The sequence below is a fragment of the Eptesicus fuscus genome, chromosome 18 (assembly GCF_027574615.1).
Source record: "Eptesicus fuscus isolate TK198812 chromosome 18, DD_ASM_mEF_20220401, whole genome shotgun sequence".
Classification (NCBI taxonomy): Eukaryota; Metazoa; Chordata; class Mammalia; order Chiroptera; family Vespertilionidae; genus Eptesicus; species Eptesicus fuscus.
In genome coordinates, this window is record NC_072490.1 from 130,492 (window position 1) to 247,322 (window position 116,831).

The window sequence follows — 116,831 nt, forward strand, 5'->3', positions numbered from 1 at the left end:
GGAAGTATGATTTGTTCCTAATCCGACATCGTGACAATTTGACTATTAGTCAGTCATCAGGAATTTGTGCATCCCCCCGCAGCCCACACAACCCCCACCCTCCTGGCGACACTCCTCATACACCTTCGCCCTGAACAGGAAAATAATATTGTTTATTACTGAGCCACACCGGCCGGGCCAGAAAAACAATATTGTATCTCTAATTACAAAATGGTTTGATTTTGAAAGTACCATTTTCTATTAGTTGACATTTATAATTGCTGACACTTGTAATCAAATTACCATTTTACATTGTATACACCCGGGAAGAGCTTCGAAGGACGCCTGGAGGTAAACACGGGTGAGATCCACGTAGGAGGCACTTTCAGGGAGACTCTCCGGGTCTTGGGGAACCAAGGGAACCCCGCTGGCCTTCCCAGGTCTCGCTCCTGGGAGTCTGTCTGCCCATCCGTCTGTCTGCGGGGGCCTTGGGCCTCAGACTCAGGAAGTGACTGCCCTCTCCCAATTAGCAGCTCTTTGATACCATTAAAATGGCGTAGATTACTGGGCTTGTCTTATCTGGGTGGCAGGGGGAGGAGGGAGAACTCTGTCTCCTCACGGGGCTCAGCACAGAGGAGCTGGGAGTAAATATTTGTTGAATTTGGTTGGAAGGAGAAAAATTTGGGTGAGAAGAATTCTAAACCATAGCCATGTCTAAAACGCTAAATCAGACTTTTCCTGCCCTCACTGACGTCCAGTGAGGGCATCAAGATGAGCTTGTGTTACTTCCTACTTCCTCGGTGAACTCCTGAACAAGCGGCCCTGGAGTGGCATTGCTTCGGCTTCTTGGAGTTGCTTCTCTTTCCTCTTTGTTGGATTTCCTGGCTCAGGGCAGGAAGGGCTTCAGAGCTAATGGCCTGGCTGAGTCTCCAAAAACAAGCCAGTTCCAGTTCCTCTAAAACAGTGGTTCTCGATCTTCCTAGTGCCGAGACCTTTCAATACAGGTCCTCATGCTGTGGTGACCCCCAGCCATAAAATGATTTTCGCTGCTACTTCATAACTGTAATTTTCCTACTGTTATGAATCGTAATGTAAATATCTGTGTTTTCCGATGGTCTTAGGCGACCCTGCTAGCGGTTTTCAACCTGTGGGTCTCGGCATTAGAAAGGTTGAGAACCACTGCTGTAAAAGCTTCCTGCCAAATCATAGTCCAGAGAAAAGCAGTTGACCCTTGAACAACACAGGGATGAGGGGCACTGACCCCAAGAGCAGTTGGAAAGCCACATATAATCTGTGACTCCCCCAAAACTTAACTATTAATGGCTGACTACTGACCAGAAGCCTTACCCAGAGCAAAAACAGACCATTAACACATTTTTGTATGTGCTATCTATTATATACTCTATTCTTACAAGAAAATAAACTAGAGCAAAGAAAATGTTACAAGAAAACTATTAAGGAAGAGAAAATACAGAATTTATGAGAAATACACATATAAGTGTTAGGTCGAGGCAGGGGGGAAAGACCACAGCCATGCAAGCACCCGCAAGGTAGATGGTGACAAAGATAACTGGCGCCTTCCCAGACCCTTGCTAGCCTTCCCAGACCCCTGCCCAAGGCAGGAATTCCACACCTCTCATGCCCTCCACCCTCCCCTCACCAAACGGCTGTATAAAGGAAGTACCTAAGCCCCTGTTTTGGCGCGAACTCCCCTGGCCCACTCTCGGACCGGTGAGTTTCGCCCGGGAGCGCAAGATTAAAACCTCCCCCCCTTTTCCATGGCCTGGACTCTGTGTCTTGTTTCCTGCGTCGCAAACCTTTCATCTGGTACCGAAACCCGGGTGGGGATTGAGTGTGTATCCCATTTGGGGTACCCCTCCCCACTTGTCTCCCGGAACCCTCAGGCTTCTTTCCAGCTCGGCAGCGTCAGTTGGTGAGTCCCAGTCCCTGTTGACTCCTAGGGTCCTCCGTCGGCGTCTCTGTCCGTAAATCGCGGTCCGCGTCAGAGATTGCTTTCCGGGCGTAGCCCTCCGGACCTTTCCAGGAAAGGTTCTGACCCTGGGGTGTAGTGAAGACGTTCCTACTCCACCTCGGTCTCCGGCCTTTGGCCTCACTCTGATCCCAGGGGGTCGGCGAGAGACGTCTCCCACCATCCCTCGGATTCCGTCCGTAGCCTTGGCTCAACGATTGGGACGCTGATCCTTGGGCCTCGCTACTGACCCTAGGTTTCAAAATGGGCACCAGAAATCCAAAACTGACTCGCAGGCGCCGCTGGGTGCCTGCTCACCAATCTGGCTAAGCTGGGCCTGTCCCGGGATCTGCGTCCTAAACGCCTCGTTTGCTTCTGTACCGTGGCATGGCCTCAGTATGAATTGGACAACAGGTCACAGTGGCCTGAACATGGGACTTCGATTTTAACATCCTGACCGACCTTAACAACTTCTGCCAAAGAGCTGGGAAGGGGCTGGAGGTTCCATGTGTCCAGGCCTTTTTCAATCTGCGCTCCCGTCCCTCCCTCTGCTCCTTCTGCTCTCTCTGACTCTGTCCTCTGCTCCTTCTTATCTCTGACTCTGGATCCAGCTGCTCTCTCACTTCCACCCCTCTTCCTCCCGCCGAACGCTTTCGGCCCCCTCCTCTTTCTCCTCCTTCGCCACGGCTCCCTTTCTTCCCCATGGCAGGTGCTTTCTGCTTTCTTGGCAGCACCTCACCTGCCCACCCGCGGCTTCCGCGGCTGCAGGTACCACCACCGCGACCGCGCCGCTCCCTCCCGCGGCCGCCGCTGCGCTTTCTTCCCCGCGGCCGCAACCATCGCCGCCGCACAGCAGGAGAGCCGCCCGCCCGCCATCCCGCCCGCCGCTCCGAACAGCTGGCTCCCGCGCTCCGGGGTGGGGGAGCGGAGGCGGCAGCGGAGCAGGCGTGGGGAGGGCGGGCAGTGCCACTGACTCAGGCACAGGACGCCCCGGACAGCACCGGGCTCGGACCCCCGAACCCCCGGGTCCGCGGCCCCGCCTCCTCCTCCTCCTCCCCTCCGACTCGCCGGCCTCCCTGCAACAGGGCTCCTTCCGCCCTGCCTCCTTCTGCCCTGCCGTCTGCTCCCTCCCTTCCCCCATCCTCACTCCCAGACCTCCCCAGGCCGTTCCTCATCAGGAACCAGGCTGGGAGTACCCACTAGATACCCCGAAGGGCGAGAGGGGCGCCGACATCGCGACCAGATGCTCCAATGCCTGATAGCCGGCCTACAGGCCGTCTCCCACAGGTAGTTAATTTTGACAAGCTGAGGGAAGTTACTCAGGGACCAGATGAGAACCCGAGGTCTTCCTTAACAGGCTGACTGAGGCTCTGACCTTATATACTCGTCTGGACCCTGGGTCCCCGGCCAGAGCAACAGTTCTAGCCACTCACTTCATTTCACAGTCAGCCCCAGATATTCGAAAAAAGTTTAAAAAAAAAAAAAAAAAGGCAGGTGGCCCTCAGACCCCTGTCCGGGATCTGGTGAATATGGCATTTAAGATTTTAAATGCCCGTGAGGAGCAGGCAGAGTACGCCCGCCTTCAACAGGAGATGAGTCTGCAAACCCAAACCTTGCTACCTTTGGGGCCGGCCGGCAGCCACGTTTGGTCCAAAAGGGACTGTGCGTGGTGGGGGTGCAACGAGAGAATGCTTCCAGTGCAGAAACGAAGGCCACAGTGCCCCCAACCCTGGGCTCCAGCCCAGCCCTGCCCGGCGTGTGGTCAAAGTGGCCACTGGAAAAGTGACTGCCCCTGGAAAAGTGACGGGCCCTCTGCATCTCAACGTAGAGGGGCCGTCCTTCCAGGTCATGACCCACTGCTGGCCATGCTGGGACTGGCTGAAGACTGAAGATGCCAGGACTCGACGACCCCCATCACCCTCGCCGAGCCCAGGGTAATGCTCAAGGTAGTGGGTAAGCAGATCTCCTTCCTGATCATACGGGGGCTATGTCTCTGTCCTTGCCCTCCTTTTCCGGGCCATTGCCCCTTCCACGATCTCGGTCATGGGTATTGATGGCAAACATGCTCTGGCCTCAGCGCCTTCTCACCCCGCCCTCTCCCCCACTCCTCCCTCCCTAGAGAACAACTTTCTTGCTAGCACAGGCTTATCAGAAACTCAGTTCTGAATTCAAGCAGTTAGAGGCCTGTTCCAAGAAGTTTTAAAGTTAACTGTTGACAAGGATTTTAAAAGGACCCACTCACCTGGACGGTCCTGCCCCAGGGGCTCAGAGACAGCCCTCATCTGTTTGGCCAGGCCTAACAGAGACCTCCGACAATGCTCATTAGAACCCAGCACTCTCCTCCAGTATGGAGATGATCTCCTTCTCTGCAGCCCCTCCCTGGACATGTCTCAGAGGCATACAGCTGGCCTCCACTGGTAGGATTCTTCCAGCCTTCACCCCGCAGCCTACCTGTCCAGACAGCTTGATCCCACAATTCAGGAATGGCAGCCCTGCCTCCGGGCTCTGGCTGCAGCTGCTGCTCTCACCACGGAGGCCCAGAAGATTTGCCTCCAGCAACCCTTACAGGTCTTCTCCAGGATCTTCTGTCACACCGGTCCTTATCTCTCCTTGCCCCCTCTCCCATGCAGGAACTCCATCTCCTGCTCCTGGAGAGTCCTGACATCTCCCTAACTCAGTCCCCAGCCCTGAACCCAGCCACACTCCTTCCTGCTGCCTCCACCCAACCTGCAGCAAAGTACTCCTGCCCCGAGGTCGTCAGAGGCCCTCACTCAACCTCGGGCAGGACTCTCAGATCTTCCTCTCTCTAATCCTGATTTAACTCTGTTTGTGGATGGAAGCTCTTGTCTAGACCCCCAGGGACGTCAGAAAGCCTCGCGGACCCTGGATACGGCCTTCATCCCTCTTCACTTCGCCCACACTGCCAGAGGCAGCCACAAGTGCCTGCTCCTCCTGCTCACCCCAGGGAGGAATGCGCCCCAACTTTCCTACCCATCAAATGAGGGGACACCTCCCAGGGCAGGACTGGCAGGTAGACCTCACCCATATGCCTCCCCACAAGAAGACCAAATATCTGCTTACCATGGTAGACACCCTGACAGGGTGGGTAGAGGCCTTCCCTACTCGCAAGGGAACTGCTGAGGTTGTGGCTGAGACCCTAATAACACACATAATCCCCAGGTTCGGCCTCCCCACCTCCATACAATCAGACAACGGCCCGGCGTTTATATCAAGGGTCGTTCAGCAGGTTAGCACCTCACTTGGCATCTCCTGGAAACTGCACATACCCTACCGCCCACAATCATCGGGTAAGGTCGAGAGGGCCAACGGCCTCCTTAAAGACCATCTAACAAAACTCTCTCTAGAAATTCGCAGCTCCTGGCCGGATCTCCTGCCCATAGCCCTGACCGGAATCCGGGCTACACCAAGGAGCCCCACCTTCTTAAGCCCTTTGGAACTCCTATATGGGAGACCCTTCTTGCTCAACCATCGTCTCCCTACTGATCCTCCTCTCTTGGCCAATTATCTTCCATACCTGTCTCTACTCAGGCAGCTGCTCCGGGAACACGCTGACAGGTTTCTGCCCAGGCCAGAACCAGCTAACCAAGGCTCGCGAGGACCACCCCTCCAGCCCGGGGACTCAGTTCTCCTTAAGAATCTACATCCCAAGGCCTTGGAACCCAGGTGGACGGGACCTCACACAGTTATCCTCACAACCCCCACTGCAGCCAAACTACTTGGAGATCCATCGTGGCACCACCTCTCCAGACTCGAGAGGACCCCGGAGCAGCATGACTTCTATAAATGTGAGGTGTTGGGCCCCACTAAGGTCCGCCTTAGCCGCCCTCCCCCTCCTTCTTCTCCTCCCAGCCCTGGGCAACCTACACCCTCCTACACCTGCTTATGTGTGGAGGTTCAAGGTCCATGAAACCTACAACCAGGACAGCACACAAGTCACCCGACAGGTAGGATCTCAGGACTGCCCTCTGGCCGGATGCCAGGCGGAGATCCTGATTGCTGTCAACCTCCGGTCAGTGTCCAATGGTGGCCGACCATACGCCTGCTTTGCTTACGACCAGCGGAACCCAGACAGGTGTAATCGAGACGTCAACACCTATGGGGGTTGCCGCTGGTCAGGCTGTGTCATCCATGATGCCTACAATGAGGTCAGGTCTGGTCCCTTTTTCTGGAAGGACGGGACCTTCAACATCAGGGTCCGGGACCCCTGGGACCAGCGATGAGTTGCGGGCATTATGGGAAAACTATATGGGGATGGTTGGAGCTCAACCCCTTCAGGGACCATCTACATCTCCCGGGAATATGTCATGGCCCAGGAGGCCCAAATCCAGGTCTCCAAAAGCATCCTACAGGCCGAAAATTCCCTTAAAGGGAAGCTGCCTGATTCCCCCCGGGTAGAAGTCCTGTCTTCTTGGCTCCAACTTATCCAACACACTCTACTATTCCTTAACAAGACCCGCACCCTGCCCAATGTCTCGCACTGCTTTTTATGTGTCTCTCTCCAAAGACCTTTGCTGGCTGCCGTCCCACTCATGACTCCTCCAGGAACTCAAGGACATGGTGAATGTCAGCCTCCCCTGACTGGCATTCCCCTCTGGGAACCCGAAACTCCAGAGCCCACCTTGCCCCTGCGGATATGCTACCCGACCAGCAACCCGGTAACTGTGGGACGGGTCACTTGGAACTGTACCCAAAACCACACTGCAGCCAGTCCCGCCAAGGCCAGCCCGGGTACCTTCTTTTGGTGCAACGGCACCTTGAGCAACTGCATAAACTCCTCTGACCCCAGGCCTTGCTTCGGGGTCACAGTAGTTCCCCAGCTAACCTTGTATGGAGAGTCGGAGCTTGCCTGGTTGCTCCCTTCATCCCACCCCCGGGCCCGCCGGGCCGCCTTCCTCCCTGTCATGTTGGGGCCCTGCAGAACCGAAGGGCCCTAGACCTTCTTACTGCAGAAAGAGGAGGAACCTGCATGTTCCTTCAAGAAGAATGCTGCTACTGCATCAACGAGTCCAGAGTGGTGGAACAGAACGTGCAGACCCTGACTGAGCTGAATGAAGAATTACGTGCAAGACACTCCCGGGACAGCTCTCTTTAGAGCCACCTGGATCCTACCCCTGATAGGGCCCCTAATTCTCATCTGTGTCTTTTTTTCCCTAGCTCCCTGCCTCCTCAAATTCATCTGCTCCGGATCGCAGAAATGTCTCCGGTGACTGTAAACCAGCTCCTGCTCCATCCCTATACTCGGCTGCCCCTCAACCCGCCTCTGCCTGACCCTGGCCTTTAACATCCCCCACCCTCTTCGCCCCTGGTCAGCAGGAAGTAGCCAGGACGATTTCGGCGCCCCCTATCACCAAAAAGGCTGGGATGTTAGGTCGAGGCAGGGGGGAAAGACCACAGCCATGCAAGCACCCGCAAGGTAGATGGTGACAAAGATAACTGGCGCCTTCCCAGACCCTTGCTAGCCTTCCCAGACCCCTGCCCAAGGCAGGAATTCCACACCTCTCATGCCCTCCACCCTCCCCTCACCAAACGGCTGTATAAAGGAAGTACCTAAGCCCCTGTTTTGGCGCGAACTCCCCTGGCCCACTCTCGGACCGGTGAGTTTCGCCCGGGAGCGCAAGATTAAAACCTCCCCCCCTTTTCCATGGCCTGGACTCTGTGTCTTGTTTCCTGCGTCGCAAACCTTTCAATAAGTGGACCCGCACAGTTCCAATCCATGCTGTCCAAGGGTCAGCAAGCAGCACACGCATCCCATAAAAGACAGGAAACAATGCAAATACAAACAACAAGGAGATGCTGTTTTTCACGTACAAATTAGCAAAAAACTAAGAGGCATTGTAGCCAGCCGGTTAAGGACATGGGTGTGTGAGGAGAGGGAAGAAAGGGAGGAAAATTAACTTGGACAGGTTCGCCTTTTCACCAAGCGACTCCAGGGCTAGAGATGTACCAGCCGATGTCCTCTCAAGCACTCACCAGGATGCATGTTCACTGCGAAATGCAGGAGCACACCAACTGTCCATTCATTGATGAGATAATTTATGATGTGTCTGTAGAGGAGTTCATACAATATACTCTCCCCACTCACACATATGTAGTCCTCTCCCAAGCCCTTTTCTTCCTTCCACCCAGTTTATAGGACAACGTAGCTTTCAAGGGACTGGATTTTCAAGGGACTTGTCTTCCCCGCTGAGATTGAAAATTTGCGAGAGCAAACATCCGTTCTTCTAAACCCCAGCACCGAGACGTGTGGCAAATGCAGACTAGGTTTCCAGTTGCTGTTTAAATTCATTGGTGAGAACAGAAAGCCATTAACTTGCTAATGAATGGGCGAGGTTTCCTCACGAGCTGTTGGGTGCTGAGGGGGGAGGGGTCAGAGGCCCTGCCATCCTATGCTGGAGGGACTCCCCAGCCCAGCCTGTCTGAATGTTCCGGGAACAATGACAGGTAAGACAATGCGTCCCAAGAGTTGTATGATAAAAGTGGCCTTGTACCTGAAGACCTCACCACTACTCAGAAGTGGCTGGCCTTTTGGTTAACTCTTTAGTTGGGGTTTAATTCTCTATGTTCTCGACCAAGCTAACGTCTGTCCCATCTCCAAATGTGTTTTCTTCCTTGCATCTTAGACACGGGAAGTCTGTCTTTTGACCGTGATGTTTGTTGGTTTGACTGTTCTTGGTTGGGTGGGTGGTTTTAAGCCAAATGCTTACTTGTGTGGTTTTACATACAACTCCGTCTCCTGGCCCAGCTTTTAATGTACACCTCTGAGGGCGAAGTGAAAACTCCCAAGGCCAAGAGCGTCTGCTGGGAGGAGGCGGGCTGCCTGGGACTGGGGAACCCCCCTTCCACAGTGTCTCCTAACCCCAAGCCTGGTGCTCTGTGGTCTCGGACACACAGAACTCACTGGCTGGAGACTGGGTGGCCTCTGTCATCCCAGCAGTGACCGAGCAGAGGTGTCCAGCAGCCACTCTGAAGTCACCAGCCAACTCCCCCACTCAGAGGCTCAATTACAGCTGTCCTTTCTCCCTCTCTGCACGGCGGGGTCACTTCTCACAACTGGGTCCCCAGGGCCCAGCCCTTGACAGGGACAGAGTAAACGCATTAAATACCTGTTCAGTGAACGGCCTGGGGTCCCCACCCCATAGCAAACACCTGGCCACTCACACACCAGAGCCCTTCTATCCGGACACTGACGCTCTGTCTACCTGTGACCACCGACTTCCCCGCCCTCGCACCCTGAGGCCTGCGAGTTCCGGCCTCAGGTGAGGGACCTGGTGGGACAGAGAGGCTGGCAGCTGAACCCGGGGTCAGTCCCTCCCCCTGAAATGGGGAGGCCTTTGCCAGGGCCCTAGTTCAAGTTCTAAAGTCCCGTCACGGCCTCCGCAGAGAAGACCTGGAAACCCACAAATGGATGTGGGGTCCCTAGTGACGCCCAGGCTCCTCCCACCTGGAAGGGAGCAGGGGGAGCGCTCCTCCGAGCGCTGTCTTTGTTTCCCTGACGCCTCCCTGCACCTGGGGGGGGGGGGGCAGCCTCCCAGGCACCGTCCCCCCCACATCCGGCTTCCAGCCTCGGCCAAGTCCCCGGCCCCCTAAGAAGGCCCCGCGGGGACTTAATGGCCGGGCCGCCCGGGGAGGACGCTGCTGGCTATTGGCTGGGCTGCCCCCCGCCCTGCCCCCCGCCCCCCAATAAAGACAATTTCCATTTCACTCTCCCGAGCGGCCGGCGGGGGTGGGGGCGGGCGGCGGCGGTTCCTCCGCGTGGAGGTGTCTCGGCTGGGCCACTGGTCCCCCCGCGACACCAGGACTGGCCCCAAGGTCAGGGGTCCTTGTTCCCTCCGCGCGGAACGCCGTGCGCCAGTGTTTCCTTCGTTGCTGAACACGCCCAACGTCCGGGTCGTTCCCAAATACAATTTAACCCCAATTTCCAAGTCAAAGCCTGGCGTTTGCTAACCTCGCCAGCCACCAGGGGGACGCTGTGAGTTCCTCCCCATCTGCCCAGGGCGCCCCTCCTTCGAGCCCCATTGAAATTCCGGTCCTGGAAGCTTTAGCCTCACGTGTGGTCAGGACCCCTCCGGGCCCTTCCTGACTCTGAACTTGTGGCTCCTTCCTAGGCTCTCGGGCCCCCCCCCCGCCCCCCAACTAACTCCCCACTGCGCCCCGAGTAAGCCCGGGCAGGGCGCCGGGCTCTACACACCTTTCCTAGGAAAACGAAGATGAAAGCAAATTTCAGGAATTAAAACTTGGCAATGAAATATCAACCGCCTTGAGAGCCCCATACCGGGTGTTTAGAATTTCCTGATCAAAGCAATTACTTTCCGTCATTCTTCCAACCTGAATCGCCAACTGGCTGGTGTGATTGATTTGCCTTTTTCCCCCCAAAAAAGTAAACCTGATATTTTTAACCCACAGCTAATAGACATTAGGCCTGGTTAACCCCAGTTTTACAAGATCCGCCTTTTCCACTCGCTCTTTGTTCAGGTGGCTTCTCTGCCTCTCATCCCCTCTGTGGGGAGCTTTAGCGCTGTAACCGTGGGGGTCCCCCCTCCCTGCCCAGCCAAGGGGAGAAAGGAGACTCCCAGGCAGGCTGAGCCCCCACCTCCCACCTGGTTTCCCCCAGACGTCCTGGCTCCTGGCTCCTGGCTCCTGGCTCCGGCTTCTAGGACCTGGGAAACGCGTATTTCTCACCCAGGATATTTTTATTTTTAAACTCCCATTTCTATGTCAGTAAACCGATGTGTTCCTTTGGCAACGACAGAACTGAAGCCGTGCTAACCTTCCCCCCGAGTTGTTCAGAGCTGTGGGCGCGTGAAGATGGAGAGCTTCCCCTCCAGGTATGAGCCCCTTTCCTGTGAGCCTGTGGTGACAGAGCTGGAAGGCAGCTCCAGAGAGCTGCCAAAGTGACTGTGCCTCGAAGACTTTCCATCAGGGTCGGGCGCTGCCTGTGACTCATGTGTGAGAAAAGGTCAAAGTTGCAACCAAATTAAAAATCTGCTCCTGAGAAGATGCAAGACATAGACAGATTCAATATTTGCAAAACCACGGGTAGCAAAGAGAATAATGGGAAATGTTTATAACCTGAAAACGTTTCAAATGACTGGTTAAATGAAATAGTCAGCAAAACGTGACTTTGTCAAAGACACAGGAAAGGCCATATGTAAACATTATATGAAGGAGGAAAACACGTGAACTAGGTGGTCAGAGATTTACCCCGTTAGCTGAAGGTGCCTGTGAGGGCAGCGCCTCGGAGTCGGAGCGCCTACTGAACAGAGATGGCTGTGGGTGGCTCCGGGCTCATCAGGCTTCCTTCTGCTGTGACTGACTCCGTGTTTCAAAGGAAAGGGGCAGATGGGAGGAGGAGCCAGCCCAGAGGCTCCCCTCCGTGGTCTGTGGTCTGTCCTGGGGGAGCCTTTCTTCGCTCTGTTTTGCTGACACTGTCTGACTCCCCTTCCTAGGCTGATGCTGATCCTGGCCATTTCCAAAGCATTGGAACTGGAATTAGTTGCTGGTAAGAGACTTTGGGTTCTTCGGGTCACTAGCAGTTTTACGCAGCCCAATGCACAGACCCACGAGGTGGTTTTGTCCTTAAGGGTTGGGCCACCGCGAACATCCATCACAGGGAGACCTGGCCGTCAGAGCGGGCAGCCTTCGGTCCCAGGAGGAGCCTGCGATTCGTCATCGGCCTTTCCAGTTGGTGCCACCCATGAGCATCCAGGACAGTAAGAGCCGCCTGCCTTCGGTCTCCACGGTGGGGGTGTCACGCCGGGTCCTTCTCCTGTCTCCTGTCTTTGGAGCTCTTTCACCCGAGAGTGGGAACCTGCTTCTGGAGCGGGGCTGATGCTGGGACAGGTTTTCGTTGTGGAGGGAAGACGGGCATTGTGTGTGCACTTTGCGCCCCTGGAGTTTCCTTCGCCTGATTCCACTTCACGCTGGGGACCCGGGAACCACCACTGGCCTTTGCATGAACAAGATTTCTCTGCTGCCCAGCGGGGGGCTCAGTGGTTGAGCATTGACCAATGAACTTATGACCTATGAGCATTTGAGTCCCGGTTGGGGCACATGCCCAGGTTGTGGGCTCCATCCCCAGTGTGGGGCATGCAGGAGGCAGCCAATCGATGATTCTCTCTCATCACTGATGTTTCTATCTCTCTCTCTCTCTTTTTTTCCCCCCCAATTTTTTTTTCCTTTTCTTTCCCTCTCTCTCTTAAATCAATAAAAATATATATATGTATATTTTAGAAGAGTTATCTGCTCAAAGGCATGGGTAGCAAAGAGAACATTAAAAACCAGTCTTATTCTTGAGGTTTGTAATGTTTAGACATCAGCCCACACTTTCTGTCAGGGACCAAGGCGGCCACGTCCTTGGTGCTGCACTAGTCTTTGCTCACAGGAACTCGGCTCTCCCATCCCTCCACCCTCTCAGCCATCTCTCCTCTTTCAGGCAAGGAGCTCAACAAGACCTGCTGCCTGAACGGGGGGACCTGCATGCTGGGGTCCTTCTGTGCCTGCCCCCCCTCCTTCTATGGACGGAACTGTGAGCACAATAAGCGCAAAGAGTAAGCCATGAAATGGGGGGCTGCGGGGAGGAGAAGTGAGGACTTTAAATATGAATGTGCCGCCTTACCCGCTCCTCGCAGGAACTGTGGGTCTGTGCCCCACGACACCTGGCTGCCCCGGAAGTGCTCCTTGTGCAAATGCCAGCACGGCCAGCTGCGCTGCTTCCCGCAGACATTCCTGCCGGGGTGTGGTAAGTGCCGTTGCCCTTTCGGGTTGTCAGTCGCTGTGGGCACTGGGCCAGAGGGGTCTCATCGTACCTCGTGGCTCGCTGGGGACTGGCAGCCGGAGTTCTGCCGGTGAAAGTATCGAGGACTGCAGATGGGAGAGTGGCCTCGGGGTCCTTGGCATTTCGCCCTCGGTTGTCGCTGGCTGTGCTGCCTTTCGGGTGGAGAGCCATTCCAAGTCTCTGACATTTTCTAGTACGTGACCATCTATTGAGGAAAATAAACAAGAAGAAGGTTTGGCCTCTTAAAACACCGAGCGACTTTCTGGCGTTCCTTGCCTTCAGGCAGAGAGACCAGACCATCTCCAGGGGGTACAGCTCAGTTAGTAGCCACCCCAGCAGCAGGGTGGGGGCACCCAACTCCAACTATGCCCTTAAGTTATACCAGGGCCTCGGACCCATTCTTGTCCCTTAGGAACTTACGGGTCCTAAGAGGTCCCTGCACGGACCTCCTGGGGATTGGTCTGAGGACCCTTGCACCTTGTTGATTTGCATTGACTTGAGGAAAACAAGGACAAGAAGGTGGACATGAGGAGAGGGGTCTCCCCACCCGACCTGACCGGTTTCTAGGTCCACCCAGGTCCGGGGGCCTCTCGTAGTTCTGCCCCTGCAGGTGTTAGAAAGTGAAAACATTCTGTCCACACAGTAGGTAAAAGCGGTTGCTTCCTGTGAGGACAAGATGGGACCCCCACCACCACCCCCGATCCAGGCGGGGACTGTCTTTCCCTTTTGCATCCCTGCATGTCGGGCCCAGGACAGACGTTTGCTAAGTGTGAGTTGAATGGTTGGATGGGTGAGGACCGTATGCTCTTCCTGCAACATGCGACCCAAAACATGCTGTGTCCTTGCCATCGGGGGCTTGCCACGTTCTGCTGACCCCTGCCACTGAGGGAAGATGTCACCGGTTGGGGTGGGTGAGAGCACAGGTCCAGGGAAGGGCAAGTTCACAGTCGGCCTGTGGCAGCTTCTGTGGGAAGATCTGCCAGGAGTCTGAATCCACGGGGTCAGTACTGTTGATCCCATGAGCACCCGGTACTCAAATATTGAGCCCAACTGGCGTTAGGCTCGTGTCGATCTGCCACGTGTGTGGGCAGCAGGACCGACTGCCGGAGGGATTTCCTTTCATGACCAAACGTCCCTCCTTCCAGATGGCCACGTGATGGATGAGCACCTCGCGGCTGCCAGCGCCCCAGAACTGACGCCATCCGCAGGCACCGCTCTCATGCTGGCTGGCACCTGCCTCGCTTTGCAAAGTTCATGTTAGTTGACCTTTGTGTGCAACATTTGTCATGCGGACTTCACGACCTGTCAAGGCGGTCCCTCCAACGTCCCGGGAGCCGATTATTTGTTAGTTGCCTTGAAGTAGTGACTAGATTTCCATCATGGTCCCTGACATTCCTTACGGAACAGGAATACTTCCAATATTGCAGGTGGTGCCAGGCCACTGCAGTGAAGCGAATATCTCAATAAAGCGAGTCACACACATGTTTTGGTCCCCAGTGCACAGAGTTATGTTTACACTGTGCTGTAGTGTATTGCGTGTGCAATGGCGTTATGTCTAAAACAATGTACAGACCTTAATTTAAAATATTTTGTTTCTGAAAATTGTTTGCCATCATTTGAACCTTCCGTGAGTTGTCATCTTAGCAGATGAGGGGTATTGCCTTCAATTTGTAAAAACAAAAAAACAACAAAAACACAATATCTGTGAAGCACAATAAAAGAGATTTGCCTGAACCAACTACTTACTAGGTGTACAATTTAATAATGCAGATTTTTTTCGATAGATGGAGTTACACATATGTTGATATATATGCGATTTGATATGTATGCTATTTTGTTGTATTGCTCCTTCAGATGACCACTTGTTCTGATCAATGGCACATGCACTTTCTGAGCAGCACTTCAAAACACATGAAGAAGTGGAAAATTGGGTCTCTGAATGGTCTGCCTCAAAACAAGAAAAGTTCTATTGGGACGGTATCCACGAATTACCTGAAAGATGGGGGAAATGTGTAGCTAGCGATGGACATTACTTTGAATAAAGCACTTTTGATGTTTCTCTTGTTTATAAAATTATGTTTTCTCTGATTATAAAATCCGCATTATTACGGTTAATAATGTGGATTAATTATTAGCCAGTTAATAATGCGGATTAACTATTAGCCGGTTAATAATGAAGATTTTGTAATCCAAAGAAAACATGATAATTTCAAGAGAAACATCAAAAGTGCTTTATTCAAAGTAATGTCCATCGCTAGCTACACATTTCCCCATCTTTCAGGTAATTTGTGGATACCGTCTCAATAGAACTTTTCTTGTTTTGAGGCAGACCATTCAGAGACCCAATTTTCCACTTCTTTGTACGTTTTGAAGTGCTGCTCAGAAAGTGCGTGTGCCATCCATTGGAACAAGTGGTCATCTGAAGGAGCAAGGGCTGGTGAATACAGCAGGTGGGTTCATACTTCCCAGCAAGATCTTTTAACATGTCTTTAACTGGTTTTGAAGTGTGTGATGGTGCATCATCATGAAGCAAAATTACTTTGCTGTGTCTTCTGGCACATTCTGGTCACTTTACGATCAAAGCGTGGTTCAAATTGATTATTTGTTGTCGGTAGCGATCAATATTAATGATTTCACCTGGTTTTAGAAGCTCATAAGACACCACACCTTCCTGATCCCACCAAACACAGAGCATTGTCTTCTTTCTGAAGCGATTTGGCCTTGCAGTCGATGTTGACGGTTGACCTGGATCAACCCATGATTTTGTGCGTTTGGGATTCTCAAAATAAATCCACTTTTCATCGCTAGTCACAATTTGATGCAAAAAAGACTTTTCTTTCATGCCGTTAAAGCAACATTTTACTGATGACTTTTCGGTTTTCCTTTTGTCTTTCGTTCAGTTGATGTGGCACCCATTTTCCTTCCTTTAAAATCTTTCCCATTGCTTATAAACAATCGGACATTGTTTTCTGAGCAACGTTTAATCTTCCTGCAAGTTGTTTTTGAGTTTGTCACGCATCTTCATCCAATAATGCTTGTAATTGTTGGTCTTCAAACTTTTTTGGTTGACCTGGACGTTCTTTGTCTTTCACATCAAAATCATCACTTTTAAAGTGTTTAAACCAGAGTTTACAAGTATCTTGAGATGGAGCATGTTCACCATAAGCTTCCCGAAGTATACAATAACGTTCAGCAGCACTTTTCTTCAAAATACTTGTACTTCTCCCTCTTCAGATTAAAATCTAACCTAACGTGGGACTGAAGATAAAGCTTTGAGTAGGTAGAGTTGGTCACAATCCGTTAAGCCAGTGTCTAGAAACAAAATGGAAGCATCTGTAAGGGGAGCAATGAGAGGGGACAGGCAGATGCTGGAGGAATGAAGGGTCCGTGTGGCCATGGAGACCAGTTAGAGAGGAAGCAAATGGGAGAGGGCAGAAACAATATGATGATTACTTGATTGATGATTTATTTGATGGACACAGAGAAGCAAGTTAAAAAGCTAAATTGAAGGGCAAGTTTCTATAGAAAGCTGTAAAAGACAAGGACACCCGTTTTTTCTCAAGGCATTGTAAAGGGAATAAAGTCTCCTTGGAAAAAAATTATATCAAAAAGAAGATGGCGACCGGCAGGAAGGTAGGGAGAGAGAGAGTGTGAGTGAGGAACCCATAGAGGAGAGTGTAGACGTGTGTGGTGTGTGTGTGTGTATGAGCTAGGGACAGTTAGATTCTGCACGTCTTCCAAGGGGCTGCCTAACCGGGCAGTCCTAGACGGCGGAGCCCCGCGGACACGGAGACCACGTCATCTTGAGAAACAGAGCTGCCTGAGACTCGGATCTTGGCTTCTGACACAAACCAGGACCCTGCAGCCACTGGGGACAGAGAACTGCTATCACAGCTTCAGACCAACATACAACAAGAATCCAGACTTCCCGGCAGATTTCCGTGAGTCGAAAAAAATTACATCCAAATTTTCCTAACAAAGGATGCTTAATCGGTTATGAAAGATGAAACAGAGGCCGGAGACCATGGGATACCAGGACACAGGCTTTATTGGAGATCACCCTGCCGGCCGCCTTCCAGAGGGAAAAAGGAGAGAGAGAGAGAGTGAGAGAGAGAGAGAGAGAGAGAGAGAGAGAGAGAGAAAGCGCTTGCCTTGCTTGCTGGGGTGAGAGTGCCTTTTAAGGGGAGGGAAGGAGGGGACGGGGCTTAGGGTACTCAGCCCACGCTGATTGGTGGTTTCATGTAAGGTACATGGTTAGGGGCCTATGTTACCAATATATTGAGCTGTAAACCAGGTGATAAAACTACCGTAAAATGGGTGTGTATGTGCGTCTGCCCAGGGAAGACAGGAAGGATTCTGGCCCGAATGAGCACTGTGGTGACTTCCGGGGGTGCCGTGACCCGTGCTTTGCGAGGGTGTGTTTTCTTTCCTCTGCACATTGGTGTTTTCTGTGGTGAGAGTGGCTGCGGTACATCTGTTTTCACTCGTGAAACAGGAACCGGGAGTGCGAGGTGGTGCGAGGTGGTGCTCCTGGCTCTGTGTGTGCTGCTTCGGGTACTGATTGATCTACGACCCGTATTTTCCCAAATGAATGCCCTGCGGATGCAACATTCCCAAGATGTGGGATTTTTGCCCAATGAACAGAGTTGAGGCAGTGAGGGACGCCCCAAAGAGCTCAGAGCAGGGAGGGGTGGCCCGGTATGGAGGGCTGGGCTGGCCCCTCACTGGCATGGGGTCAGTTTCCAGGTGTGTGAACCTGGTTCAACCCTCCCAGTGTCATTAGAATTGAGGGAAAGAAAATAGAACACACGCACAGAGGAGGTTTTCAACAAATGTCACATCTCTTCCCTTTCTACCTGCCTACTGACCACAGAGGTTTTAAAACGTTCTTTTTCCCAGAAATGGAAAATTAAAAATAAACTTTGGGTTACTGAGAGAAGGCATCTCGTCTGCATGCAAAGACCCATCGCCACTGGGCGAGGCGGGGACAGTGTTTCCAACCTTGGCATTCACATACCGTCTTGTTGGGCCACATCATCTGTATTTACTTTTCTCTTCACATCAACTCCGTTTATTGTAAAATACACATAATGTAAAACTCACCATTTCAACCATTTTTAAAAATATATATATGTCTTTATTGATTTCAGAGAGGAAGAGAGAGGGAGAGAGAGATAGAAACATCAATGATGAGAGAATCACCAATCGGTTGCCTCCTGCACGCCCCCTACTGGGGATCAAGCCCGCAACCCAGGCATGTACCCTTGGCTGGAATCGAACCGGGGACCCTTCAGTCTGAAGGCTGATGCTCTATCCACTGAGCCAAACCAGCTAGGGCTCAACCATTTTTTTAAGTCTAAATTTCAATGGTGCCCTAGCTGGTTTGGCTCAAGGAATAGAGCGTCGGCCTGCAGACTGAAGGGTACTGGGTTCAATTACAGTCAAGGGCACATGCCCGGGTTGCAGGAGGCAGCCAATCAATGATTCTCTCTCATCATTGATGTTTCTATCTCTCTCCCTCCCCCTCTGAAATCAATAAAAATATTTTTTTAAATAAAATGATAAAGCTCATTGGCATTAAGTGCACTAACGTTATTGGGTAACCACCCCCCACTCCCACCACCACAACCATCTCTAGAACTTTTTCATCTTCCCAAACTGAAACTACCCATTAAAAAGTCTCTCTCCGCCTCCCCTCCTCCAGCCCCTAGTACCCCCCACTCTATTTCCTGTGTCCATGAACCTGACTATCCAGGTACCTCACGGAGGTGGAGTCACAGAGCACATGTCCTTTGTGACCTGCACTCCCCCTCCCACTGTCCCCCACCTTCACCCTACCAGCATTGGGGGTAGGGCTGAACTCGCCCACAGGTCTCAGATCCTGTAACACTCCATCACTGATCTGTTTCCATATCTGCCTCCCCCACTGGATGTGAGGACCCCAGCCAATCACTGGGGAACCTGGAACTGCTCTCTGGGTGCGGGGATGAGTGGCGGGGGAAGGGGTGAGGACTGCAGGCTGGGAGGTTCCTTATCTTCCTCATTAGCAGCTCTGTGTTATAAGACAATTAGCACTTGGGACCCTGCCCACATCCCGACAGGGAAGATGATGAAAGGGAGAATGGTGCCATTTACCAAGGGCCCCACAGAGTCTGGCGCCTCCAGGAGTCCGAGCTTCCCTGCAGACCTGGCCAGCGCCATCTGCTGGTGTAAATAACACGTCTCCTAAGCAACTCAGCCCTTCTGAGCTGCACACCATTCCATACGTTGAATGTCTGTGTAAATTCACCTTCCCAGATGAGCCCAGTTCCATAGGGATCCTCACCAGGTCCATCTCCCTGGCGGCTGGCGGCACGTCTGTTCAGCACACACTGACAGGCCCGGGCCACGCCCAGGTGAGCCCTGATGAAGGCCCCCGACCCTGAGCTGGGCCTGGGGAGCGGAGCAGCCTGGCCTCTGCTGCGTCTGAGCAGAGTGACCGGGTGGTGCCCGAGCGGCTGCTTCCGCCCACAGGGGCCCTCGGGAGCCTGGCCCACGGGACCTGCGCGAGGAGAGAGGGCGGGAGTGCCTGGCGTTGCAGCAGATCCTTGGTAAATTGCCTATCACGTCTCAGCTTCCCTGCACAGAACAGTGGCCTTTACGAGGAAAGTGCCATGAATAACATTTGTGCCGTCACAAGTATAGAGCCAGGCATGCTGCCAAGGAGACATTCGGTCCCCAGGGCCAGACGGTGGAGACTGGACTAGAACTTACCGTCTGCACTGCCTGGTATGGAAACCTTCCTTTAAAACATTTTTTTAATTGCTTTCAGAGAGGAAGGAAGAGGGAGGGAGAGGGAGAAACGTCAATGAGAGAGAATCACTGGTTGGCTGCCTCCTGCACGCCCCATACTGGGGGATTGAGCCTAAAACCCAGGCAAGTGCCCTGACCTGGAATCGAACCGTGACCTCCAGGTTCATAGGTTAACACTCAACCACTGAGCCACGCCGGCCAGGCTGTATGGAAATCTTAACAAGACAAACCACTGAGTAATTTGTTGTGGGGTCGAACCCTGGAGTAAAAAATAAGACCACCGGAGGCTGCTGATTGATTAAAAAAAAACAGGCAAGGATTTATTGAACTGGCCAGGACGGCCGAGAGGGCACCACACGCAGGTGGCCACCCTCACGACCGCGCTGTCCCCGGTGCAGGGAGTCCTTTTAAAGGTCCAAACCCCAAAAATTTTCCTTTGTTCTAAATTCTAAATTCTAAAGGCTGGGAACAGCCTGCAGGGGGGTTCCCAGCCCCTGCTGGACATTGGAATGTGGCCCTATCTTGGGAAAGCAGGTGTTTACAGAAGCAGACCCAAGCGGAGTCAGTAATCTCTAAAGGTTATCTACAGTTTCTACTCCTGGAGCTACTGAGTCAGTGGGAATCAATCTCCTGCAGTCCTGGTCCACAGGCACAGGAACATTACCTTGTGAGTCTCCAGGTCTCAGTCTGGAAGCTGAGGTAACCACCCTATTGTCCAAGCAAGCAAGTGCGTGCAGAAGCCAGAATAGCAGGGTTAAAATTCAAACAGCAGTTTTTACCTAGGTATGGTTGCTACCATACTTCATAATTGTGGGGCTCAGTGCAGAGAAAACCCAGAGGCTCTCTAGACCTCACTGTCCCTGTCCCTGCGTGGGGGATGATATCAACACCATGTCTGAAGGATCCTTGTGAGGATGGCATGAGAGTGTCAGGGTCCTGCTGGACTGAGTCCGGCACATGGTCCCAGCCACGTCAGACCTGCCCAATGCGGTTGGCCAGGTTTCCCTGGGCTGGGCTGGGCTGGGTGTGTGGATGTGAGTTTCAGCAGTTATTCTGGCTCCTGGCCACCTGGGGGTCACATGAGGAACACGTGCCCCCCCTGCACACACGTTCCCGCTCACGGGTTCTGGTGGAGAGTGGAGGAGGAGCCCCGTCACGGTGTCACTCAGCCTGATCCCTGCTCCGTGAGGCCCGGCCAGAGTGCTACCCTTAAAATGTAAGGCCGTGCTTGGCCCGGCGTCACTGGACTCAGCAGCCTCGATCTTACTGTCTGGAAAGACCCCAAAAGAGGACGGCCCAAAATACTCTTCTCCGTGTCTCTGCCGGCGACTCTGCCCCGTCCTCATTTTTCTTTAGAGATGACAGGGCAGACTCCGGTGCAAACGCTGGTGTGATCCAGGGCGGCCCACCAAGCAGGAACGGCTTACAGACGGTCAGGAGCAACACACAAGCCCAGGCCCCAATTTCGCAATCCTATCTGTTACCAAGCATGATTTATACAAGGTCCTTGAAGACAAATGGCCAGGGGAACAGACTTCTAATTCCCTACAGATGCGTGCATCACACGGAGTCCAGGCTCCTGCCCCATGAGGACCCCAGAGCCTCGGGGGGCCTCTGGCCACGTATGCCAAGGACGGCTTTTTGGGGAGGCCCAGCTCCCAGCTCTGAGTTGGGATCTGCAGTGGACAGAGATCTGAGCTGCTGGGGAACCAGGCCTGTGAGTCAGCCATTCTGTCTGTCAAGGCCCCCCACACCTACCTCTCTCTGGGCTTCTATTTCGACCGTGATGGTGTGGCTCTCGAGGGCAAGGGCCACTTCTTCCTCGAGTTGGTGGAGAAGAAGCAATAGCGTGCTGAGAGTCTCTTAAAGCTGCAAAACAAGCACAGTGGCCGCATTCTCTTCCAGGACGTGCTGGAGCCTCCCCAGGATGAGTGGGCAAAACTCAGGACGCCATGGAAGCCGCCCTGGCCTTGGAGAGGAACCTGAATCAGGCCCTTTTGGAGCTGCAGGCCCTGGTCCTACCTGTGCAGACCCTCAGCTCTGTGACTTCCTGGAGAGCCACTTCCTGGATGAGCAGGTGAAATTCATCAAGAAGATGGGCAATCACCTGCTCATATCCGCAGGCTCCGGCCTCCAGGCTGAGCTGGGCGAGTATCTCTTCGAAAGGCTCACCCTCAAGCACGACTAGGAGCCTTGGGAGCCCAGAGGCCTTTGTGGGACCCCTCTGCATTCCCCTGGTGTCTGGCTTTTGCCTGAGCCTCTCCCCGAAACTACTAACCATTCTTTTAACCACCCTGAAGCCCTCTCCCATGCATTGGACCAAATGAAACAATAAAGCTCTTTGCAGCAAAATCCTATATAATAAAAGCCTAATATACTAAGTGTCTGTTCATTAGACCATTCAACCAGTCGCTATGATGTGCACTGACCACCAGGGGGCAGACGCTCCCACTGGTAGGTTAGCTTGCTGCTGGGGTCCAGCCAATTGGGACTGGGCGAGATGGGCCCAACACACCCTGGAGCCCTCCTGCAGTCCCTCCCCGCCCCAATCATGCAATGGTGGGGTCCCTCCGCCTGGCCTGTGCCCTCTCACAATCTGCAGGCCAGGCAGAGGGACCCCACCAGTGCACGAATCCATGTACCGGGCCTCTAGTAAGTAAGTAAATCTATATATATATATAAAAGCCAAAGCGATCAAACCAACAACCAGTCGACCGGTTGCTATGATGTGCACTGACCACCAGGGGACAGATGCTCAGTGCAGGAGCTGCCCCTGGTGGTAAGTGTGCTCCCACAGAGTGGTGGCAGGCGCAGGGGGGCCATGATGAGCAGAGTGACACGGACTCTTCCCCGGCCGCCTGCTGCTTCTCACACTACTACATCCCTCGGGGGATGTCAGGCTGCCAGTTTTGTCAGAGTGCCTGTTTTGTCCCGATCTGATAGGACGCAGGCCAGGCTGAGGGACCCCACTGGTGCACAAATCTGTGCACTGGGCCTTTAGTCTTATATAATAATCCTCTATAATAAAAGGGTAATATGCAAATAGACCAAATGGCAGAAAAAGCAATCAAAGCGTAATATGCTAATGATATGCTAAGGCTGCTCAACTGCTCGCTATGACATGCACTGACCACCAGGGGGGCAGACAATCAACTGTTGACCAGTCACTATGACGTGCACTGACCATCAGGGGGCAGATGCTCCAACCAGTAGGTTAGCTTGCTGCTGGGGTCTGGCCGATCAGGACTGAGCAAGATGGGCCGGATGTGCCCTGGAGCCCTCCCGCGGTTCCCTCCCCGGCCCGATTGTGCACCGGTGGGGTCTCTCAGCCTGGCCTGCGCCCTCTCTCAATCTGGGACTCCTTGGGGGATGTTGGAGAGCCGGTTTCAGCCCGATCCCGCAGGCCACTCCCCTTGGGAGGGCACCAGACACAGGGCTCATGGCTGGCGAGCACTGCTGTGGCAGCACGAGCCTCTCCCGATTGGTACTGATTGGGCATGAGCCCGCGGCAGGCACAGTGGGGCCGGGATGAGTGGGAGCAGCAGGTAGGAGCTGCAGGCGGTGTTGGACTGCGGGTTTTGGCCCGATCCCTGCAAGCCACCCAGAGGGACCCCACCTGAGCACAGGTTTGCCCAGAGTTAAAGCCACACCCAGCCCTGCTCCAGGTGACTTAGTTGGTTGGGCATCGTCTTGAGCACTGAAGGGTTGCTGGTTTGATTCCTGGTCAGGGCACATTCCCAGGGTTGTGGGCTCAATCCCAAGTAGGAGGCGTGCAGGAGGTGAGGCAGCTGATTGAAGTTTTGCTCTCACATGGATGTCTCTCTCTCTCTCCCCCGCCCCCCCAGGAGTGGCCCCAAATCTACTCCTCTTCTCCCCTATGAAAAAGCCCTCAGGCCCTGGCTGAGTAGCTCAGTTCATTACAGCATCGTTCCAATATGCCAAGGTTGCAGGTTCGATCCCCAGTCAGGGCACATACAAGAAATAACCAATGAACTAATAAATAAGTGGAACAAATCAATCCCTTCTCCCCCCCCCCCCCGCCACTTCCTCTCTCTCTAAAATCAATAAATAAAAAAATTTAATGGATTAAAAAAAAAACAACCCTCAACTGCACGATCTGGCTCTGCTAATACCCCACAGGTTCAAAAGCAGCCGCTCCACCTGCTTCACTGCCCCCGGCATCATCACTGAGGTCCAAGCATCCACACTTAGGAGCCGGGACCAGCAGGGAGACAGCCTGCGTCTGACAAAGGGCTCTTCCAGATGTGACCCAAGGACAGAGAAGCCATCACCCTCAGCTGAGAAGTCCTTGGTTTGGTGACTGTTCCCTGGGAGATGTCACCACGGCCAGATCCTGCGGGGAGGGGGGGGGCAGGGGGAGCAGGCTGTGAAGTGCCTTCACCACCCTCCATTCGGATTAGCGGCTCCAGAGGACAGCAGGCCTCTCTGAGTCATCCTGTAAAGTGACTCCAAAGTGTGACTTGTCACACCATCCGAGGCTCCTTTACCCCAGGGTGGAGGGCGGCTTTGCCCGGGCCCAGCAGGTTCGTGCTCACGGATAATCCCGAGCATGTTCTGAACAATAACTCGTTCCAGCCAAGTCATGGTCCCCGCAGGTTCTGCCAGAGCAGCGCTCTCCTGCCCCTGGGCGGGAGGAGAGCAGGGCCTGGGGGCTATTTTTCACCAGGTAGGAGGCCACCATGTCCCTGGAATGAGACCTCGGTGATTCCACGGAGGCATTTCTGCAGCTCCTCCCGCCGAGCATATAAAGGGCGGAGACCCTGCGGTCCCCGGACCAGGCGAGGCCTCCGGAGCCCAGGAGCTGCGCTGCGCTGCGCTTCCCGCCCTCCTTTACACCATCCGGACCTCGGCAGATTCATCTCAAAGGTAAAGGGTGCGCACTTGAGTGCCGGGGAAGGAATTCACCGTGCACTTCTTGGGAGTGAAGTGCATCTACTCCTTGCAAACCTGTCTGTCAGCCTCTAAAATTCACCTTCCCTTCTGAACCCTCACCTTGCATCTGCTTGACATGACTTAGACATCCCCATGGGGCTTTTCGTATCTAATTATATGTTTAGATGATGCATTTGAAACCAGCTAAACTCAGTGCCAGTGTTCACTTAACACTGTGAGCAAACACAGGGAGTGCATTTTGAGAGAGAGGTGCTAACTCCCCCAAACCAGTGCCTCAGGGACCTCAGAGAGGGACGCTCACCCACAGTGGGCTTCACGCAGACGAGGCCTAAGAAGATGACCAAGTGTGGGACATATGGTGGAAGGGAGGCTGTGTGTGCTCAGGTTATGAATTTATCACACCTACACTGCGTGGAGCCACCACCAGTCAGCACACCCAGCAAGGCCACAGGCCCCATGTTGTGCCTTTGTGGTTAAACTCTCCTCCTCACCCAGACAGTTCTTACAGTCGGTCCTTCCACGGCTGTCACACAAATGGGATCATAGATAACACATAATCTATTTTAGTTTCCAATCGCTGCTTCCCCTCGGTATAACTTCTGGATCCATCCACGTTATTGAGTGTCAGTAGTTTGTTCTTTCTTATTGCTGCACAGCATTCCATTGTATGGATGTTTGACAGGTGTTTACCCTTTCCCTCCCTGAAGGACGTTAGGTTGTTTCTGTTTGTTGGCAATCACAAACAGAACTGTGTACAGGTATAGAGGTTTTTGCATTCAGTGGTCGGCAAACTCATTAGTCAACAGAGCCAAATATCAACAGGACAACGATTGACATTTCTTTTGAGAGCCAAATTTTTTAAGCTTAAACTTCTTCTAACGCCACTTCTTCAAAATACACTCGCCCAGGCCGTGGTATTTTGGGGAAGAGCCACATTCAAGGGGCCAAAGAGCCGCATGTGGCTCGCGAGCCGCAGTTTGCCGACCACGGCTCTAGGCGACATACTTAAGAGTGGGATGGCTGGGTCATATGGGGGGTGTACGTTTAAGTTGTGAGGAACTGCCCGTTTTCTGGAATAATACCTGTACCATGTTGCATTCCCAGGATCAACCTGTGAGAGTTCCAAGTGCTCACCATCCTCTCTACCACCTGATGTCCCCATTTTTTATCTTGGCCCTTCTTATGGGGTGAAGTGGTCTCTGTACACGGTTTTGTGTTTCCCTGGTGACTAATGATGCACATCTCTCAATGCTATTCGATGTCTGTGTGTCCTCTTTGATGAAGTGTCTGTTAAAGTGCTTTGCCCACCATTTAATTGGGTTGTTTGCTTTCATATTGTTGAGTTTTGAGAGTTGTTTATCGATTCTGGATACAAGTCCTTTGTCATATGTTATTGGCAAATATTTTTCATTTGCTTGTATCTTGTCTTTCATTCCCTTAACAGTGTCGTTTGCAAAGCAGACTTCATTTTGATGAAGCCCGATTTATTAAATTGTTTTCATGAATTGTGCTTTTGCTGTCATTTCTAAGAACTCTGTCTAACCCCCCAAGCCACAAAAAAATTTCTCCTATAGTGTTCTCCTGAAAGTTTTACATTTATATTAGATCCATTTTGAGTTAATTTTTGTATAAGGTGAGGGTTTATGTCAGGTTCTTATTTTTATTTTTTGCATATTGGTATCCTGTTGTCACAACACCATTTATTGAGACCATTTGTTGAGAATCAGCTTGCCTCTATCTATAAAATATCCACCTTGGGTTTTAATTAGAGTTTCAATAAATCTATAGATTAATTTTGGGAGAAGTAATGTCTCTGCTATGCCAAGTCTTCCAATCCCTTAACAGGATATGTTGCTCCATTTGCTGATGTTGTCTTTCATTTTACTCATCAGCATTTTGCAATTTTCAGGATATTTTATACTTGTTTTGTTAGATTTATAGCTAACTATTTCACTTGAGGAGTTATTGTATATGGTAGTGGGTTTTCTATATATACATATATATTTACTGATTTCAGAGAGGAAGGGAGAGGGAGAGAGAGAGATAGAAACATCAGTAATGAGAGAGAATCATTGATCGGCTGCCTCCTGCACACCCCACACTGGGGATCAAGCATGTAACCCAGGCATGTGCCCTGCTGGGAATTGAACCGTGACTTCCTGGTTCATAGCTCCACGCTCAACCAGGGGCCACACCGCTGGGTGATAGTGGTGTGTTTTTAATTTCAGTTTCCAATTGCTCACTGGCATATATTAACTTTGTGTGTTGATCTCATATCCTGCATCTTTGCTAAACTCAGTTCTAGGAATTTCTTTGTGGTTTGCTTCACGTGCACTTGGAAGGGATCTGTATTCTGCCGTGGGGTGGAGAGACCCATCAGTTACCCTTCAGTCTACGTGGCTGAGGGCGTGTCAGGTTCCCTCCATCTGCTATGATTCTCTCTCCACTGTCACTGTCCGGATCAGAACCGCACTGTGCAGCCCCCAGGCCAGCCAGGCACTCGGCAGCAATTTGTAAGGAGTCGCTCCTGAGGTCCGCCCACCTCTGTGGTCTCCCCAGTGATTTCCAATTCCCTGGACTCGCCCTTTTCATCCCTTTGGCCAGAAACCCGGGCTGCAGTTCCCTGTTCTGCCGGACACTTCCCGGGGCTGCCCTCATGTCTGGGGTCAAATGCCCAGAGGACTGAGAGGGAGAAGGCAGGGAGGGTCCTCTCCGCAGGGTGGGACCACAGCTCCTCCTGCTGGGGCCCGGGATGCTGTCTGCAGGCCCGGCCGATCCGTCACTTCCATTGTTGCTGCCAGGCCTCCCTCACCTTGAAATTTCCTGGGACCCGAGAGGCGGAAGAAAAGAAAAACAAGTGATTTCTCTCATCTCTGAGCATGAGAGTCTCCTCTCCTCCTAGCCCAGTGGCTGGCAAACTCATTAGTCAACAGAGCCAAATATCAACAGTACAACGATTGGAATTTCTTTTGAGAGCCAAATTTTTTAAACTTAAACTTCTTCTAACACCACTTCTTCAAAATAGTCTCACCCAGGCCGTGGTATTTTGTGGAAGAGCCACACTCAAGGGGCCAGAGAGCCGCATGTGGCTCGAGAGCCGCGCGGTTTGCCGACCACGGTGCTAGAATCAGAGGGCTTCTGGGCGCTCTCCTTAGCCAGTGCCCACTTGTGGGCTGCCTTCAGGCTAAACTGGAGAGACCAGAATAAAATCAGAGAATCTGGCTCTGGCCGGTGGCCAGTTGGTTCAGCATCCTCCCGCACATCGAAAGGTTGTGGGTTCGATTTCCCGGTCAGGGCACAGATGGGAGGCAGCCGATCGAAATTTCTCTTTCACATCGATGTTTCTCTCAAAAATAAAAAATAGCTTCATTCAACAGTCATTGGAATTCTGACCTTCAACACACCTTCACCCTGGGCTGAGACAGGCGGCCCATCCTCCCTCCATTTATCTGGAACTGGAACCCTCTGTTCTACTTCAAGCTGTAATCCTTAAGAAGCCTTTTAGATGTTGTGAAAAATACAAAATAGTTGCTCTTGAAAGGTGTCGGAATACAGGAAACATGGCGGCATGCACGGTCAGCTGACAGAAGACTCTAGCCAACAGTCTCAAGAGTGAGCTGTATAAACCAAAATTCTTTAAAAACAAACACCTTTGCCCTGGCCGGTTGCTCAGTGGTTAGTGTCGGCCCTCAGACTGAAGGGTCATAGGCTCTATTCCCAGTCAAGAGCATATACCTCAGGTTCAATTCCCAGACCCGGTGGGCACACGCAAGAGGCAACCAATCCAGGTGTCTCTCACATCGAGGTTTCTCTCTCTCCCCCTCTGCTTCCTCCCTTCCACTTTCTAAAAAAAAAAAAAAAAATTCAATGAGAAAAATATCCTCGGGTGAGGATTGACAAAAAACACCTTTCTCCTTCCTCGTGTGGGGTTTCATACTCGAAGTAGCCGAGACTTGGAAACTGAACGGCTGGCACGGCGAGCGTGAGGACTCACCGCGGACAGTGGGCCTCGGGAGCAGCTGGTTCACCGAACGCTGTGGGCGCTCGTGCTGCCCGAGGCCTCCGAGCTGGTACAAGCTCCACGCCTTGTTCACCGGGGTCGGTGGGCAGGCGTCGCACGCTGCTGGTCTTTAAGCAAAGCTCAGTTTTGTGCCGTTCACGGTGGTCCTTGTCGCCACGGCCTCCTGCGCGGGTGCTGGCAGGCGGGAAGGAAGCAGCGCCAGTTCTCTCGTGGACGTGGATCTGGGGGCGGGGTTCCTGGCCGAGGACACAGAGGAGCAGAGCCATGTGTTCTCAAGGACAATCCCCGGCGTTTCCAGAGGGCTCTCCAGCTCTTGGTACCCCCTCACGTTTCTGCAAGGTGGAGCGTGCCCTCGTGTCAGAGCCAGGGAACCGAAACGCGTGCTCAGAGACGACGTGAAGGACGGGCTGAGGGCCCCTCACCGTGAGATCCCGACAGGCCTCCCAGGAGCTTAGAGCCGGGAGCTTCGATGATCTGGTCCAAACACAGGGGCACTTCTGCTCCTGAGGCGTCGCTCATGTGTCATAAATCCGCCCGTGGATAAGTGTTGGCAATTGCATGCAGCCGTGCAACCATCACCAGAAACAAGTCATAACCTAGAGTCCCCGCCCCCCACCCAGGGCACCCCCATCTGCTTCAGTGTCTCTGCTTCCACAGACCATCCCGCAGGCCTTGGCACACTCTGCTCCCGCACCCGGTGCTCCCACCCACTCGTCGGCATGTCCCTTCCCCTCAGACCATGTCCGGTGACTCTCCTTGTGCCCCCGACTGACCCCACCCCAGCTCCTGTCACAGGAGATCCCAGTGCCTGTGACCAGTGTGTGCCCAGCTTACTCCCTGTTAAACCTGATCTTCAAAGACATTTGTTCAGGGCGGAGGCCCGAAGAACTGATTGACCAGCGGAAGGCATGTCGGATCAACGCACAAACGGGTCTGGAGTAAACATCTGGCTTCAAGCCCCTCCCCTTCCACCGGCCCCACGGCCCAGTGTCTGAGCGAGCTGTGTCCAGACATTCATGCTGAGCCCTGGCCTCAATGCCTCGGTACCCTTTCCAAAGTCTTGCCCTTGGATCAGCACCTCAACCTGTCCGGCCTGCTCGGGCCACCTGCTCTCCCTGGGCCTGCTCCCCACAGGCCTGCTCCCCAGGGGCCTGCTCTCCCCGGCCTGCTCCCCCCCCCTCCCCCGCAGGCCTGCTACCCATGGGCCTGCTCCCCCTGGGCCTGCTCCCCATGGGCCTGCTCCTCCTCAGGCCTGCTCCCCCCCCGGGCCTGCTCCCCACGGGCCTGCTCCCCCCCTCAGGCCTGCTCCCCATGGGCCTGCTCCCCAGGGGCCTGCTCTCCCCGGCCTGCTCCTCCTCCCCCCCCCCCCAGGCCTGCTACCCCTGGGCCTGCTCCCCCTGGGCCTGCTCCCCACAGGCCTGCTCCCCCCGGGCCTGTTCCCCCTGGGCCTGCTCCCCCTGGGCCTGCTCCCCCTGGGCCTGCTCCCCACAGGCCTGCTCCCCCCACGGGCCTGCTCCCCCTCAGGCCTGCTCCCCATGGGCCTGCTCCCCCTCAGGCCTGCTCCCCATGGGCCTGCTCCCCCTCAGGCCTGCTCCCCCTGGGCCTGCTCCCCCCGGGCCTGCTCCCCACAGGCCTGCTCCCCACAGGCCTGCTCCCCCCGGGCCTGTTCCCCCTGGGCCTGCTCCCCCCGGGCCTGCTTCCCATGGGCCTGGTCTGGTGTTTCCCTTCTGTGCACAGGCACAGCCGCTGGAGACTCCCCTGATACCGTTACCTTCACTCACCACCTGAGTTGACACCCCCAGAATATTGTGAACCCGTCCGCTGTGCCTTATCCTCGCCGCTCCCAGCCTGGGCACTGCCTCTCCCTGGACAGTAGCCTCTAGCCCTTTCCCTCACCCTCCAGGTCGGGGCGTTGGGCAGTTTCTTCCTGTAGAACTGAGGACTCTGAGTGTCTGACATGAGCCATTCCGCACACGCACACGCACACGCACGCACTCCACAGTGCTTGCTCTGGTGCGTCAGATGCTGGACCGTCTTCTGTGGCAAACCCTGGAGTAAAGGGCTAGAGAACATTCCCAGGTCTGCAGTCTGCCTCCTGCCGGCGATGGCTGCGGGACCACACGCAAGTGCTGCAATCCTTCAGACGTCCCCCTATAAATGGGGAAGGTGGTGTCCACTCACGGGTGTTGTGAGGCGTGAATGCACACACTGCCTGCACACTGCTGTCCGTGACAAGCCGGGGAGCCATGCTTCTGTGAGGAGGGAGGAAGGACAGAGGTGATGCAGAAGACCAAAGAAAACCAAGACGCTTCTGAGAGAAAAAGGAGGGACACCGTTTAATACGCCGGCGGACTCGGAACGGCCTTCCAAATCCGAGTGAAGGAACACGCATGGGGCCCTCCCTTATATCTCCCTCCCTGTGATCTTTGTCCCACAAACATGGATGATGCTTCCGGTCCTTTTCGCGGGCCTTGCAAGAAGGCCCCCGGGTGTTGGGGGTCTCCAGGCCGTATCTGATGGTCTGGCCTGGCACCAATGTTAATAACCCTCCCTCCAGGGCAGTGCACTGTTCACAGTAACAGGTTCTGCAAGACCAGTATCTGGGAAGGAGAGAGGGACTTCATTATAGGTTATCAGGAATGTACACAGAGCTTGCTGGCTTGGATTCAGGTCACTAGCCCCGAATATCAGGGTTACATTGGAATTAGCCCTTTTAAGCCTTCTCAGAGGTATGTGCCGGGTGCCTGTGACCTGCCAGGCCCACAGGGAGTTTCTGCTCTCACACCTGTGACTGCTGCTGTTCTCGATGCTGAGGGTCTGTCCCTGGCCAGGGTCTCCCTCAGGTAAACGAAGTCAGCTCCCTCAAGAGTCCCAGGGAGCGTGTGCGACGAGGGTTCGGCTGATGTTTTCTCTTTCAGGGGATGAACAATCAGTACGCCCGCCGGGAGGTCTTCTGCCGGAATACCTGTCACGAGCTCAAACACTTCTGGGAAAGGGAAATCGGCAAACAGACCTTCTACCGAGAATCGGAGGAGCGTCGCCTGGGAAGAAGTGCGCTGAGAAAGTATGTATTTTTTTTAAATGGACCATTTCTTAGAGTAAGTTCACAGCAAAATGAGCATAAAGTAGAGAGTTCCCACGTACCCCTCCCCCCAGGCACAACCTCCCCACTGTCAAAAGCCTACAACCCCAACATACATTGACACGCATCAGCGTCCTCGTGTGTCTGTTTCTTTAGGCAAAATTGACTTTCCCAGAAGAATGCCAGATGGGCATCTCAGAGGATGAAATTATTTTAATTTTCCATGCATACGTTGCTGCCACCACTTAGAGTTTTATCATTCTTACACATTAACTCTTAGTATACTCTAAGTTTTATCTCTCCTCTCTGTCACTGGTTCTAGTGCATGAGGATTACACTCAATTTGGGAGCATATATTCGGATACTGCTTTTTTATCCCAGGTGACAATATCTGCACTGTAATTGGATTGTTTACATCATGAACATCAATTGGCTCGATCGGGTTTAAATCTACCATCTTGCTATTTGTTTTCTATTTCCCTTGTTTGTTATTTATTCTTTTTCTGCCTTCCTTTGGATTAATTAAATATTTTTTATGATTCCACGTCATCTCCTCTGTTGACTTTTAACTATATCTCTGTGTGATCTTAGTAGTTGCTTTAGGATTTACACATGCATCCTGAACTTATCACACACCTTTCCTTTAGCGTGTAAAAGCCTCACAGTGAGACCGTGCCATTTCCCCTCCTGGCCGCCGTGCCATTGGACACAAGTACATTTTCACTTCCATGTGTTATAGACCCCACGTCACACAATGAACAGTGTTGCTTTCAACCACTGACGATCTTTTAAAGAGGTTTAAACAGTAAGAAAAGTTGTCAATATGCATCCACACAGCTGCCTTTTCCGGTGCTGTTATTCCATGTGATCCCCACTTCCTTCTGCGTGAGGAATGGCCTTTAACATGGGCAGTGGCAGCCCGCCAGGAAGGAGTCCTCGCAGCGTCTGCACATCTTAAAACCTCTGTATGTGAATGCTAGCCTTGCTGGGTAAACAATTCTAGATTGACAGGGTCCCCGCCCTCCCCACCCTACTTTAAAGATATTGCACTTTCAAAGGAAAGTTAGAGGATTGAGATTAGGATACGTTGAACAGAAGTGAGAGTTAAAACACATATATATTTAAATTTGCAAGTCCTCTGCATACCTTTTATAACCTGAAACACACACGCACACACATGCACACATGCACACACGCACACGCACCGTCAGGGGAAAAAAGGAAGAGAGCTTTACCTGAACCAACAGCCCAGGAGATGCGTGTCCCTCTGTGTGTTCTGTGTCTCTGTTCAGGCTCAGAGAAGAATGGAAGCAGAGGCTGGAAACCAAGCTGAGGCTGAGGAACAATCCAGACGAGACTGAAAAGCAGGCAAACGTTGGCCAAGAGCTTCTGGCTTCCTTGACACAAGAGGACACGGAGCACTGAGGTCGCTCTGCTGGGAGAGGCGTGGCCGTGGCTGAGTCCCTTCGCTCTGCCCACCAGATCTCACCCCACCGTCACCCCGAACCTGTGAGGGGTTTACTGCAAACCCTTCCCAGGCTCAATGGGGTCATCAGCCACGCCAGACCTCTCTGCAGGGCTCTACAGATGAGATTATTAGATACCAAAGCTCATGTGGCATCTTCATTGCCATGTAATTATCATCTGGTTTGGAAATCCAAATATTTTCAGTTCTAAGCACGCTAGAGGGATGATCTCACGGCCATACTTGAAACGTTGCACAGTAGTTTTGCTCCCCATTTTCCTCTTAGGAAGCAGTTTCATGTAATCCTTTCTCTTGTTTTCTTCTTATAAGAAAAATGCATCTGCAGGAATAAAAATATTGTAAATAGTCGTGAAAATAAGGTTTGCAAATAAAATTACCTAATGCTATTTTTTCTTCATATGAAATTAATTTGGGTTTATTCAAAAACACAATTATCAGGGGAAAACATGATTACCTGGACCCATTCGATAAGACCGGAGCAGTTTTAATAAAAGCCGGTTGCCTTGCCATCACCAGTGTGGGTGCTCTTCGTCTCACTGCTCGATTTAAAGGCTCCACATAGCTGGTCCGACGGTTGTGGGTTATTGTTACGCTGATTTAAAAGCTCCCCGTGCTTGCACTGGTTTGCTCCCTGTGGGCTCCACTAAAGGACGCCTGGCCACCCCAACGAAGTGTCTGCCACGTAGATTCTGAACTTTGAAATGTCACCACCTCCCCAGACATCCCTCAGGCCCCCATTACGGGGTTGCTGCTTCTTTTTTAAAATATACTTTTATTGAATTCAGAGAGGCAGGGAGAGGGAGAGGGATAGAAACATCAATGATGGGAGTCATTGATCGGCTGCCTCCTGCACCCTCCACACTGGGGATGGAGCCCACAACCCTGGCATGTGCTCTGACTGGGAATCAAACCGTGACCTCCTGGTTCATAGGTGGACGCTCAGCCAGGGAGCCACGCCGGCCGGGCAGGATTACGGATTCTTAAAGTACAAACTGGCACTGGGCAACAGTTTCCAACCGAAGCAAGGGAGCAGAGAGAGCACATGGCAAAGTGCAGGACAGTCGGAGGTCACACCTTCCGTACACAGGGCCACGTGCACGGGAGACACAGGGCAGGGGCGCTTCTGACAGCAGCAAGCGTGGCGCTCCAGCCCTCTAAATGCCCCGACGGGCCATGAAGTGCTTCCACCCACATCCCCAGGGAGCCGGGAAGTCTTTAAGGGGCACTGGGCACCACCCGGAGGCCAGAAGCCTTGGGGAGCACTTGCCCAGGTCCCACACGTCTCAGAACAGAGCACAGGGCTCGGAGTTCTCCCACCTGCTGTGCTCTCACGCAATCTGGGGTTCAATCCAACTAATGAGCTATGAACTCCAGCTGGGTTCATGGGAGGCCGTTTTGATGGAAGAGGAATTGTTGTTGGTGGAGGAGGCCGAGAGGACTGAACAGAGGGAGGAGAGGGAAGGGCTCAGGCCGGGAGGCCCGGCAGCCTGGTGAACTGCAAGAACTAGAAGCTGGGGAGGGAGGCAGGAAGTGCAGGGAAGATTCCTCGTGCGTTTGCTGGTTCCTGGAAGCCAGGCCCTGGGCCAGGCAACCAGGACACAGAAGCGCAGGCAGAAAAGTCGCAGCCACTGTGAGGGGCTGCAGCCAGCAGATATGGGTGCCCTGGCCTGGCGGGGGGAGGGGGCGTCTTAAGAACAGGCTGGTTGCCCAGGTCCCGGGAGGTGAGAGTCAGGCTCCTGGGGGCTTGGAGGGAAGACATTGGGCAAAGCTGCAATGAGAGGGGAAGCAGGAGCTGAAGCTGCAGAAATCAGCCTGCACAGCTGTTGGCCGAGAGGTGGCTCTTCTCAAGGTCACAGGGACACTGAGGGTGTGGGCCAGGGGCACGTCACAATGGCCGTGGCTCTGGAGGGTTGTCCCACCCAAACGTGGGGGGGCGGGTGGGAAGGCCAGCCGGGACTCCCACAGAGGCCTCCTGAGAGCGAGAGGCCTCACTCAGGCATGCGGGGTCCGCAGGGGCGGAAGGGGAGAGGAGTGTGAGTGCAGCTCTCTGTCCTGGAGGCTAGGAGTCCAGGGCCAAATGCCAGGTGCTCAGTTTGCCTTGTCGGCGGGCTGCTCAGGGGTCCTCACAGGGCGGGGGTGGGGGCGGGGGTGGGGGCGCTGTCTGACTCTTCTTACCAAGGCCTGAATCCCAGCACGAGGGCCCCCCTCAGGACCTCAGCTAAACCCAACCCCCTCCCAACGGCTGCAGCTCCCAGCCCTCACATTAGGGTTAGGGCTTCATCACGTGGGTTTGGGTGGGAGGAGGGGACCGTACAATTAGGTCCGTGGAAGGGGGATACTTAAATCTGTGTCCCCAGTTCTGGACACATCCACGTATAAAACTGACCCAGACAGCACAGCACACACTGCGATGGGAGGAAGAGGCCCAGGGTGACCTTGGCCTCGGGGAGCCCAGAGAGCAGGCCACGCAGCCCTGCAGGGCTGTGCAAAGGAGCTGACACGTACAACATGGCACTCACACGCGGGCCAGGCCACGGGTTCATATCGTGAATGGATGGACCGCTGGCTGAAACAGGTGTGAAGAGAGCGTCTCCTAACCTCGTACTCAAAGTGCCCGGGGTGCAGTCCAAAATCACTCGACCGAGCGCGAGAAACCTCAGCACAAGTCAGACAGGGGAACGGCAGACACAGATGTGAGTGACAAGGTTGTCAAGCAGTTGCACCAGCGCTCCAGCAAGCGACCGCATGCTCTCCTTAAGCAAACTTATAAAAAAGAATCTCTGTGCCACGCTCAGCACGGCCAGGGGTGAGCCTGGGGCGGGAGGCGGGGGGACAGTGAAGGATTAAAGAAGACAAAGAGAAGAAAGATGCACTAACCAGAGTAAACCCACCACCACAGCCGGGTGAGCTCGGCCACACAGCGGGGCCGCAGAGAGCAGCACCAGTAAGCTGCACGGTTAACAAGTTATCCGATTTGAACAAAGAGAAAACAGCTTTCTTTTCATTTGTTGATTTGAGAGAGGGAGGGAAGGAGAGAGCGAGAGATGTATTTGTTGTTCCGCTTATTTATGCATTAATTCGTTGATTTTTGTATGTGTCCTGACCAGGTTCACACCCAACAACCTTGGCACATCAGGACGACGCTCTAATCAACGGAGCTACCCGGCCAGGGCAATAGTTCCGTTTTAAAGAAGAAACGGTCTCTAATCTATGGAAGGGTCTCCAAGATAAAGCAGCTCCTGAGTGGAGGCCGGCTTTGAGAGAAATGGGCAAAGGTGGGTGAGACAGGGCCGGGCCAGGAACACCAGGACCACGTCCAGGCTGAGGCCGAGTGTGAAGCCGAACGCGGCTGCAGCGGCATCCGGGCAGCCCAGGGTCTGGAACAACGTTTGTAACGGGTCATGAGACTCAGAGCCTATCTGTCGGATGAATGAAGAGGGTTTGCTTATGGCACAAGCACTGTGCTTTATGAGAAACTCCCAGATAATGCCCCCCTCACAGCAGGGCCGAGGCAGTCCATGTCCCTCGAGGCCTGGTTCCTCGTGTAGCCGAGGGCCTGCCCAGATGGGCGAGAACCAGACTGATGTCGGCTGCTGGGCATCAGGGTCTCCTTCCTGACCAGGAGGCTGGCAGTATTTCATAATTGTCCAAGTGTTTCTGTTTGGCCTCTAAAATGAAGGGTGCAACAGGAGTGTGGCGCTTCTGGAACCTTCCCACTGTGCCCAGCGCGGCCGTGCCAGGCCTGAGCCCACCTCCGGGTGTGCCCTGCAGCTTCTCTGCTGGTAGCTTTCCCTGAATAAACATAATTGCACAGCCCGGCCGGCATGGCTCAGTGGTTGAGCGTCGACCGACAAACAGGAGGTCACAGTTGTATTCCTGGTCAGGGTACATGTCTGGGTGGCAAGCTCAATCCTGTGTGGGGCGTGCTGATCAATGACTCTCATCATTGATGTTTCTCTCTCTCCCTCTTATTCTCTCTGAAATAAAAAAAATAAAAACCCAAAAACGTAATTGTAGGTTTATACCCTGAGTGGTGGTGGTGGTGGGTGGTCCATGCCCGAGGTCATGACCCTCCCAGCCCCAAGGGCTGCCTTGGAGGACAGTGCCCGTCTTATAAGGACTTGAGTCAGGGAGAGGGAAGGCCCGCCGGTGTGGCTCAGTGGTTCAGCATCGACCCATGAACCAGGAGGTCACGGTTTGATTCCCGGTCAGGGCACATGCCCGGGTTGCAGGCTTGATCCCCAGTAGGGGACGTGCAGGAGGCAGTCGATCCATGATTCTCATCATGGATGCTTCTCTCTCTCCCTCTGCCTTCCTCTCTGAAATCAATAAAGTATTAAAAATACATTTTTTTAAAAAAGAGGGAAGGATGCAGAACTGAGGGAAGTAAAGCCCATGGAGAAGAGAGAATTGTTCTCTGCAAAGACTCGCACAGGAAGTAGAATTCACTCCTTTGATTCACCGACGTCATTCCGCGGCCTCCCAGGCGGTTAATGCAGCCAGCGCAGCCAGGACGTGCAGCCACAGATGAGGCCCGTCTGCAGTGAGGCCCTCAGCCACGTCCTCTGGGGCCTGGATGCAGCAGGCTGAACAAATCCCATCACCCACCAGCGGTTTCTGCCTCAGGAAGCCAGGTGGCGCTCTCTCAGCCCGAGGGATTAACCCAGGTGTGGCAGGTGTACCAGCAGCTGCAGACTCCAGCTTGGCCTGCAGGAGGCCTGGGGACATCTATCATCCTCAGCAGCCCTGGCAGCGAGTCGAGGCTGCCCTGAGGTTGGCCGGGGCCCAGGTGGTGTCACTGGTCACTCCAGCTACAACCAGGGGCACATCTCACGCCCCCTTTTCCGAAGGGATGACCCGTTGCAGAGAAGAGGCCCCAGGTGACGCGAGTAGTTTGAGTCAACAAGGCCTCGTTGTGAGGTCTGCACAGCTCTCTGGGGTTTCTATGACAACACCCTAAGGCACAAGTCAGTGGTCGGCAAACCGAGGCTCGAGAGCCACATGCGACCGACACCCCCACTTCTTCTAACGCCACTTCTTCAAAATACCCAGGCCGAAAACCGACTTCTGCGCATGGGCCACGAAGTTTCAATCGCAATGTACGTGTGCGCCCGCATGTGGTATTTTGTGGGAGAGCCACACTCAAGGGGCCAAAGAGCCGCATGTGGCTCAAGAGCCGAGGTTTGCCCACCACTGGTCTAGGTCAGCGGTTCGAAACCTTGTTTTGGCCACGCCCCACCTAAGCATCTCTAAAATCCTGATGCCCCACCCCCGTGACATAGAATTCTTACTCAAAAAGTGAACTACTCATGTGGAGGAAGCCTAAAAGGCCATGAACTTGGTCTAAACACACTTCCAAAGAACATGGCATCCATGAAAGAGGAAAACAAAAGAACAAAAGGACAGTTGAAGTACTGAGGAAGAAATCACTAAGAAATTGTTTTAAAAAATAATATGAAGTGATATGAAAAAATAGCAAATAAAGTTTCAACACATGAGACCTGAAAGGGATGTGTCACAATATATATTTATATACTGTACATGCGGCCCCTAGAACCATAAGAAATGCAAAGAATTCACTGTTAATAACTTATTCTCGAATTGCTCCCCTTAAAAATCAAGTTGCCCCCCTGTGGGCATGTGCCCCATTGGGAACCCCTGGTCTGAGTCCTTTTTCCGGTTACAAAGGGGCTGCTGGGTCCCTGCTGGGTCCCAAAAGGGCTCTGGGTCCCCTGCCGGGCGCCAGGAGCCTGGGGGGTGGGGGGGCAGGTAAAGGCAGGCTCCCAGGGGGGAGTCCGGGTGGGACAGTGGAGGGGGACCCGGCCGGGGAGCCCAGCCGCGTGGTGGCCGTCAGCAGCAGAGGCTGGGTGGGGAGACCCCACCACGCACCCCCGGGCACAGGCGTGGGGGGCCGCCCGCCGGGTGTGCAGCGCCCTGCCGCTCCGGCGGGAAGCCCAGCCTCTAAAATGACGCGCGTGGGGACGGACACACACGGACCAGGGACTGCGGGACGCGGACCCGCTGCAAAGGCGACCCCTGGTGGCTAAACACGCTCAGCGCACCCGCCTGGGCGCCACTGACCGGTTTGTAACCTGGCGCTGGTGGCAATGGGGGCGCGTCCCGCATCCCGCATCCCGCCCGGGTCTCCGGGTCTCCGGGTCTCCGGGTCTGTCTTTCTCAGCCCAAACCCAGGCCCTCGCGGGGCGGGCAGCCCCGTGGTCCCGTCGGAAAGCGGCCCGTGGGCGTCGCGGAGCAGCTCTCCCGGGCCCCTCCCCTCCCTGGCCCGGGGACCAGAAGTCCCGTTTGGGACCCATTCTGAAGAACTTCACCTCGTCCTCGTCCCCACGGTCCCTGCGCACAGAATCCTCAGCCTGGAGGCAGGTGGGACCGGAAAGATGGAGGGCGCCGTGGGCCCGACCCTGAGTCCCTGGGAGCCAGCGACTCCAGGTGCTAACTCGACTCCAGAGCGAGGCCCACAGGCTCCCTGCAGGCCACCACCTCCACCAGCCTCCCCGGCACCCACGAGGCAGGCAGGCAGCGGCCTGGCTCCAGGCGGCTCCTCAGTGAATGGGCGCTGACCTCCATGGTCAGTTTCCATCTCATGCCAAGGCCCCGCCCGCCGCCCCACGTTCTGTTGGAGGTCTGATGCCGGCCTGGCTGCCCCCGACTCTCCTGAAGCCCTGAGAGGTCAGTTCAGCGGGTGCAGGGCAAGGCCCTCCCGGTCCTGGAGAATCTGAGCTCCTCCAGGGCCCTGTCCCGGAGGCGGAGGCAGCGGGCGGCAGGCGGGGCTGGGAGGTGCAGGGCTTGCCCGCTCCCCTGGTCCAGGCGGAGAACTAGCTGGGAGAGGGCGAGCACACTGGTCAGTGCCCTAGTCCTGGGTCAGCCTGAATGCCCACAGCTCTCTGGGGAGCCTCCCTCTTCCTCAGTTCAGCCCCCTTCCAGGGACCTCCGTGGGGCCCCACTGGGGCTTCTGGCAAAAGCAGAGCCCAAGACCCTGCTTTTGGTGACCCCAGTTAGACAGCCGCCCCCCCCTTTCCCCCGTAGGCGGCAGCGCAGGGGGGCCTGGGTCTCTCGCCGGCTGTCCCGCATCATCTGTCTGTGGGTGCCCCCCAGCCACCTCCCCAGCCCGAGGCTCCCGGTGGGGATTCAGCCTTGGGCTGAGGAGGGCTGGGCTTCCTCAGAGCCGCCACTTGCTTCCGTCCAGGGTAGGGCGCAGGGAGGCCCGGCGGCTGCACAAACCTGCCTCTCCCCATCTTCGCCTGGCGCAGAGTCAGAAAGGAGACAGGTCCCAGGAGACCACTCGTGGGAAAAGGCTGGTAGACAGAGGGTCACCAGAGGGGTCACCAGGAGCCTCTGCCCAGGAGTGGGGAAACGGACGACACGGACGGTGATGTGAGAATCTCAGGTACAGCCCAGGACTTTCAGAAGGACTCCAGCAGCAAGACAGATGAAAGGTCCTTTACAGACAATCAAGTCCATTTTACAGATGGCAACATTGAGGCTCAAGGACTTGAAAGCAAGGCTCAGGCGAGGAGAAGCCAGTGGCTCCTCACCCCCAGCCTGCGAGCCACTGCAGGTCAAGGTCACTGGAGGCTGGTCTCGTGGCAGAAGAAGGGAAACCACGGCTCTGGGGCCACACCTGTCACCCCTCACCCGCATCCCAGTCGGGGCTGCAGCACATCTCCCTGCAAGAAACTCATCTCCTCCAAGAGCACCACCTACAGGGCCCATCCTGCCCTCTGCTCGCTGCACAGAGTCCACGCGGCCTGCTCAGCACTACACCTGGTCCAGCGGAGGCCGAGCGACCGTGGCTCCCTGGAGTCCCGGCAGGTGGGCAGTCGATGCATGTCGGCCGTCCCTCTGGATGTGCTGGTAACAGGACTGGAGGGAGAGGGGAGGGGGAGGCTGCTGTCCTGCCCACTCCCAGCCACTGCACGGTTTCGGGCGGTTACCAGGTGCACCCCCCACCCGGGCCTGCACCACCGTCTCCACCTGGGCCCTCACCACAGGCTGCAAGGAAGTGGGCCCCCCTCCCCCATGTGCTCGGGCTGCAGTCTGGACCACACTCGGGCCCTGGGGTGCTCGGGCTGCAGTCTGGACCACACTCAGGCCCTGGGGTGCTTGGGCTGCAGTCTGGACCACACTCAGGCCCTGGGGTGCTTGGGCTGGGATGCACTTGGCTGCCCCCAGCCCCTTTTCACAAGGGCAGGCCCAGAGCTCTGTGAGGGTCCCTCTGTGGAGGCACATGTGTTGTGGGAGTGAGCTCCCTCCCATGGCGGTGGCTGCTGCAGGGAGGGGTCTGCCCAGTGGCCAGGGCATCTCTGTCCCTCACCTCGAGGGCCGTGAGCAGGAAGTCATACCGGCCGCCCGTGTGGCTGGGGTCCATCATGTCCCGGGTCAGGTGGATCTCGGCTCCCAGGTGCTGGATTCTGGAGAACCACCCGCAGTGAGAGGGAGAAGGGGCCGCCAGGGACAGGCCCCGCGGCTGGGGGAGGAGCGGGCCTGGGAGGCGGGACACCTGGGCGAGGTCCCTGCTCTGCTCTGACGCCCACGGGACCGGGGTGGCGCCCTGGGACCCGCTTCTCTCTGGGCCCCAGTGTGCCCGTCGGCACTGAGATACGAAGAAAAGCAGTGACGTTCACAGCTGCTGTTCAGTGTTGGGAAGGGGGGTGGGAGGGGGGGGGGGGAGGCCGGGGGAGGGACCGCTCCTGCATGCGGCTCACCGGGCGCGCACCGCCACGTAGATGAGCAGCGGCAGCAGGTCGTCCATGGGCAGCTTGTGCTCCTGGCCCAGCACCTGGGACACCGCGGCCTCGATCTCCTCGTACGTCCTCTCCAGCGCCTCCAGCTTCTCCCGGGGGTCCACCGTGGTGCTGCAGATCCAGGCCCCGGTTCAGTCCCCACGGGGCCCCCCCACGCCCGCCTCCCCCCACCCTGCCCAGGGCCCAGACTCACACGATCTTCTGCAGACACTCGGTGGCAGACACCAGGGAGTGTCTCTGTGGGGCGGGGGGAGCAGCTGGTGAGGCCCCAGTCCCCCAGCTCTGTCGAGTCCCCTCCCTGGCCACCCACCCATCCCCATCAGTGGCTTCAGCACAGCCCTGCCCAGAGGGCTGAGGGCACGGGACAGCTCTGCTGTGAGCCTCAACTTACTCAGCTGTAAAATGGGGAAAATGGTCGGCAGGAGGTTGGGAGGATCAAAATGGATAAAGAAGATAATAATCCGAACAGCCACGGTGGCTGGCTGCGCCCAGTTCTGATGGCCTATGTCAGTGGCTCGCAACCCCAATTTCTGATCCTCCCCGCGTTTCCGACCCGTAGGTCTGGGGGGCCCGAGAATCTGCTTTTCTAACAGGTTCTCAGAGGCTGCTGCTGCCTGGGGAGGGCCAGCCCGCTTCCCCCGCAGCCGACGAGGAACAGAGCTCAGCACTGGGCCCACAGCCACAGAACCATGACAAGGTGGAGCCTGGGCCGGAGCCTGGTCACTGTGGGCCATCAGCCGCACCCTCACCCCCACGGCAGTCAGAGCCACCGTGGAAGCCTGGCGTCCCCTCCTCACCCCTCCGCCCCTCCTCGGCCTCTGCAGCCTCTGACCAGCAACCCGAGGTAGAAGCTGGGGAGCTGGCGCGAATGTAGGGTTAAGCTCAGGGTGCAGGCCTCCCCTCCCTGGGCAGGTACAAGGCCTGCTCTCTCACCTGATTGGTCGTCAGCATGAGGTCCTTGAGAGGCCACAGGTGCCTGAAATTTAAGAAATGCAACAGGACGCTTTGCCGAGAGGAGGGGGCAGGGTCTGCGGTCAGAGGGCAGTTCCCAGCAGGGCCGCGTGCAGACATGGGCCCACAAGGCAGCCCAGAGCACGTGTGTGCAGCCCAGGGCAGGGAGAGGCTGGGAGGATTCCTGGAGAAGGTAGACCTCCCTCTGGCCCCAGCATGAAGGCAACGTGGCAGCTGGAGGGTGGAGAAGAGACACCTGGGAAGCCAGCGGCACCTGGTCTCTGGGCTGGTGACTGGTCAGATGCAGGAAATATTCCCCACGATGGAGGGGAAATGGGGTTTGGGGGGAGCACTCTCCCCGAGTGACAAAGACCGGGCGTGGGAGCAGTGCCCATGCCCTCATCCCTCCGAGTATCCGTGTTTGGGAGGGATGCTGAGGAGAAAGGTGTTGTGGGTAGAGGGAGGCCCTGCTCTGCCCCTGGAAGGTACTCGGTTTCCCCTTGAGGATCTCCCTTCCCAAGAGCCAGGAGCAGGCGAGCTTGCCCAGCCCCAATGTAGACCCCGAGGTGGCCCTGGCCACTCTGGGCACAGCCAGCATTCGGGGAGCACTCAAGGCCCAGGCCAAGCCAGTGAGGGACTCAGGGGGCTCTGCGGAAGCTGCTGGGCAGGGGACCCAGCTCCTTGTGGAGAGTGAGGGGACTGAGCTCGGAGAGGTTAAACCTTGAGGGGCAGAAGCCATACCCGTCACCATAGGGGGAGCCAGAGACCGACCAACACACAGAGAGACGCTGCGTCCCTGCACCATGCAGTGAGCGCCTGGATCAGCCACACCTGAGTCAGACCCGCCCCCCCTCACCCTGAACTTGGACGCACGGCCAACAATCCCGTCTTTGCTAAAGACAACGTGCGTGTGCCCTCCGCTGGGGAGGCTTACTGCTGCACATCCAAGAGCTCCAGAAGCTGGGCGTCGGGGAAGAGGCTCAGGTTGGCGATGCCCTGGCTGTAGAGACTGTCCTCTCGCTCGTGAAGCAGCAGGTAGAGCGTGAAGAGCTCCGAGTAGAAGCTGGGCAGCATGAGCGGCAGCACCAGTCCGTGCACCTGCCGGTTCCTGAGCGACAGCGACCAGACAGGTGGGGTCAGCAGGAGGGGTCTGGTGCTGGTCACTGCTTGAGCTGCCCTCCAAAGAGCCCATCCTGCTCCTGGTCCCGCCACAGCGTCCCCGCCTCCGGCCTCCTCCCGTCCGAGGAAACCCCCGGCCAGCCTGGGCTCAGCCAGCACGGCCGACGCTCTGCCACCTGCTTCTCGTGCGCCCGAGAGCCGGCGCGGCAGGTGGGGCAGGACTTATCCCATTTCACTGGAAGCAAACCGAGGCCCCGAGTGGACAGGGACTGGCAGCAAAGCCCTCAGCGGCCCCTCCAGGACAGTCCTTCCTGCCTCGTGTCCTGTGCTTCCTGGGGCTCCAGGGGAAGCCCCCCAGTGCCAACCCCACGCCCAGGCCGCCTGCAACGCAGTGACGAGGGGCCTCTCCGCTCAGCACCTCTAGGCCTGGAATCTGAAGGCCAGTCGTACAGTTTGATCTCGGGGGTCTGGGGGAGACAGATTTAATGACCCACGTAACTTGCTGTGTGACCTCAGACTCGGCCCCTGCCAGGGCTCAGTTTCCCCATCTGTGCACAGGAAGGAGGGCACCTGGGTTGCTGCCCACCTGTGCGCACCTGAGAGCTGGGGCTGGATTAACACATTCGGACAGAGAGGTATTTGGGGCACTGCCTGCCCCCCCACCCCCGCCCCCCGGAACGGAGGGTGTGGGTCATCGCTCGGCTCATGGAACAGGTCATGGGTCCTTCTGACCCTTGAATGCTCTCTGAACAACGCTTGGTCCTAGCCTTCACTCCCCACACTTCCCCAGAAGCATCCCTTTCCCTGAGGGGCCCGGGAGCCAAGGTGTGGGGACTCCCTAGGCCCGGGCGGGGGCGGGGGCAGGGGGGGACCTCACAGACCCCGGGGGCCTGGGGCAGCCACCTTGTCTCTGCGTCTTCCTCTTCCGCCGGGGCCTCGCCCTTGCGCTGTAAGGCAACCTGCAGCAGCCCCCTGCAAGCCAGCGAGAAAGGGGCAGTGTGGCCGCCAGCTCCCACAGGACCAGCGCGCCCGCCCGTCACCAAGGGCGGTGGCTGCACTCCAGACCTGGGGGACCTGGGGACACAGCCTCCGGAACCTCAGGGGAGGAGCCTGGGAGGACAGGCTGCCCGGCCGAGTCCTGGCCCCTCTGTGACGATTCTCGGGGTGCAGCTCAGCCAGGACTGGAAAGGCGGCCCGAGTCCAGGGTCAGGCTTAGCCTTCAGTGGGGTCAGAGTTGCCCTGGGGTCAGGGGTCAGCCCAGGGCCTGATTGGGCCTGGCCATCATCTCCCCAGCCTCTGCTCCCCAGCTGCACACTGACCAGCCCACCCCCTGGTCCCTTGTCCCCCCAGATCTCAGGGGGAAGCACCATTGCCGCCCTGGGTCCAAGCACAGCCGATGCTCGGAAGGGGCTGAGCCCACTCCCCCGGGCCACAGGGCAGCGGCTGCCCACGTGTGCACGGGGCTCACCTGTAGGCGGCCCAGAGCTCCTGGGCGTGCTGCTTCACCTCCTCCTGGGCCAGCCCCTGCAGGTGCTTGCTGGCCCCGAAGCCTGCGTACGTGGCCTGGAAGGTCAGCATCAGCGTCCGGAGCAGCTTCCCCAGGGGGTGCAGCGAGCTGCTCAGGGCCTGCCAGTGCGTAGCAACGGAGAGATGCTCAGGGCCGGGGCCTGGAGCCCAGCGGGCCCGACGAGATTCCCAAGACTGCGCCCATCTCATCCCTGGGAACACTGAGGCCCTCTGAGGAGGAGGAGCCCACACCTGGCCCCTCGGGCGGCACCAGGGGCCGTGAGGTCTCCCAGCCCCAGGCCTCACCTTCCGGAGACACTGCTGCAGGGCCTCGGGCTCCCGGTGCCATGCCACCTCCTCCAGGATGTCCTCCATTCTGCCCACACCGTCGTCCAGCAGGGTCCTGAGGCGCCATGCACACGTCCCTCAGCCACACGCCCCCGGGCACCCCCTCCAGGGAGCCTGGGTGTCCCCGTGGGTGCGGCACACGCGCCGGCTCACCTCTCACAGCACAGGTACTCCTGGGACTCCCGCAGCTCCCGCAGGCTCTGCACGTGGAAGCCCAGCAGCGCCTCCTGCAGGTCCCCCGGGCAGCCGGCACGCACAAAGTCCCGGAAGGGGCCGCAGACACCCTGCCAGCGGCTCTCCACAGGGAAGGCACCCAGGCCCAGCTGCCTGCGATGGAGGCGTGGGGGGCAGGGGGAGAAAGGGAGCTGTGGTGGGCAGGCCCCTGTCCAGGCCCCTGGGGAGTGGGGATTGCCAGCCTGGCCCAGAGTCAAGGCCAGGAAGGGGGGATGGATTGGGGGTACAGATGGGGCTCCCTCCAAGGCTCCAGCAGGAGAAAGGAGGCCGAGGAAGGACAGCGAGAATCTACCGCTGCTGGAGAATAAGGACCACCCGGAGCCCGGGAAAGGTGACAAAGACCTGAGAGCCGCGGCCCAGTGCGGAGTGTGGTTTGGTCTGAGAGAGATCAGCTTCCCCGCCGGGAGACCCGCTCTCCCTCCCACCACTGCCCGTGCCTTCCTGAGCTTGACCCCGTCTTAGCCAACAGGCCTGGGGTCGAGCTGGGTGTGTCCGGAGCGCTGGCCTCCCGTGACACGCTCACAGCCTTTCCCACACCTGCTCCCACGGGGCTGGTCACGCCTCAGGGTTGCCATCATTCTGGCTCCGATGTCGGGGAGGAGCATGCAGGGACGGTGGGTGAAGGAGCTCCCTCCTCACTTCGGAAATGCTGGCTGGCGCTGCGCCCCTTGAACCACCACCACACAGATGCCCTCCTCAGTGCAAAAGCACGTCTCCCTCTCCACTCAGCAAGTTTCCTTCTCCTCCTCGGCTGCCAGGGAACGCGGAGCTAGACGAATGCTCAGCCATCACCCTGTGGCCTATCTGCATCTCCCTTTCTTTCCAGCTCAACTCACACTTCTGTTTCCTACTTTATTCTTGTTTGTTTTGCTTCATACGCTGTTTTGTACTTTTCCTAGGAAAACAGCAGGGTCTAAGCAAAGCCTACGTGGACTTTTCTCCAGTTTTGTGGCACATGGAGTTATCGCCACATGGTCCTTGATTCCAAGTCTCTGCGTCAAGGGCTGTGTGCCCCGAGTTCTCTGATGAGACCTGCGCCCTTGGGGTGGAAGCAGACACAGAGACACCCCAAGAGGCTCCGAAAGCTGGGCCAGACGGCGAGGCTCTCACCTCTTGCAGGTGCTGCTTGGGTCGGGCGGGGGTGCCGCCATGTCCAGGACGCCCTGCGTGTACAGGCCCCTCCGGGCCACGCCGTCAAAGGAGCCCTCCAGGGTGTAGCCATTGGGGAAGGTGACCTTGCCCTGGAAGCCGGAGAGGGAAGCAGGGATGTCTGTCTTGTCTGTCCAGGTGCCCTTCCATCCAATCACGACCGGCCTCATGCCTGTGCATCCCGTGTCACAGAGGTGAGGGGCCGTGGGTGGCCTTCCCTCCACCCATTTAATCTGCCACCCAAGGGGCTCACGGTCCTCCACCCCCAGCAGCTCCCCACCCGGAGCTGTGCCCTTCCCCAGGGGCCACCTCTGGGGTAGGAGACGGGAACTGGGGAAGAGGGACTCAGCTCAGGGGGAGCACCACCGCTGTGGGCCGGGGCGGGGGGCAAGCCCAGAGGTGGGCAGGGGTCTGGGGAGGGCGTGGGGCACCACCGGCTCTGGGGAGGGCGATGCGTCGCTGCCTGGGGCTGTTCCATTCCTAGCACTCCTGGTCCCCAGGCCGGTCAAATGCCGGTCATAACAAAATCAAAACAGCCCCACGTTGCAAAGGGCCCATCAGGACACACTGCCTCCTGCTGGGTCAGCCGGGGCAGGAAGACACCGGGCACCTGGTGGAGGGCAGGTCCCAACGGGGAGACGTGCAGAGGACGCCGCCGGGGCACCAGCACTGCCCACCGCCTTCCGCCTCCCACCAGGACCAATCACCCACAGCAGGAGGGTCCCGGGTAGCCGGCGGATGGGAGAGGCCCTTCCCTGCCTGCTCCCACTGCCCCGGCCCCAGCCCTGTCCCAGGGGGAGGCTCAGACTCCAGTCCTGGCCTTGGCATCGGGGGGGGGTGGCCCTCACCTTCCCCAGGAGGGTCAGGTCCCTGGTGAAGGTGCCCTCATACAAGGAGTCGTCTTCTGAGAGGAGGGTCCCTGGGCCCTAGGGAGGGAAGCCAGCAAGAGGGTCGGTGGGTTCAGAAGGGCCAGGAGACATGGGGGGGGGGGGGGTAGGAAAGGGAGTGGCACTGATGCGTGGGGAGCAGGGTCCTGACCCTGTCACACCTCCCGGGACTGTGCTGGGTGGGATGCCAGCCCTCGGCCAGCTCTGCACCGCGCACGAGCCCCCTGGACCTCATCCCGGTCGCCCTGGACACCACCCTGGGCTGGCTCCTCCTCCCGGGGCCTCTCTCAGGAAGCCTCCTGGGGAGCCCTCCCTTCGCCCCCTGGCTCAGGAAGTACTATGAACCACCCCACTTCCTGCCACTGACTCGGAGGGGACGGTGGAACGGATCCCGGGGAGCCTGTAGCCGAATGGGACACTATTTCTGTTCTTATTTCTGCATCTCGTTTATGTGCCCGCTCTCGTCTTTCCTCCTCCATCCTCTCAGAACAAGGTGCAGCATGAACAAACAAACACACACAAAGCAACAACGCCTGGGCCCTGGGGTGCTGGCGGGGGAGCTGGCGCGGGGTGCTGGCTCAGGACCCGGGTCTGAGTCTCAGCCCTGGCACACGGCGGAATGTGACAGTGGGCAGTTCTCCGACCTCCCTGAGCCTCACGTGAGTCATCCCTACACTAGGGACAATGATGGGGCCCACGGGGCCGCTGGGGGATCCCCGAGATCGTGCTGGGAGCCGCGTCCAGAGCTGGGCATCCGGTTAGGGGCCCACGAATGTTGGTGCACGGGCTGCTGGCATCACCGCGGCCCTGCCCTTTGCTCTCACTGCTTCTCCGAGGCTTTGCCACAAGCAGGGAACCTGAATTGCTGGTGGGGAAGCCGAGGTTGGGAGGGCCAGGGACTCAGCAAGGCCAGGGGAGGGGGTTGCAGGACTGGAATCCTGCCCAGCACCCAGGAACCCAGCTTCCCTCCTCATTCACCCCTGACCACCTCAGCTCGGCCTCAGGTCCCAGAGCAGGGGCGGCACTCAGCCCAGAGCAGAGAGAAGGGAGCTCAGGACACACGAAACACGGGGGTCACTCCACTCACCGCCATCTTGTCTGCCTGGAAGGTCCCCTGGTAGCAGACGCCTGACTGGGTGACCAGGAGCCCCGGGCCATGGCGCTGGTCCGCCTGCCACATGCCAATGTAGCGCTCACCCCTGGGGAGGGAGGTGGCCAGAGTTAATGACAATCGTTCCCATGTACCTTCTGTGTGCTCTGGTGTGTGTGTGTGTGTGGCCATGGTCAGCAAACTGCGGCTCGCGAGCCACATGCGGCTCTTTGGCCCCTTGAATGTGGCTCTTCCACAAAATACCACGGCCTGGGCGCGTCTATTTTGAAGAAGTGGCATTAGAAGAAGTTTAAAAACTTTGGCTCTCAAAAGAAATTTCAATCGTTGTCCTGTTGATATTTGGCTCTGTTGACTAATGAGTTTGCCGACCACTGGTGTAGGGGGTGATCGGCGGGGGTCAGGGGTGGGGTGGAGGCAGATAAGGAGCAATGACATCGCCTGAGTCCATTCAACTCAGACGCCAGGCAGGTGAAGTCAGGCCCCCCAAGAGGGTGGGGGAGGGAGAGAGCCTGCCTGGGGGAGGCATCTTGGCAGGCTTCCCGGGGGAGGCAGCAGGCAGGGCAGGTGGAGTGGGTGCCATTCAGGCAGGTGCAGGGCCATGGAGGGCAGGGTGTGAATGGATACACATGGATGTTCAGTGTCCATGAGGCAGGGGGCTGGGGGGGGCACACAGGCGTCACCGTGGGAACAAGGTCCAAGGCGAAGCCTCAGATGCCAGGCGGGGACCCTGAGCCTGGGGTGCACCCCGAGAGCCTGAGGGGGGCGGTCCTCCGATGGGGCCAAGCCAGGGGGTCAGAGCTCCTTCCAGACAGCATGAGGGGAGGGGCCGGAGCAGCTTCCGGAGCCGGAGACAGCCAAGGGAGGGGCGGGGCGGGGAGGGAGGACCGGACACTCAGACAAACAGACGGACTTCCCGTGGCAGGAAGCCGGTGCCTGAGGCTGTGTGGTCCTGAGGGTTTTCTCTGCCCCCTCCCCCCCGCTCCCGGGGAGGCCGCAGAGCGCTCACCTGTCGCCGTCCTCCTGGATCCCGTAGCCGCTCCTCTGGCCCCTCTCCCAGTGGCCCGTGTACTTGCAGGGATGAGGGGCCTGCGGGGTGCTCTCGAGGACCCCAAAACCGTGCCGCAGGCCCGCCTGGAAGTAGCCCTTGTACACCTCGTCAGCGCCGTACCTGCAGAGGGTCACCACGGTGGTCCCGCCTCCCGGAGCTCGGCCCAGGGGCGTGCCTGGACCGTGAGCCCGCCCGCCACGGCCCGTCACTTACTCACAGACGCCGTAGCCACACATGCTGCCTTCCCGCCAGTGGCACTTGTAACAGTCGAACGTGTCCTCGGAGGCCTGGGGCACCAGGCAGACGCCAAAGCTGTCAGCGTGGGCGGGCGGAGGGAGTCAGCATACCCTCATACCCTCCAGGCCTTTCTCAGACGATGGGGAGGCTCAGTGCTCAGCCATCTCCTTTCCGGGGGCCCCTCTCAGGACACCCCCAACCTGTCCCACGCACCCTGGGAGCGCCTCTGGCCCTGGACCACGCGCCCGCGGCCGCCCGCTGCAGGGCCTCGGCTTCCCTCCGGTACGAAGACGGGGGCTGGACCGTTTGGGTTTGGGAATCTAGGATGGGGCCAGGCTGTGCTGTGGGCAGGGGCGCGAACCCTTCTCCCGCCCACACGCTCCGCTTCGGCCCCAGCCTCACCCGTGCTCCAGGCCCTGGCAGAAGCTGCCCACGTGGTTCTGCCCGTCGGGCCACTTCAGGGTCCCCCTGGAACACAGGCGAGGCCGGAGGTCAAGCCCAGCAGACCCGTCCTCCATCCCACACGGTGCCCGCCGGCCCTGCCACTGGCTCTCAGAGGCCAGTCCTGTCCAATGGGACGCAGAGAAGCTCTGGGGACAGAACTGACCAACTGACCACGGGAATAAGAGCCCGTGGTTCCGCCCGAGGAAGGGGGTCCATGTGGGTCCTGCCTGCCCCTCTGACCCGGGAGCCCGGTCACTCACTTGCCGTGGGGCCGGCCCCGGCACCACTCGCCCTCGTAAGTGGCCTGGCAGAGCCGACCCTCTGCCAGGAAGGTGTACGCCACGGAGCGGCAGGTGGGGGTCTCGCAGGACGCCAGGCCCGCCCCCAGCACCGGGAAGTCTTTCTTCCCACGCAGGGCCTGGCACACGGCCTGGGTGACCATGTACCGCCAGATCACCTGATGGGACGGGAAACAGCACAGGTCGCGTTGCTGGAGGCAGCCCGCTCGGGAGCCTTCCGGGGTGACGCCAGCACGACCCCCTCCACCCCCCGACCTCCAACCCGTCTGCCACTTGGAGGAATCGCCAACCACTCCACGCTGCACCCTAGGGCCCTCCTTCCACACCTGAGCTCCCTGTTGGCAGTTCCAGGGCCTGCCTGGGGTTGGGGGGCTGGGGGGGGTTGGGGGTGGGAGCAGGCAAAACCACCTGGCAGGGATCCCAGGCCCCAGCTCTGGCTCCACAGAGAAAAATACCAGCCTCCATGGCATTCTGATGCTCGACCCCAGGCTGACCCCTGACCTCCTCTGACCACGACCCCAGAGGCCTGACACACCCACGGAGCCTCAGGTTGTATACCTGTGCCCTCCCCTCCCTTCCTGTCTCCCTCCCCCACTCCCCTGGCCCCACCCCCACCCAGTTCATAGTTCACCCACACTCACCAGGTCCTGGGGGCTCTTGGAGCCAAAGAAGAACTCCTCTTCCGGAGTGAGGAGGTGGAACGCGCACCTAGACAGACGGAGTGGCCAATAGGCTCTGTCCAGGGGGCTGGGGGGGGCCCCCATTGGAGCCTGGGGGTACAGGCAGGTCATGGGGTAGAGGGAGGGGAGGCCTGGGGTGTCGCTGGAGGAGACTGCTCACCCGTCCTGCTCGCGATCCACCCACACCAGCTTCAGGTCGAAGGTGTGGGCACTGTGACCCTGGGAACAGGACACGGGGTCATCCAGAGCCCAGACCAGACGCTCAGCTCCTCGGGCCGGGCCGAGCACCAGCCTGCGGGCGGCACACCCCGTGTCCCAGCTGCTCGTCCCGCAGGCCCAGCCCAGACCCCACCACCCTTACCTGTCCCCGCCTCCAGGGCAGCCCCTTCCCAGCCCAGGCCCGGCCCCCCAACCCTGCTCCATCTCAGCCACCAGAACAGGCTTCCGGAGACGCCGCTAGGCCCCACCAGCCCCTGCGGGACCCTCTCCATGGATCCCGCTGCCTGGGGCTGAGCCCTCACTCCCACCTGCTTCTCCCTTTCCCTTTCCTCAACCAGACCCAGGCCCCACGGTGGCCCCCAGACCTGGGTCGGCCCCACCCACCTGCAGAAGGACGAGGATGTCATCGAAGAGCAGCGCCCGCTCTGCCCGCAGTGGGGTGACTGTCACGGGGACGTCCTGGCTGTCTTGCAAGAGGCGGCGAGCAGGGGTGCAGAGGGCATCCTGGCGAGGGGGGCAGGGCTTGGGTATCCTGGATGCACCCATGCTGGCCACTCCACCCCCCGCCTCCCCACCTGCTGGAGGCCCCCAGGTCACATGGACACGGATGGACGGTGACGGGCAGAGGCCTGGGGTGATCCCAGCCCCTCCCAACAGGGCCGCACGAGTTCTCTGAAGCGTCGCTTGCCCTCCCAGCCCACCTGCAGCCATGGCCCCCCAGCCCCTGTCAACTCTCACCTGACCTCCCTCTGGCAACTCTTGCCCCCTCCCCCCTCCTCCCCCCCCTGTTCTCCTGAGTCTCTATCCTAGGCCCCAAGCCTGGCACAGGGATGTGCCCCTGCAGGGACAGTGCGTGGCACGGTGGGTAGGGACGTGGGGGGGCAAACGTTTGGTGGCATCCCAGGAGAGAGGGTCAGCTCGGCTGGCCACTCTTGCCCGGATCCAGCTCTCGGCCGGGCCCAGGAGGCGCTCAGCAAATGGGTGACCATGGCCTCATGGCCACCCGGTCACCACCAGCCCGCTTCCCGATGGGGAAGCCACGGGCAGGCTCCTGCCCAGCGAAGCTCCTGCCCTGACGGCCCTCGGGCCCCCCTCACCCGCAGCCGGCTGCTCAGGGTGTGCCAGAGGGCCTGCGTGGCCTCGGCCTGGTCCAGCGCCTGCTTCATGAAGGACTGGAGGTCCCCAAAGAGGGCGGCCGCGTGCACCACCAGCTCCCGGGCAGGGTGACGCTGCAGGGGAGAGAGCAGCCAGGCAGGGCCTCTCAGAACCTCCCCCCGACCCCCTCCAGGGCTGCCCGGCTCTGGCCTGCATCTCAGCCCAGGGCACCCTCTCTCCCCACAGCTCCTCGGGGCGTGGCCGGGGCACAGATCTCACGGGGAAGCAGGACGCTCCAGGCCTCCCCAGCTGGGCCTGGCCCTGGGCCCTCACCCCCAATATGACTCCTCGTCTGCGCCCCGGGTCTCTGCCAGCTCCGCCAGGGCAGGGCCAAGAACCTCGGATGAGCCCAGGACAAACGTGTCCCTCCAACCCCCTCAGAACAGGGCCACGTCCCCACAGCCTGGCCGGGTCCTTCTCAAACCAGGTCCCCGCGTTCCGCAGGCGTCCTGAGCCGGGGCCCTGCGTCTCCCCAGCCTCGGCCGCCCACAGGCCACAGGCTGGTGAGCAGCCCTGGCCCCCGCCACTCACCTCCCCAACGGTGTCCCCGAGGCTCCGCAGGAGGAGCGCGTACTTCTGCACGTGATGGGTGAGCGGCTGGCGCAGGGCCTGGACCAGCGCGGTGCCCATCGAGCCCTTGGGGTTCACGCCCCACAGGAGCTGCCGCAGGGCCTTCCGCTGGCCCCGCCAGTAGTCTCTGAGAGAGGACGGCCACACCACCTCACTCCTGCATCCCAGCGCCCGCCACCACCGCCTCCCTGCCCGGGCGAATGCCCCCCCCTCCCAGCTCCTGTCCCAGCCGCCAGCCCTCTCCCAGCCGGTGCACCCAGAGCCCCAGTGGCCCCTGGAGATGGGGTAGCAACAGCTCAGCGTCTCAGTGGGTGGTGACCACACCCTCACCCAGGGAGGTGTGTCCCCGCCCTGCCCCAGGTCACCCCTGGCTTTGGACCCCTGGCAGCTGCTCGCTAGGTTTGCCTCCCTCTTCCTGTCGACCAGTGAGGAGCTGCCAGAGCCAGGAGTGCTCAGGCCGAGTCCTGGGCCCGGACGCTCACTGCTCTGGGCAGAGCTTCCCCCCACTTCTTTCCCAGATGCTCCCCCCACCCCCACCCCCCGGAGGCCCCGCAGCACCGAGCTCACCTCCTCTGCTTCGCTGCCTTCTGAAAGGCCTGCACCACCACACAGCTCGTGTAGGACTTGATGTACCTGCAGACAGGACGGGGCACCCTGTAGGCCCGGCCCCTGCCCTTCTGGGACCCCAGTTCCCACCCTGCGTGGCTGAAGCCCTGAGGGCCTAGACAGTGGCCTGGCTCTAGGCACAGGCGGCCTGGGGCCCTGACAATTCCAACTCACAAACACTTCCTTCCCGGGGAGCCCCGGCTCAGGCCTGGGGTACCCGAGCCTGCGCAAGACTGGTGCCTGAGCCCACAAAGGCCAACCCTGTGAGCCCCACCCCAGGCTCAACCAACCCCTTGCCCAGCCCTGACCCAGGTCAGCACGGCGGCCCCGACACCGTCCTCGCGGTCTTACTCCATGTGGACCTGCAGGACGTGGTCGGCTTCGCGCAGCAGCAGCAGGGACTCGAGACTGATGGCGTCCGGGTGGCGCAGCCGCTCCCGCAGCGAGCGCAGGCTCCGCTCCGTCACCTCCCACAGCTGCTGGGCGCACCCGTGCAGCTGCTGCAGGAGCCGCAGGCACTCTCTGCCCCGGGGGTCCGAGGGCTCTGGCGGACACACCCACACGGTGAGGGGGGCAGGGAGCTCACAGAGGCCCCGGGGTCACCTGAGGGCCAGCGGCACCCCACAGCCCTGGAGCTGCGGCCAGGGTCCTGCATCCCCGGGGACCTGGGACAGGATGGGGAGCCCATACGCCCCCTTGAGCTCAGCAGGGGAGCAGCAGGCTCATCTTGAGGCGTGACCACAAGGGCTTCCTCACCAAACAGGACAGCGCCGCTGACCCAGGGCACCGGGTACACTCACACCCTGGGCCTTCCGCAGGGACTGCAGGGGCACGGACACAGCCCCCACCGGAAGGCACCCGCCCCAGGTCACTCAGTGAGACCCAAGCTGGAGGGACACCTGCTTCCCTGTCACGCCCTGGAGGACGAGGGTCCAGCCTGCTCCCTGGAAGAGGTGGGACCATCTCTAGGCACAGCTGGGTCTGAACTAGGATGGGGCTCACGGCCTGGCCCCTCTAAGGAGCAGCCAGCCGCTGGGGGCCAGGACCCCAGTCCCCTCAGAAGCTGCAGCTCAGAGGCCCAACCAGGTGAGACTCCTGCCCCAGGACAGCGCCTGTGTCCCCACCTCCCCGCTGGAGAATGGGACGCACCGGCCGTGAGCAGGGGCTGGAGGACGAGGTTGCTGATCCGGGCGAGGGTGGCCGAGAAGACTTCCTCCTGCTGCAGCAGGGCCGCCTCCTCAGGGCTGCACATGCCCGGGTGCTGGCTCGGGGCCTGCCAATGGGGCACCAAGTAGAGCAAGACAGCGCCGGGCCACGGCGTCCAATGCCAGCCCCCTCGGTGTGCACCAGAAGCAAGGCCGTGGCTACCCCACGTCGGAATGGAGCGATGAACCCAGGTCACCTCAAAGAGAAGTTCCCAGTCTGGCCCCTGCCCCCTCTCCACCTGGCCCAGCTGAAGGGACCTGAGGAGTGGGAGGCAGGACCCAGAACTACAAAGGGAGCATCCCTGGCCTGCTCACCCCTGGGCTCCGAGGGACACCTAATGGTGCTCCGACCTAGCCCTCTCCCCCTGGTCTGGAGAGAAGGATGTGCTGGGAGAGGAGCCCAGCCTTCAAGGCCATGGCTCAGGACTCGCTGCACCCCACAGGGCTGGTGAGCAAGGAGGCGTCTGGGGGCCTCGCGGGGTTCTGCTGGAGCCATGAAGGATAGGCAAGAAATAAAAAGGCAGAGAGGAGGACCAGGCAGGCAGGTGGGGACCATGAGAGCAAAGGCTCGTGGGCACGAGGGCCCAGCCCTGCGGGTGGCCGACAGAGCGCCATGGAGGGCCCCAGAGCGGGGGAGTGGTGTCCGTCAGCCCCGGGGAGACGGACGGTTGCAGAGGAGATGATGCCAAGCAGTGAGAGGGTGAGGGTACGGTGCTGGCACGGCCAAGGGGACCCCGAGTGGGGGCGGCTGAAAGGCTTAGAAAAGACAGACAAGAGAATGGACGCTGGGTCCCGGTGGGACACTGCTTCTCTGAGAGACAGCACCACGGACTACAAGCCACGTCTTTTATTTTATAGCCGCTGCCACGAGGCACAATAAGGGCATGATCAAGATGTTTACAACATTCCCGTGGATTTCGATCCTACTCAACTACATGCACCTGATCCAGCTTTGTCTACTTGCAGCCCATATCACTCAGCCACATGGGGCCATGTGTTCGGACCATCGGTTCAAGCTGACAACTACAGCTGTTGGCTGTAATTGTGCTGGGAGGGCTCTGCCCTCCAAGCTGGGACTTGCACGTGGCCACAAGAGGACTGTGCCCTCTCATCAGTCCAAGGCTTGAACCGTCCAAACTGTAGCCGCTCTCCACAGGTGAGGTCAAGGTGGGCGGAGCCAGACACTCCAGGCACCCCCATCCGGCTTACCCTGCTGATGGGTCCTCCTGAAGGACAGGTGGGCTCGAGCCTTTGGACTTCCCGCCCTGGAGTAAGGGACCCTCCGAGCAGGTAGGGTCAGCTGGGAAGGTGGCCTCCTGCCTGAAGGGAGGAGTAGGAAGGGGCATGGGCTCAAAGCCAGGCCACAGCCTCCACGTGGACTCAGCCCTCTCACCAGACTTGGTGCCTCACCTGGCAAAGGAGGGCATATGCCCAACTCTGCCTCTCCCTGGCACTGCCACCCCGAGACTCTGGAGTAGCTGACCTGGGGGGAGGTGGGCAAGGGATGTGATGGAGGCAGCTGGTGATGGGCAGGCAGACCCCAGGGGAAAGGAGTCTCATCCCTCCCCATGCAGCCACAAGGAGCCTACAACCCCCAGGACATCAGTTCTGGGGAGAGCTGGGCGGGTGCCTCAGAACCGTGGCCCAGGGCCCAGGCATTCCCGCCCCACCTTTCCTGCCGCTGCTTCAGGAGGGCGAGGCCTTGGGAGGGGGAGGCAGGAAGGGGAAGCAGCTGGAGCCTGGCTTCAGCTCTCTCTCTCTCTCTCTCTCTCTCTCTCTCTCTCTCTCTCTCTGCCCTGCAAGCCCAAGACCCCCTCCCCCAGGGGGAGGGGCTAGTTGTTCCAGGTCAGCTCAGGCAGGACCAGGAGAGCCAGCCAAGGGGTCTGGGGTGCAACCCATGCCTCCAGAAACGGCCGGAATGGAAAGGCCCTTTGTGGGCGACCTTTGCCCCCTCAGCTGGCAGGCAGCTGGGGTCTGAGCTGAGAGGACAGTGGCTAACGGTGGAGGAAGGAGGGTGCAACCAGGATGGGCGGTGCGAACTGGGAACCAGATCAGGGTGAGCGGGGACCTGCAGTAAACAACTCGCCAGCCACGGGGAGGTCTTAATCACCAATGACCCCCACACTCCCCTGGGGGCCAGGCAGCCCCACCCACACCCATGCCACACTCAGGAGAGCTCTCTGCCCCTCTCGCTCTGCAGCTGGGAGCTGCTCCCCACCCTGAGCTATGGCCCACACCCCAGCTGCTGGGACCCCCTGTGGCGCCTGCCCAGCTGGCCATGCCGGGCGTCTCCATAGCCTTGCTCCTCTCTGCGCCTCAGTCACCTCCTTTATGAAATGAGGCTCCAACGAGAGCAGAGCTTTTCAAACATTTACTCCCCCAAAGGATAAGCAGGTGGGAGGGAGTGGCTCTGGGTTTGGGGACCTGGTCCTCAGCCTCCCTCACCTCTCAGAGCTGCCTGATTCCCCAAAGGGACCTCTAACCCTAGGAAACTGAGTCACGCTGCCGTAAGCCTGGCTGGTGAGGCAGGGGGTGGGGAAGGCTGCAGTTGAGGCTGGGGGTCTGGTCTGGTGGCCCCCAGGTTAAGGAGTGCTGGGCTTCATCCTGCGGGTGATGAGGGGAGTATAAGGGCAGGGGTGAGGCCAGGCATGAGTACGTGTGAGGTGAGTGTGTGTGTCTGCAGGGGAGGAGGCGGTACTGAACCTGAACAGGCCAGGGACCCAGCAGGAGTCCTCCCCTCTCTGACCCGACCCACGCTCTCTGGTCAAGGCCTGGCCCTCTCTCTCCATCCAAGTGTAAGGCTCCTTAGTGATAGCCTGCACATGATGTGCATAGGGGGAAACAGGCCCAGAAAGGAACAGGAGAGCCCCGATACACTGTATGAAGAGCACATACGGAGTAGAGCCAGCTCACCTGACCTACGTGTTCCGAGAAGCTGGGCGACTCACCTGAGCTACGTGTTCCGAGAAGCTGGGCGACTCACCTGAGGACACACAGCGAGTTCCGGGGCGGGCCGGCCTCCTGCCTCCGCAGGCAGCCTTAGTGCTCACCAAGGGGTGGAGTGAGCTCGGAACCGGCCGGTCCAGGCATGCCCAGGTGAGTCAGCTGCCTGTCCTGTGTCAATCTACCCAGCAGCTGGACCTGCTCCCTTCCCTGCATTCCTGGCCTCGGTCCCTGCTGGTCCCTCTGGGGCAGGTCACCGAGGCCTCCCCTGCCCTCTCTGGCCCCTCAGCCACACCCTGTCATGGCACCCATTCTGGTATTTCCCGGTCTGGACAGCAAGGAAGTGCTGCCGGCTGTGGAGCGATGTTCCTGGGCCGCCCTGGCGCCCCCTCGACCGACCTGCCCGCCCAGTGGGTGGACAGCTAGCGAGGAGCCGCCCACGGGAGCGGGCACGGACCCCTCACAGCGGACCCGCAGTCTCCACCCCGCCTCGGCCCCAGCATCCCGGCTCTGCCCCCACCCCCGCGGCCCCAAGCTTCTGGTCCAGAGGCTCCTCCGCTCCCAGCCTGGAACACACTTCGTAACTTCCCTTCCCCTCCCTGCCCGGCACACGCAGTCATTGGATTTTCCCAAACATGGGCTCCCGTGCCAACCGCCGGGCACGAGCCTGCGCGGCTCCCCCTGCGGGCGACACCAGGCGGCGCCACCTCCTCCAGGCAGTCCCTCGGGCGAGCTGAGGCCCCGGACCCTCGGACCCTCGCGCCAGGCCCCGGCCAAGCCCCCGGGCAATGCGCTCCCCGGACGGGCCGGCGCCAGGAGGAAGGGGGCGGGGACTGCTCCTGAGCCAGTCGGGTGACCACGGGGCAGGGGGGACCTTCGGACACACTCGTGCCGCAGGGACCGAGGGGGCGTAGAGGGACGGCGACACGGCGACCCGAGGGGGCGCGGAGGCGAGAGTCCCACCTGCAGCGAGGAGAGCGCGGAGCAGGGGAGCCCCACGGGCGCGCACCTCCACCACCCTTACCTGTGCGGCGCGGCCCCGCGCGGGGTGACCGGAGCGCGGATTCTCGCCGCGGCCCGCACGCCTTCCCGCAGCCCCGCCCCTCCGCGCCCGCCCTTCCCGCAGCTCCGCCCCTCCGCGCCTCGCCACGCCCCTGAGCCCGCCCTTCCCGCACGCCCCGCCCCTCCGTACCACGCCCCGCGCCCCACCACCTCCCTCGCCACGCCCCCGGGTGTGACCGTGTGGGGAGCGAGGGCTGGCCTGGAGGTGGCCTGAGGTCTCTCCTGAGGTCAGTCCCCTCTGGTGTCCTTCCGGGTCCAAAGGCTCCTGGGAGCCAAAGAGGGGAAGGGGGTGGGAGGGGGTGAACTTGACCCTCCGGCTCCACACCAAACTCACTCAAGCCCGGCTCGCCTCGCTTCCCGAGCAAGGGCTCAGAGGAGAGCCAGCAGGGGCCACGGCTTCCTCGTCCTGGCAGGGCCTTCCCAGTCCCCATCCCCCCTAATCCCCGCCCCCCACCCCCCATTCTGATGTTCTGCCGGCCTAGGGTGCAGCCCGTGACCTCCTCGACCCGCCTTGGGCAGGGCGGCATGGCCAGCGCCACTCTTGCCTGTGACCTTGGGAAGTCCTCCTCCCCCCACTCCTGGGTCTCCACGCGCCCGAAGCCTGTGGTTGTCTGCGCCAGGGCCTTTGACCTTGGAAAGGATGGCGTAAGCCTAGTCCCGAGGACCTCCCGGAGGGGGCGGGACCAAGGTTCCCGCCTGTAACAAAGGAACCCACTGTCTGCCGCGGTACCCCTCGGAGCGGACCGCAGGCCAGTTCCCCATCCCTTGCTGTAGCACGCAGTGTCCAGGGGTGACCCGGGGCCACCTCTGCCTCTCACCGCTGAGACCACTTGGGCAAAAGGGCGTGTGCGGAGGCAGCGCAAGAGCAGAGTGGCCCACCAGCCCCTACTCAGACTGAAGAGAGAGCCTGGTGGAGGGGGTCCGTGGCCAGTTCCAGGGGTTCCAGCAGATGAGCAGGGTCTTGGAGGGTCTGTGGGTCCCCTGACACATGAGAGTGGGCAGGCAAGTGGGCCTTTGGGGCTTAGGAGGAGGGGCTAAGGGCTGGAGAGGGTCCGTGGCCACGTGTGGAGAGAGCAAGGTCACCCAGGAGCATGTGGGTGACCATTTGCAGCCAATGGGGAAGGCAGGTTCCTAAGCAGGAGGGACTGGTCTCTGCTGGGTGCCTCTGTCACAGCCCCTCCCCTCTCCGGGCCTCGGTTTCCTCAGCTGCACCTGTAGCCGAGGGAAGACAGTGCTGCCTGGGCTCAAGCAGGAAGGGAAGGGCCGGTCAGCTTCCCCCCTGGAGTCCAGACTTCCTGTCCAACCACACCTCAGGGCATTGGAGACCGCGGTCAGTCTGCCCTCACTTCCCACTCACTGGGTGACCTCATGGGCATTGCCAACTTCACTTTTATTATCTGCCAGATTGAACAAGATGAGCCGGGCCTCTCCCAGCTCCTCCTGGGCTTGGGGCCGGGGGATTTGTAGAGCCCGAGAGAGCCCAGAGGGCAGCCTCTGCTGGTGCACCTCCCTCGGCACCTACAGCACAGCCAAGGGCCCTGTCCAATCCCAGCCACCCACACGCCTGCACACGCACACGATGCCACAGTAATGTGGTGGCGTGTGCACTCACTTGTGCCACAGACTCATCCGCTACAGAGCTCACTGGCAGGGCCCCATGTTGCACAGGTCAGGTGGCAGCCCTGCACATGGGCGTATGTGTACACATTCACATGGACACAGATGTATACGCTGTGGCGTGTGCACACCGAGACCCACACCCAGGCACATACAGAGGCAAGTGCAAAGTGCACGTGCACTCTTGTGTACACAGATGCCGTGGGACAGAGCGCATGCCTACGCACACATAGGTGTCACCCAGCCCAGCACAGCCCCAGAGCCATTCTGAGCCAGGCCTGGGGCCAACACCAGACTTCCAGCTCCCAGCAGGCCCAGCCGCTTGGCCCAGGCCCAGGCCCAGGCTGCTCAGCCCAGGCTAGGTTCCAGATGCCCCAGATCCAGGCTGATTCCGACTCAGGGGATCCCTGCTTCCTACCTCCTGTTCCCCCAGAGCTAAATCTGGAGCCCTGGGGGTTGGGGCTCCAGGATAGAACCCCCCTTCGTGTTCCCTGGCCACTGTGAATGGACTCTGCTCATGGCTTCCAACCCAGAGGCCCTGGAAGCTGGACTGGGTTCCTACAGGAAACCCACAGGAGCTAAAAATAGTACACAAGGGACAAATAGGGCTCTGCAGGCCAGCATTCACGCCACCGCACCGAGAGGAAGCTGCCTTCCAGGGAGGCCGGGCAGGGGAGCCTGGGGCCCAAGCTCCCCCCGCCCCCCAGATCTGATGGGCCCCACTGGGGGCAGGGGGTCTGGGGAAGAAAAATCTCATAAGTAGAAACCGTGCTGGACAGTGGGCAGGAGCCCGAGTTTGAGGCCCCGTTCCCGAGTGTCCTTAGGGCACAAGCCCTCTCTGGGCTTCAATTTTTCATGAGTAAAGAGGGGAGAGGAATAACAAGACGATGAGGCGTTAGCTTTCAGGGTATGCCTCCCTTCATGGTGTTACTAGGAAACAGTGCAAATATTCGTCAATGGGGTGTTGATTGAAAGGTATCGTTGGGTTTCTATGCAGCGCCTTGAGCAACAACAATATCAGAATGACTGGCATTTACTGTGATGTGCAGGTCCCGACACTGCAGTCATACCCATTTCACAGATGGCGAGCTGAAGCTCAGAGCGGTTAAGCAGCCCACGGAGGGCTCACAGCGCTCCATATGATTGCACCCCAGAAGTCTTTGTTCTCAGCATTAAAGCATTAAAAACCTTAGACTCTGTAAAGCATAAAGCTACAAATTTACAAGAAGCATTTCAAAGTTTAACTACTTAAGTTTTTTCTATGTTAATCGTTCAGTAAATTATGGATAATAACTTTATTTCCGTCAACTTTGCCATCTTCAGAGGGCCAGAAAGGTCCTTCAAATAATTAAACTTTCAAATGGTGTCTCTTGTTTGTCGCTTACACTTCTGAGGTTATTAAAGCTTAAAACTGCACTGACAGTTTCAGGATACCTGTTATTTTAAGTCAGTTTGACGTCAAAGCCTGTGTGACGGTATTCGATGGTGGGATTGGGGTGGAGGGGGGATCTGTGACGCTGTGCTGGGCAGGAAGCCCTGGGGAAAAGGTATATGATCAATAGCACATGTGGTTCAGGAGCAGAAGGGGAGCCCACTGAGAGCAGAGGCCGTCCCAGGGACGATGGGGACACACAGGATTGTGTTCCCTTTCAGATTCCTTCATCAGGCTTGCCCTGCCTCTTGGATGGAAAGATGATGAACTTGAACCCAGCCGGCATGGCTCGGTGTTCGAGCATCAACCTATGAACCAGGAGGTCACGGTTCGATTCCCAGTCAGGGCACAGGCCTGGGTTGCGGCTTGATCCCCAGTGTGGGGCGTGCAGGAGGCAGCCGATCAATGATTATCACTCATCATTGATGTTTCTCTCTACCTCTCCCTTCCTCTCTCTGATATCAATATATATACACTGAGTGGCCAAATTATTATGATCTCTGAACGCATAATAATCTGGCCACTCAGTGTGTGTGTGTGTGTGTGTGTGTGTGTATATATATATATAAATTACTATGATCTCTGAACGCATAATAATCTGGCCACTCAGTGTGTCAGTGTGTGTGTGTATGTGTGTGTGTGTGTGTGTGTGTGTATATATATATATATATATATAGAGGCCCAGTGCATGAATTCATGCATGGGTGGGGTCCAGCCAGCCTGGCCAGGGGGAGGGGACATGGGCGGTTGGCTGGCCTGTCTGCTGGTCAAACTCCTGGTCGAGGGGACAATTTGCATATTAGCCTTTTATTCTATAGGATATACACTGAGTGGCCAGATTATGATGCGTTCAGAGATCATAATAATCTGGCCACTCCGTGTATATATATTTTAAAAAGATGATGAACTTCATAGGAAAAAGTGACACCCCTCCCCTCCTGGGCTGAGCTGTCCTATCAGGTAGTCAGCACCCCATAATAGTTGGTGCATGTAATCCTCCATCAGCCCCGTGGGGACCGTCTTGCCCTCTCCATCCCGTAGACGAGGAAATGGAAGCACAGAGGAGTACTGGTTTGTCTCACTAACCCCAGCCCAGCCAAGTCCTCTCGGACCCTGCATCCCCAGGGTGACCCCATGCTCCTGACTGGTCAGCGTGTCTTTCCTGGCCTGGCCCACGACAGATGGCATGAGGGAGTGGAGAGCAGACAGAAAGCTGCAGTGGAACGCTGAAGCCTGGCCAGAGCAAGCCTGGGGAAGATGGGGTGGCCCAGCCCCCAGACTTGGCCACCCACTGCTGAGGGCCTCCTCAGAAGGCCCCTGGGCAGCCGTCACCCCTGCCCACGGCTCTCCTGGTTTCCTACGGCCGGGCCATCTCCCAGGCCTGACTCCCGTGGGTGCCTGAGGCTGGCCCTCCACCTCCTGCAGCCTGCCTTGGTCCTTGCTCATTATGGCACCTCCCGGCGGAGCCCCCAAGCTCTGGGTCTATAGGGTCCCCTGTTCTGAGGGTGGGCTCAAGGCCCACAGCACCCCTGCCTGCCTGGCAGGTCTCCCCTGGTGTTCCTGGTGATGAGGGACACAGGGGGTCAGCCTGAGTGCAACTCAGCACTCAGAGGCAGGAGCTTCGTGATAATGGAACAAAGGGAGGGAGGAGGGAGGAGGGAGGAGGGGGAGGGGGAGGGAGGAGGAAGGAGGGGGAGGAAGGAGGGGGAGGGGGAGGAGGGAGGAGGGAAGAGGGGGGAGGGGGGAGGGAGGAAGGACACACACCAGAAGGCTTCCCACCCAGGCTGCCCCTCCCTTTCCTCCCCAGGTCTCCACACCCTCACAGCCTCCCTCCCCCTCTTCCCCTCCAGCCCTGGGGTGTCAGGGCTCACCCTGGGTCAGGACCAGAGTGAGAGGTGGGCTGGGTTCAGTGTGAGGTCAGGGCCAGGGCTCAAGTGTGACAGAGGCTGAGGGTCAGCCCTTGGGGGGGGGTGCGGGGAGCCTACCCCTGTCCTGCAGCCGCAGATGCTGGCCCCTTCAGGAACCTTCCATGGCACCCGCAGCCGCAGCTCCCACCATTCCATCCCGCTCCCCACCCCCACCCCAGCCCTGGTGTCCAGGGTGACCAGAGCCGCCTCCGGGCAGGAAGCCAGCCCAGGGCATCCCTGAGCGCCTGTCGCCATGGCAACCTGCCTGTTGGGCGCACGCACCTGGGTCCAGTGCAGCTTTTCACATCCAGGACGTGACCAGGGGAAGGGCCTCCCAGACCCGCAGATTCCGCCCCCTCCTCATCCCAGATGGGGAAACTGAGGCCCCGTGGGGAGGGAGGGCGGGACCTGTTGCTCAAGGACCTGACCCCGCGTGGGTCCAGGTGGGTGGGGGGAGGAGGGGAGGCTGGAGTCTGGTCCTCGGAGGGGCGGGCCCTTCACGCGCTCCAGTGCGGGCGGGCGGCCCAGCAACCGGACACCAGCGATGAATAAATGATGCCCGCGGCCCGCGGCCAGATCGCCTCCGTCCCTGCAGCTGCCAGGGCACCGCCGGCCGCGGGCATCGCTCGGCTCCGGACCTGCGGGCACAGGGCACCTCCAGGCCGGCGGCGCAAGGATGGCCCGGCGGCGGGGCGCGGGGCCCCTCTGGGCGCTGGGCGGCGCGGCGCTGGGGGTCTGCCTCGCGGGAGTCGCTGGGCAGCTGGTGGAGGTGAGTCTGACGGCGGAGGGGGGCGCGGCCTCGGGGCGGCCGGCACCGTCCAGGCGGGGGTGGGGGTGCCTTTCCTGTCCTCTCGCCCGGGAGGCCTGGCTTCATGGAGACCCAGCCCGGCCCCACCGCTTCCAGGCTGCGGGGAGAGAGCCCCAATCCGAGGTCCCTGGTCCCCTGATTTCAGGGCGTCTGTCTGATGGGGGAAACTCACTTTCACCTGATCTTAGGGGTCCCGGTCTGACCGGGGTACAGAGTGTCCCATCTGCTGGGCCCCTCAGCTCCTCTCCTCCAGTGTTCCGTCCAGAGGGGCCTGAGGAGAGGATGCCTGGTCCTTGGTTTCAGCGACCACCAGTCTGATGGGGGTCTAGTCCCTGATTTGGGGGTCTGTTGGAGGAAACAGCGTCTGCCACCCAAGGTCCTCCAGCGTCCCCTGTCCAGGGAGGAGACCGGCCTCCCTCGGGAAGATGAGGAAATTGCATTCCAAGCTGGAGGCTGGGACAGGCGGTGACTGACTGCATTTGCCCTGGAGGGAGGGGCGGGCAGGCCCCGGCCTTAGGGTCTGTCTTGGTCCTTGTGTGTGATGGGGGGTGGGGAGCCAGCTGGGGTTTGTAGAGGGGAGAATCGCGCTGAGACCTGGTTTGGACAGAAGAGAATACACTGGAAAAGGGGCATGTCGTTGGGATAACTGGGAGGAGCTGCTGAGACACCCAGGAAGAGGTGAGGAAGTTGGCTGGTCGGTGGGCCAGGAGCCTGTCTGGGGCCAGGAAGGGCTGGGCGGGGCAGGGTGGGGCCATCTGCAGCCTCCCTGGCCCCTCTACGCATTGCTGCTGAGCCGGGAAGGGGTTCCAAAAGGCAGACCAGACCCAGAATTCTGGAGCATGAGGTGCAGAGAAAGCAGGGACGCACCCAGGAAGGCCCTGAGTGGCAGGTGCTAGGGGACAGGATGGGAGAGGGCAGGCAGAGCCTTGTCCTGGGGTCAGAGGGCACAGCCCTGATGTGAAGGGTCTGGGGACATGGGTGGGGACAGAGCCTTGCCGCCCAATGCTAGCCGTCCCTGCTGCTGACCAGGGGGTGTGGTCAGAGGGCTGGGCTGGAGTTCGATGTCAGCTCCGGTGTCCTGTCAGGGAGCCAGGCTAACTTGAGCTGTGGCTTGGGCACCTCACTGGCTGCCCTGAGGCCTCAGATGCAGAAACTGAGCTGGCCTGGGTACCAGAGAGGCGGGGGTGGGGGCGAATCAGTTCTGAGCCAAGGGCTCCTCCCTGGCCCCGGGGAGCAGGTCTCCTCCCAGCTCATTAAGGGAAATTGCATTTGGAGTCCATCTACCTGCCATCTGCCTACAGCCTGTGCAAGGGCCTGGCCGAGCCTGGGGATCCAGGGAAGCACCAGATAGATGGGCAGGCCAGGGCCCATGGCACCACCCACCCCAGCCCTCCAGCGTCACCGCTACAGGCATGAGGCTCGGATGGAGGTCAGACCCAGCAGCGCCCCCCACAGGAGACAGCAGATTGCTCCTGTCACCCTCCACCCAGGACCCCGCCACTGCCAGCCCTGGCCCTGGCACTGCCCACAAGTCCTCCCACCACATGTGTGCCCTGTACCCACAAGTGTGTGCTCAACCCCATGTGCACCCCACCCCCCACAGGTGCCCTGACTCCACAGATGTGTGGTACCTGCCCAGTTCACCCTGGTTAAGAGAAAAAAGCCAGGGAATCGGGTACCAATCCCTCACAAAGACCCTTTGGCTTCCTGGGACAGGCTGCTGAAGGTGCTCCCGGGAGGAGGAGGAGGAGGGGGAGGAGGAGGAGGAGAAGGGGGGAGGAGGAGGAGAAGGAGGAGGAGAAGGAGGGGGAGGAGGAAGAGGGGGAGGGGGAGGAGGAGGAAGTGGAAGTGCCTGGCTCGTGGGAGGACCCCATCCCTGCTTTCGGCCCAGGGAAAGGCTGATGGACGGTGGCCTGCGGGCTGTCTTTCCTCCCAGACGGCCAGAGACTCCTCAGGCCGGTCCTTGTTTGTTCATCGGAGGACGGCACGGTGCACAGATGGCCCAGGGTCCTCCCTCCTAAGCACTAACTCCCATCCACACCCTCAGCCAAGCGTGGGGACAGCGGTCATGTCCCTGTCAGCCCTGCAGATCAGGGACAGGTCTTGCTCAGACCCGCCCAGAGCAGGCCTGGTCCACCCAGACCCCAGAGCAAGGCCATGTCCCCTTAGAACCCCCAGGGCAGGGCCGTGTCCCCTCCGTCCTTCCGTCCTTCAGGGCAACACTCTGTCCATTCAGTCCTCCAAGGCAGGGCCACGCCCCCGGGATCCCCAGGAAAGGGCCATGTTCCCCTCAAGCCCCCAGGGCGCGCGGGGCCCACTGGGAAGGTGGGAGGCAGCTGGCTCTGCTCTGCTTGGCTGACTTGCTCCCACCGTGCTTACATGGTTCGGCCCCCAGGTGTCGCTGCCGCACTGTGGACAAACGATCCCGGGTCCTGTCCTGACCGGCCTTGTCCTAGCCCTGGTCATTGGAAGTGTGGGGTCCTGGCCAGGCGCAGTCACCGGCTCCACACCTACCCCACACTGAGGGGGGGCGGGGGGCGGGCGGACAGCTCGGGATAGCCAAGTCCGCAGGGTAGTACAGACCTCGCCTGGTCTCTGGCCTTGGTCTTGAGTCCCCGTCTGCCTGTGGGCGCCCAGGACTGGAGGGGGAGGAGAGACCCACAGGCTATCGAAGGGGCCTTGAACCAGACGGGGACAGGCTGTCCCATTTTGCCCTTTGGGCCTCGGTTTCCCCAAGCACCGACCACCCTTGCCCTCCAAGTCCCGGCTCCGTGGTTCTGGGACTCTGCTCTCTTGTGCTAAATTGGGAACTTCCCGAGGTCTAGGGCAGCGATTTCTAACGGTGGGCCGCAAGGATTTTTAAAACATGCAGCACTCGTCTACATAGTCAGAGGCACTGACCTCTTTCCCCTTAGATCAGGGGTCGGGGGCGTCCAGTCACTTGGCCTGGCCCTGCCAAGGCATGAGGGGTGAGTTAACTAAATGTTTGACCAAATGCAGCAGGCTAATTTTTAAGTCGGTGATTTTGTATGGCCCACGAATGATGTTTTAAATACGCAAATGGCCCTTGGCAGAAAAACGGTTCCCCACCCTGCCTTAGATTGTCGCATAAAAAGTGACAGCAACCCACACAACGGTAGCCGTGCAGCGTGAATGAATCAGAAGTTACCTGTTGTTTTGGTCAGATCAGCAAAATCGTATTTTTCAGTGTGCCGCGGAATTTTAGTAATTAGTGTACGTGCCACGAGACGACCGGGGTTGGGAATCGCTGGTTTGGGCAATGGCAATGATTCCAGGCTCTCCTGAAGGGCCTGGGCTGAGTCCTTGCTGAGACCAGGCCTCTCAGCCCGGCTCTGCCTGGCTCACTCCCCTCTCTCCCACCCGCAGCCCAGCACGGCCCCGCCCAAGCCCAAGCCGCCGCCGCTGACCAAGGAGACGGTGGTTTTCTGGGACATGCGCCTGTGGCACGTGGTGGGCATCTTCTCCCTCTTCGTGTTGTCCATCAGTGAGTAGCCGCGCCCTGCCCTCCCCGGCCCGGGGCGGTGGGGGCTCAGCACCCGCCCCCGGCACCACCCCAGGGGCTCAGAGCAGCAATTCCCAGCAATGCAGGCAGGCCGGGCGCCCGCGGGAGGCCTGCTGTGGCTCCTGGCACCTCCCGTCCGCACAGAGTCCCTGTGGAGGGGGGACGGGCAGTGGTGACCGGAAGCATTCTGCCCAACCAAACGGGGAAGCAGCCACATGGCAATTACGGTGATTACAGGGGCTCCGGGATCCAGGACGGGCGTGTCATTTTTCCCCATCGGGCCTCCTCATGCTTTTCCTGCAGTCCAGCCAACTTAAAGGGCCCACACCCAGGGGCCCCAGCAAGGCCACCCGGCGTGGCTCCGCCCAGAGGCTCCCAGATGCCCAGCAGATGTGTCTCCCAGGCTGCAAACGCTGCTTTGTCACATTCCATGGCCCCGCATGCCTCACACCCTCTCAATTAAAAGCAGGAGACCCCTTCCTCCTGGGGGGGCGGGGGGGGGGCGGTGCTTGACGCAAAGTCGAAATAGAAGTGGGCTGGACATGCTCCTTGTCGGGGGGGGGGGGGGGTCTGGTCTGGAGTTGGGGGAGGGGCAGGGAAATGCCAGCTGGTGGGGGAGGCCGCCATGGCAGAGTCTGGGGGAGGTTCCTACAGGCCAAAGGGAATGGGGGGCATGCTGCAAAGGCTCCAGAGAGAAGTCCTCTGAGCTGCACGTGGGGGGGGGCGGGGCGGGTCCCCGATGGATGCTGGAGGCCCTCAGGGGAGGGGATGGTGTGGGCAGAGGTCTCAGATAACCCTCTGGCATTTCCCCCAGCGCCTGTCGGGGTAAAGTGCATGCAGGGTCTAAGGGAGCTGTCCCGGGAAGAGGTCCCCTGAGGCAGCGCCTGCTGACAGCATAAGACACACCCAGACGTGGGGCTCCAAGGGAGACCAGGACATCTGACCCGCATGTGCTGCTCCTGGCTCCAGAAGTGCCCTCCCTGTGGGAAAACACCCCCCACCCACCATTTCTTCACAGCCTGGGTGGGGCCCGGATCTGAGCAAGAGGCTGGGAACCAGGCAGGCTTCTGGGCGCAGGCCCCGCAGACAGACCGGGGGTCCACGGGGGGCGGGAGGGGGACAAGCCCCACCCTGCCAAGTGGGGGGGGCTCTGTCCTGCAGGGGCCACAGGGGGCCCAGGGGCAGCTCCGGGCACACAGTGGCCTCTCCCGGGCTCAGCTCGGCCCCACGTGGTAGAGGTGCCAGGCCCAGAGGCACCTGGACACCACCACACAGACCGACTCGTGCCCCTCACACCACCTCCTAGAAGAGGGTGAGGACGGCCCACAGGCCGAGCAGCAGAGCCCGAGTCCTGAAGAGGAAACAACCTTCCTGCTCCCCGGTCTGCGTGAACCCCGGAGGCGCAGCTGTTGCTGGGGCATCACCCCCAGACCCTGTGAAGAGGGGCTGGGATTGGATGAAGTTCCTCGGGGGGTCTTCTCCGGCCTGGGCCCTGGAACTCAATCGAAGGTCCTTTGTTTCTCTCCTCCTTTGGAGAGAAGCGCCCAGGCCAGGCCTGGAGCGAGGGGCAGTGTCTGAGCCCTGCCCTGGCCTCCAATGGCTGCCCTTGGTGCTCCCCTGAAGCCCAGCCCCCCAGGTCCGGAAGCAGCTCCATCCCTTCCCCTGAGGCTGGGCCACGGTGGACAGCCCGAGTGTGCCCAGTCCGGAGGGGGGCCTGGGGGTGGCTGGAAGACGTGGCACAAGCCAGTCGGGTTGGGGTGAGGGACCAGCCTTGGGCACTGGGCACACACAGGGTCTGGAGAACACCAGGACCCAGCTCTCTGGGTCAGAAAGGCCTCTGTCTACCCAGGCCTACCCCACAGCAGAGGCCATTCCGACCCCCTGGGGCCTCATGCAGCCCCCAGAGTGCTCCTGGGTGTGACTGCCCCCCCCCTCGCCCCCTCTCCATTCATTCAGGAGCCAGTCTTGTCCTCAGCAGCAAAGGCCTTGAGACTATCATTCATTCACTCACTCATTCACTCATTCATTTTTTCCTTTCCTCTGCAAGTCTGGGTGAGACTCAATGGGGCCATGATATTTGGTTGAAGTTGCACAGGGCGACTCCAGAGGGTGCTCCCGCCCAGGCCATGTCGGTTCGGTCTGATCCATCTTCCCCAAAATACGCCGGTTCGTCCTGCCCGCCCTCCTGTCCCCAGGAGTCTGCCAAGAAGTCATGTCTGGTCATGCACTTAGAATAGGAAGCAGCTCCATCCCCTCCCCTGAGGCTGGGCCCGAGGTGGTCAGACTGTGGGGGCCTCGGAAAAATAAACTCAGTTCAGCCAGGTCCCGGCAGCCCTGCCCGCCATGCCCATCACCAGGCAGGCCAGCGCCGTGCCCTGGCCCCGGGTGCCTGGGTGCCGCCGCCCCAGCAGGAAACCCGCTCCTGGAATAACTCAGGCTGAGGTGAACGCCCGGGGCAGGGCTGGGCCCTGGCGGCTCTCACAGCCAGGAGAGGCCCAGGCGGTCCTCAGGGAGGGGGAGGAGGTGCAGCCACGTCCTCCGTGCCCGAGGCCGCTCTGACCCACTCGGAGCCCAGGGCTGAGGGGGCACAGGGCACCTCCAGGAAGCCGTGGCCTGAGTCACGTGCGGCCACGTGCCCTGCCCTGCGGGGGCTCTCCGTCTGTTCAGGACCTCGGGACCAGGACCCATGACAGAGCAGGTGCCAAATGGAAATCTGAGGCCCCTGGTTCAAACAGCATTAAGAATTTCAAGACAGTGAGAGCCGAGCGCTAGCCCAGGCGCCAGGCCCTCCTACGAGTGTGTGAGGCGTGTAGCCAGCCCCGGTCCGGAGAGCCCTTCAAACTCCCAGGGCCCGCGTGGGGTTTTGTCAAGATGTGAGCCTCGCTCTGGCCTGTTTGGCTCAGTGGATAGAGCGTGGGCTTTCGGACTGAAGGGTCCCTGGTTCAGTTCCGGTCAATGGCCTGGGTTGTGGGCTCGATCCCCACTAGGATGACTGTCATCATTGATGTTTCTCTTTCTCTCTCTCTCCCTCTCCCTTCCTCTCTGAGACCAAAAGGAAGGAAGGGGGGGAGGGAGGGAGGGAGGGAGGGAGGGAGGGAGGGAGGGAGGGAGGGAGGTAAAATACATTGCTAAAAAAAAAAGATGCAAGCCTCCCAGCAGTCTCTTAGGCGAGACAGCCCTGGGCAGAGGGAGACATGCACACCTGAAGTGTGGGCACCTTCCTGGGTGTCGGAGCTCCAGGCCCGGCCACACCCTCTCTGTCCCCCTCCAGTTATCACTCTGTGCTGTGTTTTCAACTGCCGTGTGCCACGGACCCGGAAGGAGATCGAAGCCCGGTACCTGCAGCGGAAGGCGGCCAAGATGTACACCGACAAGCTGGAGACAGTGCCACCCCTCGATGAGCTCACCGAGGTTCCCGGAGGTGAGCTGCCGGGCCCAGCCCCGCCGCCGCCCGACCCTGCGGAGCCAGCCAGTGCCTCAGACCTGCCCCAGGAGGCTCAGGGAGGGAACCCCACTCCGTCCCCGGACACCAGGACACAGAACTGGTCAGAGTGAGGCGGGCAGAACAGAGAGGTGCTGTGCAGGTGGGAGAGGCATGGAGGGAAGAAGGCAGTTGAAGGGCCGGGTGTGGAGGCCGTGGGTGAGCCTTGGGTGCTGTCTCACGCCTGGCGCACGCCCCTCTGCCCCACAGATGACAAGAAGAAGAAGAAGAAGAAGGACAGCGTGGACACGGTGGCTATCAAGGTAGAGGAGGAGGAGAAGAATGAAGCCAAGAAGTAAGGAGAATCGAGGAGAGCTTCCTGGAAGCGGCAGCTGGGGCTCAAGTCCTGGCTGGGGCCCAGGCAGCCTGGACTCCACGCTCCTCTCGAGCCCGTCGGGGGCAGGGACCAGACCGCAGGTGTCCTGCCTCCCAGCCTGGGCTCCGCTCCTTCTACCCTGTCCACGTGGCCGCTCAACAAAGCGGGTCGGGGCCACTGTCCGTCTGCAGATCCGAGCAGCCTCACACCCCGACACGCCCGTCTCGCCTTTTGGCCGGAAACAGCAGTGGTGCTAACGGAGCGGTAGCTGTGGGGTCACACCGCAAAGGCCTGTGAGCCAATGTGAACCGGATGGTCAGCCGGGAGCTGCGGCGCAGGCGGCTCTCAGGCCTTGCTGGACAGCAGTCCTGGGGTGAGGGGTCAGCCCCAAGCCGAGCAGGGGCTCGGGTCCAGCGGGGTGGGCAGAGGTGGCCAGAAGCAGGAGAACCCCCAGCCCAGCAGCCTAAGCCCCTGGCAACAGGATGCACTTGGTTTACACTCAGGGATGGAGCAGAGGCTGCTGGGGGTCGGCACGAGGCCCAGGCTCAGGGCTGGGCTGCAGGGGTCAGGGGTGCAGGAGGCTGAAGCTGGGGGCCAGGGGAGGAGGGAAGAAGGCTGCCACCTGGGCCCCTTAGGAATCCAGGGAATATCTGAGAAGTCAGCGGGCCCTGGGCTGTGCCATGACCCTTTCTCCACTCGGCTGTGGGCGGGGGTCAGGGCCCCAGTCACTGAGGGACAGCTGGGGTTGAGGCCGCCTCTTCTCCCACCCTCAACAACAGGGCCCAAAAGCACAGCTGATGAGAAGGCCCAGGGATGAGAGGTGCGGGGGGGGGGGGCGGGGGCTTCCGAAGGGCAGCGAGCACCAGCGGGCATCACCGGGGCGTCCGCGGGGCCTGGGGACTCAGGAGATCCCAGAGGTTTCTGGCCAGGGGGCCTGCAGAGATTAGTAAATAAAGCTGAGTGCCTTCCATCCCCCACGACCTGGAGTGCCGGTCACAGCGGCAGAGCCGGCTGAGGGTCCCTCCCCGGCTTCTCCAAGCCTGAATTGGGGTGAGCTGGAGGGAGTCAGGTGCCCAAGGGCAAGGGGCAGCTGTGGTTTCAACAGGCCTTCGGGGGTCTGAGCCCAGTGCTGGGTGTGTCCTGGCCACTGCCAGGAGCCAGGCGAACGGCAAGGAGAGCCGGACTCCAATTAAATTAACGGGAAGAACACATTCAACTCCTGGCCCGACAGCTGCCCCTCCCAGCCTCGCGCAGTGTCCAGGCAGCGCCAGCTCCGGCCTGGGCAGGGCATTCCAGGCCCTCCATCGCCTGACCCATATCATCCCTGCACACACTCCCTCACCTTCTGCAGGAGCCACCCCCCACCCCCACCCCATGGAAGCCAGTCCTGGGCTCTGCCTTTCGGTGCCTGAGCCCCCATCCCACCCCATCTTGTTCAGCCATCTCCCACCTGAGCAGCTCAGAGAGCGAGGGCCTCCAGGCCCAGGAAGGAGACTGCGTGAGGAAGAGAACTGTTTAATTGAGCACCTGGTCTCGGCCCTGCCGATGGGACAGGAGAGCGGACCTGTCCTGGACGAGGACGATGAGGGGGCCTGGGACCAGAGGACACCCCCAGGGATGGCCTGAGAGCATCAGCAGGCAGCAAGGAGGCTGAGGGGCAGCGACAGTGCCAGGAGCAGGGCCCTGGATGGGGCTGGCAGGGCCTGCCCGTTGACGCGCTTCCAGATCCAGTGCTGGTAGGCGGAGATGCGCAGGTAGATGGGCGGGGCCTCGCTCTTGCCGCAGCCGGGGCCCCAGCTCACCATCCCCACCAGGAACCACGTGTCCTGCACAGGACAGGACAGCGGCTCCCCACTGACCTCCTGCGGGAGGGGGGAGGACAGAAGGTCAGGGAGGCCAGACGAGGCCCGAGGGAAAGGGGACCCGGCTCAGGGACGAGCAGGGGGCTTCACACAGATCGTCCCCACACCCCTGAGTGTCACTGGCTGAGCAGTGCCCAGGAGGCCTCCCACAGAGGGTGCATCTCCCTGCTCTCTGGAATCAGTCCTCCATCCCCCCCTTTAACCCCCGCTCTGTCTTCCCACACCCCACTCTCCGCCTGACCTCCATCTCTCTCCCCCATCCCATCTCCCTTCCCCATCTTCCTGCTCCATGGCCCCTGCTCATTCCCTTCCCACTCCTGTCCTCTCCCCTCTCCCCCCCCCATCCTGGCCCAGGGCCTGGAGGGCAGGGTCCCCTTCTCTCCCCTCTCCCCCCCCCCCCCATCCTGGCCCAGGGCCTGGAGGGCAGGGCAGGGGCAGGCGCTCACATAGCAGAAGTGCTTCCTGTCCGTGTCCTGCACACAGATCATCTGGGAGTTGATGATCCGAACCAGGGAGGGGATTTTGGCGAACCGGTGGTAGAAATCCTCACACTCCTTGCTGTTCAGGACGGTGACCTCCTTCTCCTGGATGGTCCGGAACTGCGGCCATGTGCCTGTGGACAGGCCCCACTCAGGCGGGCGGCTTCCCTGCTGCCCACCCCCCTCGGCTCCTCGCCAGCTTCCAGCCTTTTCCGCTGGCCACACAGCAGCCCAGGGAGGGGGGTCTCTCCAGGTTCAGCACACCTGCCATCCCAGCCTGCCCTTCCCCAGCACCCCTTGAGAGGGGCCTGGGCAGGGCCCCCAGTCTGGTTTACCTCCCACTGAGTCCATTCCTACCCTTCCTTCTACCCCAAGACCCTCCTCAGAGGCTCGTCCCCTGAGCTTGCCCAGCACCCCTCAGTCCCCAGCATGGCTCCCTCCCTCCCCTCCGCTGGTCTCCGTCCATAGCCTGAGACTGGGGACTTCTGATCCTCCCCAGCCATTGACAGCCTGGACAGGGAAGACAGAAAAGCCAGCCCCTCCCCTGGGCTGGAGCCGGTGGCCGTTTCAGGCAAGCTGCTCCTGGAGGCTCCGGGGAGGGCACCTCTAGGGGGAAGGCCAGCGTTCCTGACGCAGAGGGCGTTCCTGGCTCCTAAGGAAATGGACCCTTGGAGGGTCCGGACAGCACTCCTGCTCTGGGCCCTGCTCCTGAATGGGATGATATGGGACTGAGGACCCTGGGGGGACCCCGAGGGACTCCAGACTCTGGTGCAGACTGCTTTGGCCAGCCCTGTGGGGTCCTCGGGGAGCTTTTCGCAGACAGGAGCCGGCTCCTCTCACCTCGATGTTCTGCTTCAAGGCATAGCCCTGCCCTCGGAATCCTGCAAACAGCAGAGCCTGTTCTGCGCCCCTCCTGCCCCGGGAAGCCCTGCCCACATGCCTGGCCTGGCCTGAGTGCTCATGGGCATCTCTGCCCCCTGCGGCCTGAGGCCACGGCGTGCTCACTGCCGAAACCCTCGAGGGGAAAACCACCTTGGATAGAAGAGCCCGACAGGGCCCAGCCAGCGTGGCTCAGGGGCTGAGCATTGACCTATGAACCAGGAGATCAGGGTTCGATTCCCGGTCAGGGCACATGCCCAGGTTGCAGGCTCTATCCCCAGTGGGGGGCGTGCAGGAGGCAGCCGATCCATGATTCTCTCTTCTCATTGGTGTTTCTATCTCTATCTCCCTCTCCCTCTCCTTTCCTCTCTGAAATCAATAAAAACATATTTAAAAAAAAAAAGAGAGAGAGAGAACCCAAAGGAGGTGGGAGCAGGGGCTCCCGGGGACGATGTCTCAGAAACATCTGTTCAAGGCCGCCCAGCTGTGCCGGCGTCTCCACACCCGCCCTGGTCTGGGAGGGGCGACTCACCGTTCGCCCTGGGGCGGCCCCAGCCCGTCACGGTGCAGAGGGAGAAGTCCTTCACCCTGTAGTCCAAGCCCGGCAGGCAGATGGGCCAGACGTACTTGCTGTAGTTAAGTGCTCTCTCGAGCCGCAGGAGGGCAATGTTGTTGGCCTGGCCCACCCAGGACCAATAGCGACGGGCCCGGTACCGGCTGTTCAGGATGACCTGGTGCACCCCGACGTCGGCCGTGGTCTGAGCCCTCTGGTCAATGCGGGGGCTCCCCACCCGCACAGAGTAGGTGACATCTTCCCTAGGGAAGCACCAGGGGAGTCTGCCATCAGCGCCGGGCACCCCACCCGGCCCTGACCCGCTGCCACTCTCCGAGAGACCCAGGCAGGCCGCCCACCGCCGTCAGGCCCCCTGAGCCTCTCCTCACAGCGGGGGTGAGCCGAGCCCTGCACACACAGTGTGGCCGTGTCCTCGCAACAGCCCTTCATTTCCATGGAGGGGAAACCGAGGCTCAGAGGAACCCAGGGACCCGCTCAGGGCTACACAGCCAGGAAGGGGTGGAGGTGGGACATGGGCCTCGCTTCCTCTGGATTCTGTCCCGGCCTGTGATGCGCCCAGGAAGCGACAGGCCCCCTGCACTGGGCCCTGGCCTCGCCCTCTGGCCTCCTTTCCCAGCATGCCTCTGGAGTCTGTGTGGACCCTTAGGCCGGATCACGCCCGTCACGCTTGTGCACTGGCCAGCCCTCGTGGCCAGCCCTCGTGGCCAGCCCTCGTGGCCAGCCCTCGTGGCCAGCACAGGTGTCCCCCTCGGGCCGCTCCCCCGGCACCGGAGCACGGGCATGCCCTCCCTCTGGTCCCCACACTGACGCCTCTGTGAGCACCCGCTTTCTTGTCTGTCCCCCCAGCGACCTGAGGGCGTGCTGGGTCCTCTCCCGGCCCCAGTGCCCAGGCCAGGGCCTGGCTGCCAAGGAGTGGCAAAGGCTGTTGGTCGATGAAGGAAGGAGGGAGTAAGCGAAGCAAGGCGCGGCACGGAAGAATGAGGGCCTTCTTCCTGTGGAAGTGGGCTCAGGCCGCGGGGCGGGGCGGGGCGAGGGTGGGGGAGGGGGGAGCAAGCGCCCTGCTCCCAGGAAAGCCTAGAACTGAGCTCTGCCCGCGGGGAGCTGGGTGAGGCTGGGCCTAGCACTGTGGGGCTCTGCCCAGCACAGCTGCCACGGATGGGCCGGCTGGTGGGAGGGCGGGGCCCATGTGGCTCCAAGGACCCTTCCCCCTGCCCACCAGGCCCCGACTCACGGGATCAGGCAGTGGGCCACGGTCAGCACCCACTGGGCGGCAATGAGGGTGCCTGCGCACACGTGTGTGCCGTTGGCCCGCACGCTGACCATCCATGGCCACCGCCGAGCTATGGCCTCTGGATCCCTGAGGGTGGGGTCCTGCTCGTGGGAGGCGCCGCAGGCTGAGGAGGAAGGAGAGCCTGATGAGGGAGGGACCGTCCAGCCGCCTCCCAGGGCACCGGCCCCACCCCCAGCCCCATCTCCCACCTCTCCAGCTCCTGCCGAGCCCTCCCAACGACTCCTCTCCTACTGGCCAGAGAGCAAGATGCTGTCCCCGTGCGCATCCCTCTCCCTGTCCCATGCCGGGCCTCAGCGCACTCCCCGGGCCCCTGGTCCCGGAGACCCTCACAGACTCCCCTGCTTCGACCAGGGCAGACCCTCTCCCTCTCTGGGAACCCCTCCTGCGGTTCAGAGAAAGGCAGGGCACCTAACAGGAAATGGGCCACCGCACAGACAGACACAGCCTGGGAGGGACGGCCGCAGACCAACTCAGAGCCCGACGGGCCTCCAGGACGGGCCTCCAGGACGGGCCTCCAGGACGGCAGACTTGAATCAGGAAGAGGCTCCTTCCGGCCACCACCTGCCAGGCAATCTGACCGTCCCTGATCCCGGTGTGGTGCCGGTGATCACTCAGCTGTGCCCCAGGGTCGGGGGGCAGGACCTGCATGTGCAAAGGCCACGGCGGGTCCTGCGAGTGGGGTGTGGGGTGTGGGGTGTGGGGGGTCCTGCGTGGGAGTGGGGTGAGAGTTAAATCATCTACACTGAGCTCCAGGATAAGCTATTTCCAGGTGGGGGGTCTCAGTTGCATGCACTTGAAGGCCACTGTTCAGGGCAAGGCGTGCATGCTGCCCAGACACCCTGGAGGGCTCCCTGAAAGCGGTGGGGAGACACCCGCCATCCCCACACCCCACCCCGCAGTCCGGGGCTGGGAATTCCCGTCCCCAGCGGGCAGGAGGGGGCAGAACACCCTGACCCAGGCCCGGGCCCCGCCCACTTCCTGTGCCGCCCGCCTGCCCGCCAGCCGGGCCTGGACCTAGTAGGTGCTCAGTTAACACCCTAAAAGGCAGGCTGCTCTCTGCTCACTCCTGCTTGTCCATCCTCCTCCGTCCTTTCTGCCTCATCCGAGGCCCTGGAGGCCTTCCCACCCCCATCCCCACCCCACCCCTCCCCCACCCCCACCTCCACCCCCACCCCACCCCTCCCCGAGCCCACGGCGCTCACTGAGCGGTAAGGCCGTGCTGACGTGGGAAGCGGGGTTCTGCGTGGTGGTGGGGCCCATGGTGGTGGGGCCCTGCGGCCTCATGGTGGTGGTGGGGGCGCCCTGCGGCCTCATGGTGGTTGGGGCGCCCTGCGGCCTCATGGTGGTGGGGGGGGCGCCCTGCGGCTTCATGGTGGTGGTGGGGGCGCCCTGCGGCTTCATGGTGGTGGTGGGGGCGCCCTGCGGCCTCATGGTGGTGGGGGGGCCCTGTGGCGCCTGGGTCTGGGGGACCTGCCGAGGCGGACGAGGCCCCCCTGAGGGGCAGCTGGCGCTGGCGGCACAGGGGGCGCCAGGAGCAGGGGGAGCAGCCCTGGGCAGCGCCCTGGCGGCGGTGTCGCCTGCGCCCGAGCAACCTGTGGAGGGAAGCGGAGGTCAGAGGTGGAGACGGGCCGGGATGGGGCAGGCGGGGGAGGACGGGGGGCGGGGGGCGCTCACCGGGGGAGGGCAGGGAGGCGGGGGGGGGCGGGGGGGGGGGGGCGCTCACCGGGGGAGGGCAGGGGGCGGGGGGCGCTCACCGGGGGAGGGCAGGGGGGCGGGGGGCGCTCACCGGGGGAGGGCGGGGAGGCGGGGGGCGCTCACCGGGGGAGGACGGGGGGCGGGGAGGGCGGGGGGCGGGGGGTGCTCACCGGGGGAGGGCAGGGGGGCGGGGAGGGCGGGGGGCGGGGGGCGCTCACCGGGGGAGGGCAGGGGGCGGGGGGCGGGGGGTGCTCACCGGGGGAGGGCAGGGGCGCGGGGGGGTCAGGGGGGCGGGGAGGGCGGGGGGCGCTCACCGGGGGAGGGCAGGGGGGCGGGGGGAGGGCAGGGGGCGGGGGGCGCTCACTGGGGGAGGACGGGGGGGGCGGTGAGGGCAGGGGGGCGGGGGGCGCTCACCGGGGGAGGACAGGGGGGGCGGGGGGCGCTCACCGGGGGAGGACAGGGGGGGCGGGGGGCGCTCATGGGGGAGGGCAAGGGGGGCAGGGGGGCGGGGAGGGCGGGGGGCGCTCACCGGGGGAGGGCAGGGGCGCGGGGGGGGGGCAGGGGGCAGGGGCGCAGGGGGGGCAGGGGCGCTCACCGGGGGGGGGGGGCAGGGGGGCGGGGAGGGCGGGGGGCGGGGAGGGCGGGGGGCGCTCACCCGCAGGCCCCAGCAGCAGGAGCAGGAGGCCGGCCCGGACCAGGGCGGGGGCGGGCGGCTGGCACCAGCCCTCCATCCTGCGAAGCGGCAACTGCGCGCAGCTCCTCTCCGACGGCGCCCCCCAGCGGCCGCCCCCCGGCTTCTGGCGCCGGTCCGTCCGGTCCCAGCCGCACGGCGCCCCCCAGCGGCCGCCGCAGTGGTGCTCCCGGGTCTCGCCGGCGAGGGCGCCCCCTCGTGGCCGGCCTCCCCCCACGGCCTGACTGGGCACCGGACAGTCCGGTTTCTTGGGGCCCCGCCTCTACCGCCCGGGTCCCCTCACACCTGGCCGGTCCCTGCCCCTCCCCACCGCCTGCCTCCCCGGGGAGATGGCCCCCCTGGGCGGTGTCCAGGCGGCCTCCCTGCCTCCCTGCCTCCCTCCGGCCGGGCCGCCGTGGCTTTGCCCGCTACTGAAGCGAAGCAGACGGAAGGGCTCAGGATCGACTTTTAAAGATGGCACCGTTCAGGGCAGCTCCGCCCGCCGCCGCGGCCAGTGCCGCCCTCCCCGCGGCCCCCTCCGCTCCGGACAGGCGCGCAGACACGGTGCCTCCCACAGGCCACTCCGCGGGCTGGAATTAGGGGACATTTTGATGGCCCCACGGCATCGATGGAGAAAACTCTGAAAACGAGTGTGGGGGCCTATGAGAAACGGGCTCAGAGCTGCCGGAAAGGCCCACGGAAGCCACGCCGGGACACTGGCCGTGGCCAGGCGGCTGCGGGGACCCACCCATCCAGGCCCTCGTCTCTGAGGACTCAGCAAGTCACACGCACTACCTTCCTGGGGCCCACGGGCAGCTGTGCCTCGGAACCTGAGCCCCACCAGGTCTGAGGGACCCCACGTCCCCCCCACCCGGGCGGGACTCCGCCCTCAGCCAGGCCGGCTTGGGCCAGCCAGTCCTCGCCTCCAGAGCCTGAGGGGGTCACTGAGGCGGCTCGGCGTGCATCCCCTCACACAGGTCACCAGGCGCGCTCTGCCTGCCCTCCCCTGCCCCCATCACCCACCCCTGCGGGAAGAGAGAGGCCGGTCAGATGTTGTAGAATCGGGGGACACTCGGGGCTGGGAGAGGCCCAGTTTCTGGAACAGGGTCCACAGGGCAGGTCTGGGATTTGTCTTGGGAAGAGACTGACCCTCGCAGGAAGGCCCGAGGGGAACTGTTGGTCAGAGACCCAGGCCAAGGCCTTGGGGCCTGGGGGCGGGGCCGTCTCGGAGGGTGCCAGCCAGAAACAGGAAGAAAGATGACTTCAGTAGGAAAAAGTGCAAAAGCATCTTCATTGAACAACCGAAAGCCAGTGGCTTGGGACCCTCCCTCCCCCAAGGGCGCTCTGCCCCTGGCCCTGCACGCCTCCAGGCCCCAGCTCTCCGAGGGCGGGCAGAGAGCAGGGAGCAGCAGCCTCGGCTCCAGCTCCGGGAATGACCCCTGGGAACACTGCTCACAGGAGCCACAGGGAGCCCAAGGGGACCAGCAGGATGCAGCCCGTGTGCAGGACCGGGCGCAGGAAGGCGGGGTGGGCCCTGCTGATGAACTGGACGTCCGTGATCTGCTTCTTGATCCAGTGGGTGAAGTGGGAGGTGCTGGTGTAGATGTTGGGGAAGTGGTGCTGCTTACAGCTGAAGCTCCAGCTCTCCACCCCCATCTGGACCCACGTCTTGTTCACTTGGCAGACCAGGGAGCTGCCAGAGTTAACCTGTGAGGGGAAGAGGGAGCGTCAGGGAGGCAGCGGGAGGGTCTGCTGCAGACCCGGCATGACTTGCCCTTCCCGGGCTGTGGCCTCAGCGTGAGCTGCGCCTCGGGTCCCTGATCACGGGGCCTGGCTGGGAACCTGCTCGGCACATAGAAGCTCCACGCGGGGACCCACGGTCGGGGCCTCGCAGTCCTTCCTCTTCGGTCTCCTGCAAACTCCCCTAAATCCTGGGGGGCCTCCCAGGGGGTGCCCTGACCTTCTTCTTTCCCGCAGTCCTGCTTGCACAGTGAGCCATTGGGAATGCACACCGACCCCTCCTCTTTTTGTGCAAAGCGTAAGAATAATGCTACAACAGCATCGATCAATCCAAACGTAACTGCTGTTATTCCTCTTGATGGCAGGTTTATGGTCATTTAAAAAGTTTTACACTCTTCTATATCATTGAAAAGTTTTGTAAATTAGAAAAAAAATGGTTCTCTCTATAGACATAAACAATATAAAATTTTTGGTTGATCCTCACATGAGGATATCTTTCCATTGATTTTTAGAGAGTGGAAGGGAGCAGGAGAGACAGAGAAAGAACTTGATGTGAGAGAGACACATCAATTGGTGGCCTCCCCTATGTGCCCAGGGATTGAGCCTGCAACCGAGGTACATGCCCTTGACCAGTATCGAACCTTCAGTCTGCAGGCCAACACTCTATCCACTGAGCCACACTGGCCAGGGCAATGATACAGATTTTTGTAAAATAATGCAAACCTCTGACCCACCAGTTCTTTGCAGGATGCAGCCCCTGGAAAATTCTGGAGCATGTCAATAGGGAAATGAGTGTAAGAATATTCGGAGGAGCAGAATCTGTGATATGAAAAAAACTGGAAACTACTTCACTGTAGTAGAAAGGATAAACTGTGGCATATTCATCAAAGTGAATATTGTGGATAGAGCTGATTAATGAATTAGCTGCACGTATCACTATGGCTAACTCTCAAAAAACAATGTTGAACACAAGATGCAAGAGACAGAAGTGTGTTTACAGAATGAGGCCATTTATGCAAAACTGGTTCTGCCAGATCCAGGCATGTACTGACTGATGTTCAGACAAGCTCAAATGGCCTGGGAAGTACTGCTATCATCACCATTCCCGTGGACAGGAGCAGAGTCCGCGCACCGGGTTTTACAGACTGGGAAGCTGAAGCCCGGGAAGGGAGACTTGTCTGAGGTCTCCCAGTGCCATGTGAAAAGGAAGGCCTGGCCCCTGAAAGTCCCCTCCCTGCCCCGGCCCACACACGTCGCACCTGACAAGAGTCTGCGCCCCATTCTGAGCTGGCGCACAGCATGTCCTTCCCGATGAACTTCTTCTGGCCCTTCAGGAAGAGGAACTGATACTGCTGGTTGCAGATCTCACTTTTTATTATCTTGACAGAAACTTCCTGAAGACTGTAGGGGGACTTTGGGGCCACTAAAGAGAGAGAGAGAAATTCTGCCTCAGCATCCCTTCAATAATTTGGCACAACTTTACCTTGGGGTTATCTACATTCCCTGATGTGGGGGGCAGGGCCATTTCCTGGGGTGGTAATTTATTTATTTTGCGGGGGGGGGGAGGGGTAATTCATAAAGGCCCCGTCCATTGCCTGACTTTTGAAAAGCTCAAGCTCATTAAGAAAACGGAGTAAAAGTCTCCCAAAGGGCTTAGAGTGACATCCGGGCACTGAACGAGGACAAGGAGAGATTTCCTCAGGGATCCATGCGGGTGAGGGGCTGAGCACTGCTCCAGGCTACTTGGTCAGGTGGCAAGGCCCTGGAGCCCAGAGTGTGCCACCCCCTGGGAGGCAGGACCCCACAAAGACTCTTAGGTGCCAGAACCCCAGAGTGACGCTAATAGGGGCCATTGGTATCTCAAGGTAACAGCTGCGTGGCTGCCAAATGGTTCAGTGCCTCCTAACAGGGCCCTTGTGCCACCTGCGGACAGGGAAGCCCACTGACGTCCAGGGATGAACTCCCTGCCCTGCTGCCTGATGGCTCGGGTTGGATTTGACCTTGGGGCCTGAGGCCCATGCAGACCACGAGTGTCTTCTCCACGAGAGCACTTTGGTTTCAGCAGAGGTCGGGAGAGTGTGCAGCGCATGGAGATGCTCAGGAAATGTTTGCTGACAGGTTGACGAGGAAAGGGAGGAAGGAACGGAGGGAGGGAGGGAGGGAGGGAGGGAGGGAGGGAGGGAGGGAAGGAAGGAAGGAAGGAAGGAAGGAAGGAAGGAAGGAAGGAAGGAAGGAAGGGGCCAATGGAGATGTATTCTAAAGAGGCAAGTGTTTTGGAAACTGCCCCCTCACCTTTCACGGACGGACGTCCCCACACGATGGCCCAACACGAGGCTCCAATCTCTGGCGTGAGCTTGGTGTTCGGGAGGCAGATGGGCTGGACAAGGGGGGACCAGAGGATGGGGTCCCTGAGCTTCAGGAGGGCAATGTCATCGGATATGAGGTTCTTGAAATTCTCGTGAGTCACCAGGTGAGCGAGTGGGAGCTGAGTGCCCTTTGCTGGGAGGTGCTGGGCTCCCACGATCACCGAGTACTTGCTGGCATCCAGGGACCTGCAGGGCCGTGGGTAGGAGGCGGATCTCCAGCAGTAACCCTGCGACTCCCAGAACCCCAGCCTCACCAGGGGCCCCCAGACCGGCCCCCCCGACTGACCTCTCCAGGCAGTGCGCGGCCGTGAGGATCCACAGGTGGTGGACGACGGAGCCGCTGCAGATGTACATGCCCATGAACAGGATGCTCACCTGCCACGGCCACTTGCCCGCCTCCACCAGCTTCCCCTTCACCATCTTGCAGGACAGGTTGGTCTGACCACAGCCCCAGAACCAGGGCTCTGAGGAAAGAGACAGAGAAGGCGCCGTGCCGGCCCGTGGAGACGGCGGCAAAGGCAGCCCTCGGGCTGTAGAGGCAGGGGAGCCTCACGCACACGGCAGCTGGCAGGTGACCCAGCCAGGGCTGCCCCACAAGAACACACGTGGTCACTTTGGGTGGGCGCCCAGAGACCTTCTGTCACATGAGACCCCAAACTTTTCACCCCCAAAGTCTACTGAAAGCCCGGCTGGTGTGGCTCAGTGGTTGAGCGTCAACCTATGAACTGGGAGTTCACAGTTCGTTTCCCGTCAGGGCACACGCCCGGGTTGCAGGCTCAACCCCCAGTGTGGGGTGTGCAGGAGGCAGCCGATCGATGTTTCTCTCTCATCACTGATGTTTCTATCTCTCTCTTCCTCTCTCTCTCTAAAAATCAATACAATAAAAGACTTTTATTTTTAAATAGTCTACTGGGAAACTGGTATTGGATGCTGGCTCCACAGGTCCCTGAGGTTCTCTGGACCCGGTTTCCGATGGTGAGGTGGGGATACTGGTAAGCCACCTCCCCGAATGTTGTGACATCAGCCTCGGACGCGGGCCTTCTGCACGTGAGCAGTCGTTCATACACCGCGTCATCACAGGCCTGGAGTGCACCTCCCGGACAAGCTCATCTGCTCCACCATGTTAGCTTGTCCCCAATTTTTATTTTTATTTATTATTTTTAAAAAATATTTTTATTGATTTCAGAGAGGAAGGGAGAGGGAGGAGAGATAGAAACATCAATGATAAGAGAGGATCATTGATTGGCTGCCTCCTGCATGCCCCCTCCTGGGAATCAAAGCCTGCAACCCATGCTTGTGCCCTGACTGGGAATCGAACCCGGGTCCCTTCAGTCCGCAGGCAGACACTCTATCCATCGATTCAAACCGGCTAGGGCGTCCCCCAACTTTTAATAAGGCTCTTCCCTCGTGTCCATGTCGCCCGCAAACCAGGATGACCTGGACACTAGCTGGGTCCCCAGGGTTGGCACACCATGCAGTCTGGTGAAGATGCATCCATCGGGCGTGAGGACAGCCAACAGACACCCAGGCACACAGACCCCTCCTGCCCCGTCTCGTGTCCCTGAAGCCCTCCTCCCTGCCCCTGTGCCGTGTCCCCAAAGCCTTACCTTCCACAATGAGTGGGTTCACGATTCTGGCAAAAGACAATGGAGACGAGAGGCCGTGAAGGTCTCCCAGCCCACACGCCATGGGCAGCTGGTGCCCGGCGCCGCTGGTCCCCATCGTGGATATGGGGACAGGGCATCTCCGACGTGCAAGGATTCTAGAACTCATGGTTTGTTTACTCAGGGTAGCCAGGGGGCCTCTGCTCCAAGCCTGGGGCTCCCCCGCGGGGACAGCATCAGGAGGCTCGCAGGGAAGGAGCCGCTGTGGTCTTGGCGAGGCCCCACCCAGGCACGATGTGACGCCGCTGCCAGGACCCTGCCTAGAACGGTGCTCCTGGGCCTGACCTGAGCCTGGGCAGTGCTGGCGTCAGGCCAGTGACAGGGCCTCCTGGGCTCAGCCTGGGCCTCGACATACCCCCCTCGTGCCCATCGAGAGCCTGTGAAGCACTAGGCATCTGGCTTGTAACGGTTCCCGGGGCCCGGCCTGCGAGGCACCCCTCGTGCCCAGTCCCAGCACCTTCGTGACACCCCCCAGAAGTGAGGCACGGAGAAGGGGACGGCTCACTCCGGGGGTGGGTGGCTGAGCTGGATCTGGAGGTTTCCTGTCTCTTCCTGCATTTCCAGGAGAACAGCTGCGGGGTGGAGGGGGCCAGGGGGGCTGGGCCTCGCAGGTGGCTTCCTGAGAGGAAGCAGCATGCACACTGGGTCTTCCTGAGTCCGCAGAAGAAATGACATCATTGGGCGCCTTCCCCCCCACCCTCCACAGAGGCCCCTCACACTGTCCACGAGGATGGCTGGCTCCTGCCCACCCCCTCCCCAGTGCTGCCCAGGCACGGGGCAACGAGGTTGTTGACACACCGCGGGGGTGGGCTGGGGCCACCATCGGAGAACTCCAGAATCATGCAGGAGAGCAGACCGGGTACCTCCCACAGCTGCAGCCCCACCCGTGTGTGCCATGGACACGGACAGGCAGTGCTGTCGGGCAAAGCCCCGGCCCAGGCAACACGACTGTCCTCCCCAGCCAGGCAATGGACACGCAGTAACATGTGAAGCTCATAAACATGGTTTCGAGGAAAAGAAGCCAGTCCCGTATTGTATGAAACTCAAAAGCAGGCAAAACAACTATTTTTAGGGAAACTGGTAGAGAAGGAAGGAAATGATCATTCCTACCATCAAATTTCCTCTTTGGGAGGAAACGGGGGTAGGGAGGAGGGAAATACTTTGAGGGGAAACAATCAATCAATAAAAAAAAAAAAAAACCACACAAGGTAATTGAATAAAAATGCATATCCATTATTGCCACCAAGGTGAATACAAAAGAACTCCCAAAGTCAAAGATTCTTATATTGGGCCCTAACCGGTTTGGCTCAGTAGATAGAACATCGGCCTGTGTACTCAAGGGTCCCGGGTTCGATTCCGGTCAAGGGCATGTACCTTGGTTGCGGGCACATCCCCAGTGGGGGGTGTGCAGGAGGCAGCTGATCGATGTTTCTCTCTCATAGATGTTTCTAACTCTCTATCTCTCTCCCTTCCTCTCTGTAAAAAATCAATAAAATATATATATTTTTTAAAAAAAGATATTTTTAAAAAAGATTCTTATATTGGGTAGAAAAAAAATCCAATCACATGCTACTTTATTAAAGACTCACCTAAGACAAAGTGACACGAAGCAGTTGAAAGTAAAAAGATGGGCAAAAATTATGTCTATGCAAGCAAAAATAGAAATGGCAATGTTAATCTCTAACCAGAAAAAGACAGTCATTTTATGTTGGAAAGAGATAAAAGTTCCAATGACTATAACGTCATAAAGTTCTGTTCATCAATAACATGACATCAAACAAATGATGTCAAAAAAAAAAAAAAAAGAAGCCCACAGCTCTGCCTAAGACACCAAACCCTCCCTTGCAGTGGGAGAGTCTTCAACTCTGGCCTTTGGGGAATGAAATGCCTATAAAAACCAACCGCACACTCGACTGCTAAGGAAACCACAGTAACTTCCCTACGAGTTGAAGTCGCTTGGCCCACATTTCTTACTAGGATGCGATGAAGCAGGGATTTAATAACAAAAGACTAAGCAAATAAACCAAGTTACTTGAAATTTGAAATAATGAAAATAAATTAATTAAATGTTCAAATCAAGAAACTATAAAAGGTGCAAAATAAATGCAAGGAAAATCTGTAGGAAACATGTACAAAATATAAAATTATACCCCAATTGACTAGAACAGTAGATTTAAAAATGATCTCTATGATAGGAGCCAGATTGTTGAAAAAGAACAAACATTAAATAGGACCATTTTACATTGGTAGGGTATATGCCCCACCAAGATGGTACAGTATGCATGAACCTTGCACTCCTAACAACACAACTTTGAAACATAAAGCAAGAATTATAACTGCAAGAAGGAATAGACAATGTCTTAATTACTGTGGTAAACCTCTCAGAAATCAGCAGATTATGTATCCTATCTAATAAAAGAGTAATATGCAAATTGACCATCACTCCAACACACAAGATGGCTGCTCCCATGTGGACACAAGATGGCTGCCACAAGATGGCCGGCAGGGGAGGGCAATTGGGAGGAACCAGGCCTGCAAGGGAGGGCAGTTGTGGGTGATCAGGCCTGCAGGGGAGGGTAGTTAGGGGTTACGGGGCCAGCAGGGGAGAGCAGTTAGGGGTGACCAGGCCTGAAGGGGAGGACAGTTAGGGGCAATCAGGCCGGCAGGGGAACAGTTAGGTGTGGATCAGGTGGGCAGGGGAGTGGTTAGGGGGTGATCAGGTTGGCAGGCAGAAGCAGTTAGGGGCAATCAGACAGGCAGGCAAGCAAACGGTTGGGAGCCAGCAATCCTGGATTGTGAGAGGGATGTCCGACTGGATTGTGGGATTGGGCCTAAATGGGCAGTTGGACATCCCTTAAGGGGTCCCAGATTGGAGAGGGTGCAAGCTGGGCTGAGGGACACCCTCCCCCGCCCCCTGTGCATGAATTTCATACACCGGGCCTCTAATATATATATAAAAGCCTAAGCGACCAAACGACCGAACAACTGGTCGACCGGTCGCTATGATGCGCAGTGACCACCAGGGGCAGACACTCAATGCAGGAGCTGCCTCCTGGTGGTCAGTGCACTCCCACAGACAACCTCCCACAGCCCCTCCCCCGACCAGGCAACCTCCCATGGCCCCTCACCCCGCCAACCTCCTGCAGCCCCGATCGGCCCTGATCGGCCCCCATTGCTGATCAGGCTGAGGGATTCTACCCGTGCATGAATTCGTGCACCAGGCCTCTAGTAGAGAAGATATAAAATACTCAAAGTGTTGAGAGGATTCGAATAACATAGTCAGCACTCCTGACCGACCAGTTTATAGCTAGAACTCTGTTTTAAAACACACACTTTTGTTTCAAACACACATGAAACACAGACCAACTACTAGGCACAAATAAAACCAATTCCAAAAAGCAGCAATAATGCTATCTAATAAGGAGGGAATATGCTAATTGACCAGCACACCCTCACAAAGATGGTGGCACTCACAGCCAATAAGGAGGGAATATGCTAATGGACTGCCACGCCCTCAAAGATGGTGGCGCCCAGTCCCCTCAGCTCCGTGCACCTGCCTCCAGAGTCCCCCAGTCCCCTCAGCCTCCCAGCTGCCCAGGGCCGGCCCAAGGTGCAGGCAAGCCTCGGATGGCAGCTGCCCAGCCACCCAGGGCCGCCAAAGGCTCAGGTAACCAGGGCCGGCTGAGGCTTGTGCTGCCCGCAGTGGCAGCAGCAGAGGTGTGATGGGGGTGTCGCCTTCCCTGATCGCCTGGTCACCTCCTGCCCCTGAGGGCTCCCAGACTGTGAGAGGGGGCAGGCCGGGCTGAGAGGACCCACCCCCCCCCCCCCCCCCCGCTCCAGTGCATGAATTTTCATGCACAGGGCCTCTAGTTAAGTTCATATTGTAATGTAACTTTTAATAAAGAAAAAGGAGAACACCAGGAAATTAAATAACACCCTTCTATTTAACTCTTGGGTTAAATAATAAATATATTATGAAATTAAAAACATAAAAATGAATGACAATGAGGTCAGTACATATCAAATCCTGTGAAATATGGCCAAAGTGAGACTTTGTTATGGAATTAAGTGAAGATAGTAGAAACCGAGGACATCTATAATAATGATGGTTTTTTGAAAACCTCTAAGAAACAGACCAAAATCTGGATTTAGGCAATTTTTTTTTTTTTTATAAAGAAGAGGGGAGCTTTTGCTACAGTTTAACAAAACATAACATAAAGCAGATTGAAACAGTACAGCACTAACCCAGGGACAGACGGATCAGTGAGCAAATAATAGATAGTTCAAAAACACACCCATGAATATATTGAGATCTCATTAGGATGAACGTGGACATTCAAATCAGTAGCTCTCTACAAAAATAATGTCAACAGGGCCGGTCCTCCAGTTGGAAATAGTTAGATCCCCACCTCACACCATACATAAATAGAAATGGCAAATGGATTACAGAGTGACACGTGAAAAACTAAATTTATCAAAATGTTAAGAGACAGGAAGATAGCTTTTGTCATCTGGAGACGGGGAAGGCCATCTCGAGTAAGGAACAAAACTTGCAAAGATTGATTCGACTCTAATAATTTTAAAAGTCTTTATGGAAAAATTACCCATCCATTCCACATATTTCTAAAAGAAAATGTTTGTAAAAATCAACAAAGGCTTAATATTCAGAAAAGATAAAGACCTTCCATCAGAAAAGATAAGCCACCCAATTTTAAAAATAAGCAAAGTCTGTGAACAGAGGATTTAAAATTTTATTTTTTTATTTTTTTGTTGACAGTATTGAACAGAGGATTTACTAGAGAAGAGGTACATGTTTTTCAATAAACACATGATAAAACACTTTTCCAATTAAAAAAAAAAGCACAATGCTATAACTTTGTACCATTGGATGGACACAGGTTTAGAGATTAATATCCACTTCTAGCCAAAGGGGTAACCCATTCTCAGGTACTGCAGGTGTGCATGCACACTGATCCCGTTTGGGGGAGGGATGGATTTGATCGTATTCGTCCAAAATGATTAACTTTGTGTTTCCTTTGACTGCCCACACCCCACTCCGTGCAGGAGGGTGTTCATGGCTGCCCCAACGCTGACAAGTCAGAAACGGCCTAAAAATGGCTGCGGGCCCAGCCCGCGTGGCTCAGGGGCTGAGCATCGACTTAGGAACCAGGAGGTCACGGTTCGACTCCCAGTCAGGGCACGTGCCCGGGTTGCGGGCTCGATCCCCAGTGTGGGGTGTGCAGGAGGCAGCTGGCCAATGATTCTCTCTCATCATTGATGTTTCTCTCTCTCTCTCTCTCCCTCTCCCTTCCTCTCTGAAATCAATAAACAATATATATTTAAAACAAAACAAAACAGGTGCGGGTTAAATAACCTCCGCTACATGGCACAGAACCCAGGCAGTGGTGTAAGATTACCCATCGCTCTAGGCACTGACATGGCTTTTAAGGGATCTATTTTTTTAATGTAGGCTATGAATAATGCATATATTTAAAATCATGTATTTAAAATCATAAAGACACATTACTTAAGGATGCTACCGATGATTACTTCTGGGCAAGGAGCAGCGCTGTGGTGGGGTAGATGAGAGGGGGAATCTTTACATGTATTTCTGAATTTTTAAAGTGAATCATAGGATCGTATTCAGCTATTATAGTTTTTTAATGTAAAGAAAAATGTAGCCGTGAACATGTAATACTTTTGTAATTAGTATGTTAAAATGCCACTAAAAAAAAGTAATAGCTTCCCGGCCGGCGTGGCTCAGTGGTTGAGTGTCAAACCAGGAGGTCATGGTTCAATTCCCAGTCAGGGCACATGCCCGGGTTGCAGGCTCGATCCCCAGTACGGGGTGTGCAGGAGGCAGTTGATCCATGATTCCCTCTCATCACTGATGTCTCTCGCTCTCTCTCTCTCTCTCTTCTCTCTGAAATCAATAAAAATATATTGTTTTTAGAAAAGTAAAAGCTGACTTGGAGCATTGTATGTAGGAGCTTCCTATTGTCAGCCTATGGGGAGTGCTCCCTTACAGCATGCCCACTTCACAGATAAGAAAACTGAGGCCTCAGGCCCTTTCCTTGTGCCCCAGCACTAGTGATATAGCAAGTGATCAGCACTAGTGATCAGCCCACCTGGTAGAATTAATTCCAGGAGACCCTGCCCTCCCACCCACCCTCCCCCAGCAACCAGGGCCACCCAGAAAAGAGAACAGAACCAGCTTACATTTTCACAAATTTAATCCCTGCTGTTCTGGGCCCCAATTCCAGAGCCCTCTCGGCCACACTCCCCTTCTCCTGGTCAGCCAAGGCCTCATCATCCACCACATCCCTCCCTGTGGACTGCCCAAGCAGGACCAGGCCTCCCAGGGGCCACTCTGTCCCCACCTTGACTCTTGTTGAATAGGGACACATGACCTTGATCTGGCCCTATTCTGGAGGGGGACGGTCAGGGGCCCATCTGGGGCGGCAGCAGCCAGGATAGGAGGAGGAGCCGGACGGAGGTGCCGGGGCCTGAGGGAGCCCCGTTGCTCATTTGGTTCTTGATCCATTTGCTGTATTTGGTGACGCGCGTGTACACACCTGGGTTCTGTGCTTTGGCACAGGCCTTTTCCCAGGACATCACCCCAGCCAGGATCCATCTGTCCTCCACTTCGCAAGCCAATGGGCCCCCAGGGTCCCCCTAGGCAAAGAGAGAGGCGTGACGGAGGCTCTGGGCCCAGCTGGGACCAGGAGTCCAGGGGACCCGGACGCCCATCTGAGTTCCACTTGGAAGACCCTTTCGCTCCTTCAGGACCTCACTACCCAGGGTCCTGCGGCAGCTCCAGAGTTGGGGACCCTGTCCCAGAATATTAGGCAAAATCAAAGCCGCGGGGGAAGAGGGATGGGAGCAGAGCGCTGCCTAGGGATGGAGACAGAGGGAGGCCAGCAAGCCCCTCCCTGGGACCTTCCCCCCACCTGGGAGTCCTTCCCAACAGGAGCCCCCAGAACCTTCCCAAAACTCACATTGCACAAGTTTTCTCCATAATTGGTGGCACAGATCATGTCCCCCAAGATAAGGGGGAGGATGTGGGGGACGGAGGACTTCTTCCGGTAAATCTGGTCACACCTCTTGTTGTCCATGATGAACACCTCGGCCTCCTGCAGCTCTGGGGTCAGCGTGGAGTTGGCTGCAGCAGGTGCAATCCAAATCACAGGGACACGCTGAGAGCCAGCCGCACGCTGCTGCTCTCCAGCCTCCGAGCCCGGCCCCGGCTGTGCCCGGCCCCGGCTGTGCCCTCCGCCGCCTGACTGAAGCTCACTCCTCCTCCAGGCAGCTCAGGCAGCCCCTCGGCCCAGAGCTCACCCACACGCCTCTCAGCTGGAGCTCAAGGTCACCTGACAAGCCCGGCAGCTGTGGCTCAGGAGTTTAGCGTGGACCCCTTGAACCAGGAGGTCACGGTTCAATTCCCGGCGTGGGGCGTGCGGGAGGCAGCCGATCAATGATTCTCTCTCATCATTGATGTTTCTATCTCTCTCCCTCTCCCTTCCTCTCTCTGGAATCAATAAAAAAATATATTTTTTAAAATCCTTTTTAATAAATGATCACCTAACAAGTCTTTCCCTGTCAGCCTGCACCCTCCGCTCAGGGGTGAGCTCCCTGGGGGCAGGGCATGTGCTCCCATCGCCAAGGGTTGGCGTGTGGCAGATGCTTGAGGTCGTGAAGTGAACACGTGAGTGAGCGAATCGGCGACTCCCTGACTCTGAGCTTCTGAGAGGCTGGGCCTGACGGAGGGCCCACAGCAATGGGCAGCAGTGCCCACGTGAGAAGCAGTCTTAACACATCAAGGACCAGGGGCCGGAGGTCACGGCCACGAGTTCCGAGAGCAGGCAAGGCCCCAGGAGGAACTGCTGCAGCCTCTGGGGGACCCCCACCCCAACCCCCTCCTGCTCACCTGAGTAGCGCAGCTTGGCCTGGCTCCAGCCGGTCACCCAGCACTGCGTCCCCACCTTCAGGTCGAAGGTGGGCTCGGGGAGGCAGATGGGCTGCACGTACTTGCTGAAGACGACGGGGGTGTGCAGCTGGAGCAGGGCCACGTCGCCTATGATGAAGGTCCGGCCCCAGAACTTGGGGTGCACGACGATGTCCTTCACCGGAATTGAGACGGCCTTCCCGGGGTCCGTGGGCTTCAGCTGAGCGGTGCCAAGAGTCACGGAATACTCTTTGGTGCTGCAGGGGACACAGCCCACCTGGTAGGTGCCAGGGTCCCAGGGCACCTGCTCCTACCCCCACCCAGGACCCCTCCCTTAGCAGGCGCCCTGCGGATCCAGCCTGGAGGCCCTTGGGGTCAGAGATCCGGCTGCCTCCCCATCCATCATTCAAGTTGATTCAAGGTGGCCTGGCCACTGTGTTGTGTGTACAGGGGTTAGTCCACATGTATGTTTTCATGCATTAGAGTTTGTTGCCCTACTTAGCACACGGTCTTTGTTGCTGGGGGCTCCTGTCCCAGCTCAGTCCCTGGCCCCTGTGAGGTCCTCCTGTCTGGGCACTCCTTCCCACGCCCCCTACCTCCCCACTCATGTGGCTTCCCAGGAAGCGAGGAAGCCACACAGGGCCTGTGGCAGCCCCGGGTCTCCGGGCCCCACACGCGTGGCCGCACTCACCCCTCGATGCAGTGGGCAGCGGTCACCACCCATTTGTGGTCCACGAGGGCCCCTCCACACACGTGCTCATCTTCCACGCGGAGGCTCACCTCCCAGGGCCAGTGGCGGCTCACGTCCACGTCCTCCGACCACCAGGGCTTGCCACAAGCTTCTGGAACAAGGTGCCGAGGAGGCGCAGTGAGCACCCAGAGGAGGAGCGGAAGGACCGCGACCAAGATGCCCCGGGGCGTGTGCACCAGGCCGTAAGCCCAGGGCTCGTTCCCATGTCAGAGACAGGAGAGAAGGGCAGTGGCCGCCCACAGAGTGAGCCAGGCAGAAAGCGACAGTGACAGAGATGAAACGCTTCGAGATGGCGACAGCACGGGGCGGGGGGCGGGACACGGAGAATGCATTTTCTGTTGGGTGTGCTGGGTAGAGAACTATCACTGACTGTGAGAGTAAGTTGTTGAAGGATTATATATACACAAAAAAGGTACACAAATGCCCTGGCTGGTCTGGCTCAGTGGATAGAGCATCGTCTGCGGACTGAAGGGTCCCAGGTTCAATTCCAGACAAAGGCAGGTGCCCAGGTTGTGGGCTTGACCCCCAGTAGGGGGCGTGCAGGAGGCAGCCAATCAATGATTCTCTCTCATCACTGATGTTTCTCTCTCCCTCTCCCTTCCTCTCTGAAATCAATAAAAATACATTTTTTAAGAAAAGGTTGGGAAGAGAGTAAAGAGAGGGAATAGGAGTGAAGCATGGACATAAACAGGAATAACTTAATCAAATAATTCAGGACAAATCAGGGCAAAAGGGGCCACGAACAGCAGATACACCAGCCTCCACCCTTGAAGCGTCAGGAAAAGGCAGGGAGACCCAGAAGAGCCAGCTCTGCGGGCACTGCCACGGGCACTGCCACGGGCTCTGCGGGCACTGCCTCGGGCACTGTGGACACTGCCACGGGCTCTGCGGGCACTGCCACGGGCTCTGCGGGCACTGCCACGGGCTCTGCGGGCACTGCCACGGGCACTGCCACGGGCTCTGCGGGCACTGCCACGGGCTCTGCGGACACTGCCTCGGCCACTGCCACGGGCTCTGTGGACACTGCCACGGGCTCTGCGGGCACTGCCACGGGCTCTGCGGACACTGCCTCGGGCACTGTGGACACTGCCTCGGGCACTGTGGACACTGCCACGGGCTCTGCGGGCACTGCCTCGGGCACTGCGGACACTGCCACGGGCTCTGCAGGCACTGCCACGGGCACTGCCACGGGCTCTGCGGGCACTGCCACGGGCTCTGCAGGCACTGCCTCGGGCACTGTGGACACTGCCACGGGCTCTGCGGGCACTGCCTCGGGCTCTGCGGACACTGCCACGGGCTCTGCAGGCACTGCCACGGGCTCTGCCACGGGCTCTGCAGGCACTGCCACGGGCTCTGCGGGCACTGCCACGGGCCGGAGGCTCCCTGAGCAGAGGAGCCGTTTAGAACGGAGGTGTCTGTGTAGCAGAGGGCACCTCCCTGGTCAGGGGGCTGGGCTGGAAGCAGAGGCTCTGCGTCCCACGGAACGCTCTTCCTCCCGCCGTGGGTCTGTCCCGGCAGCACAGGCTGGCCTTTGGAAAGCAGGCCCTTTCCACTAAGTGCCCTTCCTTCAGCCCAGGGGCACTAGCCGCAGGTGACCCTCTTCAGAACCGCCGCCCCCCCGCCAGGAGCTGAGGCGCTCCTGCAGCGCGCTCACCCTACCCACCTGATTGGGTGTCGTCTTCTCTGTCACCTGGAGGAGAAAAGGGGACAGAGATGGAGAGAGAGGTCACGACAAGAGGAGAATGAAGAGGGTGTTTTCGTGAATGAGTTCCTTTATTCATTCACCAATATTTCTCCTCTCCCCTCGCTCCCAGCCCGGAGCCCCGGGCTGTAGAACACAGGTCATCAGGCAGGTCCATGCTGCACTGGCCTCGAGGGCCACGCCGCCAGCAGGGGAAACAAGGAAACGCCGTCACCTGCCGGAGGCCGATGCAGAGACGAGGCCCCAGATGTCAGGTGAGCCCCGAAGAGGCAGTGACAGAGAGGCGCTGGCAAGAGGGGGCATTGCGCCAGGCCTCACAGAGAAGGTAAGCCGCCAATGAGACGAGACCATGACATTCCTTACAAAGGAAACCGTGGTGCAGGCCTGAACTCTTTGGGATAAAGGGCAAGGCCTGTGATGGCAAGAATGATGCCGGGGAGCAGAGCCCGGGAGGAGGGAGGCAGTGAAGGTGGGACAGGGGCCCGGCTCGTCGTGAAGGCAGCAAAGAGAACGGTAGGAAGGTGACAGGCTGAGGGCAGCGAGGCCCCACGGGAGGCGCTGCAGAAACCAGGCAAGAAATGCGGAGTCTGAGGGCAGACTGGTGTGAGCACAGAGTGCTGAGCAGAGGGGGGGCTCGGGGACACGGCGAGTCCAGGATGACCCCCCTCCCCATCTCCGATTCTAGAGACGAGTGGCTGCCATCCACTGAGTCAGAGGTCAGAGTGAGGAAGCCCAACCTGTAGGAGGAGGAGAGGTGACTGGGGAGGGGGTCCCAGAAGCCCAGAAGGCCCCATCCCGGCCTCCAGGGGGATTTCGGGGTGAGGAGGGGAGGGGGGGCGTTGGGGAAGAAGGCGGGGACCTGCCGCCTCACCCCAGCTCAGCAGTGGCAGCGGCAGCAGCAGAAGGAAGAGGAGGCTCAGGCCTCCGGGCCCAGCGCGGAGGCCCCCCAGCGAGGCGGCCATGAGCCGGTAGGCGGAACCTGCCGAGTGAGACGCGAAGGCCCCCCATGCGCGCGGGCAGCGATGCGCCTCCAGCACGTTACCCGCCGGATCCCCAGGCGCGAGCCGCCCTCCTGCCGCCCGCCCCGAACCACGAGGAGGAGGAGGAGGAGGATGGCGCTTCGGGGCCCTAGCACCCCGCCCCCCCCCACCCCCCGACCCCCGCGCCAGTTCCTGGAAGGTGACCTCCAAGCCCTGGACCTGAGATTGCCCCCCAGGTGGCCAGCCCCACAACAGCGCCCCCAAGTGCCTTAAATTGGTGACAGCGCCCCCAGATCCTGGCTGGTGCAGACACCCCCGAATCCCTGGAGCAGGGATGGCGCCCGTCACCCAGCCCCGCGGCGCCCTGGTCCCCGCGCTGGGCGCACGGGAGACTTACGTTCATCTTGAGAATCTGGAAAGCGGTAGGCAGCGCAAGAGAAGAAGGTTTCCGGTTCGGCTGGGAACCGGGACGATGTCTTAGAGAAATTGATATCGGAGCCGAACCAACAGGGTGGCCGTGGGGTCTGGAAGGACGCTGTCCTTGAACTGTCCTTGAGTCGCTGGTGGGGCAGAGGTTGGGAGAAGACCACCGAGATTTCTGTTTCTCTTGTCCAGGGTGGAGGGCCCAGCTTGGGGACCACATCTAAGGGGGTGCAGGGGGTTCCCACCAATAGGTGAGTAGAGTCCTGTGTACCCGTGTTGAGCGTGGTCCCCAGGGCAGCAGCAGCATCACTTGGCAGCTAGTTGGAGAGGCACGTTCTCAGGCCCCGCCCAGGCCCACAGGCCTGGGAACTCTGAGGGACCGGGACCAGTGGTCTGTATTTTAACCAGCCACAGGGAATGCTGATGCAGGGGAAGCGTACACCACGGCGGAGTGGAGCCATCAGAAGGAGAAAGGCTACCTGCTGACCAGGCTATGGGAACGAGAACTTCAATGGACATTTAACCGATGAATATTCAGTGGCTGGATCTGCACTAAGGGATGGAGTTGATGTAAGCTGTCTCACCCAGCCTTCCTCAGCGGGCCGCAGGGGGACTCTGAGCCCTGGAGGGACACCTGGACCGGGGACAGCAGGGTCAGAAGACGGGGAGAGAGTGACCAGCAGCGAGGCCGAGGACCGGACCACTGGGCCCTGGAGTGAGGATAAAGAACTAGATCCAAACACAATGACTCTCTCTTGGTTGTAATTCCTTTTATACTTAAAACTTCAAGTCAAAACCACAACACTATCTTTTTTAAATAAGCGATTATAAGGACCTATCGATAAAGAATTGCGAAAGATCAAAAAACACTATCATTCCTTCTTTACTTCAGAGAATAAAACTCACAAAATATAAAGTCTGCTAGTCTGTCTGCATCAAAAACCCCACCTACTCAGCAATGTACAAGTGTGATGATGCTCATTTTATTAAACAAATGTGTGTGCCATTGATTGGAGGCATCTTTTAACAAAATTAATGTCTTTCAGATTCTATTAAAGTAACAACATGCCCTCAGCATATAAATATCAGCTAGTAGGTGCCCAGCTGGCGTGGCTCAGTGGTTGAGCATCATCCTATGAACCTGGAGGTCATGGTTCGATTCCCAGTCAGGGTGCATGCCCGTGTTGTGGGCTTGATCCCCGGGAAGGGGCGTGCAGGAGGCAGCAGATCAGTGATTCTCTCTCTCCTCTCCCTTCTGCTCTGAAACCAATATATATATATATATATTTTACATGTCAGCTAGTGGGAAATCAGCCGTTCCCACGTGAGCAGTTATCCAGAGAGCATTCCTATTTTGCACCATAAAACTGATTAGAGGCTAATCCTTTGTGTTTTCATGAATAAGAAACAGAATACTAAAAATATGTAATTCTAAAGAATTACCAAAGATACTACTGTTTTAAAAAAAGCAGAATACTGAAATCAATGTTAAAATTAAACATAATGAATAGTTTCTTAAATACGAAAACTGAATGGCCTGTGTAAAGCACCTTGAGACAAAAAGCTTACATCTCATGCTTTACACTCATCATCGATATGTAAAGCATGTACATCTACATTCGCCCACAAAGCCCAGGAAGCAGAGCTTCAGAACACACAAGACGGTCTCCAAACATTTATTCGACTGACATCAGAAATCTCGGCACTCCTTCCTGTCTCAGCACAACGTGCGGTGAGCCTGGATGTGGCCACCGGGGCACTGAGGGAGGGGGTTCCAAGACCGGGTTGACCCGGGAGGCTTACGTGGCAGAGGCTGGCCACTCACGGGTGGATCCACATGGGGTGCAGGGAACTTCTCCCCACCCCAGACACCTGAGTCCCGAGGAAATCACACCACAGCAGGGACAGGGTGGCACCTCGCTCACTCTCTCTCTGGACAATCACCAAGCTGACTGGTGTGACAGTGTCAGGCAAGGGCCTGAAACCACTGGGTCTAATGGTGTCCAGCGCTGATGGCGTCTCTTTCTTCCTCGGTAAACCTCCGAGACGTCCGTGCGGCACCTGCTCCCCTGGGCAGGCCAGCCGGCCCCGGAGCTGGATGGTTTCAGCCTCCCTCCCAGCAGGTGTAGGCGGGGCCGGGGCCAGGGACCGGAGCACCAGGTGGGGACACTTTCGGGAACTCCAGTCTCACTTCTATGCTCTGTTGTGTGGCTCCCCAGGGCCAGTGGGTCCCAACGGGAACGTGAGGGGAGGGAGCTGAGGAAAGGGAGGTGGGAGGAGAGGCCTCGAGGGAGACTCCGAACAGGAGGGAGCAAGCCTCTGGTCACAAGGTCACCAAGACGCCCAGGGGCAGCACCAGACACAGGGGCAGGGCGGGGAGGCCTGCGGAGTCTTGAGAAGAGGCCAGGCTCATCTGGTCAATGACCCAGTCCTTGTAGAAGCTGACTTCTGTGTAAACTCCAGGGTATCCTTTGCGACCACAGCCGATGCCCCAGCTCACAATCCCCACCTGGATCCAGGTGTTATTAAATTCACAGACCAGGGGGCCCCCAGAATCTCCCTGGAGAGAGACAGAGAGAGAAACAAATGGAGCAATGAAAGACCAGCATCAGAGCCGGCTGGCTGCCCGCAAGGCACTGGACACACATGGGCGCCCCCAGGCACCCACCAGGCTAGGGTTCTGAGAAAGAGATTTAAAAGCTGAGAATTTGTATACATACTCAAAACTGTGCCCAGAAAATACTGACTATAAACAGAACATGTACACACTCTGAGACAACAATAATGACTGAAGCCCTTGCCTAATACATTGCCTGTCACACAGAAGGGGCTCACAACAGGTGACCCCTCTTACTGGTGTGTCCTGCCTTCCCCCCCCTCCTCCCTGCCCCCCTGCAGGCAGCATCCTCTCCTCTTTACTGAAAGGCTGGGTCAGGGTCAGACCAGCCTGGCAGAGCCGCTGCAGCGTGTCCCACTGAATCCCCTTCATTCGAATGGAGAGTGAATGGAGGGGCTGGCAGGCAATGCAGGTCCCACTGCCTGTGATGAACCCCAGGGGGTAACCCCAGGGCAGAGGTGGCAAAGGGCTGTGGACTGACCTGGCAGGAATCCTTTCCGAGTTCATTGAAAGCACAGACACACCCTTCCCTGACTACGTCAAGCCTGGTTCCTATCCTCTTCTTGAGTATCTCGTTACACTTCTCGTGGCGAATAATCTTTAGCTCAGCCTCCTGGAGCAACTCGGGGGCTGCCTCCTTTGGATCTGGAAAGACAATGTCGGACAAGGGGGTCTGCTTGGTGGCACCCACTCTGGGTTCCACACAGTGTGTGCACACACTCATCCTCTTAGGGCAGCGGCTCTTGTCCCCACTGGACATTGGAGGGAAGGAGACCCAACGTGGACATGGGGAGAGGAGGAGGTGAGCATCAAAACCAAGACAAGAGAAGGAAGAACCGATCAGGACCGGAGGAGGCGAGGCCTTACCAGCCTGAGAAATCAAACCAAGCACCTGTCACTCTGAGTGCCCTCAGCAATCGCGACAGGTGCCCTAGACATCAGAGTTTCTTCCCCTGGGAGCAGGATCTCAGCCTGTCTTCAGGAACTGCCCCTCAGGCACCAAATCCAGCCTCCGGGGCAGGAGGCCCTGCAGTGTCACTGAGAGGCACTCACTGAAACCTCCCCAAGCACCAAGGCAAGCACTTCCGGTCGGGACAGCTCCGATCAGCAGACAAAACCCACCTGAGCTAAAACCCACCTTGCTTGTCACCCAAGGTCCTGGCCTGTGAATAGAAATGTGCAACCCCATCAAACTACCCCCTAGCAGCAGCTCTCCCCTCCTCCCTCACCCTCTTGCTAGAGAACTAACTGCCTCCCTGGCCTCCCTTTGGCTCCAACCCCGGGGCACCTCTCCCCGGGCCTGAATGTGCTTCCCGGTCTCACCTTTTTCACGCAGTTTGCCCCATCCCGTCACCCAGCAGTCCGTGTCAGTCTGCACCATGAAAGTCTTTTCGGGGAAGCACACGGGCTGGATGTAGGTGGAGTAATTCACGGGGAACTCGAGCAGAATCAGGGCAATGTCGTTCTCGATCGTTATGAAACTGTTGTAATCCTGGTGGACGACGATGTCGCGAACTGGGACTTTGACCGCCCTTTTGGAGGCGTGATACACGTGCAGGCCTCCTACCTTCACCGTGTAATCCAGGTGGCTGCAGAGATCCTGGGTGCTCTGTATTCCCTTCCACGGGGTCTAGGTCTTCCCAGACCGCCCTATCTCCAACGCCAGCCTTCAGCCACTTCCCTCCCTCCAAACCGCATCCCTTCCCCGGGCCCCTAGCCACTCCATCCAGGGGTTCTCAGAGTCTGGTCCCCGGGTGAGCAGCATCAACATCACGGGGAAGGTGTCAGAATGGCAAAGTCCTGGTCCCAGTCCCCATCTAGTCACTGAATCACAACTGCTCGGGGTTGGGGACAGGCCATCTGTATTGAACAAGCTCTGCAGGTCTTTCTGGGCTCACACCTCCCCCCCCCCCCAAGGATCCCCCAGGTGAGACTTTGCCCACACACTGCCCCCCACTGGCATCTCCCCGCTTCTTGCCATGGGGAAAGCTAACCAGCACTGGCTTCAAGGCAGCGGCTTTGAACCTGGTTTTGGATCTGGACTGTCCAGGCTCCCAAGGGCCCTACCACCACCTGCCTCTGACCACAACCGGAAGAAGAGAAAGCTCGGGGAGGGACTGGCCAGGAGCCGAGCCGCAGCCTGCAGAACTCACCCGTAGATGCAGTGGGCGGCGGTCATCACCCAGCGGTTGGCGATGAGGGAGCCCCCGCACACGTGTTGGTCCTCGACCTGCAGGCTCACTTGCCAGGGCCACTGCCCCTCCGCGGCCGGCCTCCCGCCCACGACCCTCATGCTCTGGTGGCCGCAGCCTGGAGCAGGTGAGGGGGGAGCACTGAGAGGCTCACGCCGCCGGCACCCCACACCGGGGCCGCGACCCTCAGGAATCTCAGGGCCCAGAGCGACTCCGGCCCGGACCCCAGAACTGGGAAGGTCATGCCCCCTGGCCCCCCAGCACCGGCTGGCCCAGCAGCAGCACCTGGAGCCACGGGCCGCGTCGTCCCGCTGTCTCCCGTTGCGGGCTGTGTGGGCGGTGCTGGCGGTGTCTGGGGGCCCACCACCGTTTTGTGGGCATCAGGGCCCCCTGGGGTAGACGCCGCCAAAGCGGGGGGCCCGGGCGCCCCAGGGGATCCGGGGCCCTCGGAGGGCCCCTGAGCCCCTACAGGTGGCAACTCCCGCGGGCTCGCCCCAGGGTCCTGGCGGCCGCCCCCCGAGGGTGCGGGTGAGGGTGCGGGCGAGGGTGCGGGCAGCCCCGCCCCGCCCCACCGCCCCGCCCCGCGCGCCCGGGCCTCCGGGAGCCGGGGCAGCCGCAGCAGGAGCAGGACCAGGAGGCCCAGGGCGCCGAGGCCGCCCCGGAACGGCATGGGCCCCGCCAGTGGCCCCTCCGCCGGCGCCCCCTCGCAGCGGCTCCGGCCCCGGCCCTGGTGTTGGCGGAACCAGGGTCGCGCCGCGTGCGTGCCTGCGTATGTGCGTGCGTGTGCGTGTGCGTGTGCGTGTGCGTGTGCGAGCGTGCGTGGGGTCACCTGGGGGTCAGAGCTGTTCACGCAGATGCGCTCACAGCCGGCCGCGCTGGGATCAGGCCTTTCTGCGCGTTTCCGCCCCTTCTTGTTTGGGGCAAACACTCCGCGTCCTTCGGCAGCGCCACGTGCAGGCGCTGAGCTCTGGAAGCAGCCCCAGTGCCCACGGGCGATGGGGGCGCCCCACTCGGCGGAATGCCCACCGGCGATGGGGGGTCCCCACTCGGCGGAATGCCCACCGGCGATGGGGGCGCCCCTCACGGTGGAATGCTCCGCTGCTGCGAAAAAAGAAAGGACTCCTTCCATTCGCAACAGCGTGGAGGGGCCCGGAGAGCATTATGCTAAGAAAGAAGCCGGTGGGAGAAAGGTAAGTATCCCATGATCTCACTCGTTGGTGGAATCTAATGACCAACATAAACTGATGAGCAAAACAGATCCAGAGACAGAGAAGCTTGGAAGAGACCGTCCAACCGCAGAGGAAAGGCGGGGAGGCGGCAGGGGCACCAAGAGATCAACCGAAGGACGTGCGTGCATGTGAGCATGACACATGGACACAGACAGGGGGCGGGGGGCAGGGACAGGTCACTGGGGCAAAAGGAGACATATGTAATACTTTAAACAATAAACAATAAAATAAAAAATAGAAAAGTGGAACCGACTTAACCTCCTAGCAACAGTGGGGAAAAACAACAACAAAAACTTAAACTCCTTAACATAAAGGTTGCATTTAACATTACTAGGCACTACGTTAGAGATAACAGTGCTACCTTAAAAAAAATCAACCCCCATATGAAAAGAGCCATTAGCAAAATGCAAATTAAAACTCCATTGAGAGAAAGTTAAAAATAGTGCCCAGCAGGTGTGGCTCAGTGGTTGTGTCAGCCTATGAACCGGGAGGCCACAGTTCAGTTCCCCTCAGGCTGCAGGCTCCATCCCCTGTAGGGGGCATGCAGGAGGCAGCCAGTCAGAGATTCTCTTTCATCATTGATGTTTCAATATATATATACTAGCGTTCCCGTTGCAGGAAAAATCCTGCAATAGGGTTTCCTGCTTTTCCCTTCTCCCCTGGCCCCGCCTCCGCTCCTCCCTTGTCCCCGGCCCGCCTTCTCCGCCAGCCAGCCTGCTTTTCTCCCTTCTCCACCCCGCCCCCCCCTGCTTGCTTGCTTCTCCGCAGCTTTGCTCCCTTCTGCAGCTCTTGGCTTCTTTCTACGCTGTCTTGATATGCAAATTAGCCGCCATCTTTGTTGGGGCAATTTGCATACTCGTCCTGATTGGTTGGTGGGCGTGGCTTGGGTGTAGCAAAGGTGCGGTCAATTTGCATATTTGTCTATTATTAGGTAGGATCAGTAAAAGAGTAAGATGCAAATTGACCATACCTTCGCAACTCCCACCAGCCAATCAGGAGTGAGTATGCAAATTAACCCAACACAGATGGAATGTTAATTTGCATATGCAGGCACCGAGTGGCCGGAGGCGGGGCAGGACGCTTGCCTCTGGGCAGCGTGAGAAGGCAGAAAGGCGGCTCAGGCTGGAGCGAAGGTGGTGCCAGCAGCCAGGGGAAGAAAGACCCATTCTTGCACGAATCTTCGTGCATCGGGCCTCTAGTATATATATAACACCCAATACTGACAGGGATGCAGATATTGAATCATTCATACATTGTGCCAGGAATGTAAAATATTCCTGTAAACCTCTCTGGAAAACAGATTGGCAGTTTCTTTAAAAATAAAATATCCAATTACCGTATGACCCCGTAATTGCACTCCTGGGCATTTATCCCAGAGAAATAAAGATTTATGTTCACACGCACACACACAAAAATAACTGTTCAAACGTTTATGGTAGCTAAATTCATAATACAGTAGTCCCCCCTTATCCACGGGTTCACCCTCTGTGGTTTCAGTTACCCATGGCCAGTTGTGGTCCAAAAATGTTAAATGGAAAAAATCCCAGAAATAAACAATTCATACATTTTAAATGTCCCTCCATCCTGAGTAGCGGGATGAAATATCACACTGTCCCGCCAGGTATGTGAATCATCCCCTTGTCCATGTCTCCATGCTCTCCACGCACTACCCACCCGCTAGTCACTTAGCCGCCATCTCCGTGGTCAGGTTGACTGCCTCAGTGTCGCAGTGCTGTGCCCAAGTCACCTCATTATACTGACTGTTGGCCCCAAAGCACAAGAGGGATGATGCTGGCAATTTGGATACGCCAAAGAGAAGCCGTAAAGTGCTTCCTCTGAGTGAGAAGGTGAGTACAGTGCAAGACATTCTGAGAGAGACCACCATTCATGTAACTTCTCTCACCTTATATTGTTATACTTGTTCTCTTTTTATTACTAGTTATTGTTGTTCATCTCTTGCTGCGCCTAATTTATAAATTAAACTTTATCATAGATATATACGTATAGGAAAAAACATAGCACAATTTACCCTTGAACAACATGGGACTTACGGATTTACCCCTTGCAGTTGAAAATCCACCTATAACTTACCTACCAATAGCCTACTGTTGATGGCTAACCTTACTGATAACATAAACAGTTGGTTAACATGGATTTTGTATATTATATGTATTATGTAATGTATTCTTTTTAAAATATATATATATTTTATTGATTTTCTACAGAGAGGAATGGAGAGGGACAGAGAGTCAGAAACATCGATGAGAGAGAAACATCCATCAGCTGCCCTCTGCACACCCCCTACTGGGGATGTGCCTGCAACCAAGGTACATGCCCTTGACTGGAATCGAACCTGAGACCCTTCAGTCTGCAGGCCGACACTCTATCCACTGAGCCAAACCGGTTAAGGCTGTAATGTATTCTTCCAATAAAGTAAACTAGAGGGAAGAGAATGTTTTTTTAAGACAATCATAAGGAAGAGAAAGTAAATTTTCAGGACTGTATATATTTATTGAAAAAAATTCGTGTATCAATGGACCTATGCAGTTTGAAGCCATGTTGTTCAAGGGTCAGCTGTATGTATAGGGTTCGCTACTATCCACGGTTTCAGGCGTCCCCTGGGGGTCCTGAAGTGTATTCCTCACAGAAACAGGCTCTACTGTAGCCAACATCCGGAAAAGCCCTGGAGGAGACAGAAGAACGGCCTCCCAAAGATGTCCACATTCTAGTCCCTGGAACCTGTGAACATATTACCTTCATGGCCAAAGGCATGTGACACAATAAAAAGCCCTCTGGGTCACACGCATATGAATGGCCACAGTGCTTTGTAGTTCCTCCCATCAAGAGATGAAGTTAGGCCCTGGCCAGTGTTGCTCAGTGGTTGAGCATCGGCCTATGAACCAGGAGGTCATGGTTTGATTCCTGGTCAGGGCACGTGCCTGGGGTCGCGGGCTCAATCCCCAGTGTGGGGCGTGCAGGAGACAGCCAATCAGTGATTCTCTCTCATCATTGATGTTTCTATGTCTCCCTCTCTCTCCTGAACAAACGGGTCGCACTGCACGGCACTGGGCAGGCTGTGCGGTAGGCCTTCCCCAGGCTCCCACCAGCCCAGGGTTCTGTGCATATGAGAACTGAAAAGTTAATAGGAAAACTTTAATGTCATCCAAGGATATTATAACTGGTTGCTTCCCAAACCGCAGTGGTTGTTAAATATTCTGAATATCACCTCTCCTGGTAGCCCCCAGATCCTTCCATTTGCCTAGAGTTTCTCTAGAGGTCCTAACCCATAGAGCCAGCGCCCTCCACAGGGTAAGCCCCACTCCCAGACACCCCAGACACCCCTCACGTCACACAGAACGCTTCCTGTCCTTCCCCAAGCCTGCTGTGGTGGCCCCACCACTAGCCAGCTCAGCCAGAAACACAGCCTCTCCCTCACCCTCAGGCAGGCCGTCACCAAGAAGAGAGGATTCATCGAAGCACACCTCCTTCACCCGCCCCACTGCCCTGCAGGCCTGCCTGGCCAGGACCTAGAACCTTGGCACAGCGATTCTAACTCCAGCCCCCTTCTCTGGCCATAGTTGACACCTCATTGCTCCAGACCTGTAATAGGTTCCCCAAACGTGACAAGTCCCCTCAAACCTCTGAGCCATTGTATATGCTGTTCCCTTTCCCTAGAATGCTGTTCTCTTTCCAAGAGCTCCAAACACTCATCCTCTAATACCCGGCTCAAATGCCCCTCCTCAGGGGGCAGACTGACCCAGGGGCCCTGCAGGTACTCATGGGAGAACTTGAACTAATATCCTCGAACCTCACCACACCTGTAGAAAAGATATGATGTTTACGCTGAAGGGTTGTGATGTGTTTAACTGAGCTTATGTGGGTGCCACATGCGAGGAACTCAAAGGAACTTGTATTATTAGCAGTACCCGTCCTCACCTTCCTCACACCCTGGAGTGCGCCCAGGTTCCTATGACCCTTTCCATCACCCCCTGACTGCAGGGCTCCTGCCTCACTGGCTCCTGCCTCTGGGCCTTTGCACTGGCTGTTCTCTCTGCCCTCAGACACGGTTTATCTCCTCACTTCCTGGGGCTATACCAGGGTCAGCAGACTTTTTATGTAAAGGCCAGATAATAAAGACCTTAGGCTTGGTGGCCTGATCGTCCATTTGTCTCCCATCCATTTGTCTCTCCACACTCAGAACTGCCTGACATCAGTGTTCTGTTCCTGGCCACAGAGCATCATTTGATTGGCACTGACAGTCATGTGACACCCCCTTTTGTAGCCTGTGTATGACTCTCCCAGTCCCCACATCCACATTCAGGCCCAGTCAGGGGACCAAGCCCCTACCCCAGGAAGGTCAGCAAAATCACACGATGGAGATACCTCTCGTTGAGGCTCCTCTGAAAACTTAAACTCTCATCGTTATGAAGGGAGGGGAGGAACTCGGGAGAGGGAGGGGGCAGGGGAGGAAGACACTGAGTTATACATGGGCAGGAAAATGCAAAATGCATGGTTTGTGGAAGATGAAATTGCCTCTAAAACAAATCCAAATGAACCAACTGAAACATTAATAAAACTATAAGAGAATAAACTAAGAGGGCTGGGGAAAAGATCAATAGACAAAATCAATAGCTTTCTACTCATCGATAACAAATTAGGTCATATAATGGGAAAAAAGATGTTCTATCCAGGATCGCCATGCACATATTTACAAACACCCAGGAATTGGCACAGACCTTGTCCAAGTGCCCAGGTTCCTATGACCCTTTCCATCACCCCTGACTGCAGGGCTCCAGCCTCACTGGCTCCTGCCTCTGGGCCTTTGCACTGGCTGTTCCCTCTGCCCCCAGACACGGTTTACCTCCTCGCCTCCTGGGGCTACACTAGGGTCAGCAGACTTTTTTATGTAAAGACCAGATAATAAAAACCTTAGGCCTGGTGGGCTAAGAGACAAAATTGAGACTATTGTGCAGGTACTTAACATATACCAAGAGAGAAAACATGTCCACAAAATGTTTAGTGATGAAATGTGAATTTATACTAATAATAGAGGAATATGCAATGACCAATCAGGACAGGGGCGGGGCTGCAGCGCAGAGCTCTCAACATGCCTGTGCCAGGGTCTGAAGGGCATGGAGAGGAAGGGAGAGCAGAGAGCAGATAGGCAGTTAGGGGGTTCGGGCCAGGAGGGGAGAGCAGATAGGCAGTTAGGGCGATCAAGCCAGGAGGGGAGAGCAGATAGGCAGTTAGGGGGTTCAGGCCAGGAGGGGAGAGCAGATAGGCAGTTAGGGGGTTCAGGCCAGGAGGGGAGAGCAGATAGGCAGTTAGGGGGTTCAGGCCAGGAGGGGAGAGCAGATGGTCAGGCAGGGGGTTCGGGCCAGGAGGGGAGAGCAGTTAGGGGCATCAGGCAGGCAGGCAGGTGAGCGGTTAGGAGCCAGTGGTTCTGGATTGCAAGAGGGTGCAGGCTAGACCCCCCCCCTCACCCGTGCATGAATTTCGTGCACCGGGCCTCTGGTTTATAATAAGACTTGAGTACTGTTTTGTTTTGTTTTTCGATAATACAGGTCGACTAAGGATAAGAACGGGATTCTTTTAGGGGGATAACATCAAAGTTAGCGTTCCCCACCATGGAATCGATTGCTAATGCTATTCTGTAAAAACCATTCTCAGCTAAGAGGTGGTGGGCCAGGTCTGATCCATACTCGAATGTCACCTCCTCACTGAGGCCCTCCAGGACCCCCTCTCAAAAACGGCCCCTCCCCTAACCTGCCCTCTCTTCCTCCTCTGACTTCCTCTTAGCACGTCTCACAGTCTGACCTACTATATCGTATACATTGGCTGCCTTCCTTTTCCACACCCACACGTTATGTGGGCAGGGTTTGGTCCGTCTTGGCACTGCTTATTCCCAGCATCTGGCACATAGCAGTCACTCAATAATTATCTGTTGAATGAATGTGCCTCCCTGGCTCCTGCCTCGGGGATGGATGGATGGATGGATGGATGGATGGATGAATGGATGGATGAATGAATGAATGAATGGTAGTGCAGAGAGAATGGGTTAATCCCTGTAAGTGCTTAGAGCATTGCCTGCACAGGCTGTGCTCAGTTGGTATTGGGCGCTGTTACTGTTCCTCTCAGGAGGGACCTGGAGCATCCGGAAAGTGCAGGCTCCAGAGCGAACAAACAAAACCTTCCAGCCCCAGAGGTGTCCACCACCGGCCGCCAGGAAGCCCAGCCAGACCCCGGCCCTCCCTCCGAGAGTCCCCTCCTCCTGCCCCTGGAAATCACTGTCCCGGGGGCTGGCCCCGTCTCTCGCCCCACAGCAGCCCCCTCCCACGGTGGAGGGAGCGCGTGGCGGGGCTACAGCGGGCCGGGGCAGGGCTGAGCAGAGGGCCGGGCGCACAGCACCGCAGACAGACAGATGGACAGGTCTGGCTCTGTGGGTGAGCCAGCAGCTGAGCTGGGAGGGACACCAGGCCCTTCCTCTCCCGCTGCTCCGCGAGGCCCGGCGGCAGGGGCTCCCGGGAGCCGCCCTGGCCCTGGCCCCGGGCCAGCCGTCCTCCCGGTGAGGTCAGCCATGGCCCGCGATTTCGGGGAAATACCAGCTCCTGATTGAAACCAGGCGACGGCCCGGCCCCGCTGCTTTCCCAGTAGGAACGGGGGTGTTGGTCCGAGAGGACCGAGTGGGCGGGGCCTGGCCGGGGCCACCGGGCGCCAGGCGTGCGCTGCCGCACCTGGTCGTGGGTGCGGGCGTCGGGGAGACAAGGGTGGGAGGCGAGGGGTGGGGATGGGGGTGGGGGACGGGGCACCCCGACATCCTGGCCAGCGCAGCCCGTGGGGGGCCGCCACCCAGCACGTGGAATGAGCCGACCAGCGAGGGTCACGGACCGTGGCCTGGAAGCCACGCGGGGCGGGAGGGCAGCTTCACGGAATGCCCCCACCCGGCGCCCCGCGCAGGCCCTGGGCGGGGCTTATCATAAGTCCCCGCCCCTTCCCGGTGGCGCCGCCCGGACCCGCCCCCGGAGCTGCCCGCCCGCCGCCTGCAGGGGGCGCCCGAGAGCCATCGCCCGCGCAGCCGGGGCCGCGGGCCGCCCGGCATCTGGAGCGAGTTAAGGGGCGGCGGGCGGCCTGCGGGCGGCGGCGTGAGCTCATCCCGGCCCGCCCCGTGAGGTTTCCCGGCGGCGTGGGGACCCGAGCACAGGAGCGCCTCCTCCCGGGTGTGGGTGTGAGCGAGGCGGCCGTGTGTGCCCCTGGCGCGCCGCCCGGAGCGCGCTGAGCCCTGGGAGCCGCGCCCGCCCGCGTCGCCGTGTCCCCGTAGGTCCCGGGTCGCGGGGGTGTCCCCACGGGGACACATGCGTGTAATGAGTTGCACACATCCCAGCCCCTCTCATTTACAGGAAAGAAGGCCGCGTGCAGGGGAGGGAGAGGGCTGGGCTGGGGCTCCCGAGCCTGAGCCTGGGTCCCCACACAGGCGTGTTCCACGGGGGGGGGAGGGGGGCAGTGTTGGGCCCCCCCACGCACAAACCTAGCTCCCTGGTCCCACACCCCATTCCTCAGGGCCTTGGGCACCCCTCCGTAAGAAGGGAAGAAGCCGGCCAGGTGTGGCTCAGTGGTTGAGCATCCACCTTTGGACCAGGAGGTTACGTTTGATGCCGGGGTTTCCGGCTCAGCCCCCAGTGTGGGGCATGCTGGTCCATGATGCTCTCTCGTTGACGTTTCTCTCTCTCCCCCTCTCCTCTCCTCGCTCTAAAATCAATAAAAATATTTTTTAAAAGGAAGAAGAGACCCCTTCACACCAGGGTCATGGCTAACACACACAGACCACATAGGAAGACAGACTCGCACATGGGGACATACACCGACAGACATATGAGGGGACACCTCCTATTAGTGCATCGGAGTCAGGAGAGCCAACAGGCGGGTGGTGGCAAGGCTGGGAGAGGCCTCTTGGGGAGATGCCTGCACCCCTGCCAGGGGCGGGGAGCCGGAGGGGCTGGAGATCCCTGCACCCCACGTCTTCGAGGCTCTCGCTCCTGCAGTGGGCCCTGTGGGTGCTGCCCAGGGTATGAAGGGCCTCAGAGGCCCCAGGACTCCCAGGGCCAGGAGCCAGAGTTGGGACATGGCACTGTGGGCACCCCCAGACATGGAGCCCAGGTTGGGGGGGGGGGGCTGTGGCAGGAGCAGGGACCTCTGAGCACCCAGGGCTCCCCCCACCCATCGGGCCAGTCCTCCCTTCAGACCCTCTGGGGCCTACTGTCCCAGCCTGGGGCAGCATAGCTCCGGCCGCCCTGGAGACCTCGGGGAGGCGGCCCTGGCCCCTCAGAACCCACCTGCCTTTCTGACGTGCCCACCCTCCTCCCTCACCCACAGCTGCTGGGCTGGGACAGGGAGCCTGTCTGCAGGGGGGGGCACAGGAGCCCCTCACCCTTCCTGACCAGCATTACTCCCAGGGCCCAGCGCTCACTCGTGTTGGCAGAGCCGGGCTTGCTAGGAATCGAGGCCTCGTGTCCCCACAGCGTTCCCACCCATGAGACGGAGAGGACCCCTCCCCGGGGAGTGTTCCTTCTGAAGGCATGCGCCTCTGCCAAGGCCACCGGAGGCATCAGCTCCCCACACTGGGGCAGGCTGGGTGAGGGGGTTTTAACTGGAATGACTCTGGTTTGCATAACCAGAGCCTCCAAATTACTTAGCAAAACATGTTTGCTTTTTAATTAACATGTGCTTGAAAAACAATGGTTTTAATTAAAGTGGGTGGGGGAGAATAGTTCAAGGAGCTCCAAGGCCCAGCCAGACTTCTTAAAAATAAAGTGGGAGCCTTGCCTCAAGCTGGGGGCCCGGGCCTCTGGGGGCCACCGGCCTCCCCCTCCGCCCCTTGCCGGGCCTTTGCCCTTTTGCTGACAGTTTCATCATTCACCTGCCCTCTGTTCCCTGCTCCCCTCTGGGGCGGGGTGGGCTTTGGGGTAAATTAATGGGAGTCCACCAGGCGGAGAAGAGAGAGGGGACAGCGTGAGTGAAGGCCTGAGAGTGGGGGTCTTGTTGGGGGAACATTAGATTTACTGAGGAGGGAGAGATAACAGGTGGGGGGAGGTGACCCATAAAAAAAGCCAGATCCCCCAGACCAGTGGACTGGAAGGGCAGGGCTGGACCCAGATGTCCAAGCCCCAGGGAAATGGGGGGGGGGGAGTGAGCTGGGGCCAGGAACATAGGGGTGGGAGGGAGGTGACACTACCTGGGCCGAAGGAGGGGCAGAGGAGGGGAAGGGGCAGTGGAGACTGGAGGCAGGCAGGAGGGGGCCTGGGCCTGGGGGCTCCATGGCCAGGACTGCAAGTTGAATCCGTCAGCAGGGGGCAGCGTTGCCATCATTCCTCAAGCAGGAGGCGCCCACCCAGAGGGTGATCAGTAACTGCAGGGGGAAGGGTGAGGGTGAGGAGCTGTCCCTCCCAGCAGCCACACTTCCTCCCCTCTCTGGCCTTTGGGGTCCGAGGTTAGCACTAAGGCGGGACAGCACCCCCACCCCTCACTCATACAGGCAAAGGAAGATGGAGAGGACACCTCTGGGGAGTGAGGGTACCCCACAGGGTTAAGTCAGGTGGCCCCAAGCCCCCAGCTCCCAGCAGCCCCGCCAGGGACCCTGTTTCTCATTAGGGGCCTCCCCGCCCCCACGAAACGTGCCTCCCTGCACTTAATGCATTGCACTCGCCTGGGTGGGAGGCCCGAGGGGTATTTTTTCCCCTGAGCTCAGACATTCCTGCTTTATTATTCTCCACATTTCAAAGCAGCTGTCGCCTCCCCCAACGTCCCCCAGCCCAAGCTGAGTCCTGAAGGGGCCCTTCCACGGCTCAGAGCCCAGAGGCCCCACACCTCCAGCCCTGCCCTGAGGGAGACAGGCAGGGAGAGAGGCCAGGCACCTGCATGGCCTCCTCTCTCAGGCGACACCTGAACTTGCCTCCCCTCCGTCCTGGACCCTCCTGTGCCCCCATCACCTCCCATAACACGGCATCCCTTGCCCCTCAGGGCACCTCCACATGGATGACCTCAGGGTCCCCCTACAATGCAGAGGGAGCTCTTGCCTGGAGCAGATGCTAGGGCAGTTCTCAGGGTCCTACGCTGCTCAGGGCCCTAACCAATGGAGCCCACAACTGTGTCCGTGGCTTTACGAGGGCAAGGCCCTCCTAGAAAACAGCAGGGCTGGGTCAGCCGAGGGGACCACCCGGGGGGAACAGGTGTAAGGACCCAGTTTTGGAGTTCGGGGAACTAGACAGGCCCCAGGCAGATTTTTGTCCGACATCAGACAGCCGCCCCGTCCAGGAGAGCTGCCCCACAGAGGGCGAGCTCCCTGCTGCTGGAGGTGTTCAAGCAGGTAGCGAGCGGCTCGTCAGACTTGCCCTGGAAAAGAGGCCGGCCCAGTCGGAGGCCCCTTCCTGCCCAACTTCAAGGTCAGCGTCTGGGGCTGGCAGGCTCAGTGCCCACTGCAGATGAATGGATGAGGGGCCCTCCTCACTCACTCAGGGTCGGCTAGGCAGGTCTGGAGGCACAGGCTGAGGCACAAGGACAGAGGACTGGGAGCTGGGCCGAGGCCTGGCCTGGACGGGTCACTGCAGTGTCCTGGCGCCTGGCGAAGTGCTGGAAGTGCCCTCACCACACGATGGCTGGATGGGCGGCTGGATGGACAGGTGGAGGGATGGACGGCTGCCTGGATGGATGGATGGAGGGATGGATGGATGGAGGGATGGATGGATGGATGCCTGATGGATGGATGGATGGATGGATGGATGGATGGAGGGATGGAGGGATGGACGGCTGCCTGGGTGGATGGATGGAGGGATGGATGGACGGATGGATGGATGGATGGATAGATGGAGGGATGGACGGCTGCCTGGATGGATGGACAGATGGAGGGATGGATGGATGGATGGATAGATGGATGGAGGGATGGACAGATGGAGGAAGATGGATAGATGGAGGGATGGACGGCTGCCTGGATGAATGGACAGATGGAGGGATGGACGGCTGCCTGGGTGGATGGATGGATGGATGGATGGAGGGATGGATGGATGGAGGGATGGACAGATGGAGGAAGATGGATAGATGGAGGGATGGACGGCTGCCTGGATGGATGGATGGATGGAGGGATGGATGGATGGATGGATGGAGGGATGGATGGATGGAGGGATGGAGGGAAGGAGGGAGGGAGGGATGGACGGCTGCCTGGGTGGATGGATGGATGGATGGATGGACGGATGGATGGATGGATGGATGGATGGATGGATGGACGGCTGCCTGGATGGACGGCTGCCTGGATGGATGGATGGATAGATGGATGGAGGGATGGACAGATGGAGGAAGATGGATAGATGGAGGGATGGACGGCTGCCTGGATGGATGGACAGATGGAGGGATGGACGGCTGCCTGGGTGGATGGATGGATGGATGGATGGATGGATGCCTGGATGGATGGATGGATGGATGGAGGGATGGACAGATGGAGGAAGATGGATAGCTGGAGGGATGGACGGCTGCCTGGATGGATGGATGGATGGATGGATGGATAGATGGATGGATGGATAGATGGATGGAGGGATGGATGGACGGCTGCCTGGGTGGATGGATGGATGGATGGATGGATGGATGGATGGAAGGAGGGATGGATGGATGGATGGATGGATGGAGGGATGGATGGACGGCTGCCTGGGTGGGTGGATGGATGGATGGAGGGATGGATGGATGGAGGGATGGATGGATGGCTGGATGGATGGATGGATGGATGGATGGATGGATGGATGGAGGGAGGGAAGGAGGGAGGGAGGGGTGAATGGGCTGATTCAGATGAGCCTTGGGCTGGGAAGGATCTGCTCTATTCAGGGGCCTCGAGCCCAGGCTTTGGGAAGATGTCGATTGCAACAAACTGAAATTTCCTCAAAACTTAAAAATCGACTTGTCAGGTCTTACTTTGCCAAATAAAGCCACGGGAAACAGCAACCACCAGCCACCCCACCATTGTTGTGTAAACAAAGGATATTCTCAAGGCGGAAAAACAGTGAAGTAGGCAGGATGCGACCTCAGGAGACAGGCAGGCCCTGAAGATGCATAAAGTGAGCTCCAGGGAAACACACGGGGCCTTCCTCCTGGATCACAGGCTGGCTGGGCCTTGGGGTGCCCACGTGCGCCCCGTCTCTGACCAGGGCACGAGCCCCTTCTGCAGCCTTCCCGGTGACTCTGCTCGCCTCTGCTTGCACACCCCTGGGGACAGGGTTCTCACCGCCATCCCAGTGAGCTGGGAGCTGGAGGTGCTATTCTAGAGCATCTTTAAGTGGCTTCCGTGCACCCTGAGGGAGAGGGGAACAGACCAGGAGGGGAGCGAGATGAAAGAGGGTCTGAGGGGAGGGAAGGCAGAGGCCTCCGGACCTGGGTACAAGACCTGTGTGAGGGAAAGGGGCGACCGTGCTCAGCTTGACCAAAGTATAAAAGTCAGAAACTTGGCCAAGACCTCAGACTTCTCAGGGGCACCGTCTCCCCATCTCGAGAGTTCCAGATCCCCCCAGTGCCTGACCCCATCCCTAGCCCTCCAGAAAGCTCTCTGATGCAGCCATTCTCACCAAGGCCTCAGTCGATCGTGACGCGCCTGGACCCACAGGACAGAGGAGGGGGCAAAGATGGGAAGAAAATGGTGGCACCTCGAGCGTCCTCAGCCAGGCTGGGGCGGAGGGCCAGCCCTGACCTTCCAGGCCCTGCCCCGTCCCAGGGGCCCTGGCGGCTGAAACCAGAGGGGCCTGCTGGGCGGTCCCCGGGAAGCCTCGCACGCACGCACACACACACACACACACACACTCACACACACTCCACATTCCAGCTGTGCTCTGTCAGCATCTGGGCAAACCAGGATTGTGTGGCTTTGGGAGGCAGGAACAAGTAACCCCCAAACTCGGTGCGGGCGGGCCTGGGCCTGTGGAAGGGACTGGGAGAGCCCCAGGGGGCACCGCTGTGCTGGGTCACCCGGTTCACGGCTGGGGGTTTCCCTGCTGCTCTCTGAGGTGACTGGGTCAGCGCGACCCGGGGTGCGGCTGCCCTGGACCCAGGCGGCTCATCCTTCCTCCCCCCCCCCCCCCGAACCCGCC

The 116,831-nt window shown here is 58.6% G+C and overlaps 8 protein-coding genes across 8 annotated transcripts; 3 read left to right on the plus strand and 5 right to left on the minus strand.

Annotated features, from left to right (window-relative positions):
• The first annotated feature begins 11,419 nt into the window (after positions 1-11,419).
• TDGF1 (teratocarcinoma-derived growth factor 1) lies at positions 11,420-14,467 on the plus strand. Its single transcript, XM_028160605.2, has 5 exons — positions 11,420-11,468; positions 11,551-11,679; positions 12,402-12,516; positions 12,598-12,707; positions 13,889-14,467. Exons 1-5 carry the CDS (start codon positions 11,420-11,422, stop codon positions 14,002-14,004), a joined length of 519 nt encoding a protein of 172 aa, XP_028016406.2. The 3' UTR covers positions 14,005-14,467.
• Positions 14,468-31,385: 16,918 nt separating this feature from the next.
• Positions 31,386-32,977, plus strand: FAM240A (family with sequence similarity 240 member A). Its single transcript, XM_008157884.1, has 2 exons — positions 31,386-31,534; positions 32,845-32,977. Exons 1-2 carry the CDS (start codon positions 31,392-31,394, stop codon positions 32,975-32,977), a joined length of 276 nt encoding a protein of 91 aa, XP_008156106.2. The 5' UTR covers positions 31,386-31,391.
• Positions 32,978-40,481: 7,504 nt separating this feature from the next.
• Positions 40,482-59,575, minus strand: ALS2CL (ALS2 C-terminal like). Its single transcript, XM_054729863.1, is given in 27 exon segments — positions 40,482-40,886; positions 40,888-40,919; positions 41,371-41,467; positions 41,762-41,911; positions 41,994-42,037; positions 42,734-42,776; positions 43,686-43,859; positions 44,774-44,842; positions 45,339-45,496; positions 45,683-45,779; positions 45,878-46,051; positions 47,069-47,199; positions 47,956-48,033; positions 49,082-49,193; positions 50,112-50,273; positions 50,367-50,465; positions 50,793-50,858; positions 51,095-51,291; positions 51,775-51,841; positions 51,974-52,032; positions 52,417-52,536; positions 53,130-53,261; positions 53,719-53,884; positions 54,325-54,390; positions 54,715-54,907; positions 55,513-55,636; positions 59,536-59,575. Coding segments are annotated over 26 exon segments (2,919 nt in total). The 5' UTR covers positions 55,616-55,636; positions 59,536-59,575; the 3' UTR covers positions 40,482-40,756.
• Positions 59,576-65,205: 5,630 nt separating this feature from the next.
• Positions 65,206-72,640, plus strand: TMIE (transmembrane inner ear). The gene is made up of 4 exons (XM_028160803.2): positions 65,206-65,298; positions 68,725-68,842; positions 72,132-72,281; positions 72,552-72,640. The coding sequence occupies exons 1-4, from the start codon at positions 65,206-65,208 to the stop codon at positions 72,638-72,640; spliced, it is 450 nt and encodes a 149-aa protein (XP_028016604.2).
• A 1,648-nt stretch (positions 72,641-74,288) lies between these two features.
• On the minus strand, positions 74,289-79,173 carry PRSS50 (serine protease 50). The gene is given in 5 exon segments (XM_054708126.1): positions 74,289-74,519; positions 74,966-75,132; positions 76,410-76,693; positions 77,668-77,845; positions 78,945-79,173. Coding segments are annotated over 5 exon segments (1,089 nt in total).
• Positions 79,174-81,379: 2,206 nt separating this feature from the next.
• Positions 81,380-85,958, minus strand: PRSS46P (serine protease 46). The gene is made up of 5 exons (XM_008156031.3): positions 85,821-85,958; positions 84,500-84,677; positions 84,140-84,399; positions 83,107-83,270; positions 81,380-81,814 (listed from the first exon to the last, which is right to left on the minus strand). The coding sequence occupies exons 1-5, from the start codon at positions 85,933-85,935 to the stop codon at positions 81,560-81,562; spliced, it is 972 nt and encodes a 323-aa protein (XP_008154253.2). The 5' UTR covers positions 85,936-85,958; the 3' UTR covers positions 81,380-81,559.
• A 6,134-nt stretch (positions 85,959-92,092) lies between these two features.
• Positions 92,093-97,274, minus strand: PRSS45P (Putative serine protease 45). The gene is made up of 6 exons (XM_028160791.2): positions 97,147-97,274; positions 96,237-96,263; positions 94,514-94,664; positions 93,805-94,079; positions 92,876-93,039; positions 92,093-92,552 (listed from the first exon to the last, which is right to left on the minus strand). Exons 1-6 carry the CDS (start codon positions 97,235-97,237, stop codon positions 92,319-92,321), a joined length of 942 nt encoding a protein of 313 aa, XP_028016592.1. The 5' UTR covers positions 97,238-97,274; the 3' UTR covers positions 92,093-92,318.
• Positions 97,275-99,339: 2,065 nt separating this feature from the next.
• LOC103300902 (serine protease 44-like) lies at positions 99,340-103,157 on the minus strand. The gene is made up of 5 exons (XM_028160585.2): positions 102,773-103,157; positions 102,449-102,605; positions 101,619-101,884; positions 100,777-100,940; positions 99,340-100,238 (listed from the first exon to the last, which is right to left on the minus strand). The coding sequence occupies exons 1-5, from the start codon at positions 103,155-103,157 to the stop codon at positions 100,002-100,004; spliced, it is 1,209 nt and encodes a 402-aa protein (XP_028016386.2). The 3' UTR covers positions 99,340-100,001.
• Between the last annotated feature and the right edge of the window lie 13,674 nt (positions 103,158-116,831).

Excerpts from the sequence above, each read along its gene's own strand:
- TMIE (XM_028160803.2), top strand. The coding sequence starts at position 65,206 with ATGGCCCGGCGGCGGGGCGCGGGGCCCCTCTGGGCGCTGGGCGGCGCG. Across the intron at positions 65,299-68,724 it reads TCGCTGGGCAGCTGGTGGAG|CCCAGCACGGCCCCGCCCAA; the intron begins GTGAGTCTGACG and ends TCCCACCCGCAG. Across the intron at positions 68,843-72,131 it reads CCTCTTCGTGTTGTCCATCA|TTATCACTCTGTGCTGTGTT; the intron begins GTGAGTAGCCGC and ends GTCCCCCTCCAG.
- PRSS45P (XM_028160791.2), bottom strand. The coding sequence starts at position 97,237 with ATGGCCGCCTCGCTGGGGGGCCTCCGCGCTGGGCCCGGAGGCCTGAGC. Across the intron at positions 93,040-93,804 it reads GGCCAAGCTGCGCTACTCAG|CCAACTCCACGCTGACCCCA; the intron begins GTGAGCAGGAGG and ends CACCTGCTGCAG. Across the intron at positions 92,553-92,875 it reads ATGGAGAAAACTTGTGCAAT|GGGGACCCTGGGGGCCCATT; the intron begins GTGAGTTTTGGG and ends CTCTTTGCCTAG.
- PRSS46P (XM_008156031.3), bottom strand. The coding sequence starts at position 85,935 with ATGGGGACCAGCGGCGCCGGGCACCAGCTGCCCATGGCGTGTGGGCTG. Across the intron at positions 84,678-85,820 it reads GAACCCACTCATTGTGGAAG|AGCCCTGGTTCTGGGGCTGT; the intron begins GTAAGGCTTTGG and ends CTCTTTCCTCAG. Across the intron at positions 83,271-84,139 it reads GGGACGTCCGTCCGTGAAAG|TGGCCCCAAAGTCCCCCTAC; the intron begins GTGAGGGGGCAG and ends CTCTCTCTTTAG.
- LOC103300902 (XM_028160585.2), bottom strand. The coding sequence starts at position 103,157 with ATGCCGTTCCGGGGCGGCCTCGGCGCCCTGGGCCTCCTGGTCCTGCTC. Across the intron at positions 100,941-101,618 it reads GGGCAAACTGCGTGAAAAAG|ATCCAAAGGAGGCAGCCCCC; the intron begins GTGAGACCGGGA and ends TTGTCTTTCCAG. Across the intron at positions 100,239-100,776 it reads TCGGAAAGGATTCCTGCCAG|GGAGATTCTGGGGGCCCCCT; the intron begins GTCAGTCCACAG and ends GTCTCTCTCCAG.
- FAM240A (XM_008157884.1), top strand. The coding sequence starts at position 31,392 with ATGAACAATCAGTACGCCCGCCGGGAGGTCTTCTGCCGGAATACCTGT. Across the intron at positions 31,535-32,844 it reads GGAAGAAGTGCGCTGAGAAA|GCTCAGAGAAGAATGGAAGC; the intron begins GTATGTATTTTT and ends GTCTCTGTTCAG.
- TDGF1 (XM_028160605.2), top strand. The coding sequence starts at position 11,420 with ATGCTGATCCTGGCCATTTCCAAAGCATTGGAACTGGAATTAGTTGCT. Across the intron at positions 11,469-11,550 it reads GGAACTGGAATTAGTTGCTG|GGTTGGGCCACCGCGAACAT; the intron begins GTAAGAGACTTT and ends TTTGTCCTTAAG. Across the intron at positions 11,680-12,401 it reads ACCCATGAGCATCCAGGACA|GCAAGGAGCTCAACAAGACC; the intron begins GTAAGAGCCGCC and ends CTCCTCTTTCAG.